The 135,739-nt window shown below is 37.9% G+C and overlaps 4 protein-coding genes across 9 annotated transcripts in view; 3 read left to right on the plus strand and 1 right to left on the minus strand.

Moving 5' to 3' along the window:
• The first annotated feature begins 3,752 nt into the window (after positions 1 to 3,752).
• Ptx1 (pituitary homeobox homolog Ptx1) lies at positions 3,753 to 68,081 on the plus strand. Of its 2 annotated transcripts, none has more exons than XM_034970861.2 (5): positions 3,753 to 4,065; positions 11,188 to 11,505; positions 36,330 to 36,461; positions 43,669 to 43,910; positions 62,523 to 68,081. In XM_034970861.2, the coding sequence occupies exons 2-5, from the start codon at positions 11,310 to 11,312 to the stop codon at positions 63,105 to 63,107; spliced, it is 1,155 nt and encodes a 384-aa protein (XP_034826752.1). In that variant the 5' UTR covers positions 3,753 to 4,065; positions 11,188 to 11,309; the 3' UTR covers positions 63,108 to 68,081. The 2 variants fall into 2 exon arrangements, with proteins under 2 accessions (XP_034826752.1, XP_069356245.1); XM_069500144.1 differs by having other exon boundaries at positions 36,330 to 36,344.
• A 20,627-nt stretch (positions 68,082 to 88,708) lies between these two features.
• Positions 88,709 to 113,057, plus strand: Sap-r (prosaposin). Its single transcript, XM_034971422.2, has 21 exons — positions 88,709 to 88,894; positions 92,123 to 92,192; positions 93,850 to 93,994; positions 95,013 to 95,204; positions 95,403 to 95,436; positions 95,887 to 95,947; positions 98,715 to 98,862; positions 100,338 to 100,535; positions 102,497 to 102,610; positions 103,006 to 103,202; positions 104,307 to 104,404; positions 104,831 to 105,075; positions 105,874 to 106,056; positions 106,904 to 107,038; positions 107,213 to 107,350; positions 108,682 to 108,994; positions 109,330 to 109,460; positions 110,113 to 110,299; positions 111,406 to 111,545; positions 112,052 to 112,200; positions 112,697 to 113,057. The coding sequence occupies exons 1-20, from the start codon at positions 88,840 to 88,842 to the stop codon at positions 112,196 to 112,198; spliced, it is 2,931 nt and encodes a 976-aa protein (XP_034827313.1). The 5' UTR covers positions 88,709 to 88,839; the 3' UTR covers positions 112,199 to 112,200; positions 112,697 to 113,057.
• Positions 113,058 to 113,251: 194 nt separating this feature from the next.
• On the minus strand, positions 113,252 to 123,627 carry LOC117984774 (nucleoside diphosphate kinase homolog 5). Its single transcript, XM_034971423.2, has 4 exons — positions 123,487 to 123,627; positions 114,296 to 114,468; positions 113,785 to 113,930; positions 113,252 to 113,512 (listed from the first exon to the last, which is right to left on the minus strand). The coding sequence occupies exons 1-4, from the start codon at positions 123,625 to 123,627 to the stop codon at positions 113,265 to 113,267; spliced, it is 708 nt and encodes a 235-aa protein (XP_034827314.1). The 3' UTR covers positions 113,252 to 113,264.
• Positions 123,628 to 126,053: 2,426 nt separating this feature from the next.
• Positions 126,054 to 135,739, plus strand: part of LOC117984242 (uncharacterized) — an 18,564-nt gene continuing 8,878 nt past the window's right edge. For 3 of the 5 annotated variants that reach the window (XM_069500053.1, XM_069500057.1, XM_069500055.1), the window contains exons 1-2: positions 126,054 to 126,321; positions 129,462 to 129,623. In XM_069500053.1, coding sequence (XP_069356154.1) covers positions 126,127 to 126,321; positions 129,462 to 129,623 — 357 coding nt within the window. In that variant the 5' untranslated portion in view covers positions 126,054 to 126,126. Of the gene's footprint in view, positions 126,322 to 129,461; positions 129,624 to 129,644; positions 129,790 to 135,739 lie in introns of those variants that run through there. The other 2 variants (XM_069500054.1, XM_069500058.1) reach the window with 2 other exon arrangements.

Raw genomic sequence — 135,739 nt, forward strand, 5'->3', positions numbered from 1 at the left:
ACTTAGTTGATCTTTTTCCCGATATTTACATTTATTTTCGCAGGCAAACTAAATTTAATGGGAAGTTTATCTGAAACTGAATGCTATACGTAGCCATTAGTACAGGGGAATGCCCTCGGATAAGTTGCTGATGAGGCAGACCCGATGCTTTATTTGTGGCCGGACATCTGTGACGCGCGATTAGTCAGACGAATCGTTACTGATCGCTATTTGTTAGTCGTTGGTTAGGTACCTAATAGATAGGTTCAACAAACTCCTGAAAGGCCGGCAACGCATTGGCGGTTCCTCTGGTGCTGCAAATGTTCATGGGCGGTGGTAATCACTTAACATCAGGTGACCCGCCTGCTCGTTTGCTCGCTATCTCTATTAAAAAAAAGGTATAGGTTCTTACTATTTTTTTAGAATATTTTTAATCGTTAATAAATTTAAAATACACCTGCCTAGTTATTAGATGATGCCCGCTCTAACAAATAGATGATAGGGTTTTAAAAAAATCCGTGAAACTCTTTGATTTTCCGGGACAAAACTATAGCCTATGCACATTCCCGGGGTACAAGCTATCTCTGTACCAAAGTTCGTCAAAATCGGTCAAACTGATGGACCGTCAAAACTACCAGACAGACAGACACACTATCGCATTTATAATATTACTAGCTTATGCTCGGGACTTCGTCCGCGTGGACTACACAAATTTCAAACCTCTATTTCACCCCCTTAGGGGTGGAATTTACAAAAATCCTTTCTTAGCGGATGCCTACGTCATATAAAAGCTAAGTATCTGCGTGCCAAATTTCAGCCCGATCCGTCCAGTAGTTTGAGCTGTCCGTTGATAGATCAGTCAGTTAGACAGTCAGTCACCTTTTCCTTTTATATATATTTAAAGATTAGTAATGGATAGTATGAATTAATGATTTAATTTTTGCTAGGTAGAGAGTAGAGACTATGAAGACTTGAACATATTTTTATTTATAACGTCTATTTAGGTAGACGTTATAAATAAAAATATGTTCAAGTCTTCTAATTACTAACCGGTATTAAAAACATAAATACCTAGTAACCAACTTCTACCTAACAAACTTAATCATCTATATCTACTTTGTAAGACGGTAAAATAAACGACAAGTTATTTAGAAAATACAACGTTTTTATTCATTTAAAAAATACTTGAAAACAATTCTCTTAATAACTACCTATAATATAAAACACGAAAAATGTTTCTACCTGTGTCCGCTACCTATAGACTTCAAAAGCATCTAACCGATGTGCACCAAACCAGTTTAATTAGAAAGGCAATAATGCGAAGATGGTTTTAAGTAAGTAAGTAAGTAAGTAAGTAAGTAAGACAGTAAATTTAAAGAATCTAATTATCTTTCTAATGCATTGATTAACCAAATATAAATATACTTAATTAGGTAGGTTACCTTTAAGAAATTATAGACACAAACATCATTTAGCGATTAATAAAACACAATAGGTACTTAGGTAGGTAGGTACTCATAACTTTTAGAAATAAACAAAATACCTACTTACATAATTTTTATTTGTTGACTTTCATGTCAACAATTTTACAAAAGGAAATGGTAGATACAAATTAAATAATTAAAGCTGCGAAGCTAAGCTAGAAGAGCCAAGAGTCCATGGAAGTATTTATCTGAAGAGTTAATATGCCTGCTTAGGTACTTGATTTTATTTTCTTAAATTTCGGTACACCAACAGCAAGTTCACAATTATTTTTTTTAATTCTTTATTTCAGCCAAATAATACCTAATTATACAATTTTCTGCATGCTTGACATGCTAGAAACTCTCTTGAGTTTATATGGATGTTGCACATTCCTCTTATAACAGGTAATACAGTCTTTTTCTGTGTGACATGCTACTTACTTTAAAAGTGTGGAGAAATGAAGGTATTAATTTATTTTATTTAATCTGCTGGAATCGATTGCAATCTGGGTATATCTACCTATACCTACATATGGAATAGAGCTAAATACTTACATTTAGGTACCTACCTACAGTACCTAATGTGAATTTTATTTTTAAAGTTAGATTAGGTAGGTTTAGAGTTCCTGAAATAGAATAAAATAATTTTGATGGCTATTCTGTTGTTTTTCCCCAAATTAAATTTAGAGTAGGTAGATATCTGCATCTTTTTCATTTAAATATTGCTAAAAAAGAAATTAATTTTAAATTTAATAAAATTTTAGTGCACTCTACAAATTTAAACATTTAAAAATTCACGACTGGCACCTAAAGTTTGACAGTTAAGTAGTTCTAAATTAAATTCGGTTTGTCTGCCCTTTTCTTATTACATTGTTACGAAATAGATGCAAATAAATAAATATTCCAATATTTAGTTGCGCTCAGAATCAGGTAGTACCAATGTCCTGTATTTTTATCACTTAATAAAGTATTATTTATACCTACTTCTATAACAATAGTAGGTACCTACCTACCTATGTATATTATTTAGATAAATATGTACCTACCAACAAAAATACATGCCTAATAAATAAAGCAACTTATTCAAATGGCTATTCTTTCCTCTCTACTATTTGTTACTTACAATACAAACAAAAATACAAGAATTTTCTTTAGTTTTTCACGTTTTCCGTCGGGAACTTGCCGTCGGTAATCCTGAACACCATTTTCTTATAACGGATTTTCAATTAACAACAACAATAACAGTTTGTGTGTTGGTTTTTATGTGAACACAATAAAGCACGTGGAAATTCCTGAATAAAAGCACACACGGCGTCGCGTTTCAGACGTGCTCGCTTCAAGAAGGTTGCGTGTCTGGCCGCCATATTGTATCGCGCCCCACCCACTCAAACACTGCGCAATCTGATTGGTCAGTAGACACGCCGTGGGCGGAGTATCCCGCGCCTAAATGTTGCCAGCTTTTTGAATAAATAATTTCTGTAATTTAAGTAATGAAGGCAATTATGGCGTTGTTTAGCTAAGTTTGCGCGGCAGCGAGTGGGAACTTTATATTTATACTCTCTTTATGTACGCCGACGCGGTTAATGCGCCCGATCTGTTTACGTTGCGAACGGTTTATTTATTGCGGGCGACGTTGCAAACGATTTAAACTGCAATTATTTTATGCGCTATAAGGAAAACATATTGCACGATTTAAATGCTTTGGACGTGGTATAAATTTAGATTATTCAAATTTTTATAGAGCTTGTTCCTATCTCTACATATTTTGTATTTTCTAATTTATTAGGTAGGTAAGTATTCATGATTTAAATAAAAAAATATCAACACAAACACAAGTTAAAAGAAATCACATTTTACCCATAGGTATAGGTACTACCAACACTATATTCACACAATTAGGTAGTCTTTCTTAGTTTTCTAAAATTTTCTCAATACCGACCTACCTACGTGTACCTAGGTTTTTTTAATCACAAAATATTGGAAGCATCAAGTAACCAATTAATTGAATGCCACAATAACGACCACGTCCATCCGAAGTAAACAGTGACGTCACGAGGCGTCACGGCAGTCCGATAAAAAGTCGATTTTATCCGCATAAGTTCGGCCAGCTGACTGCGCCCCCGCCCGCGCGCCCCGCGCCCGCACGCACTGAAAACTCAACACGGCGAGATTTCAGCTAGAGCGGGACAGTTCTATTCGGAAAATGTATAAACCAGAACGAGAGAAACGTATGGGGTCGCGACGGCGCGGTGGGCGGGAATGCCGAATGATGTATAGAGTGGTGGAGTTAGGTTCAAATTGCGTCGGGAAGTGGCCGAGATTAGAGCCAGTGCGGGCTGTAGCGCGCGCGTTCGTAAGCCCACTTAAGACTGTTTTTAATACTAGTATTTTTTACGCCCCGCAAGGATTTAGCGGCTTTTAGAAATACTCTGGTGGAGATCGCGCGGTTTGATTTATCGGTATCTGTTCTGTGTTTACGTTTGGTGACGGGCTGACCGCGTGGTCGTAATCCAGCGGCTTGCAGCAGATTATGACGGATATCAGCGGATTTGGTGCTCTGTGATCAGGAGCACCCCCGCTACAGCTGCTCGTAGTGGTCGAAACGAGGAGTTACATTTGCAGCGTAAGTCTATATCTACTTGTATCGTATGACTTATCTATACTTATTCAAAACACAAAAGCCTTTTATGAAACAGGTTCTACGACTTAAAAATGTAAACAAGCCGTGTGTGCCCTTTTAAGACAATAATAACACATTTAAATAACAATACACAAATCATAATGGCAATGTTAAATTAAACAATGAATAGGTAGGTACCTATCTACTTTATCAAGCAAAGCTAAATTTATTTTAAAACATTAGTAGGTAAGTACCTAGGTAGGTAGGTAATGGTAGTGATTCTGAAAGCAAATTAATTTTAGAGTAGATACATCCTACCTATTTGCATCTTTTTCTTACCAATGTAGGTACCTACCTACATACCTACCTAATAAGAAAAGGACAGACAAACACAATTTAATTTAGACGTGTCAAATCAAACCTCGTGACATCAGGTGCCAGTTGTTTAAAGTTAAGTGCACTAAAATTTATAATTTAGAGATTTTACCTAACCTCACATGTACCTAAGTACCTAACTAGGTATTACCAGGATTAGATAATAGTTATATTTTTTCTCCCATCTTTATTTGATTGACTCTGTTAACCCGTTTTGTTAGTCTGGTATAGTTCTTGCGACTGATTGGTTCAACATAGCAATACTAAAAAAAATATATACCCTAAATTTAGTTTAGAGAAAACATCAGAATCGGCACCAATACCTACCTACTTTAACAATCTACATTGGAACTTGGGAGATGACTTTAGTTAGATAGGTAGGTACCTACCTACCTACTCAAAAGTGAAGGTTATTGATTTGAAGCGGAAAACATTGGCGTTTAAGTAGGTATTAGATACCTATTAGGACCTACAAGTTTCAAAGTTTTTAATAAGTAAGTAGTTAGGCCTAAATCTGAATTTTATTTAATAATATAGTGTGAAATAACCTTTACTTATTAAATCACCTACCTAATATATTTCACTACCCATTTCAGCTACCTACTGCCGATAATATTTTAACTGTTACCTAAGTCCCTACCTACTTACCCGACCTACCTACTTAGTTGATTCAATTATTAAGTATGAGTCAATGTTTTTTTATCACGATACCGAAATTCGTAATCTACTGAAGAGTAATGCATTATAAAACCATAACAAAGTTTAGTAAGTACATATTACCTACTGTACAATTTTGTACAAGTTAAATTGTATAAAAAACTAAGTACTTAACTAGGTAAATAGATGATGCTCGTGACTTCTGCACGTAGGTACAGTGCGACAAGGCTATCTTGACGCGTGGCGAAAATTGGAACTAACGTTGCCGTCAAGTGTCCCCTTTATTGTTTTTTTCAAACCAGCAATGTATAGCGTGCAAAACTCGGGTCAATGCCCCGCCTACGACGCGGCATTGACTCCGAGTAGGTACTTAAGAAACTTTCGTTGACCTCTAGCGTCAGTCAGATGTTTTATTTGCGATACCTATATTGTTATTTTTATTTTCGCGTTTTTATTTAGGTATGGTAAATTATCAGTAATAAACAGTAGGTCCTATCACCTGTCGTTTTTGCTAAGGTTCTGATTACACCCTGTATAACCTGCTCCGACGTTACTTAGGTATTATACAAAGCAAAATAAAGGGCAAACGAAGGTCTGGCCATAGACGAATATCCTGGATTAAGAACTTTCGCCTTTGGCTCAAGGTCACTATTTAGGATAGCGGTGAACCAAGTCCAGTTAACCTTAAATATTGCCAAACTACGATAGGAATAGGAGGTGGCACTATAGAAGAAGAAAAAATCCGCGAACGACGTCGCGTGTAAAAGCTAGTCCTATTTAATTGATTCCCTTAGAAGTCCCGTAAATTGCTATTGCGCTGGAACCATGTCTCATTAACTTCGAAATGACGTCAATTTGATGTCTGCCGAAATAAAAATATACCATCAGCTCGAAACTTCAATCTAGTGCTGACGTCCTAAAATGGCGGGTACGCACATTAGCAATTAGCGGGACTTATACCTCTTACTAGAAAGCTTCGAATCATCATGTATGAGAACGAAATGCGAAGGAAGTTTCTAATTTTAGCCATAAAACACTAGTTAAGTACTTATAGATAGATACTTATCAAAAACAGATTTACAAAAAATAACCTTTCTCACGGAACGAGTATCATTCGATGTCAATATCGATACACAAAGTCTCGTTATCAGCTGATAGGTAGGCGAGATACAAATAGATACAGCCAAATATTTGTGTAACATGTCGTTTAACACATGTTTTACATTCTACTCTTATTCATTTCAACAACTTGCACGATACAATCGTAAACAATTTAAAGTGAGATTCGATTTTCAAAGATTTGTTATGATCCATCATAGTCCATAGCAAGTCATTGTTTAATTCGACGAGTGATGCTGATGTTCGATTTTTGAATAATGTTGTGTTTAGTGCATAGAGTTATGATATGAATTTTTGAGAAGTGTTAAGTGAGAAAAAAATCTGGAATAAAACCGTTAATAGGCATTAATGAAAATGCTAGGTAAATAAGTTTAGTAAGCAAATTCAGTTTCAAAAACTAGGTAAGTAAGTATGTGGTTATAAGAATCTTATATCAAAGAATCTATATACTTAGTAGGTACGTTTCTAAAATTCTATACTTTACTTTGGTGACATACCTATCCTTAACATTTACTTACTTTACCATATACAGTAATTTATTGATACTGACTTAGAATGTTGAATTATCAGGTAACTTTAGCTCACTGCCCGTGCTTTATTGCCGATACCGGTAAAAATCATCAATCATGTACATCATACAAAAGCGGTGATAGCCTAAGGTTGGTCTCCTATTCTGAAGGTCGGGGCGCGATTCCGGGCAAGCACCTCAAACTTTTCGGAGTTAAGTAGGATCTGCTTTTAAGCAATTACCGTTGTATCGCTTGCTTTAACGGTGAAGCATAACATCATGAGAAAACCTGCATGCGAGTTCTCCATTATTTTCTCAAAAATTGTGAAGTCTACCATTCCGCAATTGGCTAGCGTGAATGATTATGACTAATGGCCATAGGTCAATCATTAATGGTCCTTTTAAATAAGAGATGAGACCCATGTTCAATAATGAGCTGGCGATGGGTTGATGATGATGATGATGAACACAGAGTATGTCTGCGGAAACTTTCACGGTCACCATAAAAATTAGGCATGCAAAAAAATTACTTGCTAGATAAGTACTGACGGTAGGTTTACCTAGCAAAGTTACCTATTTTTTTCCTTATTTTTTCACTAAACATCTCATATTGTTAAAAATATGTCTTTATATTTAGTAGATAGGAATCATTTTAATTTCTAAATGAAAAAAAAAACAATAAGTAATAGGTATAATCTTCTAGTAATTTGTCAAATCGATACTAATCCCACGTGGAATATTACTTTAGATATGGTACGATATCAAAAAGTCTTTAGGGTATAAGCAAACTATGGACGTGTTAACTGTTTTGTTTGTCAAACGAACATAAATAGTAGATTGTACAACAAGGGCATAAAACAAGTTATTTTGTCCGAGACTTTTATCTACCTGAGCCGAAGGCGAGGGCAGATATTTGAGTCGAGGATAAAATGGTTTAATGACCGAGTTATAGGTAGGTACACTTTGCTTTTCACTTCGATTGCGAGGAAATGAAACAATAATATTTATAAGTAGGCACATGTCTAAAGTGAAATTCGAGCAATTTTGTAATGAGGTTGTATAGGCCGGGAGACCTATAGGTATACCCTTATCATAAGTGCAAAATGCTAGGTACTGGTACTATAGAAATTACATACTCACAATTTTATTTTGTATCATCCATGTGTCATCTCAGATAGATTCTGGTTACCTAAACACTTTATGCACGAGAGCATAAATACAGTTTTAGCCCGCTTACAGCCAGCATACATTTTGCGAGCATGTGAAGTGAAAAAGTAATTTTTAGGGTTCCGTACCTCAAAAGAAAAAAATTAACCCTTACCTATAGGATCACTTCGTTGTCTGTATGTCTGTCTGTCTGTCCGTCTGTCTGTCGTGTCTGTCAAGAAAACCTATAGGGTACTTCCCATTAACCTAGCAGGTAGGTAGGTCTTATAGCACAAGTAAAGGAATAAATTCGAAAACCGTGGATTTGTGGTTACATCACACACAAAAAAAGGTGTTAATGAACTACAGTAATAATTAGTAGGTACATATTTGTAATTTTATAAATAAGATAACTATATAGTACCAAGTGGGGTATCATATATAAAATTGCTTTACCTGTATATTCTAAAACAGATTTTTGTTTATTTTTATGCATAATAAAAATAAACAAAAATATTAATTATAAATATTGTTTTTGATTAATCGTGCAAAATGTCGGAAAAAAATACCCGAGTACGGAACCCTCGGTGCGCGAGTCTTACTTGGCCGGTTTTTTATTTAAGTGAAAGCTTCTTTAGGTGCGTTGGGTGACTTTGGGATGGGCAAAACCTTCAAGGTCGCGTCACCTGTACCCGTAGTACAAGATTTTACGTCTCACCAAACGAAACCAAATTCGAGAGTCGAAATACTTCCGCGTTACAGTAAAATGGACCTAAACAGCCTTGAATTGAAGTCAAATATTCAATGCCACTGATTTTAATTTCGCAATGTTTCCGCTTGGAGCGCTGGCTGTAGAAGTGTAGACAAACTTGAGCTTTAAAACAAGGCAATTAAGATCCAGTTTACTGTAACGCAGAAGTATTTTGACTCTCGAATTTGGTTTCGTTTGGTGAGACGTAAAATCTTGTACCTACTACGGGTACTGTAGCTTTAAGTATGACGTGCTACGCGTAGATATGATATGCGCGTAGGCACCTACCTACCCTTAAAACAAATTTCATTTTAATTGTTGATTGTTTGACCTAAATAATTAATTTGAAAATCCAAAATCACGGTTATGTCTGTTCTGTTACCAGTTCGCGACAGTCAACATGGCAATCGGGGTATGATGTGCGGGGGCTATGAAGGTGTGCGGGGTGTTCCCACCCTGATTGCCATGTCGACCTGTCTGTAGGTAGGTACTTACTTATGACATAATTTAGGAAATATCTTAGCTAAGTACCTAACTTCCTACCTAGACGGGTTTTAGTTTTTAATTTTATGTAGTTTAAAGTTTAAATAAGCCTAAGTATAGTGTTCATTGTAGAAGCAGATAAGTTTTAACACCCTGTCTGCTAATGTGCTCTGAGCCTTAGGGGACAGAAAATAGAGGCAGGAAAACAGACAATATTATGAATCAAATATTGTTATCACTGTTATTACATTTAACTAGCTTATGCCCGCGACTCTGTCCGTTCGGACTACACAATTTTAAACCCCTGTTTTACCTCTTTAGGGATTGAATTTCCCCAACCTTGCCAACAAACTGGCCCACCAGTTTGGAGAGAGTCACAAAATGTAAATATTTTGTATTTAATTTAATAAGTAAAAAAACAAAAGCAAAAATCCTTGTTCAGAGGATGTCTACGTCATATAATAGCTATCTGCATGCCAAATTTCAGCTCGATCAGTCCGGTAGTATGCGCTGTGTGTTGATAGATCTATCAGTCAGTCAGACAGTCAGTCAGCTTTTGCTTTTATATATTTATACAGAAGATAAACTGGGTGTATCTGTATTTGATTTTCTTCGTGAACGTACCTAGGTAGGTCTATAGGTACAACAAAACTCACGAAAGATAAGATTTAATCCGGAAAATACATTTTTATGTAATAATATTTCACATGTATTTCCGGCTTAAAATTTTACACAGTTTGTAATTTCCTTTATATTTTTCAACGGCACAGATAGGTAAATATAATAGCAGAATATAAAACGGCACACATCGCGCCGTCGGAATAACCACGTTCGCGCTTCGCCATCAGCCGTGAGCCACCTTTGTTCTTTTGTCGAACATTGAATTCCCGACGTTGCCCGTATATGCAAAAAGGGCAATTAAACCCATAAATCACTATGTGCGAGCATTTTTCCACCTATTATTCCACCTTTTATGATCCCGAAAAACGTTGCCCATTCACTGACAGCGCATTTGAAATATGAAAGTTGTTAGGCTGTATATCTCTATCACACAGTTATTTAGGTGCAGTCATGTGTTTGTTTTTTACAGCGTTGTGTACAGGCCTTAAATCATACTGATAATGCTGGTATACACAGTACAGATATATTGTTACAGTTGGAACTTTTTAACTTTCCTTTTACCGACTCACTTTATTATCATATCTGGTAGGATACTTCGACCACAGTATATATTACTTATAAAAACTTCGACACTAAATAAAATCGACTTTTTAATTGTACACAGTGTATAGATATAATAATAGTTTGGCTATGTTAGTACTAAGTATTATATTATATTCTATGGTTTGGCGTAGAATAGCGAATAAGTACCTACCTATGTAGGCGTACCTCCCTACATGATAATTAATTAAATTTTTTTTTTCATGTAGGTCAACTTGTGGTGCTTATGATAAGTAGGTTAAGTTACTACTTAGTACAATTTAAATTATCCCTAAAGTCACAATCTATAAGTAAATTGCTTTGATAGATTACTATTATATGCATAGGTTATATAGGTATATATGTATTATGTAACTGTATATCTATAACTGATAGGAACATTCTGACATAACTGCTATTTGATCCTATTAATCCGACAGGATTTAGGTACTTCACAGGGTCTTAATAAGTACTTACTTACCTTTTCAATGTTAAGTTTTATACAAATACTATTACCTACTAGAAACCTAAGAACCTACATTTTTATTTAAGTTACACTTGAGAAAAACTTGCCGGTCCGATTCCTAACCTGTGTATAGTCCGCGACAGGTTGAGATGTAAGGCGGTAAGGGTAATCGGGGTAAGGTGGGGGGACGCCCCGCACACCCGCACGTCTCGTGCGCTCGCCCGCACCAGGTTAGCGCGGGGGCTGTGCGCGGGTGTGCGAGGCGCTCCCTCCCCGATTGCTATCTCGACCTGAAAGTATAATATGGTCTCGTAAAAATTATAGTTCTACGGGTTTTCCGCATTATGGCGAGATATTTTATTTTTCTAGTCGAGCTTTACAATTTTAATTTTACTACAACATCTTTTTCCTTTTTTAAAGGTACACCAAATGCCAAACGCCTAGGGTCAAATCCATAGTCGCTTCTGCGGCTTATTCACCCCACGTCGAACAAAGGCTTCACCATTCACCTCCGCGTGTACAAAGAGGCGCTGGCGGCTGGCATGGAGCCGCTAAGCGAGAACGGCCTCTGTCTCAGTGAACTAGATCTCCACGGAGGTGGACATCTACACGAGTCAGTGGCCGCTTCCGTCGGCTCGGCCATATCCAGTCTGATGGCGCCTTTACACCACGAACCGCAACACACGCCCCTACACCACGCGCCACCGTTGCATCATGAACCACTCGAGAAGCTAAAAAGTAAGTACGTAGAAATAGCACGTACCAACATAGAAGATTAAGAAATACACATATCAGTAAGTATAACAGCAATATTGGTAGTCTACACTACAACATACAACACCTACACGAGTCAGGGGCCGGCCGCTTCCGTCGGCTCGGCCAAATCCAGTCTGATGGCGCCTTTACACTTAACACGTACCTATACAGAGTAGATTTAGAAATTCCATATTTCAATACAAACATAATATGTAGGTATATAGCGACCTCTGATATTATAACGACCGACATCCCAAGCAAATAAACAAAGCCGGGTTTTAAAAAGTAATAATAGTAACACTGACTTTTTTAGTAGAGTTTATTTAGACATAAGTAGGTATAAATTACAAAATAAGTAAAAGCTACTAAATTATTCAGACTTCGACACCGGTGACCCTGATTTTCTTTTTTGGTGTCGAGACAGGTTAGCCCGGGATCTAGGGCTCTTTTGGTACTAAGCCAAACGTTACAAAATCTGAAAATCTTTTGTGGATCGCATCTCGGGGCATAGCAATTTTAGGTCTCCTACTTTAACGCCTATTTTTAGTATTGCAGCAATACACACACGTCAACAACAAACAAAAGTAAGAACTTTTCTTACTTATTTATATCCATACCTACCTGCTAATAGATTGGAATGGGAAAGTGTGTTTGTTGATTTGCACTTTTTCTACACGACGGAGGAGCAACGGGAGGCGGCAAAAGACGGCCTTCCAATGACGTACTCTACATACTTTTTATTCTAGAAAAGGGATTGCACAGGTTATCCTAAATCCGCTGAAACAGACTCGCAGGCAAAAGCTAGTAACAGAATCATATCTTAAAGGCGGCAAGGCACAATTTAGAACTGTTATTTTCCAAAAACTATGGAAGGAATAGGAAAGCCTATTGCACACCTGAAAGTTGTGAAAACTTTAAAAGAAAATTAAATTATAGACGTAAAAATAGCTGATATCACTACTTAATAACAGCTGTGATCGAAATAATAATATCTATAATGATTGTTAGGATATTACTTACTAACATTTTTTTAAGTAAAAAGGACATCAAGCAGGAATATTCTGTGAGAGATGAAATAATAGAAAAATTGCGTATCATATCAGCAGGACATGAATAAACCGTAATTTTGTATACAATACGAGGTGCCCACATCACGTTACGGCTGTTTGTCGGAGCCCCTTTGATAGACGGTTTTTATTTTATAATATTCATCTCTATAAATAAAGTCATCGATTTGTAGCACGTGCAACCATTTTTGATGATGCGTAGCCAATTTTATTTACACTTTTTATGCATATAGTCAGCCACTCAATGTTCTTCTGTTGCATTTTAAGGTCTTCAACTTCTTTTTCTACTTCTACTATCATCATCATCATTATTATTCATTATCTATCCATCGCTGGCTCAGTACCGACACAGTTTTACGATTTATAGGTGAGAGATACGTAAAACTGGGGTACACTGCAAGGGTCTCCTCTCAGAATGCTCCTCTCAGAATGAAAACTTATTGGCTTTGCCGGATAGTCTACCACGCTGGCCAAGTGAGGATTGGTTTCTAGACGGCATCGTACCGGAACGCCAAATCGCTTAGCGGCACGGCTTTGTCGGAAGGGTGGTAGGATGTAACTAGCCGCGGCCGTTGTTTCCCCATCAGACAAAATTTACTGACAAGAAAAAATATTACACTACACTACGCATGCACCTGTTAAACAAATTCCATCAGTGATGATATTCTCGAGCGGGAAGCTGCAAGCGGGTAGAGCAGGAGAGGGGAGGGGGGTGATCGAATAGTTTTTACAAACACATCAATATAGGATTACGCGCCCCTGCCGTTTAGTTACGCAATTAGTATCGGGACAGGGGTGCATACAGGAAGGATCGGCACTCGATCTACTCGCACAAATGGTTTGTTTTATCTAGCCTCGTCAGGTCCAAGATAAAATATTGCAAGAATTGCAATATCCATGTTATATAGAATTAACTAACCTGCCCCGGCTTCGCTTGGGTGGAAATTCTATCTAAATACCTAAAGGAAACTTACATGTATAAAATCTCATGATTATAATAGTCTAGATTCAGAGGTTTGAGTTGCACGTTGATACTTACCTATGTCAGTCAGTCAACTTCTCCTTTTATATGTACTATGTACATTACTATATGAACAACTCACATTGGTCTTACACAACTAAAGAAGGAGGCTTATTAAGCTCAAAAGTTGTCGCACCAAATTACCTAACCTGTGGCCCTACCGCGGTTGTTTGACAGCTACAATGTCACGATTGCAATCATCTGTGATTGGTTAATGCTCGCTCACTATTGGCTACAATGCATTGTTGCAACAAGAATCGCACAAATTCAGCCAATCAGAACAATTGAGATTGTAATAATGATTGATGCAGGTTTTAGACAATCGCCCTACAGAGCTATTTTAATAAAGCAGATGTACCTAGGTGCTTATGTCCTATTGTATCGTAATCTGAATATATAAAAGGAAAAGACTGACTGACTGAGTGACTGACTGACTGACTGATCTGTCAACGCACAGCTCATACTACTGGATGGATCGGGCTGAAATTTGGTATGCAGATAGCTATTATGAAGTCGCGAGCATAAACTACTAGCTACTAGGTATTAACTTAATTCTATAAAATCGTTTGAGTGATCATCATCATCATCATGATCAACCCATCGCCGGCTCACTACAGAGCACGGGTCTCCTCTCAGAGTGAGAAGGGTTTTGGCCACAGTCTACCACGCTGGCCAAGTGCGGATTGGCAGACTTCACACACCTTTGAGAACATTATGGAGAAACTCTCAGGCATGCAGGTTTCCTCACGATGTTTTCCTTCACCGTTAAAGCAAGTGATAAATGTTAAGTACAAATACACTGCCTATCAGCATGCAATATGTTATGATATAAGTACCTAACAACGTTCACTGTTTATCCATATTCGCAATAAAGAAGTTTGTATTTGTATTTGTATTTGTATTTGTATAAGTAATTACTTAAAAACGCACATGACTCCGAAAAGTTAGAGGTGCCCGGGATCGAACCCCCGACCTCCGATTGGAAGGCGGACGTCCTAACCACTAGGCTACCACATCGTTTGAGTGATATAGGTAGGTAAATCTAGTAATATCTAATACCCGTGCTCATATGATATACCTATAAATTTATTATCTAACAACAAGAAATTTTTTCTAGGTAAATAAATAAAAACTATTATTTATTGTATAGTCTTGTTTATCTTTCAGGCTGAATCTGTATTCTGTAGTACCAAGCAATTTATTTCATACAAAAAACAGATACAATTTAACACACGTGAAGCCGGCGTAAACGAAATGATTCGCAATCCATCACCGGCGAACAAAAAAGGCAATCATTTAAAGTCAATCCAAATGAATCGACTAAATCGTCCATCTCTTTCATTCGTCATAGTTTTTGTACAAAAACAGTGTAACTTTCTCGCTTGCACAATAAAAAACGTCCCTCCGAAACCGGTGGACCATTATATTGCGATGATTAGCCTTGCACTTGCTTTGCCATTGAATTTAAATGGGGGATTAGAATGTATTTTATTTTATTAAAACTCTATTGTGTGTTAGTTCATTAGTCAATTGCTGTCGTCGTTTGGCGATTGTTGAAAAATTGGATTTTTATTTGTCTTTAGAACAAGCTTTTCTGCTCGACTGCGTTTGCGTGAATTTAGGTTTTTTAAATAATATATCCCATTGACTCCTTCAATCTGTCAGTTTTGTTTTCTTATATGGCAGTTTGCTATATTGATAAAAGATGCCATTGTTGCTGTTTTTCGTTATCATTTTCTGATACCAAAATCAAAGTTAGATCAAGCAAGTAAGAAGTAAGTAGATAAAGTACGCGGCCGATAGTTATGTGCCTAAATAGACTTTTAGGAGGTGATAGTAGTAGTGTAGAGCGCTGTCCCTGTCGTTGAGACCGACAAAACGTCATATAGGTATGAGTGACAGAGACAACGCTCTACAAGGCCGAAATGTCATTTTAAAGGCCGATGTACCTACCTTACTTTCGGCTGCGTACTGTACCTAATATTTTAATCTAGGTACTTACTGTGATTTTTGTATGGCGCGTGTTTTCAGTTTTTTGGCACTTTATTATACAGTAAATATTTTCAAAACAAGGGCAATGATAAGGCGTAGGTAGGCATAAATATTATAAGGTATCTGTACCATAGACTTTTTCATAAATTATTAAAAAAGTAATCGATTCAACATATGATATTGGAGCTTGAGCTTACGTCGAAGATTGTTCGCATATCCCGAGATTTTTATAAAATACGCGAAAAACACGTTTCGTGGCTTTAATTTTAAATTGAGCAGATTTTGCGGATTTCTCTAAAGCCTTCGTTGATTTTGTCGGTTTTTTTCACCTTCGAGTAACACCCTTTCTTATTAGGTTCGTGGATAAAATGGGAAACTAATTATCTGGCGCACTTACAGGATTCCTCGGCCTTGTCTCTCAATACATTTTAGGTTTTATATGCCTTTAGCGGATTTTCACGATTCAAAGATCAAGAAAAGTAAGTTAATAAAAGGTATTTCCAGATATTTTTTCTGGGATGCGTTACCTAAACGTATTTGTAACATATATTATAACATTATAATGTATTCGCACGATCTCGAATAGGTAAGTATTCAACTAAGAAGTACAACATTAACTTTTGCATAGAGTAGGGTCCGCCCATCACTATCAATATTAGACAGAAAGAAAACCGGTCAAGTGCAAGTCTGGCTGGCGCAACGAGGTTCCGTGCTACAGTCGTATTTTTTCGACATTTTGCACGATAAGTAATTCAAAAACTATGATGCGTAAAAATAAATAAAAATCTGTTTTGAAATGCGCAGGTGAAGACCTTTCATATGATATCCCACTTGATATAGTTATTTTGGTGTACCTACTTCGAAAATTGAAAATACTAATGATTAGTTCATGACCACAATTGTTTTGTGTGTGATGTAACCACAATTTCACGGTTTCAAGTTTTTCCCCGAATGTCTGCTGTAAGACCTACCTACCTGCCAAATTTCACGATTCTAGGTCAACGGGAAGAACCTACCCTGTAGGTTTCTAGACAGACCGACAGACAGACAGACAACAAAGTGATCCTATAAGGGTTCCGTTTTTCCTTTTGAGGTACGGAACCCTAAAAAGGAAGAATTTTTGATTCTGAGAAATTCTGAGAAACAAAATGTGTGGGATAGAGTAGTGTTAGTGTATACCTATTACCCACCCACCATTTTTCTAATAAAGAAAAGATTACCTAGAGGAATCTCAATTCTCAATAAATACTATGCAAATAAAAAATACAAAAGCCTAGGTAGGTATATTCTAGCAACACCGGTTACATTTTAAGATCCGCTTCAGTAACTTCTCTAACTGAGATGTAGTTTTATTAACTGGTGTGCACTTCAAGATTTAAAGTAGGAATAATCTTAAATCAGGGGATAGCCACTAGTCAGGCTGGTTCATAATATGAGTTACGGGTGAGCGAGCACCCTAATCCGGTACAAATATTTGTCCTGTTAGTTCGGATTATGAACTTTATCTCGACATTCCTAAATCTGACCGGCGCAGATATCGCTAGGGCGTCAGGGGTCTTTCCACTCCTATCAAATTAATGATTGTTTTTTACAAGATTCTTTTAAAGGATTACGTATAGAATAGAAAAGTTATTCAAATATAGTTTTACAAAGTGCTTTCGAATTTCAAGTAAAATCGTCATAAATCGTCAGATAAATCTACTACTGGTTCAGAAGGTCCTTCCCACCTAAAAGTTACCTTCTTTTTTCAAAAATTCATACAATAGTAGGTACAGTGCGTTCCCACTATGATACACTTATAAATCTCTAAATTACATAAAATTCTAAAATAAATTACCAATTTACCCATAATATAGACCTATGTTTAAAATTACCTGTAATTTTTTTCATTACTCTCTACTTTCACAATCATCTTAAATACACCGTAATTTATCATTGCAAAAACCGAACACAAAAACCCGGTGCCACACTGTCTGCTCCGCAGTTACTATAAAGTTTTTGTGCCACAAAAAAAATGGCGACCCCGGCCCCGGTGACATGAAATGAGAATTTAACACCGGGTACCGGTGTCGCCCCGCTTTGATGCGTGCGGGACTCATGTTTTTATTTTTTTTCGCTTTAAAAAAAATTAAGGTTAATAATTGGACACTTTTATAGGTTTAGGATACGAGAAAAGTAGGTACAAAACGATATTGAGATTTTCAAAAGTAGGTACCTGCTTACCAGAACAGGAAAAAGTTAGATCAGAAAACATGATTACAACTACGAGCTAGTAGGTAAGTACTTACATGATTACCTTCATTAGACTACACTACAATACATTACTTATTAATGGACAACAGCCAATGATATTAGAAGAAAATAGGTAGATACGTTATACGCGGACCGCAAGTGGCACGTTAAAACTAAGCTAATTAGCAAACCTGAGCTCAGTCGTCCGCTGTCGTCGCGCTATCGATGACGTCGTTGATAGTAATGTGTATTTTGTTTTCGTCTCCCAAAACAACCGAAAATGCCGTCGTGTGTGATGAGATTCTGCACAAACTACACAAGCAAGGTTTCCAAAAGTCAAGGAATCACATTTCATTCGTAAGTAAAACTATTTCTTTTATATAATTCGTATTTTTCACTTATTTAACAATAACAAACTCGTGCACGTTCGTGTAAAATGCAACTCATTGCAATTTGTACCTTATGTCACATGCCATAAGTACGTATCAAGTTATCGTTGTACGTATTTTAAAGTTTCCGATCAAAGAATATAAAATAAACAGATAGGTCTCTTCTGAGTATTGACAATTCAAATAGTGTGCATATTTCCTGTTTTAGGGAAGGATAAATTAACTATGGTCTAACATCTTTTTACGGTCCACTGCTGGGTCTCTTCATACAATGAGGGAATTTTGGCTATGAGTATGTAGATTGTGTAATAGTAAATATTTTCAAAAATAAAAAATATTTTCATTTCACATTTTATTCCTTTACCTACCTTCCCGCGGCTTCGTCCGCGTAAAATTTAGTAATTTTATTTCGACTTCTTTTCCATGTATGGGAGCCCCCTTTATTTAATTTAATTTAATTTTTATTATTTTTATTATAGCGGCAATAGAAATACATTCTGTGAAAATTTCAACTGTCTACCTATTACGGCTTACGAGATACAGCCCGCTGACAGATGGACGTACAGACAGCGGAGGCTTAGTAATAGGGTCCCGTTGGCACCCCTTGGGCACGGAACCCTAAAAACGAGCGGAACCGCGGGAAAAAGCTAGTTCGTAATATATTAAATACCACAGTATAAGGTTTTTATTTTACTATACAACTACAGTGTAGGCATAAATCGGCATTAGCCGAATAGACTTTACTGTTTTTTTTTTCTTTGGAGTTTCTAGTTTACCGTCTCGTCCCGTCTCTTTTACGCTCGCATTATTAGGCATATATCCGTCCTTCTTCCACTCTTCTGTGCAGGACGAGGTAGTGCAAAATATAACCGTCTCTTTTTCGTGCGCAACTGAAGCTGAGGTTATTAGTTCACCGTCCTTTACTCTCTGTTGTGTGAGGTTAAAATACTATCTATGCGTTTATGTGTGTTGAGTCTTTCGGCGCTGACGCAGCGTGCCATTACTAAACATCGAATTTGATATAAGTAACCTATCTACCTATTTTTCTTCTAATATCATTGACAACAGCAAAGAAACATTATATTGAAACTTTAAATAAAAGCTCAAAAAAATAACCCACAGAAGTAGATCCGCTAAAAAACATTCGAAAAGCGAGATAATTTCTGCGATGAAAACTTTTACAATAAATTATTGTACCTACCCTGATGTAAAAATATGTACCTATACCTACCTATCTTGTAACAGTTACTTAGTTGCCTACTTGCAGTTTATATTGCCAAATTAATAAAAACATGATATTATCCAACCGACGGACGTGTTGTTATAAGAATTTCACGCTTGTGATGTCGCCGCAGCAAAAAAAACCGTCTCCATCAATGTCAATATTTTCAAAATTCACGAGCTTTCCGCGGAGGGCGTGACTGCATTTTCTGTGCAACAGATGTCGCGGCATCGAACGTACGAGTAAAAAACCCTGAAGGAGGCGTGGTGGCAATAAATTTTGTCAAAATACGCGCTTGACATGAACGCTTCCCATCTCTAGCCCTATTAGAATAACAGAACAAATCGTTTTAATTTGTTAACAGCCGTTCCGAATGGGTGTCACATGTCTATGAGGTAGGCCTATAAATTGCTTAGTCGCGCCTTCACTAATTGCCGATGACAAAGTTTAATAGCTCGAGCACATGTTTATGGGTGTTTCCTTGTTAAAAAAAGTTGGGAATCACCGAAAAGAATTTTCAGGGTTTCTTAAATATGTAGAGCCGTACTGAGTATCTACCTACTACAGATGACGAGAGAAGATAGTTTTCTCAATTAAAGAAATCCAACTTCTACGTTGCCAGTTATTATGCAGTAGCTTTATGCCTAAAAATTAGAACAGCTAGCCTTAAGTACTTATCTAATTACCTATACTGTACAATTCATGCCCGCGTGGAATTTTTTTTTCCGCTCTGGACAACCTGGACTGGATTAATAGTATCAATTAATTTAGCCATTAAGGAAGTTACAAAAAAATGCATTTATATCGCATTTAGCTAGCTACAAAGAGCAATTCATTGTAAAAGTCAATAAGAATGCGGAATTGACAGATATCGGCAAACAATACGTCAACGGTACGAGAAATATTTGTAGCGGGAATGATTGATAGTGGTCGGCAGATGTCGCTTTAACCCTTGCACTGCTGTGATGCTGGCCATCTGTCGCGATGTTGTGGTCAGGGAGACCTCTTTAGCTGTTTTGTCACACGAATTAGATATAAGAAAATAAAGATATTTACCAAAGAATAACACAATCGTAAGCCCTAATCTTTTAATACATTACCTAAGTATCTAAAACCAGTACCCGTAGTACAAGATTTTACGTCTCACCAAACCAAACCAAATTCGAGAGTCGAAATACTTCCGCGTTACAGTAAACTGGATCTTAAATGCCTTCTTTTAAAGCTCAAGTTTGTCTACACTTCTACAGCCAGCGCTCCAAGCGGAAACATTGCGAAATTAAAATCAGTGGCATTGAATATTTGACTTCAATTCAAGGCTGTTTAGGTCCATTTTACTGTAACGCAGAAATACTTCGACTCTCGAATTTGGTTTGGTTTGGTGAGACGTAAAATCTTGTACTACGGGTAGGTACAGGTCTCGTGTTCAAATAAAACGGAAAATTTGTTACTATTTCTTAGTGATAGATTTTGAGCTTAAAAAAACTTTAGAATGTAAAATGAGCATAATATTATATAGGGAGAATAAATACAAATTATTTGAAACTACGATCATTAAACTCTATTCTGTTTTGCACAAGATTTACGAGATAAAATCTGACGCAATTCGGAGATTTAAATGAAAAGGCTCTAAAACCACGTGAAAATGTAGCTCGTCTCAAACATTTGAAGTCTATTTAATACTCATGAAAATTTAACGCCGACGACGCGTTTTATTAGCTCCGATGGTAATATATTTCGAAAACAATGTCCATATCTTTTGTATAATATTACTTTTCTCATTCCAGTTTTATTTGTCGCTATAAAAGGGCACAATAACGATGGTTAAAGAGTAGCTGCGTATTGCACACATAGGATAATAAATCTTTTTATTTTATGACAAATTGTTGTCTGAACGCTGCTCACCCTCGCCGCAACAAAAGATCTAGAACAAATAGGGACATAATGGGATGTGATGGCCAAATACGGCACAATGTGAACACACGTAAACATAAACACAATGATAGCCCTCCTGTGATATTAGTTTGACTGCAATCATATAAAATAGTTCATTGTTGATGTTATTTATTGCTAGTGGTCGAATTTCTCATGACCGTAATATCAGTCCATTTATTAAAGTAATGACTTCTCTAAGAACAGGAGTATTTTAAGGGGTTTGTGACTTATTAGGTATACTTTCAGTAGAATTGACACAGATATTAAATATAGTGACGAAAATAATTTTAACTTTTAGCTGGTTATAAAACTTTGGTTTGGTTGATAAAGGACCATCATCAGGTTTCTGCTTATGTCTACAAACTAAAATACCTGCAGTTTTGTATACCTATCAAAGCTCTGTATCAAAGAAAATTCAATTACCACACAGGAACGAAAATTAATTTTAAAAAATACCAGTAATAATATTCTGACTAAGTAAAACTAGTTTTTATTGATGATTTTATTTTCGTATCATCAGTATCCCAAATAGCGAAAATGTGAGGGCCCTAATGAACCTAATATGTAAAACTGACGAGGCGTTTGTATGAAATACGTTGACGTGTCATGTGATATATTATGATGTGAACAATAGACGCTTTGAGAGACGCGCCGACGACGCACGGACGCGGTCTGCGGGACCCAGCGTAATTGCAGTGTTATGACTTTACAATATTACTGCGTATCTGTTTTGCTCGAGCCCACTAAATAATGCCTATACCACAGTTCACGACAATTAGGGAACTTCTAACAAAACTTCGACGTCACTGGCAGGCGTCAAATGTTAGTAGATTTGACGCAGGTATACTGCTTTTTAAATCTGTTGACTAACGCTTGAGCTGCAGGTAGCCCAAAAGTAGCCCTATTTTTCTTTGATTTTACGTCAACATAGCCTAATATTTTTTTTGAGATATTGTCGATTCAAGATCAAACCGAGAGTTCCCTCACTCCAGTTCACTCTGCCTATACATAAGTAAAGTTTCAGGCAAGTGATGACCAAGATGTATCTGCAAAAAGCGGGAAAAAGCTGATATCAAAAAGGTAATGCAATCACCAAAAATCTGCAGTAGGTACATATTTCTGCCTTTTACCCATCGATGTCTTTTACCTATGTACTTAAGTATATTCTAATGAATGAACTGACAGAATAGAAATAACAATTATAACATTAATCGGACTAGAAATATTATTTCACAGAAGGTAAAATATGTAGTTAATGTATTTTCGCCCCCCGATTCGCTGGTGGTATAATATTGTAATCGGCATAAAATCTGTATCACTAATATATTTATGATATTACAGCTCCCACTAATATTTATGCAAATTGAAAATACGCAGAATGGCGTCGTTTATGCCACCCCCTGTCTGGTGCAAAACGACATATGTCAGATTTAAATGATTTCATCTGGTTTTCATGTTTATTCGTAACCGAAAAGTTGTTTATTTCTATTTGTGCATAAAAAGTAATATTGTAAAATTAAGGAAAGGTTCCATAAAATCTTTTCTTGCATTAGTCGACACGACTCACTTTAATTAAATCTTTTCAAAACAAGAAATTTATAGTAACCTATTCTATTTTATTTTTTCCAAATTACAAGGGTTATGATACCTGTGTTTGAAACTATTTTTCTTGCCATTTTAAGCAATGTTAAGTTTATATTATAGATGTCCAGTTTTGGTAAAATATTTGTTTCAGCAACCCCGTAATTAGGACTTTAAAAGGACTACATCTGAGTATCGATTTTATCAGCCAAGAATAACAGAAAGAAAATTAAGTAGTAAAAAAGTTAAGTAAAAGTCCCCAAAAGGGGATTTACGGAGTCAGTTAAAAAGAACAATCATCATTGCTTATGATCGCATAATGGGAACAATCCGACGTATCACTACACCCCATTCGAACTGTCATCGTCGACCGAAGGAAAGTAATTTGTGTCCATATGGGACCAGTGATTACCTCCCGAACACTTTCACCCTCGCGAATGCTCTTTCGCTGCCTATTCCGCATCCCCAAACTCATTTTCTAAGATCTCTTTAACACTGTATTGGAGGTTTAGGGTTAAATATATTATTTGTTTTGGGGTTATCTTTATAAAAGAAACTGGCTATTTATATTGTGATTTCATTTGTTTTCTTTGATTTTTAGTGTTCTGTGTCCTCAAAGAAAAAAAGGAACTCTTAGAGCACTTCATTATCTGTCCGTCTGTCGTGTCTGTCGAGACCCGTAAAGCTGTATACCTACTAATTGAGTCCAAAGATTAAGATCAAAATGGTATGAAGTTTTATTGAGTTTTTTGCTCCTACAGTAAAATTTTATTTCATGCAATTACTTACACCGTTTTGTTCGCCACCTCCTCAATTAAAAAAAAACAATATTTGACCATATTGTTAGTATTCACTCTTCTAAATAGCTACTTGTAAATCCTTAATCACTCACTATGACTAAGTACTCATCAATGCCCAGCCCCATACCATTAGACCAAGAGAGCTGAAATTTTGCACAAGGGTTCTGTTTTTAATGTATATGTATAGGAATAAGATCTAATTTTTTGAAATCCCCACAGAAGCGAAGCCTAGTAGGTATGGAGTAAAAATTTATATAAGTGCGGTTAAGCTTAATCCAATTATTGCATATGCGTATTCCAAAATTTACGTGTTGAAAACGATCTAAATCGTTCTCATTGCCGCTCCCCTCAATTTATTTACCGCAGTTTACTACTACAAATATTTTGTGGGGCATTTTTAGTCTCAGGTGGTCTGTAATTTGCTTGCGGGCTGCGGCAGAAGGGTTGTTCAGTTGATTTATCCTCTAATGTGCGCTCCGGGAGCAACTATGACTCCCCAGCGCATCACGCGGCAAGTCCTAAGACTAATTTTACCGCGAATTAACTTAGGTAATTACAGTTTAATTTACGAAGAAAATGATAGGTAGAAGACAATTACTTCATAGTTTGGTAAAGCAAAGTTGGGTAAGTACATGGAAGCAATCGGTTGAGCTTTCAGTTGCCTACACTGATTAGTGAATTGTTACATAATTCATAATTTTTTATTGCAAAAAATACACGTGAAGTGGTGTTACAATATTTTTTTGGAAACAGTGTATTACCAAGTATGGCGTCCAATGTTATTAAGTAGGTACAATAAATGTCAATAATATATACCTAATTTAAATAAGTCATCAATAATTAGTATTTTAAAGGAGAATATTGAGTACGAAACCAAATAAAACATTGCGATTCCAAAATGTTAATTATTAAAATTAATAAAATATTATGTAAACACACATCAAAAGTGGAAAAAAGTACTTATGTCAACATGCTCTCATTAAAATTATTATTAGTTATAGTAGGTACCTACCTACTTAGATTAGTAATTGTTAACAACAAACACTTTATCCGCCAAATTATCATTCTTTGAAATTTAAGAAGTCATTAACCGAGTAAAAACAATGAAATAATAACCACTCGTGTAGCTTCCGTTTAAATTTAGGAAGTGTCATTTCTTTCATGGCCGTTGGTAGATTATTGAATATTTGAATCGCCATACAAAATGCATTTTGTCTATATAAAGTTAGTTTGATTCTGGGTACAAGCAGTCTATCTTTATGCCTTGTTACTCTTTGTAGAACCTGGCCATGAGTTTCAAAGTATTCGGGATCCTTTTTGACGAAGATACAGACAATGCTAATATTGGATCTAACTTTTCATGATTTGAAAAGAACAACTACTGAGCTTCTTCTTCTTCTCCTCTGTAGTATATCCTTTCCGAACCAGTGGCAGTATCAGTGGCGTATCATAATAGATTATACTTATTTTGTCCAACATGAAATGAATTTTTGATTGTGGTATGAAAAAAGGAAAATATTTGAAACGCTGATCCCCTAATAGGCAATTTCTAAATGAATCCTTACTAATTTTTTTTTTTACAATGCAGAGTGACTTGATAACTGCAAAAAATGTCCTCTAAAAGATCTCACCGACCTTGAAAGAAGCGCCTCCATTCTAAATACTTACACGTTGTACAGAACAGAATCCTCAAAGGATACGTGTCATGTCTCTCTAAAATAACGAAACATGAAAAATTTCCAGACGCCCACATCAGACTGATAAATGGCTTCCGAAAATCCAAAAGGAAGTTACAGCTTACTTGGGATTTGGTCTAGAACCTCTCACGTCCCATAACTGGTGCACTTCGCTTTATTACAATTACCATAAGCCTCAAAGTCCCGCACTCCATGCCTATCAGCTGCGACCTCATCACTTTGAACCTACTTGCTACAGCAGTAAGACGGTTATTGCTTGGGTGATATAGAAACCGCGTCTCGTACAAACCCTCAAGATATAGCACACAACTTTGGCACTTATGCTAAACACAATAGAAGTCAAGTTCGGAATGTGGCAGTTTGCATCGCAAAAGTAATGCGACGTTCGTGCCTCCGAACGGTCCACTCTTTACATTTATGTGTACGATATTATGTCGGCGGCTATTTAGAATACTAATTGGGCATGTCTCGGGACTTCGAAACAACGACTATTTATTTTTTTTCTTCAGGAAAGTCTACTGGAATGAAGTGAGACGTTATAATACCTATTATTCCTCTTAACATCGTGTGAATTTATTTTAAGTTCGAAGGTATACCTAAGTATAAAGGTCCCTGGTTATTAAGTTTCAGTTTTCGGTATACCTACGATCTGAAACAGAACAGGTGAAAGCTCATTAAGAAATCCAGCCCCTTTTGAGTCGCGGCCTTTTGGATCTGTATGGAAAACCAGCAAACCGCGAAATGATGATGAATCGTGCCAGAGAAAAGGGTCGTCAGAGCGAAATAGTCGTATGAAAATTAGCGCGCGAGAAAAGGATCGAACTAGGGAAAATTAGCGGATGCTCCCGCGAATTTGTGTACGTTTTCAATGAAGGTTCTTTACGGTAGGTAAAATAGGAATAAAACGGATCGGGCCTAATCCGCCGGCCATTTATAACTCACACGCCATTAATTTGAGCGATAATTCGCGTGGCGATACGATTGGTCGGGTAGATACCGGGAGCCCCGCGGTACAGGTACTGCAGAGACTTGCCTACTGCCTACTAACTGACGGCTAATCGCAGTAGCCGTAGATATCTTTATCGCCTACAAGTGTTATTACTTGGCTACACGATTTTTATGATTATTTTATATTTGGCCTAACATGTTGTATAGGTAGGTATAACTGATAGCGTTTCAATGACAAAATGGTGTTCGATAATCTGATTGCCGTAAGTGTAAATATTGCTTTGAAAAGCTTTAAGAGGATTGCTTAATTTTTATGGCTTAATAAATCAGCAATCTGTACTCCACACTATATTAGGAATGCGAAAGTGTTTCTGTCTGTTTGCTACCTTTTCACGGCTCGTCTGTTAGACCGATTTTGAAGAAATTTGGTAGGTACATATAATAGATCCCGGGGACAGACATAGGTTAAGTAGGTACTTTTTGCCCCGGAAAACCAGAGAATTTACAAGAGATCAAAAAAATCTAAATCCACGCGGATGAAGTCGCAAGTATCATCTAGTTTTCTATAAACGAGATGGACAAAATTTGCCCCAGGCTGAACAAAATACAAATATAAAGGTAATACTTATAATAAATTCGGATAAAATATAAGTACAATGAATTTTGAATAACTATTTACATTTAAAAGCAGTCGCTGAAAATATTTGAAAAAAATAAGAATTTAAATCGAATTTGTCCAAGATTTCCCTTTTTTTACTTTACCGCCCTGGATGGGTCTTTTGCCTGCCTATGCTATGCCTATTACAAACTTAAACCCACGACTGCAAAACAACATGAGACTTTTTTTAACAAGATTTTTACTAATAAAGGGCACATATATCATCTCTATACTATCTGGGGCACGCGTCCATACAATTTTTGTCCATCTCCTTTAGCTACTCTACTATACTTATTATGATTAGGTAAAGCATATTTCAACAAGTCCATACCTACAGCATTACGTAAGCTAATCTCGACAATGCAGGTCATCTCCGTTGACGTTGTCCACATAATCGTCAACGCAAGACATTATCATAGGTTTTGATGTTCACATCAGAGAGAGGTGTGATGAATTACTTAATCCATCCAGACAATATTATGTACGTACTGCCTACCGTAGGTAATTTTAATACATTCTACGGAGCTGGTAATTCGGGCCCTAATTTCAATGGATGACTCTTTATTCGTGTAGTCTCGACTATGGTCTATGACATTTTTTTTCTCTCTCTTTATTTTCATGATATTTCTCGGTTCAGTATCATTCTGATGTCGGCTGAGGATTAATAATAATTATTATCGGTTATCCTCCTTCCTTCTCCTCCTCCTGCGTGGCGATATTTTAACTTAAATATAAACGAATATTATTGGGTTCACATTGAAAAATGTTATCGGTTTGTGTAAATACCTGAAGCCACAATATTGAATGTTTTTCCAAAAAAAATATAGCCAGTGTCACTCGAGATAATGTAAGGATGTATTGATACCCCATAAATCCAAATCTGTTCAGGCATTTAGAAGTTATGGTGGAATAAAAAAACTCACATAGACACAAATAGGTACATAATATATTATGAATCCTGAAAATATTACACTTTTTTATTGGCGATCGTGTAAAAATAGTGAAAATGTACCTATGGGTAAAAAGTGACTCATTTGTATAATGTAACAAATTATAATCAATTTTACTAGATTTATAAATATTTTTTTGGTGCATGGGAGGGAGATCTCAGAGCAACAATTTTTTTCTTATTTGCTTACAGTGAAACTCTATCGGAACTACACTAATTAAAACTCTTTCGTTACAGACCCACCTGTTAACACTATGCCTTAAATAAAACGTTTGTTTTAGTCGCGCTCCATAGCGGAAACATGTACTTCCGCGTCAAGATTATGGTATTAACCAGACTCAATCTCGGTGGTCCTCTCCAATCCACTTGATAATACAACAGTTACCACCTAATTGCTTACATTTGGATTGATATTAAACGTTATTATTATGAAACAGTGTTTTACAAAGTGGGAATGTACCTAATGGTAACAAATGGCAACAATAAAAGGCTGAATTCAATTTCTATCAAAAGTATGCAGAATCACTAGAGTATTGTGTTTTTATCAGTTATCACAAACCTCAAAGATGGAAAGGGATAGTGATCTTCTAAGCATAAGAACAAGATAAATAAATAAAAAACACGCCCTACTTTTTGAGTTATGTCGGGCTCGGGCTAGGTTCCAAGTATCTTGGGTAAAACGGTAAAAGGCAGATTTTTTGAGTGAAAAGCCACTTCATATAAAGAAAATATATTCTACCTAGCTTAAACCTCAAAAGCTCAATATTCTTGAAGTATTATACACACTTGGCGCATGAAATCCGAAAGTTTCAAGAAATTATTTAAGTAGGTATTTATTATTGTTGTACCTACATCTATTTCTAGCCTAAACTTTACGTTTATTTGAATGGAAGAAGATATTATAAGACAGATTTTTGAATAAGAATATCAATTGAACTGTTAATTGACTACCTACCTATGTGTTCAAAACATAGTTAGGTATTCTTTTTCAAAAAATATCAAATGTTTGATTGAAAGCTTGCGTAAAATGCGAGGATAAATTGTTAAAAAATCTATGAATGAAGTTTAATTAATCTATGCATGACGGTTACCCGAATGGTTACCTTCTTGTATGTGTAGAAGTGGTAAAATGTCGGCTTATGTTATTAAGCAGTAGGTACCGGCCATTGCCGGTGGTCCACTCGTGCTTAAGATTATCATAGCCCGGTCTAATTGAGATTAGGTTGGAATGTTTGTTTCGTACTCTCATTATTATACTCGTATTATTATACTAACAGTGGCTCGTATCTAGAATCAGTTGAATGAATGGGAGATTAAATTGAGATTGGACTTTGTAGACAGTTCATATCCCAGATATTTTTCATTTGAAGAAAACTCTTTCCATAACGAACGAAGTATTCCTTCCTAATATCCTTCATGTTTCGGTAGTATTTTCAAAACTGAGATGTTGTCCATCCGTTGTCGTCTACGTGCTCCTTACCAGACAAACTTTTGATGATCCAAAAGGACATAATATTATAAAACTTTTTAAAAGATAAATTTTATCAAAATAAGATTTGAGAAGTGAGTAGGTAATAGGTATGTTGTTCGTACTCAATTCACTTGACCTATGCACGCTATTTTTTTTTTAAATAGATATAGTGAGCAAACGAGCAGGCGGGTCACCTGATGTTAAGTGATTACCGCCGCCCATGAACATTTGCAGCACCAGAGGAACCGCAGATGCGTTGCCGGCCTTTTAGGAATTTGTTGGTCCGCCCCTTGAATAACCCTATGTTATATCTAGTGGGAACACCGCCGATGGGACGCTTGAAGCTATTTACGTAGGTACCTACCTGTTGGTTCTTACATGGAACAAGTTTTGATACGGGCTTTAAACACGTACCTACAACGAAAAAAAGTCTGCAATTACTCTAGAGTTTTAGTCATGTAGCCCACTGTCATAAGATGATAATGCTTTAAAGGCCTACTAGCTAATTAAACACAGTTGGATCACATCAAAAACATTTAATCAATAAGTCTAGCTCACTGACTAGTATAAATGAAAGCTACCTCGTTTGTATCAGCTTTGATAACGCGGTGACACCTTAGATCCGAACAATGATAGTGATACAAACAGAGAATTAATATCGGTTGTTCTAAACTTCTAACATAATATTATGAGTAATGGGTACGTTACATCAATTAATCTATATAAGTAAATTCTTCTTCGCATAAGATAATCTTCGGAGAATATTGTACATGCGTAACAAATGTAACTACATAATAAAGGCAACCGTAAGTATATTATTAAACAGTAGAGTAGTTTCACTATGATAAATGATAATAAATAACTTTTATTGTGTAGGTATAACAAATGATTAGAGATTAACAAAACATTTAACAAATGAATTTATCAACAAAAAAAAGTAATCGATCAAAATAACAATATATTTTAAAATCATAATAGTTTCACTGTGACTCTCAAAAAATTTCGTTCAGAAACATCAAATTCCTGGATGTACGTTCAAACCTGAGTAGTCAGGGCCAAGATCGTAAATTACGTATACTTATCTCTGTTTGCCCCCAAGACTATCTGTCTTTAGTGTAAATACAACATTTTCTGTTTTTATTCTTTGCTTTTTAACTTCACAATTTTATGGCATCACGCCCTTGGGTCTAACAGTTTGTCTGGAACTGTATGAAATGTTTACTGCATTCTATCAGTCACCTGGTGTTGATATTTATTGACGAACAGCTGAGCTCTTTGGACCACTATCTAGTGGTGTTCATAATATTTTAGTTCATCGTCATTTCAGCTATTAACGTTTACTGCAGGGCATGGGTGTCTCGAAAGAATTTCCGCACTCTATAGTCTTGTGCCACTGTTTCTACAACCCGTTTGATGTCGTCTCTCCATTTCAGGTGTAGATAAGCTCACTATTCCAGCATCAAAGTTTATCAGTGATCCTAGATGTGTGTGCCCCGCTCATTGCAACTTCAGCGTTGCTTCTTCTTACATTGCATCGGTTACATCTGTTCTTCTACAGATATCCTTGTTTCTGAATTAATTACGTATGTAAAGCTACTCCAAACTATGCTCTCTTCATCTCTAAAATTACGAAATAAACTAATAGGCAGGTAAGTAGTTCTATAGCTAATAGGCAATGCGTAAAAACCAGTTCAAACTATTTACTAATTAATGATTTTATTGTTTCGTGGTTTAACGACATATTTTAATGTATACAATGGGTACATACCACGATTAATTTTTGTTTTTATTTGTCAATATTTCAACCCAATTGGACGGGACTCCCGTCGCGTCGTGATGTTGTGATATATAGCTACCCGATACATTAAAATTTTTACTAATTGTATCTGAACTCTTGCTCTATTCTTGTTTTGTCATTAAGTTTCGGTTTCAATTAACAATTATTCTTGTATATTGTCGAATTTGTGCAAACAACTGCTCTTTGAGTCCTTCATTGCAGGTAGTAGGTACGTACCTACTTACGTAAGGCCTACAAATAATTTAAAATTATGATCAAGTATATTATATATTTCTAAACTAAAGCGTTTTAATGTAAAACGTCGTACCTAGGTCTGTACGTCCCAAACATGTTTTTACTTTCCTGTAATAATTATTATCTTCAAATACTGCGAGTAGTGTAATTGGTGTATTTTTAAAAGTAAACTATGCATAACATTCGATCGTAAAGTGATAACGCATGCTTGTTATACAGTGTTATAATTACTACGAGTGCTGTACAGTCGCGTCCAAAAATATCAACACTTAAAATAATTAGCTAACATTAAAGTTACGTTATAATCTTCATTATCATGTCAACTCAAACCCGGCCACTACTGAGCATGAGTCTCCTCTCAGAAAAGAGTAAAGCTTAGAGTCTAAACCCTTAACATCTAAATCATCTTTTAGACTATATTCCTTCCGCTGGCCAAGTACGAATTGGCATACTTACTTCACACATCTTTGAGAACATTATATATGGAGAACTTTCAGATATGCAGTTTTCAACTCTACGTTTTCTATCACTGATAAAACAAGTAATATTTAATTGCTTAGGACATACATGAATCTAAAAGTTTCGTTCAGTGCAAGAAGATGTATTAAGATACACAATAATTAGTTCAGAATGATTATTGTAGATTTGTACTTGAATGTGGCTACTGTGAGCCACGCGAATCACCATCAAGACTTTCTAAGACAGACAAGTGTATGTTTGAAGCTACATTAAACTGAAATTAAAAAAATTAAATCACTAAATTTTTAAATACGTATGTACAAACGAAGAAAAGTTATGTAAATAGCATTTTACTCAGTGTCAAACTTTATTTTTACATATTTCCGCTCATACATTATGATATAGAAGATTTCTGGCATTATTCCATACAGTGTCCATACATTATAAAAACAAGAGTTAATACTCTATAAGCCCGCTTAAGAACGTAATTAGTAACTATCAGCATATATAAAGGAGCGACATTCTTGGATTTCCATGATTATTTATTCAGTTTAGCTGATATTGTCATAGATTATCTGAGCTTAGATTGTTTTTTGAAGATTTACATTTGATTAATTTTGACATTTTATACTCTGCTACCGTTCGCATTGAGATCGCAAAGTAAATATTAGCAAACCAAATACGTAGCTGATTGTATTTTATTTATCGAGATGTTTTTCGTGCATAATTATTTGAATTAAAGACTGACTGTGTTGATCTTAAAGCGAAGGCATGCCAAACCCCTTTTCTAGCGAATTTCGCATATAAGTATGTGTTGTAGTTGACAATTTTGTAAACTCTTGTTTTTTTGTGAATCAGTGCATGATTCACAAGAAAACAAGGGTTTACAAAAGGCAAAAAATGTTTTGTAGACACGTCTTAGAATAAATGTCTGTGGTTTACTAAATTTCTCGATTGCTTCAATTTGAAGGCAGTCTATCAACTTCAATTAATGGATTCTTTCACTCTGTTTCTAGGTTAGACGAGATCGCAGTAAAGTGCAAACCTGACGCAAAAAAGTAATAATCAAGAAACAAAAAGCTTAATTTCCGCTGAAACAGACAAATTTGTATAGTACAACATGCAAATAAGCGTGCACCACTCGCCCTCCTACTGCTAAATATGAAGGAAAAGCCAGCCACCAGGCAAGCAATACGCAGTATCATATCGCACATCGCATGTTGCACCATACAGATTTGTCTCAGTCTTGGTTCAGCGGATTATAGCAAATTAAGCTTTTGGTTTATAATGGTCTTCGCCTTCGAATGTAGCCTGATAATAGTGACTTTTGTGCACGACTGTCAGTCTGTTGTAACCGCGAGAGACGCTTTACAACCCCAATAAAACAATGACCCTTATCAGCTGTTATCAAAGCAGCAAACATAAAGTTTATTTGAACGAGTTTGTACGTTCTGTACGTTTGTACGAACCGACGTTTGTTCTAGTGGTGATGTGATAAGATGAATACGACAATTAGGTATTAATGATATCCATAGATACTGTGCTGTGCTAAAATTTCAATATCGCCTTGTTTCCCATGATTGAACTTTTTTATTTTTTGCCATGTTTAGGGTTCCGTACCAAAAGGGTTTTGGTTCCAATGATGTCGTCATACATACATACATCCGGCGCCTAAACAGTACACACGCTAACTAATGTGAATTTTCAACTTTTGTATAAAAAGCTTATTAAAGCTTATTTAGAACTACGGGATATGAATAATATTATATACTAATGGTCTGACTCACATATTATTATCTGGGTCTAGAAACTTTTCACTCTCTCTCTTTATTAGAACACATAGGTACAGAATATACATTGTTACTTAGCTACTTATTCCTAGTTAGTACATACGCTTAATAAGTGTTCACTTACTTACATTATCATTAGTTATTATTTATTAAATTAAGTAATTAAATTAAATTACAAGGAGTTTGAAGGAACTTGAACTTTTGCATGTTAATAAATAAAATATTAATCAAAATGATACAGATTTTAAAATAACTTATTCATAAAATGTAAATACATGAAGGTTTCCTCTTTAACATCAATTTCCACAGAATTTTCCGATAGTTTTAGATCTATTCGAACAAAGCCACGGCGGATCATCTATTCACATACCTACTCGTATAAACAAAAACATGTAATAATTTTCATCAAAAATTTCAAAAAAGCACGTTTCAAATATTAAGAAGAGTTAGTAACAAAAACAATGGAATGATACAATGTAATCTTTGCGGTCTTGGCAAATACCTACTACCTACGCTTTTCTTCAAACAAAATGCTCTTTCAACCAGATGTCTAATTAATTGCTAAGTTATAGAATCTTTGTGACGAATTTTACAAGTAGACATTTACCTATATATTTTAGGGTTCCATACCCCAAAAGAAAAAAGGAACCCTTATAGAATCACTTCGTTGACTATCTGTCTGTCATATCTGTCAATTCGGGGGAATCAAAACCTATTGGGTAGGTAGGTATTTCCCGTTGATATAGAATCATGAAATTTAACAAGAAGCAATGTCTTAGCACAAGTAAAGGAAAAAATTCGAAAACCGTGAATTTGTCTTTACGTCACAAAAAAAATGCTAATTAGTCTCTAGACTAAATAATTAAGTAGTTTACTAAATTACATCAAGATGGCTCTGTCCGTCAGTAACTTACAGATATTTTTTATTATACTGGTTTGAGATTTCTTGTACGATAATACGGAACCCTTCGCGTGCGAGTTCAACTCGCACTTGACCGGTTTTTCTGAAATAAACTCATTTAGTGAGTGACAATTACATTCACTTCGTTTTGAATTTTTAATTATGAGGATCATTGGGACTCGAACATTGAGCGTTCGTGACTTTTGCCAAAACAATGGAATCAGAGTGTCACAATAAAGATGTTTGCATTGAGAATACGGGAAAGTAAAGTAGGTACGATTGATGAAATCGACAGAGTGAAAATAGAATTCTGAGTTAAATTATTTTACATTTTAAAACTGTAGGCAACTCTACCTATGATATAAGAAAGACTACATGTATTTCTTATAATAGTAATCCTACTTTCGACTCTTATTATTATCATGAATCTATAGCACTCTATAGTGCATGAGTAGATGTCCCTATCCTATACATAATATAGGTAGGTGCGATTGTAAATTAATTTCTACAATAGCAAATAAGTTGCAATAATATGAACCATATTTTTATAGAAAAAATTTAATTGTATGAATCGTTAGTTCAATAATACCTACATAATAAGTAGGTAGGTATTATTCCCCAGACTATTTCTTATAAGTGACTGATCATGCTAGATTTAGATTTTCAAAAATCCCATAACAGCTCTGTAACTTTTTTGGATAAAAAATAGCCTACTTGTATCTATGACAAAAATCACGTTGATATGTTGCTTCTCCGTCAAAAAAACACACTTTCGCATTTATAATTTTAAGTAGGATTTGGTTAGTAGCTGTAGTAGAGTTGCAACTCTGAAATATAAAACCCTGCCTACACTGCGCTACTCTCGTAAATATTTTTTAACAGGTCTCCACTCTCCAGAGACAGGTAATTACTTACCCACCTACACAAAGCGACGGGGCGTCGTCGTCTTCCCGATTCGAATACATTATTTTGTTAAGATCCTCCAAACTAATACCACCCCAAATTAGGAATTTAAACAGATCCATTGACTTATATATTACTTCGTATGGACAGGGCCATTGAACAAACAAAATGGCACCGACTCAGTGGTGCTTTAGCACCAATGCAACCTCAATGACGTCTGGATTTCAAAGTTCAAACGGGTCGTTTCTTGGATGAATGTTCCAAATAATGTATTAATAATAAGCGAACAAAATTATTCACGGTTCCAAAACCGTGAAAAATTTTGTTCGCTTGGGCATATCTTGTCATTTATTTATTATTACTTTGACGTTTATTTGTATCCTCGTATGACGTTTGATTAAATGCAACAAGGCAGTTGACAGTTAAAAATATCTAGGTATCTATTTAGTTAAAAGCGCAACGAAAATGATTCAAAACTCGACCGATGACTTATTTTCGTACCGCGATGTTTTAAATCTTACAATCATAAATGTTCATTTAATGTCATGTTTTTAAATTTTATTTTAAATAACTGGTTGCAGTGTATTTAAATATATAAAAGGAAAAGGTGACTGACTGACTGTAACGAGTAGGTACGTACCACGATTAATATCACAATTATCACGATATAATCATGATAATTGTGATATTTATATATTGATATGTCGTTAAACCACGAAATAAGTCTAAAATCGTTAGATTAACTTGATTCTTTTTTTGCAGTATGGGCAGAAACGGGTGAGTTTCGAGACAGCGGGCACTCGTCACTTGCGTCAGGTGGTTCGGGCATAGAGCAGACCTCGCTGTATGCGCCACCACGACAGCGCGGGCGGGATCGCAAACTCACCGATGACAGTGAGTTCACCTGTTTAGTTGCAATCTCAACAGAAACGGGGGGGTTTGAGACAGTGGACACTCATCATTTACGTCAGGTAGTTCGGGCATAGAGCAGACCTCGCTGTATACGCCACCACGGCAGCGGCGGGATCGCAAACCCACCGATGACAGTGAGTTCACCTCTTTAGTTGCAATATCAACAGAAACGGGCTAGTTTCAGGATAGCACGATTGCTTTGGCTCGACATAAAGCAGTCCTCACTATATGAATGCACCACCACGGCAGCGCAATGGGCGCGACCACAAATCTACTGACGATAGTGAGTGAAAAGCTTTAGTTGTGATTTGAACAGAATCAGCGAATTTTGAGACGTTACAAGACGTAATAGAGGCATTTTTCTAACGCCATGTTGACGAGACGAGCGATTGCTATCTCACCATCGACTCGATCGACATCGACACATCGTGAGTAAACATATTTAGTTGCAATTTGGACAGAAATGGGCGAGTTTCGAAAGTTGTCACTCGCGTTTAGTGACAGCGATATAACCGCCTTCGTCAAATTACCTAGATGTAATTTTCACACGATTAATACACGATTTTATTCTCATAGTGGGAAAACAGCGCGACGATTCAGTGATAAACACTGAATGATAGACATTTATTTTTAATTCATCGAAGGCTTTTTTTAAAATAAAAAATAGCGAGCAAACGAGCAGGCTTCACATGATGTTAAGTGGTTACCGCCGCCCATGAACATTTTGCAGAACCAGAGGAACTGCCAATGCGTTGCCGACCTTTCAGGAATTTGTTAGTCCTCCCCTTGAATAACCCATGTTGTAATCTAGTGGGAACACCGCCGAAAGGAGTTGATTCCACAGTTTGCATGTGCATGGAAAAAGGATCTGGCACAACGGATGCGGTTGAAGTGCACCAAGGCTGAGTGTGAAATTGCTACGACAAAATTTTAATATATATTTTTTTAATTTAACTTAGTGAATCAGCAGTGTAGAACCAACCTCCAACCAAAGTCTAATGAGTTGGATGGGTGTACTTTAGTGTTGATCATTGATTTAACGAGTTACTCTGCAGATTTAAGATAAAATTAACTGGTCCTTTTTGATGGAAGGACAGTTTTCAATCACTAAGTACCTACCTGTTTGTAGTTACAAAATCCATACTAATATTATAAATCCGAAATTGTGTCTGTCTGTCTGTCAGTCTGCTAGCTTTTCATGGCCCAACAGTTTAACCGATTTTGATAAAATTTGGTACCGAGTTAATTTACATCCCGGGGAAGGACATAGGCTACTTTTTATCCCGGAAAATCATAGAATTTTCACGTAATTTTTAATACACCTAAATCCACGTAGACGAAGAAGCAGGATCTAGTCAGCTATATTTACGAAATGATGAAAGAATAGAGGAACGTGATTCCAAGGATTGAATAGATTAAGCATTTTAGTGGAAAACTACGAGCACAGTCTATCTTAGTGAAACTAAGGAGGTACATACTATAATAATTACAGTTAAGTATAAACATAATAATTATTACTGTGTATTCTGATTAGATTCTAAAACTGCAAAACAGTTTGTAAAGATAATATTATGCAGGCATCTTAATTTGCCAATTGACTCAAACACGAGTCGACTGTGGAGTGTGGTGCGTTCCATCAATCTTATCAGTGTTTATTTCCATATGAAACACGATACCTACCAGCGCAGGGTCCTGTTGAATGTATGAATAACGTTAGCCACTCGAAATGAACTAGCCTCTATAATAAATAATAAATTAAAATAAATAACTTAAATTACCTTTGTTTTTACTATTGTCTCTTTAAAAACATGCTCATTTTAAAAAAAGTGTTCTAGATTTATACACAAATGTCTTATTAATATTTAAAAAAACTTGAACTTTCTCCACAAGAAATTTATTGTAGGTATAGCTGTCTTTAAAACGAAGTCTCTAACGTTAGGTAGATGGTCATTTCTTAACTGGGTTTCATAAGATATAACTACCTGATGAAAAAAAAATATGCTGATCGCTTTTTTATTTTTTATTACTAGATGATGCCCGCGACTTCATCTGGGTAGGTTTAGGTTTCCTAAGAATCCCGTGAAAAATCTCTTTGATTTTCCGAGACAAATATCCGTAACAAATTTCATAAAAATCGGTTTAACATATTATGGGCCGTGACGTGTAGATACTCATCGGTTTAACCGTGAAAGTAACAAACAAACAGACACACACATAGACACGCTTTCGCAGTAAAAATATTTATACTGAACGAGCTAGGACTCTTCAATTCAAGATAAGTATATGTATCATACGTAATAATTTACTTATTTCCTGTTTACATAATCTTGTCAAATTTTCTAATAGGTACCTACCTACCTACTTAAGCATATTTTTATCTATTATTATCAAACTTTAACGAGTTATCTATCGATACTCAAATAGGCCACCACTGATTCGGAAGCGCTTGTTTCTATTAGAATTTCCGGCAAGGAACTCTATCGGATCACAGACTTATCTACAACCATTTCTGCTTTCACTATTCTCTATTTAATTAGATCCTATAATTATTTAGGGTTCTGCAATCAACTGCTTTAGTTTGCGATAAGCTGAAATCTAGACAGTTGGCTAGTGAGATCTAGGTACACCAGGAAATACGTATCGAACACTAGATACCAAAAAATCGGCCAAAACGTGCGAGGTGGACTCGCACACGAAGAGTTCCATGGTACTTACAAGAATTTTAATCTTTTACTCTTTTTTCTTTAATTTTAATGGTGGCCATTTTGAAATTTTTACTCACGGACCGACGACGCGGACGAACGGACAACGGAGGCTTAGTAATAGAGCCCCGTTGCCACGTTTTGGGTATACGGAACCCTAAACAGGAACAATTTCTAAAAATTCGTACACATCGATTTTATGGAGTAGGTGTATTAAAATGATCAATCTGTAAGCGCAGTCATCGGCATATAATGAACAACATGGGATTAAGGCCTCAAACTTTGGGCGCGATGTACGCTACCGCTTGCATTCTCGCGAGCGATTACGATAGTAGCTATCACTCGATATCACTCGATACCGATAAGCGTTATCATCGATACGCTTTGTACGCCCGCCGACCCATCCATCATTGGAAAACAACCTTTGCGTTTGGCCGACACGACACAAGCTGGAAGGTAAATAGCGCAGTTAACATGTGTTAGAGATATCGGTACATGATGCCACTTCACGCCCGACACTCGTCGATAACAACGTTTCCTTTAATGTTCACTTTCATACTTATGTAACAAAGTAGTGCTTCTTGTGATGACGCGATCAAATGCTGTAATCGTAAATTACCTAACTGCCTATTAGGACGGACATCGCTTTACTAGCTAATCTTTTTCAGATATATATTTTCACGGGTTTCAATATATTATTAGGTATAATAGAAAATATTATTTTAACAAAAGCGTGGATTTGACTCCCTCCAGCAATGTGCGGGGCTGCAATTGCTTACATAATATGGCACAATATAACTACCTGATTATTGTAAATTGAACATTTGAACAGAGCAACCATCGAGTTTCTTGCTGGAGATCTCCTATATACACTGTAGTCTGTGCTGGAGATTCTCGGTAGGAATTCCGAACCAGTGGTACATTCTTTTGACGGTTCAAAAGCACTTTTAGGATTTGGATGGGTACCTATAGATTAATTGAGATACACATAGTGGAGCTATTTAGAGAAAGTATGTACTTACTGATATGCGTAGTAAGTACCTACCAAACGATATTTATTAGAGGCTAGGCTAGTAAATAGTAGATGAGCATAAAGCCGATAACTAAATAAATAAATCTATGTACTGTTGGAGATTAGTTAACAAAAACAAAACAAAATTTCTTTACTAACATATTTATTATGTCGGATTTGAGACCATAAACCGTGGATTTTCCCGTTAAAGATTTGTTTTCATGATAATAATTATGTAATGGTGCCTAATACCTACTCGTGTATGTCACTAATCGTAGGCGATGAGCGATATCAATTTTATCAACTGATAAATAAAAAGATTTGAAATAAAAACTAAAACATGGCGGTTATAATTTATTTAATTAATTTGTCTTCAATCAAGATAAGTTTGCCGCAATAAAATGGTCAGCTTTAATCCGATTAAAATATAAAAGTTTACGAATGGAAACAATTCGACAAGATAAACGCTGCAACGCCTATCTATGCCTACATAAAATATCTATATTAAAATACCTACCTACTATATGAACTGACATATTAATTTTAGAGATAACTAGCGACCCGCCCCGGCTTCGCATGGGGGCAATGTAGATACTAATGTGGTGCCATTGAGGTGTCATTGCCTCGGAAACTCTCAAATGAAAGAATTTTTTCCAACCTAATTCACATTATTTCGATTTCTCTAGGGATCTCCAATTTTTTGAAAATTAAACCAAAGCTATAAACCTTTCTCTTGAACCACTCTATCTATTGGTGAAAACAGAATTAAAATCCGTTGCGTAGTTTAAAAGATCTACGCGTTCATACATATAGACAGCGGGAAGCGACTTTATTCTATACTATGTAGAGATATATTGTCACGAGGCATGTAGTTAGCAAACGAGCTGATTTCTAAAACTTACTATAAAGTAAAAAACATCACAGTCGAGTAACCCGCCAAAATTGCACTGTAAGGCTTTCAGCATAAAATTGCTACGTCGCGTTGCTGACCTACGGATGTGTGTCAAATGTACCAATATTTTGCTTGATTTTCATAGCATAGCTTAGCTTAGCTGTCTGTGGTTGAAAAGGGGTTCTACGAAACTTATTTTTACATACTACTTAGTTGAAGCGAGATGCGAGTTAAGGACACGACCTGTACCCGTAGTACAAGATTTTACGTCTCACCAAACCAAACCAAATTCGAGAGTCGAAATACTTCCGCGTTACAGTAAAATGGACCTAAACAGCCTTGAATTGAAGTCAAATATTCAATGCCACTGATTTTAATTTCGCAATGTTTCCGCTTGGAGCGCTGGCTGTAGAAGTGTAGACAAACTTGAGCTTTAAAACAAGGCGTTTAAGATCCAGTTTACTGTAACGCGGAAGTATTTCGACTCTCGAATTTGGTTTGGTTTGGTGAGACGTAAAATCTTGTACTACGGGTACTGAGGATGCACGATAAAAATATAGTTTCGTAGCTTTAACCTCTTTCACCGCTTAGCTACATCGCTCATCTCAGGTGGAAAGGCAGCCAAAAAAAAAAAATCAACTACATTTGTGACTCTTCCACAGCCGGTTCAGAATGTAGATGCCTTAATATGAATACCAATAAGAAATAGCCTCAACGTCAAAAATTACCATGGCGAAACGATGATCACACTCAAGAATACGCATATCTTCCTGCCTACATTTTTTTTGGAAGTTGAATAAAAATCTAAGTTTTAATATTACAATTTAATGTGAATAGGGTATTTAAGCGGTTCATTGACTCAGGGATTTCGGCTAAACCAATATGCCTTTATTGCAAACGCTCTTATCAGGTATTGATGTAATAACTCCTATCATTTTGTCCCCTTACCTCGACATACTTCTATGTTTGCCTAATATTTGGCCAGACATAATTATTACCTATCTACTCGAAATGTTGCCTTGCCATAAAACACAATATCTACATTATTATGGATATATTATTAATTTTACCGCGTTCCAACCTAGACCTCACCGTTGCTCTGGTTCTCAGGCATGTTTGTCGTTGAATAAAAATAACTATAAGGACTAAAATCGTATTTTTGACATCGCAACAGTCCGTGAAACAGTCGCTAAAATGCGCGACTTCAATACAGCAGCGGTTGAACGCAGAAAGTCGGCAAAACGTATGCAAAGGAAAATCGCTGATAACCGATGCTAAAAGTATCACGTGTGCTAGACTAAGGCCCTTTTAGATTGTATCTGTAGGTAATTTTTAAAAAGTATTGCTTTGGAGATTGTCTTTCTATGCAAACATATTTGTTACGAAGTACTTGTACATTTTTAAACAACGTTTTACCCAAATCAAATTATACAAAAACATCACCTACCAGCTACATTAATTGTAGTAGGTAGGTGTACCGTACCTACTGTATGAAAGCATTTGAGTATTGAGCAAAAAGTAATACGAATAGCAAAACAAATATCCTGATTATATTCTGGATATCCAGATATTTTTTCTATGATACGACATGTCATTTTAACGTAATTGACTAAATGTAATTAGATTGATCATATCTCAAATTTGACTTGATTTTGGGTTGGAACGTTTTTCAGAAGATATATCTAATACACCTAAGCGTAAGCACAGCAAACTTCTGTCCAATCAAGCAGTTTATCGCACCGTTTGACAAAAATAGATACACGATAAAATAAAATATACCTAGTTATTATCGTCCACATAAATTATTTTATAGTGTGACGTAGATCATTGAGAACAACGAATTTACAGCTGCGTCATAAAAGTCGGGCGCGCCTGCGTCTAATCCGTAGTATTGCCCCCGCGCTACCGTCGGTCATGATTCAATATTTTTTATTTGTAAGCAGTTGGAATTATTTTTATTCTGTGGTAACACTCGAGTTTATTGTCTTTGTTTAAGCGTCGTAATTTGTGCGACATATTTGATTCTTTTTAATAAAATAAGCTACGAATCCAATTTTTATACGAGTTTGACGCAAAGCAATTTGGTTACAAAAGCGGTTCTGTATTTTTATGTATCTGCTGTCATTTTGTTTGCTTATAGGTAAGTATACCTAGTGCTCGCAAAAAATTTATCAATCTGAACATGAGGCGTTAGCCTATGACTGCGCGTACAAAAACAGATCTCAGCCGGGGTTGTACATTATTTTAATTTACTTAATCCTTATCTAAGTATTACCTGCGCAAACCAACATGTTGCAATTTAAAAATTGGACCTAAATCTATCTAGATAGGACTTTTTTGCGCGAAATATAAGAGATATCAATTTAAAAAATGAGTAATTTAGGCTATTGCCATAGTTATTAGATGACAGTAAAATATGTGGCCTTATATGGATATTTCTCTGTAAGCCCACATTATAATTAAAACAGCATCAGTCAGCAGCAGTATAAGACCAACCCATCGACATCTGATGTGATATGGGATGTCAACCAAGACAAAACAAGAAATCCTGTCATTGTTGCTCACAACCACCCTTTCCCGCAGGTCGTCCGCTAACATCCGAGCCGACAATAAAGACGGAGTCAACAACGCCCGGCATTGGTCCAGACGAGCCATTAGACGACAAAGGCGACAAGAAGAACAAGCGACAAAGGCGACAAAGGACCCACTTCACCAGCCAGCAACTCCAAGAACTAGAGGCCACTTTCGCGAGGAACCGATACCCTGACATGTCCACTCGGGAAGAGATTGCGATGTGGACGAATTTGACGGAAGCGAGAGTTCGGGTAAGTGCAAGAATGGAGTTTTAAAAACTTGACATAAGTTCAAGTGTGATTTTTATAGAGTAAGTAAGTACTAGATGATACCCGCGACTTTGTCCGTGTAGATTTAGGTGTTTTAAAAATCCCGTGGGAACTCTTTGATTTTACGAGGCTGTATCAAACATCAAAAGCGGTTAAACGGATGGGCCATAAAAAGATAGCAAACAGACAGAAACATTTTCGCATTTACCTATACCACCGAATATATAATAATACTAACGTACTAAACCTAATATTAATATGGATAAAGAAATATGTTCGACGTTGCGTCTGCGCGTTTGAATTTGTCTGAATGTTATAAAAAAACCTCGAGCATTTACCGAATTACCAACGCAAGTGGACACGAAAAATGCACGAAACAACAATTTAGTGGCGCAAAAAAAAGGGGGAGGCCTTTGCCTGCGTTTGGGATGACCTCTGAATTATTAGAGCTAGATATACCTTATAAGCAATATTAAACAAAAAAAAAGGTATTAATAATTTGAAAAAAATTAAAGTAAGTAAAAAGAGAAAAAAAAAGATAATAAAACAAAAAAATATGTATATCAAAAAAATATATATATAAATAAATAAAAAATTTAGAGGTAGGCTTATTCATTTATTTATTTATTTAGTAACATTTTACGGTAGGCTTATTTATTTATTTATTTAGTAACATTTTACGCAATATTTGTATTATAAAAATTATAGATAATATAGGTAATTTTTTTTACAAAAAAAATAAAAACCGACTTAAAACTCGACCGAAAAATAATTTAATTTATTACCGAATATATTATGTATACAAGAGTTGATATAGTTCCATAATAATACTTTTTGGTGCCGGTGCCAATGAGGTGCCATTGTGGAGTCTCATAAAAATGAAGTCTAGACGATTCGCGCAGCTAAAGAACCTTCTCCTTTTTTTGAAGTCGATTAAAAAGACAGTCGTCTACACTTACGGCCTGCGAAGATGAGGGACTGTTGACCGCGGAGGACTTAAGTGGGTCACTAAGAACTGCATCGCGTAACGCACAGATGGACTAATAGTCCGGTGAAACACCGTAGTTAAAGATGACGGACTTTTGTCCTCCGTTCTCGTCTACGCAGGCTGGATTGAGTGACGTACTATGTTAACTGCAGTCTAAGCAGAGTGAACATCATCATGTCCAATCATCTGAATATAGGTAACTTACATCATACAATATGTGAAAGCTGGGGTTGCAACGTCCACAAAATCAGATCCAAATTTAAAAAAAACACATTTCCACACTTTTGTACAAAAATCACGAATTTAGCCAATTGATTAATCACCGATGATCAATATAAAAAATATGTAAGTATATTGTTTCCCAAGAAGCAAGGAGGTGTACAATATTAACGAGCGAGATGTTTAGACTAATCGTTGCATCCGGCGCGCATTCGATATATTTTTGTAGCCCGCCGTCGAACGGAACACGGAATCCCTTAATCCTTGAGGATTTGAAGCGTCTATTTCGGTCTTTTCATAATCCGTGGCTTAAGCGTGATCGCATCCACACACTGTCAATAGTTTTGGAAGGCCCTGTTAGAGATTCTGCGGCTTGTACTATTTACACAATGTTCTGGATTCGTAGAATATTTTTCGGTTTCTTCGCTATGCGTGGAATTAGTGTCGCTTGTGTTTTAACTTTTAAGCCATGAAACGTGTTGTTTCAGCAAATTCATTGAATTCTTCGATAGTGCCGCGTTTTACTGAAAAACTATTTATGATTAAAATGATTCCAAACTAAGAATGCTAGTTACTTTCCGCTATATTCAGATATCTTGGCTGGAAATATATCTTGATTCAATATTATGATTTCATTGTATGTCTTAGTCAAATAATGTGGACAAAACTTGGTTATGTAATATGCTACAAATAACAATAAAGATTCTTAGATAATATGCAACGCTTTTTCTTTGCAAACCGTAATTTTTAACTGTGACATTTCACAGATAGGGTCATTTATATTCCTAATCTTATGTTGGCTGTATCATACTTATCTTTTATATTGTAATACAATCAATAGGAGATAATAAGAACAATAATAATAGGAAGAAGACATAAAAATCTCAGTATTTTTAGGTCCTACTTAGTAAGATGATTGTTTAATTTAATAATAGATAGTTAATGATGAAAATATCCAAATATATTGGACATAACCATTTTCCTCTAAAAGGTTAAGTACTGAATTTTTTCATTAAATTAACAAGAACATATTAACTGAAACATATAATGTAATTGACTCGTTACAACAATCCAGCTGTAAGATTAACAACGCAAGAACTATCGCAACATTCATAGTTCAAAATAACCTTGTTAATTTCATAATTAAACTGAATTACTTTACCGTTACGTGTAAATCGATATTTCGAGATGAACCCGGTATATTTCAAGTGTTAGATATTAATTTCGAGGCATAGCTGTCTGTACTGAAAGGCCGCGTGTGCTCTTTAAAACGTTATTTCTCCTTGTTAGTAGGGTTGTGGGAAATTAGTTTATCAAAAATTTAAATAATATAAAACTTCACAAGGAGAAATAATTTTAACTTTCACAAGGCGCAAGAAAACATATTTCTTATTCAGCAGCAGTAAGACAGCTTTGAAGCGGTGCTGATTCGATTATAAGTATACCCAATTTCTAACCTGAATTGACAGTAACTTTTCGACGTAGAACGTTGTAAAGCGATGGTACTATTTTAAGACATGTCTATTTAGCCAAATCAGCAGCGAAATGAGTAGATATCTACAGGATTCGTAATAAGTGCTTCAAAAGCGGTCCGAAAAATAAAAGCAAAAATAAAAGTTTGACCTTATTTCAAATTAGTATTTACAAACATTATTAAACTTTATGTTCAAATGTTAAGGTTTATAATAAACTGAAGACATAGATGTGTGCAAACCTGTCCACTTATGCGATGACATTTTGCTCGTGATTTGTCATCTACCAACTAATTTTATACCTATATCAATGCAAATTGGCTACCATTTTGTGATCGTGACAAAATCACACTTGGGATAGCGGTTAAAATGATACTGAGACAAATATTTAAAAAGAAAAACTATTGAGGATAAAATAATTAAACTAACAAAAAAAAGCAGACTATGTACTTACCTATTTTTTATATTCTATATAAATTAATTATTATATATTTCTATATATAATAATTAATGCCTCTATATAAAAATACGAATCCGTTTTCAATCTTGTCCTATATATAATCCATCTAATTTAATCTAACTTTTCGAGTAGGTAAGAACTTACTTAAAAATAACTTCTTTTTCAGCGCAAAATGATTTTAAGTACGTATACTTACAGCAAAGGCAATTCAATAAATATTAAATTTAGGCAAATCAGAATCAATAAAGCAAATTGATCACTAAATTTATGCAAAATAATCTTTTTTAAGTCTATTTTGTAATAGAGCAGTGTTTATATTAAACTGACACCCCTAACGAAGGGATTAGCGTGATTCGTCTGCGCATCTCCCTGCGTCCAATAAATCTGTGCGCGCGCGCGTCGATAAATAACTCGACATTATTTTTGTTGCCCGCTCATTAGGGTCGTTGCGCTTATTGACTCTTAAAATATGATATGTTAATACAATGTTTTCTTAACCACACTTGTAAATTGCGATTGTCTCGCTCGTTATCGCTTAATTTAAACGTTTATGAGGTTATTTGTGGTTTACATACGCGAAACAACTTTATTTAGATTATTACGTAGGTGCCTATATTTTAAAAAAATGTGTCCAGACTCCACATGCATCGGATATGTTTATCATCACTAAAGTAAAAGATTAAGCCTGTCATAATTCTAGCACTTTTGTTTTGATTCGCATTAATATATAATAATGTTATGACAAAGTAGCACGTTTTAGAATATAATATATTTAGCGTGGCTTTTACTGCCTACAGTCTAATATCTAAATTCTTCTCAAATATTATGATAAAAACTATTAATACTTAGTAGATTATTCAACATGGGGGTAGTGTAATGTCTTACGTCACGGGCGCCGGGATAAATCCCAAGCTTAACGAGGGATTTAAGATTAACTCCCGAGCGTAGTGAGGATGTTGCATCTAGATAGAATCCTGAGTGAAGGGTGGGGTTTAGGAGTGCCCAAGACTTAGATTTTCCGGTATAAAAAGTAGACTAAATTCATTCTAGAGTGGAAAGTTATACTTACTTGTGTCCACGTGGATTTAGGTTTTTAAAATCTTGTGGGAACTCTTTGATTTTTCACGGGATGTATGCTTACTCCGTACCACATCAGAATCGGAAAGTATGGACCGTGAAAGGCTAGCAGACCGACAGACACACTTCGCATTTGTAATATTAGTACGGATGTTTTCTTTCGCTGTAAGTAGGTATATTCTTATAATAAATTGTAGTTTTACATTAATTATCTACCTATGTGTTATCTTGCACGTATCACGTTCACGTAGGTACTTACCTATTAAATAAATAATCTACATATAAACATGCAGATAAATTGTTTGTCTTCTGGATATTCGCGGTACAAGTGAAAGTAAGTTTTTTGAACAAATCAATAGGAATCGACCTCGAACTTCTGAGAAAACACGAATGGGGAGTGACATGGGAGTAGCCGTGCGCCCGTGGCACGTCAAACCAATCGTCCGTGAAACTACTCTTGACACATTTCGTATCGTGTTCTATGACAGCGTATTAACTCATCGATCCTTTGATACTAATAATAATATTAGCTAGTAATTTTCCCAAATAAAATGTTGCACATTTCGATTATGTAGTGAGAAAATAAAGGATGTTGTAGGCAGCTAATGAACCAATACCTACCTAAATAAAGAAAGTTACAACCTTGGTCTTCGTTTTATGACTAAGCCTTGAAGTTTTGTGTGGTAAAACATTTTATTAGTGAAGTAGGCGTTTAATTTTGTGGGTAGGTATATAGATACAGAATGTTGTGATTTGACAATACCTACTATATCGATTATTTGAAGTTGGCCTGCTAGCCCAAGCGCAATCAATGCGACGTTTTCTCGTGGCTTTTGCACCATTCCATATTGGATAGGTATAAATAATTACTTACGCACAACAGACGGAAACGTTTAAGTGCGGAAACCAGTCCAGAGCGAAGAAGAAGAAGGTATAAATAAATAAAATCATCTGCCGCACTGAATTTGTGATCGTTCGGGCTGACTTCATAAAATAAGTAATTTCAAATGGATTTCACCAATAGAAAGAATGATTATCTTAAAAGTATTTATGAACATTTTGCCAAAATAAGCTACCAGTATGGTGAATTGATGATGATTTTAGTTGTTGATGGTGATCATCATCATCATCATCATCAACCAATAGACGTCCACTGCTGGACATAGGTCTCTTGTAGGGACTTCCATACTAGAGGAGTCAAAAAATAATGTACCTAATAAATTTATTAAATATATAAATGTATTCAAGATATTCGTTTTTAGATTAAAACAAAATTGAATACAATATATAATAAGTAGTGAAAATTTGAGAAAATCCTTCCTAAAAAATAACTCAGGCGTTCGATCTTTGATACGCCGCGCGCGGCGCGACCGAGCGACGATATTAGAATAAAATATATTTGGTAGGTACAGCTGAATACAAATATCGTCGCAATTCGACAGTGAATAATTATTACATCGAATTTTCGTATTGGCCTGTTACATGTTGACTGTGATGATACGAGTATGCGGCTAGTATTTTTATCATTTTGTTTGTTTCGTAATAAATTTTGAATGCAGTTTTATTTATTTGTGAACTTGAGTGTCGATAAATATTTAATGCGAATAATTGTAATGTAGATTAGGCAAAATAATGTAGATTAGGTACATTTTTGTGTTGTGATAGATTTGTGTCGCGCGTTAATAATACCTATTATAGTAGATTTGTTCTTTTTGGAAATACTTGCGTCATTTTATAAATCGTATGAGAAAATGTTTTTCAAAGTGTAGCTGTAGGTATTATCATACATTTAAGTATTATAGGTAATAGGTTAGGTACGTGAAGTGGTATTGTTCTTTTTAGAAATCATCATCATCATTTTATAATTCGTATGATAATAAATATGTAGAAATGTATGATAATAAATATAGTAGTTACCTACTAAAAAGATTTTTTTATAGGTAACTAGGTAAACTTACCTACCTATTGTATTGTAGGTATCTACTTGACATTGCTTTATCGTTCTACTTGTTTTTATTTTTACATACATAGGTAGGTACTAGGTACTGTATTCCGCGACAGGTTGAGATGGCAATCGGGGTATGAGGCGGGGGTGACACCCCGCACACCCACACGTCACCCTCGCTCGCCCGCACTGGGTTAGCACAGGGGCCGTGCGGGTGTGCGGGGCATTCCCTCCCCGATTGCCATTTCGACCTGTCGCGAAGGTATGCATTGGGTACCTATTAAGAGTAAAATTTAAAATTTAAATCAATCGAGTTAAATACAAGCTATACCCTAGTTCTCGACCTTATTGACGGTTATGAGAAAGTTGTTTTTTGTTATTTATATTATATTCTTGTTCAGTACCTAGGTATCATTCATAGATTGTTAAAATGTTGTTCCCTATGTCAATAAGGTCGGAAATCGCTTGCACCCATTTATCTGCTTGCGCCTCATGGTGAAATCGGTGCAAGCAAATCTCGACCTTATTGACGGTTATGAGAAAGTTGTTTTTTGTCATATTCTTGCTCAGTATAATTCATAGATTGCTAAAATGCTGTTTTCTGACGTATGTCAATAAGGTCGAAAATCGATTGCACCCATTTTTCTGCTTGCGCCTCACGGTTCAAGCAATTTTTTTTTTGTAACAAAATAATGTAACGTTAATAATTATTAAATATTTGTCTGTTGCGCCACCTGGATCCAGCGGCTCCCTGCGACTCGTCTGATGTCGTTCGTCCACCTAGTGGGAGGGTCTTCCAACGCTACGTCTTCAGGTGCGAGGTCGCCATTCCAGCACCTTGGGGACCCCAACGTCTATCGGTTGTACGAACTATGTGCCCTGCCCATTGCCACTTCAGCTTCGCAACCCGTTGAGCTATGTCGGTTACTCTAGTTCTCCTACGGATCTCCTTATTTCTGATTTGATCACGTAGAGAAACTCCAAGCATAGCTCTCTCCATCGCCCGCTGAGTGACTCTGAGCTTTCTTATGAGGCCCATAGTTAGCGACCATGTCTCGGATCCATATGTCATCACTGGCAACACGCACTGTTCGTGATATGTCGGATGATGGTGATAAGTCGGACAAAATCGCTAGTTTCTCTCAAGCTATCCGTGCGAAGCCAGAGCCGGGCGGGTCGCTTGTCAACAAATAATTAAAATAGTCGCGAGAAAGCTTGTCGCACTGTTTGTTTTTGGGCTGGGGATTTAACGTTAAAATGCAATTATAGGGTTTTGTAAAAATATGTTTAGCTCATTGCAATCGGTACTATAATCGATCCATTATGTTTAAGTAAGATTCGATAACATTTTAGTGCTTGTAGGATTCCATACCTACGCTCTTCCCGACGAACGCGTTCTACGCGTAGTCATTCGCGGCCTTCCGAAGGAGCTCGATACAGAGCTCATCAAGACAGACCTCCTTTCCCAGGAGCTGCCAGTCCTGGAGGTTCACAGGATGTATCATCCTAGAACCAAAGTCCCTTACGAGATGGTGCTCGTAACTTTAGAACTTTCCCCCGCGGGTAAAAAAGTTAATAATATAACCTCAGTGTGTCGCCTTACTGGCCTCAAAATAGAGCCCCCCCGTAACCGCGGCAGGATGGGCCAATGCCATCGCTGCCAGATGTACGGCCATTCCGCAAGGAATTGTTTCGCCCACCCTAGGTGCGTAAAGTGCCTAGGGGACCACGGCACCTCCGACTGCCCCAGGAAGCAACCAACCGAGGAGCCCCCGAGCTGTGTTCTTTGCAGGTCTCAAGGGCATACCGCGAACTATCGCGGATGCCCTAAAGCCCCCAAGGAGCAAAAGCGAAGGGTCAAACCGGCCGGCCGCAAACCTACTGCAGCTCCCCAACCCACCCAAAAATTCGTCCCTGCGCCGGCTCCGGCCACCAACGCATGGGACAAACCCCTTCCCAGGACTAACCCCCCTGCGCCCAAGCCCACCCAGGCACCCCCGGCCAAGCCCGCCCAACCAGCCCCGGCCAAGCCCGCCCAACCAGCCCCGGCCAAGGCTTCCGCGCCTACGCCTAAGCCCCAGCCTCAGCCAGAGCAACCGCTCCATACATCCGCAGCGGCAAACGCTGCGGATAATCTCAAATTAATAGAAACCGTCCTCGCCTCTATTGACATAGTGGAGATGGAAATTTTCGCCCGGACCTTCAGGGAAGATCCCAAAACAGCCATTACCCAACACTTGGGTCTACTCATCTCCATAAACAACCTTAAAAACCTATAATGGATAGTACAACCAAAGGTAGATTAAAACCTCACTCCTTAGTGGTCGCGTTTTACAACGCGAACGGCCTTATCGACCAAATGGACGAAGTCCGCGAGTTTGTATGTGCACATCAAACCGACATTCTCCTAGTGCAAGAGACCTTCTTGAAACCTAGTAGAAGTAATCCCAGAATTGCTAATTTTAATATAGTCAGAAACGACAGGGCCACTGCTAAGGGTGGCACTGCTATATACTACAGAAGGGCTCTTCACTGCACTCCTCTCGATCCTCCACAACTAACCAATATGGAAGCATCCATATGTCAGGTGAGTATGACTGGCCATCCGTCGGTCATACTAGCATCCGTCTATCTCTCTCCCTCGAAAGATCTGTTAGAAAGTGACATCCGCGCACTTCTCTCATTAGGAGACTCCGTTATCGTGGCCGGAGACCTTAACGCCAAACATCAAAGTTGGAATTGCCGCTCCCCGAACTCACGAGGACGCCAACTCGAAAGACTGACGCACCGCCCCGATCTTAACTTCATTGTTATAGCCCCTGACACACCGACTCGTTATCCAATGACCGACAATTCAACAGACAGACCGGACATACTCGATATAGCTCTTCTAAAGAACATCGCCCTTCAGGTGAGTCCTTTGGAGGTGCTGTCCGAGCTAGGTTCAGACCACCGTCCCGTCCTAATGCGGCTAGGACCCCCGCCCACCGCGGCCCCCCCGACCAAAACAGTCATTGACTTCAAGAAGCTCTCAGAGCATCTTAAGTCTATAGACTCAGTGCACATCTCTCAAATTCCTGACATTATAGGTAGTCTAGATGAAGCGCATGCAGCCTCACTGCACCTTACTAATCATATCCGCGATGCTCTAAGCGCCTGCTCCCGACAGATGCCGAACGGTTTCACCCGTCGACAGTTGCCGGACGACGCCAGAGAGCTCATCACCATCAAAAACGCTAAACGTAGAGCCCATGACGCATGTCCTAACGCCGACAACCGGAGAGAACTCTGGAGAGCCCAGAGGGAGGTAAAGGCTCGCCTTGCCGAACTCCGCGACGAACAATGGGACAGGAAGCTGAGTGAGCTCAAGCCATCGCATGTAGCCTACTACAGCCTGGCGAGAGCTCTCAAAGCCGACCCTGTCTCGGCCACTCCTCCGCTTTTACGTCCCAATCAACCGCCCGCCTTTGAAGATGTCGATAAGGCCGAATGCTTGGCCGATAGCTTAGAAGCCCAATGCTCCCCGAGCACCATCTCTGTAGACAAGTCCCATATAGAACTAGTCGAAAACAAACTAGCATCTATCTTCTCTTCCGCCCCAGGTGGCGATCCAATCCTCCCGACGAATAGCGGCGAAGTTCGTCAAATTATCAAAGAATTTCACGCCAAAAAAGCCCCAGGCCCCGACTCTATTAATAACAAAACTCTAAAGTTACTCCCCGACGTATTAATCAACCTCCTGGTTGTCATTTTCAACACCCTCATGGCGGGATGCTCCTTCCCCGACAGGTGGAAAGAAGCTACCGTTATAGGCATCCCCAAGCCAGGGAAACCTAGGAACCTCCCTACTAGCTACCGCCCCATTAGTTTGCTCAACACCCTTGGCAAGGTGTATGAGAAAGTCATCCTCAACCGACTTAGGTCCGTCGTAGAGGAGAAAAACCTCCTTAACGACGAGCAATTTGGCTTTCGAACCAGACACTCATGTGTTCATCAAGTGCACCGCCTCACGGAGCACATCCTTCTCGGTTTCAACCGATTCAAAACGAGAGGCATCCCAACGGGAGCCCTCTTCTTCGATGTAGCCAAAGCCTTCGACAAGGTGTGGCACGCCGGCTTGATCTACAAGCTTTACCATCTAGGCGTGCCCGAAAGACTCGTACGTTTACTACGAGAATTTCTCACCAATCGAACTTTCCGCTACCGTCTGGATGGAACCCTATCCTCCCCAAGACCTCTTCGAGCAGGAGTCCCTCAGGGCTCCCTGCTCTCGCCACTTTTGTACGCGCTGTACACCAGCGACATTCCCAGATCCCCTCATGTTCATATAGCCCAGTTCGCGGATGACACCGCTCTATACAGCTCCGACTTAAACTACCGGAACGTTAAAGCTCGACTCCAAAAGGCAGTCAGTAGCCTAGGCCACTGGTTCCGCCTTTGGAGGATAGAGGTTAACCCGGAGAAAAGCGCAGCAGTGCTCTTTCAAAAGTCCAAAAGGAAATCACAATACAAACTTCGACAGACTGAAATAACTCTTTACGACCGCCCCATTCCCTGGCAAACTAATACCAAGTACTTGGGTGTAACCTTTGATGACAAGATGAGCTTCGCCGCGCACATTCGTAGAGTCCGCAAGAACGCAGCGTATGTGCTCTCCCGTCTTTACCCCATGATTTGCGCAAAGAGCAAAATGTCACTTCGACATAAAGTCACGCTATACAAAACGTGCATCCGCCCAATAATGTCTTATGCCTGTGTTGCATTTGCACACCTGCCGCCCTCCTCTCTCAAACCTCTCCAAGTCCTACAGAATAAGTTTATGCGTACGGCCACTGACTCCCCGTGGTACATGCGCAACGTGGACCTCCACAGAGACCTCCAACTCCCGACAATAGCTCATTACTTTAAACAGCTTTCCAAAAATTATTTTGAGAAAGCCATTAGACACCCCAACCCCCTAATAGTTGAGGCAGCGACTTACACCCCTGACCGAAACGACCCCCCAGATAAAAGACGCCCTAAGCACGTCCTTAACGACCCCGACGATCAAATCATGACCGACAATGCACCCTATCTCGTAGGGCTACACAATTCAACCTCATCACAGCGTCTTCGCCGGCGAAGACGAGGTCCCCGATTTCTAACGTCACCCGGACGTGGGCTCACGCCACGGCCTCGGGGGCGTACGGACTAACCAACAAAACCGACAACTCCACCCATCCCAACGTCATCCTAAGCCGTGGTCCGAGCCTCACAGGAGGCGCCCTTAGGAGGACGTTGCCCCCCGACCTCTCGAATTATTTCTTCGAGCCCTAGGGCTCACCCCCAGGCGGAGCTTCGCGCTCGCCAACCCCCCCGGTGACGCTGTAGCGGCCAATAGGGCCTACGCAGCATAGTCAATCCGAAACAACACACAAAAATTTTAGTGCTTACAAAAAGCCCGCTACGCGTTCGCCGACAGGTTAAGCGGCACGTAACATTATTTATTTTACGTGGATCGGTCTAGGCTCGGTATTTTGCGATGCTTTTAGCGCGTGTCGCCTGTCGATTCATGCAAACAGTTTAGTTCCCGGATTTTTTAACGCCCGCACTGGGTGATTCGCGTTTGAGCCGAGTTTGCATATTCCTGCTGCATGTAAACGTTTCAAACTCTATGTTTATTCAGAAAATTGGATTTTGTTACAGGTTTTCTTGTTTCAAATGTAACCTGCTATGTAACACATTGTATATAATTATGAACTTCTCTCTCTTTCTCTCTTGCAAGTTTTTATATCATATACCTACCTACATTTGTAAATCAGCTATATAAACGCTACAAAACTGAAAAGTCAGTTTTGAAGCGCTTATAGGATGTTGGTTGTACATAAAGGTTAATATGATGATATATTAGGTCCGTAACATTTTACTTTTCACTCGAAAATGTACTTTCTTCTTCTTTTAGTCATGAGCATCGATTGTCAAGTGGTTTCTTTCGTTTATTCGCTTTACCTAACAAGTTCTAACATCGAGCTGTCCTTGAGCTTTTGCGATTTTATGGTACAACTAGCTTATGCTCGCGACTTTGGACCACACAAATTTCGAACACCTATTTTACCCCCTTTACGGCGGTTACGCACTCATCCGATCCGAGTCCGTGAAAATACATTGCTTTTTGTTTTGTATGGGAGCTTATGACATATATCACATAATATGTCGTAGATGATCGCTCGTATTCTCACGGATGACGGAAGTGCAGTGCGTAATCGCCGTAAAGGGTTGAATTTTCAAAAAACCTTTCTTAGCGGATATCTACGTCATAATAGCCGATGTCTACGTCATAATCTGCATGCCAAATTTCAGCCCGATCCGTCCAGTAGTTTGAGCTGTGCGTTGATAGATCAGTCAGTCAGTCAGTCATCTTTTCGTTGTATATATTTAGACCAACTTATAATTATACTATTTTGTCTTCTACTAGCTCAAATTTTTTCGATCTTTAATCAGATTCTGGATGCTTTTACTATGCTCTATCAAAATGTCTATGTTTCCTACTAAAAATAGTAGTGAAAGAAAATGGCTCAGGTAGTAGATCTTAATATTATAAACCTTTCATTTAAGTAACAACTCATATTATCCAAAAACGAATGTAGCTCATGTTAGTTCCGATGCCTGAACAAGCATATTATGGAGAACCGATCGCAAATTTATATGCCTGTCTCTTCCTGTGTAGTAGCCAACGTCTTCTTTATGCGAATTTGTATGTTAATATCATTGAATAAAGTCGTAAACTCAACATCGATTTATGCCAGCTTCAACGTAATCTCCTAGAACACTAGATGTCTATCTGATATCCTACTTATATTTTGATAGACCGAATGTTGAGTGTTTTGATCAGGCAGATTTCGGTCGGCTTTACTCAAGAATTTATTTCAATGAATGTTGCTGAATTTAAGCCGGCATCTTATATATTTTATAATCACGTATAATCTCTATTTATTGACGGCTGCCGCTGTGTTTTGTTTGTTAGATGAATACGATTCATAACATGATGGCTTGTGGGCTGTGAATAATGGCGCAGAAAACATTTTCAGACTTCATACATAATATTAGTACAGTAGCCGAGAAAATATACAATACATCGATCTTTAGAAAGGGATTTCGGCTTCTTAGAGTATTGTCTATGTCACTCATACGTACCTATGTGATGTTTTGTCGGTCTAAACGACAGAGACAACGCTCTGCGAAACCACTATCTCTTTCCGAAGGTCGATGTACAACACTTCCTGCCGGGTACTGTAAAACTATTTGAGCTTCTAGTTGAATATACTTATTGAGAATGTTTTCGTTCATTTTAGCTTTACAATCGATTTCTATAACTTTTTCTTCTTCAACCTTTTATGGGATTTGTCATCCAAAACTTTTCTCCAGATAGGTATCTACCTTTACCTACTGTCTTCTATTTCTGCGAGTATATCCTAGGTTTAAAACTAGTTTGTCCAGCAAGAAAGCAGCAGTTTTATAGACAAGTATTGTAGGTTTACTAAAAGAACTAATTTTTTTTCTTCAATTAAGGCATCGAAAAATAAATATTTAAGGCAAGAACTCATTAATTGCAAAAAATATTCAAGTGCAGCTTACACCAACTTAGCATGAAAGTGTTCTATATACCTAAGTAACTAAATGATGCTAAATGCTAAATGATGAACTAAATAAGCTAACTCTGTACCCCAAAATAAATTAAACTGTTGGGCTGTGAAAAGCTAGCAGACAGACAGGCAGATACAGTTTCGCATTTATAATATTAGTATGGATTTAGAATCCGTCTCCTATCTTACCTAACTACAACTATGAACTTCCATTAAGTATTGAACTACAAGACGTATGGGTTCTATCTTATCTATAAAATCTATCTTATCTATAAAATACTTACCTTGGTAGAATATACGTATAATTCATATTAATTATTGTAAACTGCACTTGATGATTTTTTGAGTTCTTGCAGCAGGTAAACCTACGTTTTGGTAAAGGTACAATTTCGAAATATCTCATTGTTACAAAAAATATATCATGGTTTATTTTCTTCGTTTTCCGATCCGATTGAGGAAGTAACTCTTCGCGCTGCAGGGTGCATTTAATAAAGTAACTACACTAGCCAGGGGTGTCACGTGCTAATGGATAAATAAGAAATAATTTTTATCCCAAATCCAATATATACCTATAATATGTGACAGGTCGACATAGCAATCGGCTTATGAGGCGGGAGGACGCCCCGCACACTCGCACGTCACCTGCGCTTGACCGCACCGAGTTAGCGCGGGGGCTTTCCTCGCACCGGAAGACGCAGCGTTGGAAGACCCTCCACTAGGTGGTTGGACGACATCAGACGAGCGACAGAAGCCGCTGGATTCAGGCGGTGGAAGACCGTGGCGTGTGGAAGTCCCTACAAGGGACCTACGTCCAGCTGTGAACGTCTATCGGTTGATGATGATAATGATGATGTACCTATTGTGTTAACATGAAATATTCTTTGTCTTTCTTATAAATTAGGTCATTTTTATTAGCTAATTTATCAAAAGTTAAATTGGCTAGCTTTACAGAATAATAACAGAATTTTCCTGAAAAAAGGATAACTAATTTAAACATTGTTGATTACACATTCCTAAAGAAGGACTCAATCTAACGGAAAAATGTATTAAAACATAGCTTCACCATAACGCAGATTAGAAGAAAAGGAAAAGAATTAATATGAATGGCTTAGTTACTATTTTACATACAGAAGTTGGTACAACCTAAACCAATAATTTTAGCAACATATAAAACATTTCAGTCTCTACATTAAATAAAGGAAACTTCGGTAGCAGCCCTAAACTTCGCACGTGTCAAATCCTGGTTCATATCCATTTATTCGAGCCCATGTTTATTTGACTTTCGAATAGTGCCTGCGTCAATCGATCTACGTTAGTGTAGTTCTAGTTCCTATATAGATATAGGCTATAATTGAATGGCGAGGAAGCGCTCAGCACCCGTACCGATGGACCGTCATTTGATTGATGACACTAATAAAACTGTGATTCTAGTTTAATTTAAATTTAAGGCAATTTAGCAACCCTGCTCCCGGTCCCGCTGACCGTAAAATGGCTTCATTATTCGCATAGTGCGGTCGCATCGCTCATTGTGGCGTTTATTATGCGGACAGTGTGACTAATGTTTTGTAAGAATGTTTTAGTAATAAGTGCCTTCTAAGGATGAAACTGAGATGATTTATTTGAAGGCGCACTATTTACTGTAAAGGGTTTACCATCATGCCGGCCCACTACTGAGTACGGCTGTCGAATGAAAGCGCTTAGACCATAATCTGCCACGCTCGTCCAGTAAGGTTTGGCAAACTATACACACCTTTGAGAACAATAAGGAGAACTGAAGTGTGGTTCCCTCACGATATTTTCTTTCAACGCCAAAGCAAGTGATATCTATATTTAATTGCTTAAAACGCACAAAGGTGACTCCAAAATTTAGAGGTCTGCGATATAAAATTATGCCTAATTAGTGTACTTTCCTAGCAAATAGGACATAAACTAGGAATTAGGATATGGCCTAAACAGTGAAAATTGCAGGAATTATAACTTATACCTACTGTAGATATTATGAAAAATACCCCTTATGAACAAAAAGTGTACCTACCTAGTATCTATATGTAATTTGCACATCTACATACATAAACAGGCATGTTATCTCGCAGCGTGTTATCATGCGGGGCGCGTAGTCAGCGAGATTAATGTGCCCCATCACTAGTAAGGCCTTCATCGACCCCGACAGCCACGGAAACCGGAACAAGACATACTACGCTCAGTTTATCTACTAAACCGAAAGAAAATAGAGAACACATTACTTAGAATAGTATGCAATCCATGTACCTACCTCGTAGGATGCTTAGCTTGTGAAATCTAAAGGGAATAAATACTTAGTACATTTTTTGTTTTACAAAAGTTGAAGACTCAAGTTTGAATTTTACTATAGTACGCCAGAAGTTCTTAATAATCGAAGAAAACTATCAGAGATTCAAACCGTTCAAGTGATCATAATATTGAGAACCTATATGTAAAATTAAATAATTAGTTTTTATTTTGACAATATTGTGCGAATAGCAGTAATTTTATTATGTAACTTATCGGTATTATATATGTAACTAATAGTAAGCTGTGATAGTCTAGTGGTAAGGACATCCGCCTTCTAATCGGAGGTCGGGGGTTCGATCCCAGGCACGCACCTCTAACTTTTCGGATTTATGTGCGTTTTAAATAATTAAATATCACTTGCTTTAACGGTGAAGGAAAACATCGTGAGGAAACCTGCATGCCTGAGAGTTCTCCATAATGTTCTCAAAGGTGTGTGAAGTCTGTTAATCCACACATGGCCAGCGTGGTAGACTATGGCCAAAAACCCTAACTCTGAGAGGAGACCCGGTGCTCTGTAGTGAGCCGGTGATGGGTTGATCATAGGTAACTTATCTTTGCCACCTCAATTCAATTATAATCGCTTAAAACAGGATCCGCGTATGAATTTACAAGACAACAAACATTAGTACTTATCGATTTCGGAAACATTAAAAATTGTCTCCCTTCGCCTGACATAGGGCGGCCTCGAGCTCATACAATAATATATTTAAAGGATTAGCTCAACGCAATATCGTGACCCTCCCGTTAGGGTTGTCAGCCGTAAAGTTTTCTGTTTTGTAAAAGAGAATGTTATAAAATCACAGTCAAAGTCAAATGATTTATTCAAAATAGCTAATTAATAACTCTTTTTGATGGTCAGATGTTGGATTTCTAAGATATAGTGGTGATAATTATTACGCAAACTTAAAACTAAAGCTACGAGGATTCCAAACGCGCCCAGGTCTGAGAAGAGCCCCCAACAAACTCAGCCTGGTATTCTTTTTTTTATCACCACTTTACAAAATTATTGAAACTTATTAGAACTATCACAATCCGTTTATGATTTAGCCTCTATTTTTTGTAATTGTGAGATAGGCTGCGCTTGGCGACAATAATGCCTGAGAAAAAGAGCAATGATGACAGTGACCCGTCTGTCAGCGTAGCAAAAAAATTCTAAGCCTATGGTTTTTCAGGAAAACTGCGGATTTGTTATTTTAATCAATGCTTATCACCATTTTTTGTTTTAAATTCAAATTCATTTATTGCTTTATAGGGAGCGCATAATATTATCTCAATTAATTATAATTATTATGCACTAAATTAAAAATAATCTTTTAAGATTTTCAAGATCAAAGAGTTCCCACGGGATTTTAAAAATCCACGCGTACGAAGTTACGGGCATCTGCTAGTAATTTATACTTTAGTACCGAATTCGGAGTTATCACGAAAATACAATTTTTTCTTCGAAAAAGTCTGCAACCCTAGTTTTCGCGACCCTCCGGCCTTCCCGCTGCGCTGCCCGCTATTCAAATAATGGAAATTATTTCCACATATGTGCACCTAAATAAATATCATTCTACTGTCATTATTGAACACCCTAACCTTTCTGTGAAGCTATTTTCACCCGTTTATCTGTTTTTATGAGAAAAAGAAGTGTTGTTTTGGGACATTCTTTTTTTAACAATTTTTAAGTTCGTTTCGTAAGTATGTCATTTGGTTTTTTAATTTAAACTGGCGATACTTGTATGAATATTGATAATAATTATACAATGAAAGATACTTATACTGTCAGTTTGTATGTATCTACATATTATTATGACAATTTACCTACGCGTCCACGAAAATTTGCGAAATTTATGTTTCGAAAAATAAACGCTCGTATATGGGGTGGAAACGACCGTTTATGTTCACTTAACCGAGGAAAGAGGGTATTATTTACCGTTTCGGCTGGGTGAACACGCCACAGTGAGTGAGACAAATACCGCTGCCGGCACAATATTTATTGCAGTCGCTACGTGGATTGCGCAATTTATCGTAGAGGTGTCGTCGGCGATCGATCGCTCGCTGACGGACGCGGCCATACATCAGCGCGCGCGTTATCTGTGCTCACGACGACTTAGCGCGCGTCACTCCGCCTCCGCTTCGGCTCGGCCTCCGTTAAATAACAACATCGATTCCCGAAGGCTTCGCGGCCTGTCCCGCCGCCTGCTCGTTTATTGCGGCCGACTCCTGGCGAGCAGCATGCGGAGGCGTCCCGTCCAATCGCGGTGCTCGTTTATCTTCATTTCGCGACCGCAATTAGACGGGTCGTTGGCTGCGGCGGGCGCGCCCTCGCCTCCTCCGCGCTACGTGGCTCGAATAAGGCGCCGTGCCGCGATGCGCTGTCAACTTCGTAATGAGTAAAGTTAATGGCACCCTACGCATCGCAGCCCGACTCTAGATTCTGAATCCGTTTAAAACTTTTGTCGTCCGTCGCGGAATGACTATACGCCGAGAGAATAACTTGAAATTTTTTGTTGCAGGTCTGGTTCAAAAATCGGAGAGCTAAGTGGCGGAAACGCGAGAGAAACGCCATGAACGCGGCCGCGGCCGCCGCCGCCGATTTCAAGAACGGTTTCAGCACGCAGTTCAACGGTTTGATGCAGCCCTTCCCCGACACCGATGCGCTGTACTCGTCGTACCCCTACAACAACTGGGCGGCGAAGGTTCCCAGCCCGCTGGGCACGAAGAGCTTCCCGTGGCCCGTGAATCCGCTGGGCCCGGTGGTGCCGGCGAGCCACCACCAAGGCTCCATGAACTGCTTCAACACGGCGACGTCGATGGGTGCGGTGGGCGGCGGAGGCATGGGTGGCGTGGGTGGCGGTAGCGTGGGCGGCGGCGTGGCGCCCTGCCCCTACTCCACTCCGCCCAACCCCTACAGCGCCGTGTACCGCACGGAGCCGTACCCCGCCATGTCGTCGTCCATCGCGTCGCTGCGGCTGAAGGCCAAGCAGCACTCGTCGTTCGGCGGCGGCTACGGTGCAGTGTCGCCGGTGTCGCGCGCAGGCTCGGCGCCGCTGTCGGCGTGCCAGTACGCGGCGGGCGGCGTGGCGGACCGCGTGCTCTGAGACGAGGCGCGCGGCCGCGAGCAGTCGCGCTCGCCCGCGCCGCCGCACGCCGCGCGCGTGTCCTAGTCGCCGCCCGCGCGCTCGCACTCGCACCCGCACGGCCTGTACCGCCACCTGTGGGAGTGGTTCGACTGAGAGCGCGACGCGGCGGCGACCACGGCGCGACCCGCGACGCCGCAAACCTAGGGTTACACTTGAAACTTCGGGCAATAAATACTAAACGATTCGTTCTAGACGTTGTTTTGTAAATATGTAGTTATGTATGTAAGTATACCAAAGCGATGTGTGCAATTTTTACAAGCTTAAATGTATGTAGATTATATATTAGAGTATTTTTGATTGTGTAATTAGATCACTGGAGATCGTTGTAAATAAATAAATTAGGGTATTTATTTGTACTTTTTCATTATTTTGAGGCATTTAATTAAAAATATTGTAAGATTTCATTATTTACAGATTAGGCTGTGCCTACCTTACCTACTTAGGTACCTACTATTATTTTATCCACGCCTTGTTTTAAGATATCTTGTTTTATATAAGTACCTACTAGCTGTCCCGACCCGGCTTCGCTCGAGTGGAATTTTTGAAAACGGTTGGGGTGGAATTTCCAAAAGACTAATAAGTACTTAGGTATACCAATTTTCATAGCTTCAAAACTTAATAACTTCAAAAATGACGGACTTCTTTACAAATTTTCATTCTCAATTTAACCATGTTGAGGATAGAATTTCTGAAACCATGAAACACATTTTTCTTCATTTTTTACCAAAACCTCAAAAACCAATTCTCATCGATGTAACTTTAAAAATAACGGACTTTCATACAAACTTCCAATTTAACCTCCTAGACGGGTTGAGTTTTCAAAAGCGGGTGTCTACATCATAATAGCTACCCATGCCAAATTTCAGCCAGATCCACCCAGTAGTTTGAGCTGTGCGTTGATAGATAGTCAGTCAGTTAGTCAATCAGTCAGTCAGTTTTTCCTTTTATATGTTTAGATGTACCTGTATTGAAAGCACGAATATAAAAACTTATAGAAACCAAAAACAATGTTTGGCGATATATTTAAAACCAAAACATTTAAATATATTATTTAATTTCCAAGTGTTGTCATATCATAAATAATAAACTGTAGGTATATAAACTTAATTTGACTTTATTATAGAAAACACAAATAATATTTTTTTAAAGGATGTGGAATCTTGGCAAGATTCCACATCCTTCATCCTACGTTGGAATTATTTCAAGTTATTGTGTTATAATTATATCAAGTTGTTGTGAATCAAATAGTTGTTAATAAAACTACAGACCAAAGTTTTAGCCAAATTACGCCTACTTATCTTCGTTTTGCATTTTCAGCATAAAACTGTGTCGTCGTAAACGATGTCTTTTCCACTGTGTAATAGTAGAACAACAAACGATTACAGTTCTAGTATTATAGTTAATCTATCACCCGCGTTCTAAAGAAAAATATTATGAGGTACTTACACCTAAATTAGAACGCCGATTAGCAGATTTTGTAATTTTTACATTATATCTTCTGTGCTTTTACATAAACTGAAAGGTTAATACATTCAGTATTCACAATGCTAATTTAAATAATATAACTGTTAAAATTATTACAAAAAAAATAAAAACCGACTTCGATACACAAACACTAAAAATTGAAAAATAATTTAATTTATTACCGAATATATTATGTATACAAGAGTTAATATAGTTCCATAATAATACTTTTTGGTGCCGGTGCCAATTAGCTTTAGCTGCGCGAATCGTCTAGACTTCATATTTTTATGAGACTCCACAATAGCACCTCATTGGCACCGACCCCAAAAAATATTATTATGGAACTATATTAACTCTTGTATATATAAAATATTCGGTAATAAATTAAATTATTTTTCAATTTTTAGTGTTTGTGTATCGAAGTCGGTTTTTATTTTTTTTGTAAAAAAAATTTATTTCACAATTTTTAGTGGCCCCATGGAATTATGCTATGACTGGTTAAAAATCTACTGTTTACTAAGCTATTACACTGATCGCGAGCAATTTACTCTTATCCGTTGAGGAGTTCCAGTATCTATCTTCGAAGATGTTCATCAGATCTTCACCAAATTTAAATAGGACCAACTTTGAAGTATACCCTTTCAAACAAAAAAAGAATTTTCAAAATCAGTCCAGGCGTCTTCGAGTAATCGGGGAACATACATAAAAAATAAAAATAAAAAAAATAAAAAATAAAAGATTCCGACGAATTGAGAACATCCTCCTTTTGAAGTCGGTTAAAAACAGAATAAATGTTAACATTGAAATCATTTTGGATCTCTCGCAGAAACACCGATCGCAATTGTTATTTTAATTTTCAAATGTTGATTGATTTTTTAGGTATTCCTTTGTGAACCGATAACAATCGTAATTGTAACTGAATTTCAAAACAGTCAAGTCACAGACAAGTCGAATCACAAATTTAATCACTGAGAGGCATTTTGGAAAATAATTTTCCAAAATGCCTTTCAGAACACAATTATTGTGTATTGTTGGAAGTTTTATTATACAGGGTGTAACCAGAACGCTAGCAAAAACTTACCGTTATTGGTATACTACCTCAACACAATCCAATACCAATAACCATTTGCCTCATTTTGTAGTTTTAGTGATTTAGTATTTTTCAAACCCGCAATGTAGTATAGCGAACAAAAATCGGGTCAATGCCCCACCTACGACGCGGCATTGACTCCAAGTGACTTACTTACGCAACGTTTGTTGACCTGTAGCGTCAGTCAGATGTTTTATTTGCAATAGATCGTAAATTTCTACAAAATTATAGAATTTTTTTATATTTTCTTTCGCGTTTTTTTTGGTGGTAAGTATTATATCAGTAGGTAATCATCAGTACTATCACCTGTCTTCGTTTTTGCCAGCTTTCTGGTTACACCCTATATACTGCAAAAATAAATTAAAAAGATGTAGGTGCCTATACCAATATATTTTATTTATTCTCATTCGAACTTATTCTTACCTGATGGTAAGTAATATTAGACATTTCATTTAAAAAAATAAGAGCGAAGAGAAGCGTATATTGTATAGACTCATCAAATAAATTGTTAAACATGATTTATTTTCTTTCCTTTCAACTACAGTAAAAGGAACAGCTAAATAGATAAAATAAACTCATAATATCTTTTATTTTGGATCGCTTTGAATGAGATTAAAATGTAACATAGATCTCAATAATAATAAACATAATATTTATTATCTTCCAGTTAAATTGTAAATAATTGTAGCTATAATTCATTCCAATACGATTTGTATGAAGCAAATAACTATCAACATTAAGTACAGTCAGCAACAAATATCTGCTTTTTTTATAAACTAAAGTCTAAACCTACGATTGGAATACTTCTAAGATCCAAAATTGTATTATGTTTGAAACCTAATAATATCATATTTATGATTTTGATACTTTGTTCAACTTTAGTTTATGAGAAATACTTGTGTACAAAACTTGATGAGTATAGAAATTTTATCTAAGTTTTAAATTTAAGCCATTATGTCAAGTCCATCAGATATACCTTTAGATGAATAACTACCACCTAATTGTGGGACAGGATGTCAAGATTGAGCTTTGTTTGCGATGTGTAAGTGTTGAAAGTTGAAATTTTTTTTTAAAAAAAAGCTCACAATAAGTAGGTATATTTCAAACTTTAATTTTTGGATTATTTCTGTGTAATATGTTCAATTTATGTCCTGTTTCATGACTTATTCTCAAATACAAGACATCTAGGTATATTTGATATTGACTGTAATTCCTTATTTTTAAATACTTAGTTAAAAAATTCATGGGCTGAGTGCTGAAAAGTAACTATGACAGAATTTATAAATGTAATTATGTAAAAGTTATAGGCGATATTTTAATAATGCAGTATTATATTTTGTTACAAATTGGTTTGGAATCGAATACAAAATAGCGATTGAGTTGTTTAAGAACGACAAAATAAGTGACACGAACTAGTTTACCTTCTTCCGTGTACTATATAAGGCTAGTATATACTTTTATGGTGGAATTATACGTAGTAGTTAATCCGTATTCGGGTACCTAGCCAAACACCGTTACCCGAACTGGGACGCCCGCGCCCGCCCGCCCTACATGTTCTTTCTTAATACTGGTAACCTTGGCTTTAATCCATTTTTTTTGTTTTAAGAAACAGCTTTTTAACCGAATTTGGTCTAGTTTAATCAAAAAAACCTGTTTGAAGACGAGGCAAACTCGTCATTATTGATTGCTAATGAATTCCATCGCCATTCCGAATGTAGTTAAAAACGACCAAATGTAATTCCGCCATAAATTCCTCCGCAAACTACTAAATGGCCGGCTGATAGCGTGATCGATTTAAATCGTAGTATTAAATTATGTTTTTTTTTAATTGTATGAAAATTGGAAATCGGATCGTTTATATTTATAAAACGCTGGACCTGAGCATTTCACAATACTTCATACTTTTTTTAGCAATAAGCAATTAACCTATCGGATGATCAAAAAGTTTGTAATAGGCTGTCTCCACATTAAAAGCTCGCGAGGTTTCCACGAGTTCCAATAGCTCTGTCAGTGTATAAATACTGTTTCTTCCGGCCTGGTATATTAAGGTGCTTACTCTCGTTCCGCCAAGGCAACATGCATTTCAACATTGAGCAGCATTGCGACCGAGCGTTTTACTCGCAAAGGTGGCGCGCAATAGTTTGGTGTGCGAACGGCCTAAGAAAATAATCATAAACTATCAATTTGTAAAAAAAATGTAAATAGTGCGAAGTAATAATGTAAATCGAGGTTTTCATTTTATACATATCAAACAAATAATAAATGCGAACTAAAGTATGTATAAATCTTTTCAGATTATTTTGTAAATGTATTTAAAGGATAAACTGATTGTTTTGTAACTTAAAAACCTCTAGTCATAATAAAAATATCAATGAGTATTTGATCGTTTTATTTAAATATTCTTCATTGTAACAGGACTAAAATTGAATTTGGTAAGTAGATAGGACCTACGTACACTTCTTCATGGAATGACGGATACGACGCAACGCAGGGAGAGACACTCACTTCTTGAAGTACCTAATCTCCTGGTAATATTACTCCTGGATATTGGGATAAAAATGCAAATTTTTGAATTTGAAGAAGAACAGTTCCTAGTTTCTTACCAATTAGCACATGTTAAACAGTTATAGAACTTCTATCAAAACGTCGAGGCATTGACGTCACTGGCAGGCGTTAAATGTATAATGTGGTATAGTGCGTAAAATTTAACTCCTCACGCGCCATTTTGAGAGATCCAACCAACCGCAACAATGGTGGGCAGTTGGACCCAGGAAGAATCGCAGCGGTCTACGACAACTTCCATATACAAAGTGATCATCTCAACTAGAAGCGGACTCTATTGTCTTAGTTCCGCATTCCGCGCAATCCAAGCCAATGCGTAGCCCAGTTTTGAATTCTTCACATACAAAGTTGCCGCAACGGAATAGGTACGGAATATGTCGGAACGAGGAATCGAGAACTCTGAACCTATATTTATTGCTAAATTACTGGACTGGTGCCTATGTAAGGCAATAAAGTTAGCTAAACAGAATTTACTCATAAAGAAATACTTAATCTAAAATAGGTAAAAAAACCAGTCAAGTGCGAGTTGCTCGTTGGCTCGCACACTGAGGGTTCCGTACTACAGTCGTATTTTTTCGACATTTTGCACGATAATTCAAAAACTATGATGCATAAAAATAAATAAAAATCTGTTTTAGAATGCACAGGTGAAGACCTTTTATATAATACCCCATTTGATATAGTTATCTTACTTCGAATATTGAAAATACTAATTACTAGTTCATGACCACAATTAAATTTTTTTTGTGTGATTTAACCCTTAATTATTAGCTATAGGACCCACCTACCTGCCAAATTTCATGATTCTAGGTCAACGGGAAGTACCCTGTAGGTTTCTTGACAGACAGACAGACAATTTAAATTACCTAGTTTAATACAATACGAGCAACTAATAAAATAATTAGCACTTTATGGTACAAGTACCTACCTACTTTTTATATGAATGTATATAACAGCTTTTTAATCTGCCAATTCGCACTGGGCCAGCGTGGCGGACTATGGCCTGAACCCTTCTCATTCTGATAGAAGAACCGTGCTCAGTGGGCCGGTGTTGGGTTGATGATGATGATGATGATGATGATTTGGAGTAGGTAGGCTTATCTTGTCTTGGTACGTAAGTGCAATATGATGGCATAAGTGATGGTTAGTAAGATTTCCAACAACGAGCTCTATCGAGTGCCTACTATCAGAGGAAGGATCATTCCAAACCAAAAAAATTGCGAGCTGGAACTTATTTTTGCTAACAACTTGATGTGTCTACAGCAAAGAATTTTTAAGTAGGTATACTAATATTTGATGTAATAAGAATTATTTCTTTCTAAATCCATGGTTTACAATGTAATATTGACGGCTCCATAGAACACGATCTTTGTTGGAAATAGCACTTCGATGAGGCATGTATTTTTGTTCATTGATTTCCAATAAGTAGGGAGATTTTCCAAAATTTCTTATTTTATTTACTTAGTGCCACCTTAGTTATTTCAAGTAGATATGTACACTTCGATCATTTGGTTGAACATTCAGAAAATATTTAGGTTTAAGGTTTAGTAGGTACGTAAGGCTTCGTGAAATTGCAGCGAGGTCCGATGATGTGTATAAAATGGGAATGGAAATATGTTTCGCGTTAGTGTAGGTAAGCTGTTTCATAGCGCGACGACTGCTGTCGGCGGAAGATAGATGTTGTCATGATAAAACCGAGCTGGGTAATACCTACTACATACGGCACTGTTCACGACAGAAACTTGTAATAAAACGACGAGGCTTCCCTACACTTGCAGGCGTCAAATGTAGGAAGGTAACGTAGGCTATGAAACGACTAGGTATCTTTGATTTGACAGATAACGATTCAGGATCAAATCGAGAGTTGTCTCACTCTAGGTCGCTCTGCTTTATGTAAGTAACTGGAACTACAATTTGTTCCAGGTAAAAATAGCTCTAAGATATGCGGCCATAGCCTAGTCTTTAAGACTTCAACCTCTGGCGCGCACGGACCCTCGTAGCTTTAGTTTTAAGTTTACGTAATTAATTATTACCGCTATATTATCATCCACAACTCCAACAACTGAATATCAAAAATATTACCTACTAGATGATGCCCACGGATTCCCCCGCGTTGGCTAAGGTTTTTTAAAAGCTCGAAGGAACTCTTTGATTTTCCGGAATAAAAGTAGCGAATGTCCTTCCCCTCGATGCAAGCTATCTCTGTACCAAATTTCGTCAAAATCGGTTGAACGGATGAGCCGTGAAAAGCTAAGCAGGTAGATAGACAGACACACTATTGCATTTATAATATGTAATATTAGTAGGTATATTAGTATGGATTTTGAAGACATTTCACCGCGAGTAATAGCCTCATCTGGTGACAGAAGGGCTGGCTCATTTTTTGCGCAACGGATCAGCCTGGCTGTCCAGCGCGGAAATGCAGCCAGTATTCTTGGCACCATTCCACGCGGGCATGATTTGTATAGTAATTAGATAAGGCTAGCTTTAAGCTTGTTATATAATAATTCACCTTGATTTTTTTTTTTTAAATAAACGATTTGAATTTCGAATTTTTTGCACCTCTAACTTTTCGGAGTTACGTGCGTGCGAAGGAATACATCGTGAGGAAACATCCTAGCTCTCCATAATACTCTTAGATAGAGGTGTGTGAAGTTTGCTAACCTGTACTGGCATGACAACGTGGATGGATGATGATCAAACTAAACCTTTCTAAATCGGAGGTCTAGGCTCAATGGACCGGGCGATGAGTTGAGATGATTATGAAAAAAGGCTCTAGATAACAGTAAAGGAAATGTGTCTGTTTACTCATGCCACGCGGGAAATGAAAGGTTGACTGACGAACTAATCGTGCGTCAGTATAGACACCCCCGACGTCACTAATCAGATACGTTGAGAGTGTGAGAGACTACCAAATAAATCACCTATAGAGCAGGTTTAAGGTAATGAGTTAATTAATTTCGCCAAATGTACCAAGGCTCATGAGCCCATCAATTCCAATGTTATTATGGTGAAAAGTTCTGTGTCATTTTAGTTAAGTAGGTACTTATAGAAATAGCGGTTGATTGCGGTCTCTGACTTGTACATTTCGCGATGGATAGGTATGCATTGTTGGAAAACTAAAGTGAAGTCTAATGCCTTGCTGCTAAGAGTAAAAGTAACAATACTTTGGAACTCTACATTTAGGAAAGTAAGCATACGATAAACTAATATTCTTTCAATAAAACAAAACGGAAGAATTTATTCAAAATCGATGATAAAGGATTTCCCGCTAAAGCTGATCCAGTTAAAATACTTGTGTAAAAGCCCCAAATCCTTTGAAAATTCCAACGTGAAAATTGGGGTCAAAGTTCGGTGCGCCAATAAATTGCGACCAATTGATTCACGAAATTCGGTGACATTAAGCGGAAAGTATACAATAATCCAGTAAATGATTATCAGAGGAGCGAGCGGCGAGGCGCGGGCGGCAAACGGAGTTTCCAGGTGCTCGAATCCAGGCGCTTTAAGGATTTAGCCGAGGATTTGCTTTCAATATTAGCCGTCGGCCGCCGGGGGCAAGCCCATTCCGTTCCGCTCGTACCTTTTTTATTATTTTGTCGCATCGTTTTGGCTCCAAATGGAATCATTCCGCCATCTACATTTTTATTTTTCAATTGCTCCCCGATTAGTGGGATTAGCCGGTATCGCTTTTCGATTCTTTGCTCCTTTTGGTGGCAGCTTTCGCGGACTAGCACCCAACCGCTCTAATGACTTTCCCGGCCCGGAATTGACGCCGCATGGACGAATTGTTTGTGCTGACTATCAGAGTCAGTTAGGCTTTATTATTTGCCGGGGTATAATTAGTACGTAGTATTTGCTCTCGGGTTCGTTACATAAGCACGTGTGTTCAGTGGTCGCCCGCAGTTCGTGCGCGTCACGGCTTATCTTTATGGTGGCAAACACTAATGTTGTTTTTTATTTTATCAAGGATTGCCTTAGTCACTGAGGTCTGGGGTCTACATGCGTGAGCGTGATACCGTATCATCCCCGAGTTATATTATATTTGTCCTCAGCCAACATATCGTGTAGGTAGGTTGCTGGTAACGCGCTAGTATGACGTTGTAGTTTAGGTTAGTTACAATTAAAAATATTACAATGTGTTTTCTCTAGTTAAATAAAACAACAAGGAACTCATCACAATGATTCTTTTTGTACAAGGTAAGCACCTAACAACCGGATAAGGGATATGGATTCAAATTCCTTTAGCTTCTGCTAGCCTACTCTAAACACACGAAATCCACCAACACGCACGAAACGCTTTGCGTTATCGTTCCTCATACGCATAATCTTCCCTACCAATTACAAGTCAGGAGTATTTAAAACAAGAGTGATTAGGCTTCTTCTAGCAAAAACGTCCCATCTTTGACCACTGCACCATCAATTCCCATCAGGTGTGATTGTGGTCAAGCGTGACTGGATAAAAAAGCCTATTCTATTGAATTCTTCCACGAGACAGAGACTGTTTGGTTTACACTTTCAAGAAATCAAAAACTTTTAGGGCAGTTTAAATAAACAAAGATTTTTTATTTGATCTCATTCGACGTCTTTGTCATCCAATAATAATCCTCTACAACTGGACATAGTTGTCTTTTAGGGTATTTCCGCAATGCACAATTTCGCCTCGATCTAATATTTATTACTCCAAAGAAAATATAAAAAATTAGACTATTTTGATGTAAGATTTTTTTTTCACCTTTATTACATGTTACCTCCCAAAGCCACCATGATCCAAACAAACGTGTATCCCAGTGTTGGGGACAATACGCATATAAACTTTCAGCTTTTATAAAATAAAGAAGATCTGGCACGCGCTGGCTCTCTTCTTATAACAAACTATCATGTATGACTTATGAAGTAGACTGCTACTTTTTGGTACTTAAAGGTACAAGATGTCCTGAAGGAATGAACGTGGGTTCAGATTCATTAGCCGCAGATAACAATAAATAAAAAAGCATCCCAACAAAAACACACAAACAGGTAGGAACTAGGAACGCATGTCAATAGTTAACTGAGCAACGAGGGCTAGGTTTGGGTGGAAAGGATCAAATCGGGATTAGAGGAACGACAACCAATCAAGGGTAACTGGACTGGTATACCTACACAAAATAAATGCGCCATATAAAACTTACACAACTACATTGGATATGAAACTCTATAAAGTTGGGAGTAAGGTTTGTTTTGGTTTGGATGGTGGAGTTTATTGATGTTTTGTTTCGGAGGGAGGGTAGATGGATCGGGCGAGGGTACGAGTGCAGCCTCCGCAGACAATCTTACAAGTTAATTGTGTTCCGTGCCTGAAGCCTGACTACAAAATAATATCGCACTCAGGGCGTCGCCTGTACCTACTCATACCTACCTTATACATATACCGTATGTAGAAATACCTACCTATCTAAGTTTATGTTATGTGCCCAAATTGTGATGTGATTATTTTAGTAACTGTCTAGGCAACTACTTATAGTGAAACAAGTTAGATATTTTATCCCATACCCTATATTATAGGCTGTGATAGTCTAGCAATTAGGACGTTCGCCTTCTAATCGGAGGTCAGAGGTTCGATCCCGGGCACGAACCTCTAACTTTTCGGAGCTATGTGCGTTTTAAGTAATTAAATATCACTCGCTTTAACGGTTTTAGGTGAAGGAAAACATCGTGAGGAAACCTGCATGCCTGAGAATTCTCCATAATGTTCTCAAAGGTGTGTAAAGTCTACCAATCCGCACATGGCCAGCGTGGTAGACTATGACCAAACCCCTCTCATTCTGAGAGGATATCCATGCTCAGTAGTGAACCGGCGATAGGTTGATGATGATGATGATGATGCTATGTAGGTACTTTGGTAACCACTTCCGACCATCTTAGATATTAAAAATTAAGAATCTTACAATCAAAAATAAAAGAACTCTACAACTTTTCATAGCATATCGACTGTGAACGATCTCAATTTTAACAATTTTATTGATATATAGAAAGAAGGAAATAGAAAAAGAAGGATTGTACCTATACCTACCTAAAAACCTGTCCACTAGGTAGGTGAAGCCAACGAAGCCTCGACAGTTTTGCTTTACGTAGTTGTTCCAAGCTAGATACCTACAGATCGCGGCCGAAAGTAATGTACATCGGTCTTTAGAATGACATTTCGGCTTTGTAGAGCGTTGTCTCTGTCACTCAAACCTATCTGACGTTTTGTCAGTCTCAACGACAGGGACAGCGCTCTACAAATCTGCTATCTCCTTTCTAAAGGTCGATGTACATTACTTTCGGCCGCGTACTGTAACTCTGTCTTGAACTGTGACACTATGGAGTACGAAATCACAAAGTAAAATCATCAATTTGGGATAGGACATGTTGCCAGTTCATAGTCGATATTCATTTTATATTTCGAATCACTGATAGGCTGGATACAAGAGGCACAAGACTGTTCTGTGGAGATTCTTGCAGGAGACCTATCCGTAGAACCGTAGAGACTATCAGCTTAAACGACAATGACCTTGTAGTACTTACAGGCTGCCAATTTTATTGCTTTTTTATGTAACATCTACCACCCATACAACACAATTTAGAATGTTTTATTTCCTCTCTTAAACAAATTACCAAAATTCGTCTCGGATCTAAATTCTAAACACAGCCTTACGGAGGCACAAGACAAAGGCAAGTAAATAAATACGTCTCGGCTTGGATTTATTGCCTCTACTCACGCAATATAAGGTTATTTTATACATAGCAGAATTGTAAAGCCGATCGCATATATTGCCGCAAAAACTGCAAGATTGGCAGCATTGAAAGTGCAAATGAAGAGTTATTAGAAAGGAAAGGTGAACAGTAGGTAACTAGGTAGTAGGTAGTAGATACAGCCATTTTTTTTGCTTATTTTGGGCTCATAAAGATGAAATTGTGGCGTTTTCGAACTAAAACAGATTTTCTGTCCTGTCCGATATGAATTGATGGAGCTTTTGGGTATTCTTTTTGTTATTGCTCGCCGAATACCTACCTACTCAAAATGTTGTGTATAGTTTTAAGAAAAATAGAAATACTTTTTTTTTTGCAGTAGGTACCTACTTAATACTTACCTACCTATATTTTACAAAAATAACTGTAACAAGATTTTCGCACGTTTTTGTGTTTTTATGGTTCCGTACCTCAAAAGGAAAACGAACCCTAATAGGATCTCTATACTTTGTTGTCTATCTGTCTGTCCGTCTGTCCGACGTGTCTACGAATCCAATGACTTATCATTTATCAAAATCAGTTGAGCCGTTCAGTAGTTACAAGTGGACATAGAAATGGACATACATACATACAGGTCAAACATGGGATCCCTCCTTTGGGATTCGCCGCAGTCGGGTAAAAAAAGCCTACGCGGACTTCAAATTCGCGACCTCTTGCTCAGTCTGCTATCATTCTAGTTAATCAGTCTTGCTTTTTTATAAATGATGTAAGGAAATTATAACGTATGATATCAAAGCATTCAAGTGGCGGGAACGGGAGCCCTACGAGGGGGTGGAGGGGGGCGGGAATGAAGATTTACGATCGAGGCATAACGAGCGCTAGATGAGGCGTAAAGATGCCCAATTCGGGTTATTATACCTATCTACCTACTCTACTTCCTATTCTATACCCTACCTACTATGAATACGCATATTTTTATGATTTTACTGCCTTATTAAAACTGAGAAAACGACGACGACCTCCCTGGCGCAGTGTTAAGCGCTGCTGTCTTATTAGTTGGAGGTCCCGGGTTCGATTCATGGCAGGGGTTTGGAATTTTACAATTTCTATCTGGTCTGCTTTGGTTGGAGGCTTCAGCCGTGGCTATTTACCACCCTACCGGTAAAGCCGTGGCGCCAAGCGATTTAGGGTTCCGGTACGATGCCGTGTAGAAACGAAAGGGGTGTGGTTTTAATTTAAAAAAAATGTCATACCCCTTCCAGGCTAGCCTGCTTCCATCTTAGACTGCATCAACACTTACCACCAGGTGAGATTGCAGTCAAGGGCTAGTTAGCCCTGATCGCTCAGCGGCACGGCTTTGCCGGTAGGTTTTTGCTCTGCCGGGAATAGAACCTGATACCTGCCACTTATAATACAAACAACAGGGCGCTCATTAGGTACTAACTGCGTAAGAAAGGTAGTTATAAAAGCGTTGCTCACTGAATTCGGAAACTTTTGTTAGGTAATAAACGAGGTAATCTTATTAGGTACCTATAATATCTACGTGTTCAATCATCTATTTATCCAATTTTTTTTAGATTTAGATTAATATTATTAGATTAAAATTAGATTGTAGATTGATTGTTAATCCACAGAGATTAGAATCAAAGGATTTCTGCGACCCGCCAACGACACGGTATCAATAATAATATATCAATAATTACATATTTTTGCACATAATTGATTGCTGTTAGTAGGTACCTATTAATCAAATAAGAAATTTAATTATACTCACCTCACTTTATGGTAAACTAGATGATGCCCGCGATTTCGTCTGCGTGGATTTAGGTTTTTAAAAATCCCGTGGGAACTCTTTGATTTTCCGGGATAAAAAGTAGCCTATGTCCTTCCCCAGGATGCAAGCCATCGCTGTACCAAATTTCGTCAAAATCGGTTAAACGGATGGGCCGTGAAAGGCTAGCAAACATACAGACAGACGGACAGACAGACACACTTTTGCATTTATAATATTAGTATGAAGTATGGATAAGTCATCGATATCGAAGCTTTACGGTCGTGGTTAGGCTTTGAATCTGTCTAGCCTTTGACGCCGGTCATAATTTACTACTTTCCTACTCATAGTTCTCTCAAAACCCTAGCTCATGCCCCTTCCTACTCTATTAAATCACCTGCTTTTACATCTTCATCGGCCTTTTAGTGCGCTGCGCTGTAATAATGTAAGCTCTAAATAACTATTAGAACTTAGCTTGGACACACTGGCCGTGCGTCTTGATTAGGTACATACCTACCCGTTTTAAAATGGCAGAACCTTCTATTAAATCTGTCTCCAAGTAAGTCTAATAAATCAAGGAAGTTTCTAAATATTAGGTTGTATTATCGGCACGTGTACCTATAACTTTTGGATATAAATAAATAGATGTAGATAAATATTAAGTTCCTTAGATTTACCTAGCCCAAAAGTAATAATGTATTTTATTTTGTACCTCATAGTTTTTGTTCTTGCGTACAACGTAGGTGCCTACTCGTAGGAATAGTGTGGGTAGACAAGGCAAACAGCTCGCGCGATAGGAGGGCGAGATAGGGGGACAACTAATTCAAGGATTAAGCACATTTGCAAATGTAATTTGTATTCATTTAAACCACACGTACCTACCTACCTACCTGCTACTGCGTGCTTTTTTTCATTTTAAAATTAAATACCTATCATTTGTTTCATGAGATGCATTTGGAATTAAATCTAATCTAATACAGGATGCAACAATGTGACACTTGGAGTACATCGCAGGTCATACATGTTTAAATGAGAAATAAATCCATCTTCAACTGCCTTTTACTAAAGTACTTATATACCTAGCATCCACCACACGGCTAGAAATATTATATTATAGTCCTACGGATGAGGCTGGAATCTGTGATCTTACGGATTCAGTCGACCTATAAATATAATGCACCTAGATACTTAGGTTGGGTTGTTGTTGTACCTACCTATTTTGCAATCACAATGCTATATGGAATAACATAGATTGGACCTGCACTGTGCTGGAATCCTTGCAGCGACGCCAAAACTTTTAAATTCTTATTAGGTTTGTTTATTATATTATTTGTTTTTGATTTAGATACAAGTTAGCCCTTGACTGCAATCTCACCTGGTGGTACGTGACGATGCAGACTAAGATGGAAGCGGGCTAAACTGGAAGGGGTAATGGCAGTTTTTAATAAACCAATGCCTCTTTGGTTTCTACACGACATCGTACCGGAACGCTAAATTGCTTGGCGGCACGGCTTTGCCGGTAGGGTGGTAACTAGCCACGGCCGAAGCCTCCCACCGGACAATGTTGTTAGTTTTATTATCTTTAAATGTTGCTATCCATAACTTATACAGACACGGGATTCAAATTAAAAGTAGGTTAGTGAAGGAACGCGCTGTATCTTATATGTACCTACCTATCTTACGATAGATAGCTATACTACATCGCCACAATTTTGAAACAATTACCTTGAGCCCTATATAGTAAGATTAAGCAAGTCCACGGCCGGAATTAGGATCCGGATCGACGGAGAGCTTCTTACGGCCCGACTCCACAAATTGCCAACCTTAACGAGACCATAAAACTCGACGCGCTCTCCGAAGACGCCGCAGATTGTGCTCAGACTTACTCCGGGATTAATGGTGTAGAAAACAGATTATCATTGGCTGGGTTTCTATTAGCCAGACCCCTGCCACCGGCGCGTGAATATACCACTTATTATTTTCCACATAACGGAGCGATGCTCCCAATTTAATTTCATCACGATCTGTCGCGTTCGTATGACAGGACAATAAACTTGTTTGAATTGCGACGCGTAAGCTTACTATTTGACGGTTTGAATGAAGCTTTTTTTATGAACACCTAAAATAAGATTGATATAAAATAAAACTAAATTATTAGTTTTAGAAGCTAAGGCAAAGTTTTTAGCCATCCAGTCATTTAGCGATCCGAGAACTCCATAGTGTTACGTCTATGATCTTGAAAACTTGCATTCTTGTATTCAAGTAAGGTAGTAATTTCATTTCATTTCAATAAGTCATTTTCTACACTTTGTATAAAGAAATAACTTTGTATAAAGGTGTGTGCGAAGTATATCAATCCGCACATGGCCAGCGTGGTAGATTATGGCCAAAAACTCTTCTCACTCTGAGAGGAGACCCGTTCGCTGTAATGAGCCGGCGATGGGTAGTCATGATGATGATGATGATGTATAAAGAAATAACTTCAGCTATAGGACCTACTGGCAATACGAAGCAAAAAAGTTGGGGGTTTTACTATTAGAAGACATAACACTCCAATACAATTAACAAAGCATCAGTATACTCTAAAAGCGCAGACAATCACCAGGGCATAATAAAAACGAAAGTAATCATGCAAATTGGGAGAAGGAAAGTTGAATTAAAAAGCGGATTGGTGCAGCTTAGTGGGGGGGGCGAGTGGGGGAACCTAATGTGTCTTAATGACCGCAGTGGATGAGCACGTAATCCTCGCACCCGAAACCTTTTGCTCTCCCGTTAGTTCACCAAACGTTTTCAAAGAAATTATTTCAAGTTCCTTGAGTATATTACTAGATGATGCCCGCGACTTCCTCCGCGTGGATTTAGGTTTTTAAAAATCCCGTGGGAACTTTAATTTTCCCGGATAAACAGTAGCCTATGTCCTTCCCCGGGATGTAAGCTAACTCCGTACCAAATTACATCAAAATCGGTTAAACTGTTGGATCGTGAAAAGCTAGCAGACAGACAGACACACTTTTGCAATTAGTATAAGTATATATATGTATGGATTTTATTCGATGATGTCATGTTAGCCCCTGATTGCACGTCCCGCATACCCGCACGTCACCCGCGCTCGCCCGCACGGGGTTAGCACGGAGGCTGTGCGGGTGTGCGGGGCGTTCCCTTCCCGATCGCCGTCTCAACCTATCGCGGACTGTAGAGACTACGTAAAAAAATTGGCAGTTAGTGAGGGACAGCCTTCAGTATTAAAACTTAAAACTATGAAATAACGGAAATAACAGTGGGTTTTTTAGTTTTAAAATTAATTGGTATCAAAAATTATGGGTAGGTAAGTATATAGTATAAGACTATCGATCTTTCATATCATTAGTCGGTGACGCGACCTTTTACCCATCCCAAAGTCACCCAACTTGCCTAAAGAAGTTTTCTCTTAAATAACACTAATTAATTGGCCCTGAGGAATCAAATCCAAGACGTTCACGTCTTATAAGACCACAGCGCTCATCCCTGCACCAGGGAGGTTGGCAACATTTAGGAGATTAAGTAAATAGGTACTACAAAAATTCCAACTACGTATGCCTTTTTTGATTCAATAATTGAAACGAATATTAAGTACAATTAATTGATATGGATGTACCAGGCCAATCAATTCTGAATTTCCTAATTAATTTATATTATTGTATTAATAGTCAATAATTGTATTTCGCATATTATATTATACCGAATGTAATTGAATCAATAAATAATATATTGGCTTCGATTTGAATAATTAATATCAGTAAAAGGAGTAAGGCGCGGCTTAGGGCTAAAACACATTGGATACTTTATTTTACACTATAGCTTGTTCCCGCTATTTCGTCCGCGTGGATTACATAAAGAGGTTCGAACTTTTTTGTATGGAACCTGACATACCCACAACTCCGCCATTTTGAAATAATATTCATTTCAGCGGCCAGTAATAAAATGTGTCAATCGACTGAATAAGTGATTACAATAAAATCATTGTGATATATTTTCTGAGATATTTTTGTTTAAAAACGTAGAAAAATAAAGCATGAATAATAATGTATAATTGTCTTTTTTATTCATATAGTAGATCAAAGATGTATTAGTGTAATTTACCTGTGCTTACACCTTCCGTGAATCGCATGTATAAATGTTACGACTTACCACATGGGGTCTCCTGGATCCTGTCCATTATCGAGGCAGGAATTGCGAAGCATTTCATGTTTTATTTATTTTTTAGGGTATATCAGATATATTTTTGTGTAAAAATTAAGAAAATGATAATTTTAATGCTTTATTTTTCTAAGATTTTGAACTCAAATATCTCAGAAAGTACATAATATTACATCACTTACGACATTTCATCACTGAACATTTTTTGATTGTAGTTACATTAAGTAACTATCGATTGATATATTATGTTTTTTCATTGGCCGCCGAAACGAGGTTTTTTCAAAATGGCAGACTTGTAGCGCAAGGCAATTTTCACCGGGGTACAATCGTGTGTGCTTTGAGCCTACGAGCGTAGAACGTCTACGCAAAGAGCGTCTACGCGTAGAGCCGAAAGCGGCACGACATCATCAAATCAACATTTGCAGATTCGCGAAGATTTGGTTGGAGATTTAGAGGTGGAAGGAAAATAAAAAAGTTCGTAGTGGAATCCCAGTTGATCCCTGTTGCCTTTATGGTAATGCCGGGATGCGTGTATTCGACTATTCAATTTATATTTTTTTCCCTTCGCCTTATTTCTTTCGCTACGAAATTATCTATCCTTCGAATTTCGTTTCGCACTGTATTGTATACGTATTCGATGTTTGCGAATAAGGTACCTACGACTCCGAAAATATCACGGATAACCGCGGTGGATTGGCTTTGTTTCCGACTTCAAAGAAGTTTTCTTTGGGAAATATTTGTTTGTTGTGTATAAATTCGCCCGGTTGCTACGAACTCGGAGCCGACTGTCAGTACACACTTCTCATGAATATTGCACTGGCTTCGTGGTGTAGTATATAGTAGTTCAGTACCTACTTGCACTCGTTTGAATATTGCATAGAACTGTGGAGTTATGCCACAGTATAAAGACTACTACTCCTCAGTGTAGGTCTAATAATATAATTATGATTCCTAATTATTGTTCAAAACTATTCTAAATTCAATTAATTGATTCTAAATAATTTAGTCTGGTCTGGTAGGAGGCTTTGGCTGTGGCTAGCTGCCACCCTGTCGATAACCGGTTTCCAAGCAATTTAAAGTTCCGGTACGATGCCGCGTAGAAACCATTTATAGTGGTATTTAATAAACTGTCATCGTAACAGGTTGCTGCTACGTGTTGCTAAAAAAAAAAAAGTGCCGCTACAGGTACTATCTGGTAGGAGGCTTCGGCCGTGGCTAGTTATCACCCTACCGGCAAAGCCGTGCCACCAAGCGATTTAGCGTTCTGGTACGATGCCGTGTAGAAACCGAAGGGGCACGGGTTTAATAAAAACTGCCATAGCCCTTCCAGATTAGCTCGCTTACATCTAAGACAGCATCGTCACTTACCACCAGGTGAGATTGCAGTCAAGGGCTAACTTGTACCTGAATAAATAAATTTAAAAAAAATCTTTCCATTTGACAGATTCCAGTCAAGAGCCAAGGAATATACTACTCTCTGGTCAAGACCTAACTTGACATCGAACAAAAAATTGGCAATACAATTTGATAATGTACAAATTTAAAATACCAAATAATGTTTCAACTTTTTTTATTTTTGTAATAATTCTGATGAGAGGTACCTACCATTTAGAACTCTTTCCATGAAAATCAGTTTCTAATGAATAAAATACCAGTTTTATCCATAACAGGCTTGAAATTGAAAAGTGTTTACTTACGTCGTTAAATAAAATTAGTATTTTAAGTAGTTGCCGATAAATCTTTATGAAAAACAAATTAGGCGCTTAAATCGCTTGACATTTAATACCAAAATGCCCCTGTACAAGTAGGCATGTTCAAATTTTACGTCGTTCTTCCTCATGAATAAATCATAAGAAGTAAGCGGGCCTCGACGCCTTTATAATTCTACATAATACATTAAAACGCTGTACAGATTGCCTTCTGTTTTAATAATATAAACTTAATGGGAATTACCACAGAATTCCAAATGACTGAATAGAAATGGTACTTACCTACTTCCTATCACCTATTAATTTATTCATCTATTTGACTTTCAAAAAGTGTAGTATGATTATCATATTTAAAAAAAAAATCGATTTGCTGTCTTGTCTTGTGTGTGCTCCGCAGCGTACCGCAACACACCGCAGTGAGGCGCACCGCACCGCACTGCATCGCACCGCACTGCGCCGCAACGCACCGCAGCACACCGCACCGCAACGCACCGCAGCACATCGCACCGCAGCGCGCCGCAACGCACCACAGCGCACCGCACCGCAGCGCACTATTACGGTTCACGAGATCCAGCCCACTGACAGACAGACGGACGGGCAGAATACGGGCAGCGGAAGCCCACTCCCCTAAAAATTTCCATACAATTTTGGCCGTTTTAAGCAAAGTTAACGTTAACTTTGACTAGATACCTACCTATACAGGGCTGCAACGTAATATACAAATACGGTTACGTCGTTTATACAAAACGCACTCATGTTTCACATGACACATGCGTCAAGCTCACGCTCCTTTACCACTTCTATCATCATCATCATCTCAACCCATCGCTAGACGCCGACAAACTACTTAACTCTCCTCTCTCTCCTCTTAGAATGAGGAGGGTTTAGGCAATAGTTCACCACACTGGCCGGCCAAGTGAGAACTTTGAGAACTTCATGGAGAATTCTTATAGGCACGCAGACTTCCTTTACCGTTAAAGCATGTGCTTAAAAATGAACATACCTCCGAAAGGTTAGAGGTCAACGTCTTAACCAATAGGCAACCATGGCTTACCACTTCTATTCCTATTTTGAATTCTAGAAGAATTACCATGCAGAGTGAAGGATGTTGATGTACCGCCTCAGGTTGGTATCATTACGAATACGCGCGATTATCTACATGAAATATTCAAGATAGAATAAGAAATGTTTCAACATAGCACGTTAAAATTTGTATGATTTTTTACAGTGGGTACATTTTCAGCTATGGGTATGCAGCAAAATAGGTAGTATCAACCAGCTGACTCGCCCTTGGCTTCATCTAAATATATAAAAATAAAAGGTGACTGACTGACTGATCTATCAACGCGACGCACAGCTCAAACTACTGGACGAATCTGGCTGGAATTTGGCATGCAGATAGCTATTATGACATAGGCATCCGCTAAGAAAGGATTTTTGAAAATTCAACCCCTAAGGGGGTGAAATAGGGGTTTGAAAGTTGTGCAGTCCACGCAGACGAAGTCGCGAGTAGTTCGGATGTAATTTCTGAAAATTCTTTCTTAGTGAAGGTACCAAAGACTATTCTTACTTCTTATTTTATAGGTTCTTTAGGATAAATCTTAATTAATAAAATGTAATAAAGTAGCAATACATTTTGCTTCGTAATTTTAGTTTTTCAGGATTATGAAAATGACTGTATTAATTCTGCAATAGCGGAGCGCAGAGGGTTCCAGGCTTGAATAATAGTCACCATTTGTCTTTGCAGCGATCCCGAGAAATTGAACGTTTAACATTCATTTAACTGCAGCTAGCTCGGGTTTTTAAGTTTTTTTAACAGCTCACCAAGAACCGTATATAGCGACTTTTTAATTGAAAGTTCGTTATAATCATTGTGAAGAGCTTTTATCTTCAACTTTCATTTTCGATTCCTATCTAATATGGCTTATATTAAACTACAATTTTTAAGTACCTGAATCTAAAAATCATACTTCCTTAATTAAATTTTAGGTTAGGGACACCGGTTGTGGAGTGGACTGAAATCTGACAGGTCGTATAGGTAAATTACTGCTAGAAATAGGTTCGACTAAATGTGATAGTGTTAGCTGATCACACAGTTTGATTTGATTAATGATTAAAATGCCTTATTTTCTTAAGAACTAGCTGTAAAGTACCTATTTAAATAATTGTATCGAAAATATCTGTTCGAATTCGACTTGAAAATTCAAATGGTATATTTTGTTTAACATTCAGTGGAAAGAGATTTTTCAGAAACTCAAGAAGCTTTTTAATATATCGAGTATTTCAGTGCAACGATACAGCGTTGTTTACAGTGGGGGGGTTGGGTGGGTTGGGGTCCGGGTGGGCAAGATGGCGGCGTTGCTCAGCAACGGTGCACTCTTCCTTAATCGACCGACTCGACCCTCCGCGTTTATGTAAGTATTGTATTGCACTCCGGGATGGATGTTTCGTTTGTTTAGTAAATGAAATGGGGTATAGGAAACCAGTAGGTACTTAGGTAAGTATATAAAGTATAAACATGCGAAGGAAAGTGACCAGAAATGAAATAGTACCTAGTTAGGTACGTACCTAAAAATATGAGGTACCTAAAACAGAAGTACCCACCTCAAATTAATATCCATTCATATTTTGAAGATCTCGTTGAATTTCTAAAATTTCTATCTTCTTTACAAAGAAAACCTACACGCAAAATTTCAATTTTCTAGACCAGGTTTGAGCCGTTAGTATACCTACCTACATATTATGTCGATGTAATAGATAATAAAATAGCGTGCATGAAAATTTTGTAAGAAAATGGCGAACCAGGTATCTATTAATTCACGTTAGTAACTGAAAAGAAAATTCGAAGTCGATTCTAGCCCAGATAGTTTACGGAGCGATCAGTTAGGCCAGTGGTAATCCAGCGGGCAGCGGTGCAACGGGAAAGCAATAAAAAAGAGTTATAGTTGAGAAGAAAAGGAAAGTCCCGCGTCTAGAGCCGCTCGCTAGTTAGGGATCAAGGGCTCAGCTCGGCGGGCGATAATCATAATTTTTACTTACAAGAAGAGTATAGCATTAGTCGGCGGGCGCGCGACAAATCTTCCCTAACTGCGGGCCAACTTCGCGACTCCTGGACTGCTATATTTCCACGCAAGCACTCCGGATAAAGGTTGCTGTTCAAATACACATGGTATTTTATAATGCACTTGAGGTAGAAGTTCGAATTTATGTGGAACTTTCATTTTATTAACAAATACTAAAGAGAGCAATCGTTTGAGCACCTGTTGATAGATTTTCACACTGGTATCTACTTACCTACTATGTATAATCAGGTTTAGATGAAACGTTTTTAGGCACGATGAAACGATGAAACGTCCTTAGAGCACTAATGCCTCAGATGCTAAAAAAGAAATGATGAAGAAAATGGTGATGATTGATGAAGATGCCTATAATCTTTAATGTGGTACGGCAGCCATGAGTCTAACGCAAATATTTTTTTTATCTCACTTTTCCATTCGAACTTAACTTTGTGTAAAATGGGTACATAATCATTTTGCTATGCCATAAAAATATTAATATTTCTATTGGAGTATTTACCATCTGAAAATGGCGATAATATGCTTATCGTAATAAACATATTATCGCCATTTTCAGAGTTCGAAATAGAGTTTTCTTGAGTTACTTTTATATTAGCTGAAGATAAATGTAAGAAAATATAAGAGCAGCAGTAAGTTTGTATAAAAAGGTCTTACATGATACGGGTGGCGGTACAGTAGCATTCCAGTCACGTGGGTACACAGTATGAGGACAAACAAGAATGTGAGTGCGTTAGGACGCGCCATTCAAGTGTTATTCAGAATATGGACATCGCATACGTGACCACATAACCGCCCGTAGAGACTTCCTCAGATGTGAAACTTTTTGTTTTAATATTAAAATCTAGGTTATGCCTGCGACTTCGTCCGCGCAGACTACCTACAGAAATTTTTACCCCCTTAGGTAGCATTTTCAAAAATCCTTTCTTATCTATCTTCATGCCCAGCCCGATCCGTCCAGTGGTTTGAGCTATGCGTAGACGGATCAATCAGTCTATGTTATTTTTATAATGCAAATAAATGGTCCATAAATGAGTCAGTCAGTGCAGTTAGCTTAAGTACTTACGCACTTAGTCAAATCTAAATCTTAGCTAGTCCACATTTCTTTAGAACCTACAAATGAAAATAAATAGCAAGCACTTCAGAAAGATTACCTACTTCTTTAGGTATTTGTTTGTTGTTACAATATAAAAGTCGCTCAAGTGCGACTCGCAAACGAAGGGTTCCGTAGGTACCATGGTACAAGAAATAAGCCTTTTTAAATTTTTTTGACATCATTTTGAAATTCTTATTATTGTTGTTTTTCAACTCGCTACTTAAATACCTGATAACTGGTTCACGAAATACAGCCCGCTGACAGACAGATGCAGGACGGACGGACAGCGGAGACTTAATAATAGCACGTAATATGGCCCTGTTGGCACCCTTCGGGAACGGAACCCTAAAAATCCAATAAAAAGTTTATACGACTAAGGAGTCTCCATACCAGCCGAAGGCACTGGACGGATTTGTTTTACGGTCAGCAAAGGCATCGAGTTACCACGACCGCGCTCGGGGCGTCTTCTTAATTTTATTACTGACCCGGCTCGGACCTCCGGGAACACCTCTAATTGTGTCCCGGAAAAACTCTAGAGATTGCAATTTCACCACCTTCACTAGGTAAACTATTGTAATGGACCTTGTTGTATGGTGGTCATGGCCTAAGGTGAAATATACGTATACCAATTGCAAATTGCAATAGGCTTTTATTTTTGTAGGTAAGCACAGACATGACTGATGATGTATGGTATATCAGCTGTAGGCAGGTAGACTGTACTGTATATAGTAGGTAGGTAGGTACTCATTCTACTTTATCTTATTTAATAGGTATAATATAATATCATTACTAAGTAAGGTAAGATAATACGAGGTAGGTATCAAATCAAAGTAATAAATGTCGAAGATTCCCTCGTTCTGATCGAATCAATTCATCATCATCATCATCATCATCTACTAGCAAACAATAGTGGGCTCACTACTAAGCATGGGTTCTCTTTTAAGAATGATAAGGATCTGGTCTACCACGCTGGCCGCCAAATGTGGGTTGGCAAGCTTTAGTCATCTTTGAAAACTGTTCAACTTCATAGCTGATTTTGTTATGGTGTAAATAAGTAGGTCTGCTCAATAAGTAAGTAAGTACACTTGCCATTATTATCTAACAAGAATATTTTGACTTAAATATTTTTATAATTATTTTCAAGAAACGCTAGAAGGACGTAGGTAGTTATATAATACTAAACGATGCCCGCGACTTAGTCCGCGTGGATTTAGGTTTTTAAAAATCCTGTGGGAACTTCAATTTTCCTTCCCCGGGATGCAAGCTATCCCTGTACCAAATTTCGTCAAAATCGGTTGAACGGTAGAGCCATGAAAAGCTAGCAGACAGACAGTCAGACAGACAGACAGACACACTTTCGCATTTATAATAATAGTATGGATGTAGGTGTTTCCGGTGTAATTCTGTTTTAATTTTAATTTATAAAATACTAGATGATGCCCGCGACTTCGTCCGCGTCGATTTAGGTTTTTTAAAAATCCCGTGGGAACTCTTTAATTTTCCGGGATTAAAAGTAGCCTATGTCTTACCCGGGATGTAAGCTAACTCTGTACCAAATTTCATCAAAAACGGTTGAACTGTTGGGTCGTGAAAAGAAGTTATAAATACATACACTAACGCCATCTATTGCTAAATAGATTAGTATGGCGTCACTCGCGCCATCTGTTGTCGAGTAGTACAAGTATTCGGTACAAGGCATTTGTTATAAAGTTTCGCTAACTAAAAATAAATAAATTTTAATAATTAATTTTTGATTTACTTATTCCGGGTGATATTAAATACTACGTTATCTATAAAAAAAGCTTTTCAAGGAAAGATTGATAGATAGTACATTTATAATCTGTTGAAAAAGTGACATGTGGATTGTGGACACATGTCATTTGTCAAAATCTATTGTCTATGATTCGTGACTTGACATTTGTTTATCAAATCAATACGCAATAAATTCGTCAACAAAGCGTAAATTAATGGGTATTTTGTTAGTCTTAAAAGCGAGAAGATCGAAAGAGGACTTTAAAAATTAAATTGCGAGTGTTAACAATGACAAACACACTTGCTGTTTGTCTCCTCTCCCTAACATTTTTGTGTTCCGCAGGTGCGTAACTACTGTTTTTTTAAATTAATGAAATTAGTCATTACAACATTGCTAATTTCATTGTTGTATTTTGTCCTTGTAACAATGCATTTTCATTTCGTGTGGTAATATGCGAATTTATTGTCTGCCTACTTGAACTCGTAAATAGATTTTGTTCTGTTGTAGCCAGTAGTTGCTACCACCACATTCTTTGGCTTCGATTTTCTCTTGTTTTTGTTAGTCTTGCAGGAATTTCTAAAGACGTTTTTTTATTAAGTATAACAAAATTTATACATCATTAAATAAGTAAACTGTACAAAAAGAAAACAAATTTATTTTGTAAAGTTATATGAGGGTAGTGTGTATCTTTGATCTGGTGGGAGACTGGCTATGACTATTTTCCAATCCAACCGGCAAATCCGTACCGCCAAGAGATTTTGCGTTCCGAAACCAATTAAGGCTATGGATTTAATTAAACTGCCATTATTTCCTTCCCAGGTTAGCCCACTTGCATCTATCTCTAACTGTTGTTGAATTTTTTTTAATTTATCCAAATTAGTTAAATAAGCAGGCTGTAAAAAGGTAACAAATAGACAGACAGACTAACTTTTACATTTATAGTAATTGTGGATTTTGATTTAGAACAGTAAATCCGTCCCCCCACACAGCCCCGGTGCGAGATAGCGCCGGTGACGTCCGGGTGTGCAGGGTGTCCTCCCGCCTCATATGCTGATTGCCATCTCGACCGGTCACATTGCTGGGTGATGCCTGCAACTTTATCCTTATGGCTTTAGGTTTATTATCACCCAGTGGGAATTCTCTGTTTTAATAGGATAAAAAGAATCTGAACTTTGTCACAATCAGTTCAGCTGTTTAGCTGTGAAAAGGCACAACAGAACAGATAGACTGGACTCAGGATGGACAGAGGAGCATTGTGCTTCCAAACAGATGTTACTGTACTGTCAATATTAAGTAAATATTCATTTAGTAAAGAAGTGAATTGTGAATCATATGTACAGCAGCGTTATTATTGATATCACATTTCCTGTGATCAGCGCAAAGTGGAAACAGAAGGGGATCATATTACTGTGAATAATGCTTTCCCATTTACTGTTTCAATATTTTGATTTGTAATTTTCATTCTATTGTTAATTTGATTTACTAGTAATTTATGTTACACATTTCAGCAATTGATAATCATTAATCATTTTTTAACTCTTTAATTCATTTCCTGTTTAATCAAGACATCAGTTTTTTCTGGATGAATGTCAGAAAAAACAGATGTCTTAAGCAAGAAATGAATTAAGAGAGTTAAAAGATGATTAATGATTATTATCAATTGTTAAATCTTTTAGTACTTACTAATGAACTAAATAAAGGTAATTAACCTTTAGATCATCATATTATAAGTCTTTAAATACCTAAATACTACCCATATGAGTTATTCTTCTAAAAATAAACGAGTTTTGAAGAAATACCTAGTCATTTTTATCTTAAGTAAATTGTACAAAGGTCATAAGGTCTTTGTAGATATTGCTCGCATTAATTATTACGAGTGATCAATAAATACATTTCTTTGTTGTCTCTAGTCAATCTAGGTTACTCCTGAACACTTTGTTTTAATGTAGTGTATCAGCATTAGCAGAATTCAATTCCATATTGAACCTAACTATATAAACCAATAGAAGCTGGATTTTTACGAAATATCTGTTTAACGAACGTTTTTGACGAAATTTAATATATATAATTTCCAGAAATAGCTGGAAAAAAGTAGCCTATGGCCTTCCCTGGGCTACTTTTTGTCCTGGAAAATCAAAGAGTTCTTATGGGATTCTTAATCCACTTGGACGAACTCGCGAGCGTCATCTCTTTAGAGCAGAGATAGCTTGCATCCTGGAGAGGTGGGCAAATGAGGCTAGTTTTATCCCAATCAAATAAGTGGGTGGATTGTGAAGTGTAACAGACTGACAGACAGACACACTTCAGATTTATAATATTAGATATTATTATGTATTAGATTATTATTATCTAAGTATGGATTATACCGGAATGTTCATAACTGAATCATGCAAAATTAAGTGAGTAAAGTAAGAGTGTGAATCTTACTGCATCCCGAGACTGAACTAAAAAGTAAAAGTAAAAATTGTACGTTATCAAGAGTGTTGTTTGCAAAGTCTGGTCATTATATTAAACTGTAGGTACTTTAGACATAAATAATTATGGGGCCTTTTCTTACATACAAGGTTATTGGCTCGTCATATGATATGCTGATAAAGAAACCTAATGAGCAACAGGCTATAATACTTACATTGTATATTTACTTGGTTCCATTTATTATTATTTATCTATGTTTGTGTTGTTCCATTACTATACCTACTTGTAAGATTTGTATGGGACAGAGGACTACTACAATTTTTTTAAGACATTACAAATCTTACCTCACAACAGTTAGGGAACTTGTAACAAAACGTTAAGGCTTCGACGTCACTGGCAAGCGTCAAATGTTTCTATATTTGACTCTAGGTAGCCTATGAATCGCCTATTTTTCTTTGATTCCACGTCACGCATAGCCTAATATTTCACATTGTCGATTCAGGATCAAACCGAGAGTTCACTCACTCTAGTTCACTCCGATGCCGGTATAACCATATTCACTTATATATTTTAGGACAACATAAAGTTCAAAACTAAAACCTGACTACTGAATCCATACTAATATTATAAATGCGAAAGTGTGTCTGTCTGTCTGTCTGCTAGCCTTTCACGGCCCATCTGTTCAACCGATTTTGATGAAATTTGGTACAGAGTTACCTTATATCCTGGGGAAGGACATAGGCTTCTTTTCATCCCGGAAAATTGATGAGTTCCCACGGGATTTTTAACCTAAATCCACGCGTACGAAGTCGTGGGCATCAGCTAGTATATAATAAAATTGTGTTTCTATCATTTGGTACATTTTAATATTGTAATAAAATTATTATAGATATTTATGTACTCAGAACTTGCTCCTTTTTCATTTGAAAATACTTGAACTTTATAGCAAAAAAATAAAATTCGGAGGCACCCACTTTTATGGATGTAACATACATCCGTCGTATCGACTTTGTTCCTTTAAATGTGACCCAAAGGTTATATTTTTAAAGAGACAAATCCCTCAGACCATCATAATGAATCCATTGGCATATCATCCATCAAAATCTATCTAATAAATAGGTATTTTTAATATGAACCTATGTATTTTGTTCACAGGTTTGTCCACAGCAAGACAAGCCCCGCAGGAATGTGCGAAAGGACCTAAATATTGGTGCCAAAGCTTGAAGTATGTTGTTTCCTGTAATTATTCATTTATTCAATAATGTTAAATCTTAATAGTATAGTAATTATGACCTTCATAACCTTAATAATCTCGGATTTCAGTATGTTATGATAATGAAAATATTAAATAAAAGTACCTAAATCTAAATATATAAAAGGAAAAGCTGACTGACTGACTGACTGATCTATCAACGCACAGCTCAAACTACTGGACGGATTGGGCTGAAATTTGGCATGCAGATAGCTATTATGACGTAGACATCCGCTAAGAAAGAATTTTTGAAAATTCAACCCCTAAGGGTGTGAAATAGGGGTTTGAAATTTGTGTAGTCCACGCTGACGAAGTCGCGGGCATAAGCTAGTTCACTAATAAAATGAGGATGATAATACTAATAAATGATAATACTTATTTTGGAATACATCAGCCAATCACTCTTATCTAATCACTACCCAATACTTCTATACTTAATATTATAAAGAGGTAATGTCTGTAAGTTTGTTTGTAGGGGGTAATCTTTGGAACTACTGAACCGATTTTAAATATTCTTTCACTAGTCGAAAGCCACATTATTCCTGAGTGACATAGGCTATATTTTATTTTAAAAAAAATTTGAGATATCTTCGAAAATTGCAATAAAGTAAAAATGTCGTCTCATCTGTAAGCTTCCATGGCGTGCGCTGCCTAAATAGTTAAAGTTACACGAAAACAATGTTCGGTGCAATTGTTCCTCTTAAACAGCTCTAAAAAAAGTCCGGTATAGTATATATCTATCTTTTACGGTAGACTAACAATAACCATTTTTATCGTTTTGAAATGTGGTCTAAAACAAATCTTTTCTTTCGAAGGTGTGCAATGTGAGAAGCTTGTTCTACATTGTTTACGATACATGATAGCGCTAAATATATGTAATAATTATGTACCTACCTAATGAGCTAACATATAATCAATATCTTACAAGTTACGAGCTGTTGAATGTTGTTAATTTAAACAAAACATAACGGCTTCTCAGTAAATAACAGTTGGACCGATCGAATTGAATAACCTTCCTTATTTATGTAATGATTCACAGCACGTTAGTTATATGAATCACGAATGAATCAACGCGGGTGCACGGCAGACTGCGCCCAACGGTGAACTTAAGAGGGGTGTAGTTGTAGTGCGCTCCAAACAAACGGAGTTTGGCTCTAAACTAATAACTCTAGAATACTAACCAATCAAACTCAATGCAATTTTGTACAGTACACGGCCGAAAGTAATGTACATCGGCCTTTTGAATGACATTTCGGCTTTGTAGAGCGTTGTCTCTATCACTCATACCTACATAGGAAACCTGCATGCCTGAGAGTTCTCAAATGTTCAATATGTTCTCATAGGTGTGTGAAGTCTACCAATCAGCACATGGCCACCGTGGTAGACTATGGCCAAAACCCTCCTCTCTGAGAGGAGACCCGTGCTCTGTAGTGGGAACTCTTTGATTGTCCGGGATTAAAGTAGCCTATTTCACTCCAGGTCTTTATCTATACCCAATACCCATTACCCATGCAAAACATCACGTCAATCCGTTGCACCGTTGCGACGTGATTGAAGGACAAACCAAAAACAAACACTTTCGCATTTATAATAAGGGTACTGATTATGTATAACAAATGAATCACCGTAGGAGCGCAGCAGCATGCGGCGCGGTGGGGCACTGCATCGGCACGGTGTGGGAGCAGCAGAGCGATGACGTCACGCACAACGAGGTCTCCGACAAGTTCGTGCAGCTCTTCCGGGAGCTCAAGGACGTCAAGGAGATGATCAATGATGTAAGTCTCTACATAGTATAAAATAAAGTCGCTTCCAGCTGTCTGTATGTATGTATGAACGCGTAGATCTTTTAAACTACGCAACGGATTTTAATGCGGTTTTCACCAGTAGATAGAGTGATTCAAGAGGAAGGTTTTTAGGTATAGTTTAATATTGGCTTGTGTTAATTTGTTGAAATATGACGATATTTGAACAAAATGTCGGAAGCGCTCTCCTCACTGCAGCCTCACTGACACCACATTAGTATCTACATTGCAGGATTGCACCCATGCGAAGCCGGGGCGGGTCGCTAGTATTCTATAAACAAATCCAATCAAATCATTTATTCAAACTGACTATTCAACACTTTTTGATTGTCAATTATTGTGGAATTTGTAAGATAATGATGTAGGTATAAGTCCCGCAAATTGCTATTGCGCTGGAACCATGTCTCTTTAACATCGAAATGACGTCATTTTGACGTCAGCCGAAATAAAAATATACCATCAGCTCGAAACTTCAGTCTAGTGCTGACGTCACTAAAATGGCGGCCACGCGCATTAGCAATTTTAAGTACCTTGCTACCTTACTTTCACATAACTTGAACTTTAGGTTTAGGTTAGGTTTAGAGCGAGTCCAGATTACAAAGTTGATTAATTAACTAAGAAACTAGCAAGGCCGTGCCGCCAAGTAGTTTAGCGTTCCGGTACGATGCCATGTACGAACCAAAGGGATATGGGTTTGATAAAAACTGCCATACGGCATACATACCCCTTCCAGGTTAGCCTGCTTCCATCTTAGAGTTACCACCAGGTGAGATTGCAGTCAAGGGCTAACTTGTATATTAAAAAAAATTATAGCTCGTGAGTCAATAAGCCCTCGACGGTCGCAATAATTTTGTTCTATAAATGTACTCTAAAAATAATGTATTCTAGGGGACTTTCAAGAGAAATACGCAACGCGAAAGCAAAGTGACAACCCTACTTTAAAGTTAAATAAAATGTAAAAACCCCAGTTTAAAAACTATTTCCCCTTCAGGAATACCTGGAATCGCGGATCATCTCACGATGCCACGACATCTCGTCCAACGCCATCTATCGGATGTGCAAGGACAACGCGGCAGACCTCGGCCAGTACTTCAGCCACGTGCTGAAGTCGGACACCACGCCAGAGACCATGTGCCGGATCATGGGCATGTGCAATAACGACAAGTTGGACAGTCTGCTCAGTGTGAGTTTCCCCTTAAATCTAACTTCAAGCAAATCCCCGATTTAATTACCTATTACTACTACCGGACTCCGGCCTATCCGCACGCGATTTGTGGTGTGGGTAACAATAGTGCTGAGGTCCGAGCAATGCCCTATAGTATATAGTAGTTTAAAAAAATCAATGTTTCCAAAACTCATACTATACAATTTTTGTTCACAGAAAAAGAAGACCGAAGAACCCACCAAGCATAAACGTAAGGTTTATTTTATTTATTTCAACTGAAAAGATTTAAGTCCTAATTTTATTTTAGCTGTAATTCAATGTCACAATGAATGTGATTTTAACCGACTTCCAAAAAGGAGGCGGTTCTCAATTCGGCCCATTTTTTTCAATGTATGTTCAGCGATTTTTTCGAGGTTTCTGGACCGATTAGATTTGAAATTAAATAAAAATATCAGTTTTAGTTTTATAATGGTGTCTAAAATATTTTCAAGATTTCTCCCTTAGCAAAACCACCCTGTTAGTGCACATATTTTACAGTTTACGCTTATTTAATCATGCAGATCAAGGACTAAAATATGCATAAATCGTGTGTAGGTAAAGACCTACTAAAAGTACTTGGCATAGTTTTCCAAATCGCTTAGCTTATTCGGACAGAGCCCTTTGTTGAAAGGATGTATCTAACTTGTTTATTTTGTTGTAGCCATGATGTTGGGCGCCAGCAAATGTACCTGGGGACCTTCGTACTGGTGCAGTAACTTCAGGTAATTTATGTTTTCACCAAAGATATTATAAAACTCAGATAAGCGAAGCCTTTTTTAAAGTGAAGATAATTTCGTGCGCTTGCGTGTGTGAGACACGCACGTAGCGGTGCAGACTACATGGATACTGGCGCGGTGTTTACGCACCTTTGGGTAAAAAGACACCTACGGGCATGCCTCAAATTAGTTACCTAATTAGCTAGAATAAGCTAGTCTCTATATATAAAAATGAATCGCTAAATGTGTTGCTAATCGCAAATCTCGAGAACAGCTGAACCGATTTCGCTAATTCTTTTTTAGGGTTCCGCACTTACCTCAAAAGGAAAAACGGAACCCTTGTAGGATCACTTTGTTGTCTGTCTGTCTGTCAAGAAACCTACAGGGTACTTCCCGTTGACCTAGAATCATGAAATTTGGCAGGGAGGTAGATCTTATAGCTGACATTTGGGGAAAAATCTGAAAACCGTGAATTTAGGGTTAGATCACACAAAAAAATTTAGATGGTGGTCATGAACTAATAATTAGTATTCTCAACTTTCTAAGTGAGATAACTATATCAAGTGGGGTATGATAAGAAAGGTCTTCACCTGTACGTTCTAAAACAGATTTTTATTTATTTTTATGCATCATAGTTTTTGAATTATCGTGCAAAATGTCGAAAAAATACGACTGTAGTACGGAACCCTCATTGCACGAGCCTGACTCGCACTTGGCCGGTTTTTTATAATATTCCTTGAATTACGAGGATGGTTCTTACGGAGAGAAAAATTTAAAAAAAGCCTGAAAAAGAATTTACTGTTGGCGTTAGGAAGTTCGCCGGGTCAGCTAGTTAGTCATATTTTTGCGATTATGCACTCCGACCCGGCCCGCCTGGTGTACACTAATTCTTAACATAGTGTAAATAATCCCAATGTACTTGACATTGGGATTACGTCCTATCTAATTGTTTGCGGATGTGTAATATTATCTCTTCTTCCTTCCTCTAAAAAAGCTGTTTTACTTGTATGTATTGTATGATAGTAAACTTTGATTTTATTAAATTATATTATAATCAACTAGATGATGCCCGCGACTTCGTCCGCGTGGATTTCTTCGGTGGAATTCTTTGATTTTCCGAGATAAAAAATAGCCTATGTCCTTTCTCGGGATGCAAGCTATATCTGTACCAAATTTCGTCAAAATCGGTTGAACGGATGGGCCGTGAAAGGCTAGGCAGACAAACAGACAGACAGACACACTTTCGCATTTATTAAGTAGTATGGATTTATTTTCCTGTAAGTTGAATAAAACAATTTAGTAGTTGGGAAAAATGAGGGAAAAATATTACTTAAAGGCTACTAAGTATATTAAGGGCTTCAAAGATAGACCTAAAAGTTAAAACACGAGAAAAACATCTTTAATTTGTTTTTATTGGGTCGACAAGCAGGTTTCTTTTCCAGTGCCTTTATGTTCGACGTTTTTTAGTTTTTCAAGTGAATTAGAAAAAGCTTGCTCGTCTGAATAAGGGGGACTCAGTTTTCATTTATCAATCCATACTAATATTATAAATGCGAAAGTGTGTCTGTCCGTCTGTCTGTCTGTCTGCTAACTTTTCACGGCCCATCCGTTTAACCGATTTTGATAAAATTTGGTACAGAGATAGCTTGCATCCCGGGGAAGGACATAGCTGCTACTTTTGATCCCGGAAAATTAAAGAGTTCCCACGGGATTTTTAAATATCAAATCCACGCGGACGTAGTCGCGGGCATCATCTAGTTTTCAAACTCAAACTCAAATTATTTATTTAGAATTGGTAAAATTTTACGCTTCCTGATTGTCATAGATTTTTATTTGTAAGATGATATGATATAGTGGTGATAATTAATACGTACTTAAAACTAAAGCTACGAGGGTTCGAAACGCGCCCAGGTCTGAGAAGAGCCCACAACAAACTCAGTATTTTGTATAATTATTTACGTAAAATATAAATAATTTCAATTTTAGTAGATTTTTACTGAGCCGCAATTGAAATCACTTGGAATGGAAGCTCTTGTTAGCTTCCATAAACTATTGCAAGTCATGATACTTTGTAACAATGTTGGCATTAATGCTCGCTTGTAATCTGTCACTGATGAAACATCCTCTTATTTTAACCGCAACTGCGTCAAATGCCATTAGTCATGGTATAATCTATATCTAAATATATAAAAGAAAAAGGTGACTGACTGAACAATCATGATTTTTTATATTTCTAGCCTCATAAACTACCAATATACAAAAAAATCACTTCATTTTATTACTGCAGTTCAAGACCCTATTATCTACATAACTTTTTAAATTTTATAAACTACTAGCTGACACGCCCCGGCTTCGCTCGTGTGGAGTTTAGATAATTGAGGGACAAGAACTCCGTAAGAACCATCCTAGTACTTCAAGGAATATTATTAAAAAAGAATTAGCGAAATCGGTTCAGCGGTTCTCGAGATTTGCGATGAGCAACACATTTAGTAATTCATTTTTATATTATAGACTACTATCCCAGCTTCGCCGGGGTGGTATTTCCCTAAATCATTTTCTAGACTATTTGCTTTATATTACTAATTACTATCATTAATTAGTTCCATAGATTGCATAGGTACAAGATATTAAAGAAAAACTGACTGACCGACAGAGCAACTTAGAGCTCAAACCAGGTCTAGAAACTGAAAATTTTGCTTGTGTGCCACAGCAAAGCCGAGGCGCGGGTTTGCAGTGTTAAATAAGATTAAAATCACAAGTATGTTAATTACAGTACTAGTCGAGAATGCAAAGCAACGCACCACTGCGTGCAAAAGGCGTGGCCCAACATGAAGGTGCCCAAAGATGACGACGGCATCTGCAAGATCTGCAAGGACATGGTGACGCAGGCGCGCGACCAGCTGCAGAGCAACGAGACGCAGGTAACAGCGGCACTGGCACAGCACAGGATACTTAAAAAAAAGAAAATTAACCGTGGCCCTTGACTAACATTCCCCTTTCTTCTCCAATTAAGCGTGAAGCTTGTGCTAGGAGTAGGTACGACAATAGTGCAACGGGTGGGGTTTGAACAGGCGCACTTTCGAATTTCAGTCCGCACCTTTAACCGTTGAGCTATTGAGGTTAAACTATTACCTTAAACCGCTGAGCTATTGAGACTACGAGACTACGTTGTCTAGTGTGGGCCAAAATGGCGCCCTCCATAGGATATATTGCTGAGTGTGGACTGTGGACCAAGAAGCCAGGATATGTTAGCACAGACAAACCGACAAACTTACAGACAGCCAAAAATTATGAAAAAAATATTTTGCTTTTGGTAATGTGTTAATGTGTAAGCTGTGATAGCCTAGTGGTTAGGACGTCCGCCTTCTAATCGGAGGTCGGGGGTTCGATCCCGGGCACGCACCTCTAACTTTTCGGAGCTATGTGCGTTTTAATTAATTAAATGTCACTTGATTTAACGGTGAAGGAAAACATCGTGAGGAAACCTGCATGCTTGAGCGTTATGCATACTGTTCTTAAAGGTGTGTGAAGTCTACCAATCCGCACATGGCCAGCGTGGTTGGCCAAAACCCTTCTCACTCTGAGAGGAGACCCGTGCTCTGTTGTGGGCCGGCGATGGGTCATGATGATGAATGTGTAAATTATACCAGATATGATGAGCTCAAGAAAGGCAGACACTTATTTACTTACTAGCTTATTTACTATACAAATTTCAAACCCCTATTTTACCCCCTTAGGGGGGCTGTATTTTTAAAAATCCTTTCAGCGGATGTCTACGTCATAATAGCTATCTGCATGCCAAATTTCAGCCCGATCCGTCCAGTAGCTTGAGCTGTGCGTTGATAGATCAGTCAGTCACCTTTTCCTTTTATATATTTGGAGCGCCTATAATTAATTTATGTGTACAAATAATAATTTTACAAATACATAACAATTAACAACTATATGATAAATCATATGCTTACTGAGATATCATTAATAATGTTTTTAATAAGTCCCACGAGTCTTGTTCTTACAATATAAGGCGTTGACCGATAACAGTGTCCGACCTAAAGATGTACCTACCCATTTTTTTATTATTTGGCACCAACAACTTCCATACATGTAAGACAATAAAATATTCAAATACACTAACAGTACGGTTGTCAATTACAGGTGAAAATAAATAATAATATTAATATAAGATGCAAGCTTATTACGGTTTCTAGTTAGCCTATTGTATAGAGTAGACTGTAGATCACCAATTTTCTTGTAACTAAGAATTAAAGTTTACAAAACTGTGGCTTTTTTGAATAATTATCTGTTAATATTCAATCTACTACCGTTATGGTTGTTTATAGGTATCAAGCCATCCTCTATTCAGCCATGTAGCCATCATCCTTCTATTACCTTACAGGAAGAACTGAAAGAGGTGTTCGAAGGCAGCTGCAAGCTGATACCTATCAAGTTGGTGAAGAAGGAATGCATCAAGGTCGCAGACGACTTCGTTCCCGAGCTGGTGGAGACCCTGGCCTCGCAGATGAATCCCGACGCTGTGTGTTCGGTGGCTGGGCTGTGTAACAACGCACATATTGACAAACTCATTGAGGAATATGTAAGTTTTTTCTATGATTAGAATAGAATAATTTTTTATCCAACTATGAGAGAGTATAAATTCACAGTCAAATCATTTATTCGAGGTAGGTAGGTTTTATGTTTTTTATTTGGAAGTACCTGATGTCCGCGACTTCGTCCGTGTGGAATTAGGTTTTTAAAAATCCCGTTTTTTTATTTTTAAAAAACTTTGATTTTCCGGGATAAAAAGTAGCCTATTTCAGTCTCCAGGTCTTTATTTATACAAACCAAGGACAAACCAATAAACCAACAAACAAAAACACATTCGTATTTATAATAAGGGTACTGATAAGCTTTTGTAGACTTCATCCGTGGTACATAATATTTTACTTTTGAATAACATAGCTTTATAATGGTGAAAGAATTATTAAAATGGGTTCAGTAGTTTCAGACTTTATCGATTACAAACATACAAATGTTTCCTCTTTATAATATTAGTATAGATTATAGAAAATGAAACAATTGGGTATTTTCCTACTTTTGAATTTGATAAATTGAATTCATGATAGGATAGGATAAAAAATAATGACGTACGCTGAAAAAAATATAAAAATCTAACAAAGATTTACAAAGTTACAGTCATTTTAATTTTGAAGTGGGAGGGTCTACTATCCCTTTCTCGCAAAACGAAAATTTGTATGAAACCGCACGAAGATACTATGGCATTAGTAAGCTGTGACGTCAAAATGCTATGTCGCTATCTCTGTCTAATCAGAAATATTTAAATGCTTATAACTTTTTTGTTATTTGATCGATTTAATTAGTTTTTTCAGTTTACGTCATTTCTTTCGTCATATTTTTATCCTAGTTTTTTTTTTATTTTTATTTTTTATTTATCACAACAATGTCGGTTTACAGTTTAGTGTCGGGAACCCTGAAGTAAGTTTGATAAACCTGTGTCTCAGGGTCCCCGCTCCTCCTCCTCAGTCTCAAACATAATAGTTGTGTTAACAAAAACTATAAATACTTAAGTCTAAACAATTAGCATGCAGTGTGTCGTGCGTGTATGTGTATGTGTTTGTGTGTGTGTGTGTGTGTGTTTGAGTGTGTGTGAGTGTGTGTTCTGTGTGTTTCCTATGTTGTTGATTTGATATAGCTTTAATTATTTATTTAAATTTAAATTTGAAATTTTAGTATATTTTCCGTATCAATATAGTTTAGATTATTTAGAAAACTAGTTACTGTTTGTTTGCATTTAAAGAGTTGCATGTCGTATATGTTTAAGGTTCTATTTAATTTGTTATATAAGTAGGTTGAAAGATTTTTATATTGTCTGCCAGCAAAGTGGGTCCTATTACTTGAAACAGTGTTGATGACTGCGTGGTTACGTCTTCTACCTTGGAGTGATCTATTATATTCAGTAGTGCGGTGAACCCGAGCTATAGTTTGTAAGATGTATAGTTGTCTAATGGTTAATAATTTGGCTGTTGTATAGAGACTATGTGTTGGGTACCGGAATGGTCTGAAATACATTACTTTTAATAGGGATCTTTGTGCTCTCTCTAGGTGAATGAGTTGGGTCTTACATGCACTACCCCAGGCAGGAATACAGTACATTAAATTTGATTGTCCCAGTGCGATATATATAGTTTTTAATAGTTCAGGTGGTACAACATGGCGTAGTTTTTTAAAGATCCATATAAGATTTCTGGTTCTCTTTATCAGACTGTCTATTTGTTTATACCAGTTTAGATGTTGATCAATTATCACTCCTAAATATTTGTACTCTGTTACTTTTTCAATGTTCGGGCAGTCACATATGTCTCCTTGTTGATAATCACAAGCATGGCATTTTATAATGAAATTGTCAGACGGTTGAGCTGGTTTTCTAATCGAAAAGGTCATAAATTTGGTTTTCGATACATTTAGTGTCAACACATTGTTGTTTAGTTTATAATAAAGTAATAAAAAATTGGAGTCAAATACCCAATTCTGTTCCAGGATGAGATACTCAAACTGCGTGAGAATTGTACGAACTGCCGCAGAACGGTTGGCATCGCGAGGAAGAGGTTCGAAGCAACTCAATACGATGATTTCCTTTACGGACTACTCAATGTAAGGAAACAACTCAGACATATAAATTGTTTTACTCTATTCACGGAAAGAAGTTAGTATAACGCCCTCTCTGTTACGTAATCTTATACAAATGATAGAGCCGAAAATCTCAGTGGACGTTAACCATTTTGAGACACCAACCAGTCACAAACTCAACTGTGTTTTCTAGTTGAATTTCGAATGTTTTTGAAAACATTTTCGGAATTGAATTTCGAATATTTTTGAGAACATGTTTGGTAACTCAAAATGGTTAACGCCCACAGAGATTGTTGACTCTGTCATTTGTATGGGATTACGTTACAGAGAGAGCACTTTACTAACTTTACCGTGGATACAGTATAGTGTAGTAGCTCCTAAAAACTTGGTACAATAGTTATATTTGTTTTTCTTCCCAGGTGTGCCAAAACGTAGGTTCCCTCTCCGACTCCTGTTCGATGCTCGTCTTTAAGTACTACGAGAACATTCTAGAAGCCGTGAGGATGGACTTCACCCCTGACTCCGTCTGTCATCTCAGCGGACAGTGCGCCTACAAGTACCACTCGCACGATCTCTACACCTTCCCTGATGAAACTAAGGACTTGAAGGCTTCAGAGTAAGTAGTTTTGTTGTTTTATTTATTATTAAGTACTTTGAGCGCATTCTAGAAGCCATCAGGAAGGACTTCACTACTGTTAGAAGTAATGACGAAAATGTAAGGGTTCTTTGATTTACTGTGGTCTGTGGACCCTAAAAGTTGTGTGATGTAGGTAGGTATTGAATTTCCTAGTTACGATTTTACAAGTATATATTACTAGATGAAGCCCGCAACTTCGTCCATGTGAATTTTGGTGTTTAGAAACTTTGGTTTTCCAGGATTAAAAGTAGCCTATGTCCTTCCCTTTTTATTTTCCGTTATTTGGCTGTACCTTTTTGTTTTGTAATATCTGCACTGTTTACCCATATTCGCAATAAAGAAATTTGAATTTGAATTTGAATTTCCCGGGATGCAAGCTACTTCTATACCAATTTTCGTCAAAATCGGTTAAACGAATAAGCCCTGAAAAGCTAGTGGACAGACAGATACCATTTCGTAGTTATAGTACTAGCTTATGCTCGCGACTTCGTCCGCGTGGACTACACAAATTTCAAACCCCTGTTTCACCCCCTTAGGGGTTGAATTTTCAAGGATCCTTGCATAGCGGATGCCTGCGTCATAATAGCTATCTGCATACAAAACAGCCCAATCCGTATAGTTTAAGCTGTGCGTTGATAGATCAGTCAGTTAGTCGGTCGGTCAGTCACCTTTTCCTTTTATATATTTAGATTAGTAGAATGCGTAAACTTTGAAAAAGGACTCATTGTATTTGCATGTGTGAATTATTACGCTACTAGACGATGCCCGCGACTTCGTCCGCGTGGATTTAGGTTTTTAAAAATCCCGTAGGAACTCTTCAATTTTCCGGAATAAAAAGTAGCCTATGTCCTTCCCCGGGATGTAAGCTCACTCTGTACCAAATTTCATCAAAATCGGTTGAACTGTTGGGCCGTGAAAAGTTAGCAGACAGACAGACAGACAGACACACTTTCGCATTTATAATATTAGTATGGATTTAGTACGGCAAACCGTACTTTTGACATTACAAAATTACAATTGATACATAGAGCAAATATGGTAAATCCTTTACGCACTACCTTATATGGATTTTATTTTTTGTAGCGATATCCCGTGCGAGTTTTGCGAACAAGTGATCAAGCATTTACGTGACACGCTGGTCGCTAACACATCAGAGGTTGAATTCCACAAAGTTCTTACAGGTAAGACTTATATTATTATTTCATTTTTCATACAATAGGTATGACCTTTCTTTAGTTGTAAGTTGCTGTATACCTACTTAACCATGTTACTCAAAAGTTTGTAATTTTTGTTATATTAATTTTTAATGTTAGGTTATTTATTTATATAATTTCGTTTTTACTCTCATTTTTGTATTTCGTGTTTGTGCTAAAAATATATTCAAAAAAAGCAAAAAAAAAGGCAACTTAATTAAGTGATGTGATCAATTCGAATATATCGATGTATGAGTGATTTTCGATGTGAGTGTGAGTGTGAATGGGGGTGGGCAGGAGACCACAAATATCTCAATTATTGGCGCGTGATAACGCCTCTGGCTCTAGGCAGCCATACTGTTTCTTAAAGGTATAGCTGTACGAGTTATTAAGATTCTAAAATTTCTAACAAAGGTCTCTGCAAACAAACCGGCAGCTTCAAGTCGGAGTGTCTACAACTAGTGGAAGAATACCACTCAACGATTTACTACTTCCTCGTGTCGGAACTGAAGCCGGCCGAGCTTTGCGGCTACATCGGCATCTGCACCGACAAGCCCCGCGTGCCCATCGCGCCGCTGCTGCCGCGAGAGCTGGCCGTGAGGGCTTTCACCACCTCGCCGAAACTCATTGGGAAAGACGAGGCCAACAGTTATAATAAGGTTAGTCACACTAATATCATACATCAATAAAGGCGAAAGTTTGTGTGTGCGTGCGTGTGTGTGTGTGTGTGTGTGTGTGTGTGTGTGTGTGTGTGTGTGTGTGTGTGTGCGTGCGTGCGTGCGTGCGTGCGTGCTTGTGAGAGTGTGTGTGAGTGAGTGTGTGTTTATGTATGTGTTACTCATTCACCCAAAAACTGCTGGACGGATTGGCTCAAATTTGGAATGGAGATAGAATACCTTGGATTTAACACATAGCCTACTTTTTATTCTTCTAAAATCAATACTTCATTAATAAGTATGTCATCCTCGTGGATTTATTTTTAAAAATCCCGCGTGATTTTATGATTTTCCAGGATAAAAAGTAGCCCTATGTCCATGATGCAAGCTATCTCTGTACCTTTTGTCAAAATCAATTAAACGAATTGGCCATGAAAAAGTAACAGAGAGACAGGCACACTTACACATTTATAATATTAGTGTGGATGTTGGTGTCTATATATATAAAAGGAAAAGGTGACTGACTGACTGACTGACTGAATGACTGAATGACTGACTGACTGATCTATCAACGTACTGCTCAAACTACTGGACGGATCGGGCTGAAATTTGGCATGCAGATAGCTATTATGACGTAGGCATCCGCTAAGAAAGGATTTTTGAAAATTCAACTCCTAAGGGGGTGAAATATGGTTTTGAAATTTTGTAGTCCACGCGGACGAAGTCGCGAGCATAAGCTAGTGTTAAATAATAATAATAAATGTTTTTATAGATTTTAACTTAGGTTTTTATTTCATGCAGGCTACGCAGGGAACTAAAAAGCAGGAGAACGTACAAATTGTCGGCGTAGAAAAGTCTACAATTCCCCCACCCCTGCCTATAGAGAGGATGTTCATAGCGCAGCCGCAACAGAACGGCTGGTGCTCCTTCTGCCAGTACTTCCTGCACTACATACAAGTGGAGCTGAGCCGCGACGACACTGAGGTATTGGGGGTTCGATCCCGGCCACGATACCTCTAACTTTTTGGAGTTATGTGTTTTTTAAGCAATTAAATATCACTTGCTATATTTAACGGGGAAGGAAAAGATCGTGAGGAAACCTGCATGCCCGAGCGTTCATCATGTTCTTCATGTTCTTAAAGTTCATGTTTCAATCATGTTCTTAAAGATGTGCCAATTCGCACTGGATCAGCGTAGCGGACTATGGCTTAAACCCTTCTCTTTCTGAGAGGAGACCCGTGCTCAGTGATGGGTTAATCATAATGATGAATCAAAAGTTGAAATTCTCAATTTCATTCACTCAACCGATGTCTGAACAATCGGCGGTTGACAATGATGGTGAAGATGATGATGAACCGATAGACCTCCATTGCTGGACATAGGTCTCATGTAGGGATTTCTGCACGCCACGGTCTTGCGCCGCCTGAATTCAGCGGCTACCTGCGACTCGTCTGATGTTATTTGTCCACTTACTAAGGGGGTCTTCCAACGCTGCGCTTTCCGCTAGGTCGCCATTCTTGTACCTTGGGACTCCAACTTTCGGTTTAGAAAAAAATTGGTTAATAGGGATGATGATGATGTCAAATCAGCGACTTTCAAAACACTCGCTTAGTAAGGGAGCTTGTATGAAATTCATAGATGTGACGTCATAAACATTTGACGTACTTTTTAGTTAAATTGATAATTCAAAATAGTAAGGAAACATAAAACTAACAGCGAACGTGGATTTTACAAGTTTTGGAAGACTTTGGAGAATTTGGGATTTCAATTTATTTTTGACAAAAGGCATCATCCCAATTAATTTTAAAATGAGTATTATTTAATTGTTTAGGAGGCAATAACCAAGATAGTGGAAGGCGCTTGCGATGTGCTTCCCAAAGAGCTGGACGACGAGTGCAGACAGTTCGTGACGCAGTACGGGCCGGCCGTCATCGCGCTGCTGGTACACGAGGTCGATCCTTCCAGCGTAAGTTAATATATAATTGTTTATGTTTTATGTGACGTTTTGTTGGTCTCAACGACAGAGACAACGCTCTACGAAACCGCTCTCTTTCTAAAGGTCGATGTACAATATTTCCTGCCTGGTACTGTACTGTTTAAATGGTACAGCAGTAAATTTTAAGTCGCTTTTTTTTTGTAGGTCTGCCCGGACATCGGCCTGTGCCCCAAGGCGCAGGCGGTGCACGATGTATCGATCAACTCGGGCAAGTCCAACTGCCCGCTGTGCCTGTTCGCCGTCGAGCAGCTCGAGACCGTGCTCAAGAACAACCGCAGCGAGGTAGGACTATACTTTCACAGACAGATTGTTAAATGACTAATACTCCCCTTTCCCCTCCAACTAAGCGTCAAGCTTGTGCTAGGAGTAGGTACGACAATAGTGCAACGGGCAGGGTTTGAACCGTCGACCTTTCGGTTTCCAGACCACTCCTTTACCCGTTGAGCTATTGAGGCTCTAATCTAATATTAAAACTGGGCCACAGTAAAAGCAGTAATCGAGGCCCACTATTGGTCACGAATCTCCTCTCAGAATGAGAAGGGTCCAGTATTGCACGCTGGCAAAATGTTCCGCATATCTTTAAGAACATCATGGAAAACTATCAGTCATACAGCTTTTCGCAAGATGTTTACCTTCACCATAAGAAAAAGTGATATTTAATTGGTTAAAATGCATTTAAAAAAATCTGAGTTTGCTACTCAGATTTTTTTGCCGCTCAGGGTTGCACCCCGGATTCCTCGAATAGGACGTCTTAAGCACTAGGCTTTTGCCCTTCAAAGGGAGATGGTGGACTGTCTTCCTCCATGCATCTTCATTCTTAATGGTGAGTGACGTAATCTTTCTGCAGCTGCGCGTCTTCACGATTTTACCCCATCTTGATTCATCCGCAACATTTGCAGAACTATGTAGTCAAATATGCCAAGTATAGTGCTGATTTGATCGAATCTTGGCCTTTTCTTTCCACTCTGCTCGAAACCAACAGTTCCTCAAGGTTGTCAGGGTTTCTATACGTAATTTTTCCGAAATATACCAAGGATCGCCCTATGTATGTGGTTGATAACCTGGTGGAAAATTTTTAATTGCCTTAGAATGGAAGCGTTCTGCGCTAGTCCTAAAAACAGAAAGATATTTTAAGTATTTTTTTCCAGCACCACATTTCAAAAGCGTTTTTTTATTTTTATTCAGATACAAATTATCCCTTGACTGCAATCTCACCTGGTGGTAAGTGACGATGAGTCTAAGATGGAAACGGGCTAACCTGGAAGGGGTATGACACTTTTTAATAAACCCATGACCCCACCAGTACCGCATTAATACATTACAATACTTTAAAGCTACTCAATTTGTTTTATTCAATAACTAGCTGATGCTCGTGACTTCGTCCGCGTGGAATTAGGTTTTTAAAAATCCCGTGGTAACCCTTTGACTTTCCGGGATAAAATGTAGCCTATGTCACTTTCCAGGTCTTTACCCATGCAAAAAATCACGTCAATCCGTTGCATCGTTGCGACGTGATTGAAGGATAAACCAACAAACCAACAAACAAACACACTTTCGAATTTATAACAAGGGTACTGATAAGTTGTTTTAACGGATTTGCTCCCTCAATCCAGGAAAACATTCGCCACGCGCTCGACGGCCTTTGCAGCCACCTGTCCGCCAAGCTGCGCACAGAATGCGTCGACTTCGTTGACACGTACACCAATCAGCTCATCGAGATGTTAATCGCTGATCTGAACGCGCAAGAAATTTGCGTCTACCTCAAATTGTGTACGGATGATACCAAACATACTGATCCGATGAAGGTTGCGCAGTCGGCGATTGATAAGTTCCACGAGAAGCCAGCGCTGAGGGGCGATAGGAACAACAGGAGGCGGCCGATGCTGCCCAAGCATATGTTGGAGACGTCCGCTGGAGGAGATATCGGTAAGTCCAATGTGAAAAAGTTACCAGATGTCTATCAAAAGAAATTTGCTGTATTGAATTTATTTTCGACAGTTTTATGCCTGTCCATTAGACCAAATGTTCTATGAAACTATTCATTGCTTGGTCCTGTTGGACGCGCCAAGTTGCGTACAATAGTCTTGGACTTGGACTACTAGTACGCGAAATCTAAGACGACATACAATTATGGGTGATTTTTTTTCGTGTTTTGTATGCAATAATGTTCTATCTATCTATCTAACCTTTATTGTAATTCCATGAGATTTACTTTAGTAAACCTCGCATTTAGTGAATTGAACCGTTTCCGATCGCCTCAGAAACGAACGAGATCCCAGACCACACTCGGAACGGGCGTCCGGTGAACGTGAAGTCGCCGAAGACCGTGTGTGTAGTGTGCGAGTTTGTGCTCAAGGAGATCGACGACCAGATCACGGACAAGCATAATGACGTAAGCGTTTATTCTCTTTCACTGCATAATGGAAACTGTTGGTTTGGTTGGATGGTTGGATGGTTTGGCTTTTCCAAACAAGTTTTTTTTTGTAATGCGAATTTTTGTCTCTGCCTATTCCTTGATGGCAAGAGCAATCGCTTGTAATGTAACAGGTCGGATTCTTCAATGTTTTGTGCCCATTTCAAGTTGATAAGTTGGCTGTCCAGCGTGGAAATGCAGTCAGTATTCTTGGCACCATTCCACGCGGGCATGATTTGTATAGTAATGAGATAAGCTAGCTTTAAGTTTTATTGTAATATTTTCTTTAAAAAACAAAAAAATAAAGTTGATAGCGAACTTAAGCCTCGTACTCGATGATTGTATATAAAAAAAAACGGGCCGAATTGAGAACCACTTCCTTTTTGGAACTCGGTTAAAAAGAAGTATAAACTACTGCATTTAGGTCACATATTTTGCAGAGCGTTATCTCTTCTACTGTTGACAAACCATTCTAATAGTTAATGCGTCTTGTATCTTTTGTCTTACTCATCAGCGAGCACGCAATTTATGAGCCATAGAATATCAACGTCACAAATATACAGTTTGATATCATTGCTCGTCCTGCTGTAAAAAAGATATGCACTTGACCGTTTTGTTTTTTCTGTCACAGGAGGAAATCAAGAAGGTAGTCCACGGAATCTGCAAGAGCATGCCTAAATCGGTCCGTCCAGAATGCGATCAGTTCGTGGAGAAATACGCCGACCTGGTCATCAGCCTGTTGGCCCAGGAGCTCAACCCTGACGAGGTTTGCCGCGAACTGAAGCTGTGTGACTCCACGGCTTTCAGCACATTTAGAGGTAACCATTTTTTTTTAATTTTTAAATTAATATTCTTTACATTACATTTAGCTAGGTCATGACACCTCTAGTCAGGGCACAAGATTTAAAAGGAATCAGGAATCATTGATTTTCACCATTAAATTTTGAGTAACCGACATAGGTCAACAGATTGCGATGCTGAAGAGGCAATAGGCAGGGCACATAGTTCGTAAAACCGATAGACATTGGGGTCCCAAGGTGCTGGAATGGCGACCTCGCACCGGAAGACGCAGTGTTGGAAGACCACCCACTAGGTGGACGGACGACGTCAGACGAGTCGCAGGGAGCCGCTGGATTCAGGCGGCGAAAGACCGTGGCGTGTAGAAGTCCCTACAAGAGACATATGTCCAGCAGTGGACGTCTATCGGTTTATTATGATGATGATGATGATGATGATTCATTTTTGTCTAAACCTCTACGACGGTGGCTAGTTACCAGCCAACCGGTAGAGCCGTGCTGCCAAGCGCATCAGCGTTCCGGTGCGATGCTGCGTAGAAACCGACCAGAGGTATGGCCCTTAATGAATCTGCTATACCCTTTCCAGGTTAGCCCGCTACCCTCTTAGACTGCATCTTCACTTACCACCAGGTGAGATCACAGTCAAGGGCTAACTTGTATAGGAATTAAAAAAAACCTTTTTCGACTACAAGTATCATCATTATCCGATAGACGTTCACCGCGAGACATATTATGTAGGTCTCTTGTAGGCAGTTCCACGCGCCAGTTTTGCGCTGCCTGAATTTCAGCAGCTCCCTGCGACTCGTGTGTCTGTTCACATAGGGAGGGTCTTCCAATACTTTCGCAGATATGTTGTATGGCTATAGAACCACGAGACACTGCGGTGCGTTCCATTTGAAATAAAGAAAGAAAGAAAGAAAAAGTGTTTATTTGGTGCCACAGAATGTACAAACAAAAAAATAAAATAATCACTCAAAATAAGATGCGTAGTGTGTGGTACCAAAATGGACTCCACTCAGCATTTGCTGAGCCTATGGCGGGAATGTAGGCACAGCGCTGGTCTTCCGTGGAGCCAGAAGTTTGACGTGGATTGTTTCAAGTTTTTGATGATGTCTTGTTGTTAACAGAAGAGATCCTGGACTGCGCGGTGTGCGAGACCGTGGTGATGGCCGTGAAGAAGGTGCTCGCCAACGACAAGGTGGACCGCAACATCGTGCATGTCGTGGAGAAGGCCTGTAGTGCGTTGCCAGCCAAGTACTACGATAGGGTGAGATTTATACTGTACTTACTGCGGGCCGGAACATACAACTGTGTTACGGAATGATAAGAATTCACAATGCAAAAACTTGCGATGCGATGGGGTTTTAAATCGTTTAAGGATCGCAGCAGTCATTATCGTTTTGTAGTCGTTTGCGACTGCCAAGATCCGGAGTCTTATTATATATAATCCCTAAGGCATTGCAAAGAACCCGATCATTTAATTCTTCACGATTTCTATCAATTGTAAACAAAATTAGTCGCCAGCCGTCGAGAGACCCGTCGCTTGCCACTGAGAGGTATCGTAAGCGGGTGCTTAGGATACCTCTCAGTGGCCAGTTAGTTTACGTGAAAAGTAAAACTCATGGTTATGATTTACGGCCTTATTCCTTGACTAAATTATAAAGGGGACCGTTGGTGCAAAATTTTAGCTTTTTAAGTCCAAAGGCTTGGAGCTGGGCATTGATGACAGAGTCAGGACTTTCCTTTTTATTGTTATTTTCGTATTTTCTTCAGTGTCACACAATGATGGAGATATACGGGGAGAGTGTCATACACCTGATCGAGACGATGGGCAGTAAGGGCGTATGTCAGAAGATAGGCCTGTGTTCCAGCAGCGATGCGGCCTTCGTGCGCATGTACAAGGGACACGGACGTAACTAGTGGTGAGTGTTGTCACTGTGACTGGTGACACGTGTCATACGATGATGGGGGTGTATGGGGAGAGTGTCATACACCTGATCGAGACGATGGGCAGCAAGGGCGTGTGTCAGAAGATAAGCCTCGAAGAAATATCCAAGGGCCCTACATCCGTAAATTGACAGTTACAGTGTAAAAATTTCAATCACCTCTGATTGGCTGATACTCACTCAAATACATTGTTGCAGCAAGAATACCATAAATTCAGCCATTTGTACGATTGTAAATTATCACAATACTTATTGTAAATTTGACTAAGCTGCATCGATCATTAGATTGACGCCGCTATTCCGAATTGCTGGATATTATTCCTTTTGCTCTGCGACGTGTCATTTTACCAGCATTATTGACCAGCTTTAATCGGTTTGTTTATAATATCTCAGTTTTATGATGAAAGGTTTTTCAGAAAATAAGTTCATTTACATAAACTGTTAGAAAAGTTATTTTTGTTTTCTTTTTCAGGTACATTTTTATGTCTGCAGATTGGATGAAGCAGTTAACGTAATCTCTATTTACTTAAGTCATGATATTTTTTTACCAAATGTTTGTTGTAGTTTTCATTTCATTTTCAAAGCATTAATTAGTTTAAGTTGACTCTCGCATAAGCATATTCCTTACGATTTTTCGCCCCTGCTATTCTAAATGATTTTCACTTAAATTTTGATTACGTCTTAGTAAGTTTAGTCCAAATTATCAATTTCGTACGTAACGATAATGCTAACTATTCATAATTTTATATTCCGCTCATGTTTTTACACGTTAGCCTGTGATAAATAAATCTTTTGTAACTAATTATTGTATGCTAATAAATTGGGAGAGAAAAGATCAGTGTTTTATTTTTAATAATCCTTAAGCAAGCGCGATTTTTTTCTGTTCACCACACCAGCAGACTCAAATAGTGAAGAAGTCTTTACCTAAGAAAAACCTAGAAGGTTAAAAAATTAAAATTTAAAAATAGTGGCAGCGCAGCAAGCCCTAAGTATTTTTTATTTTCTTCAAGTAAGTAAACCGTACTAAGTAGGTACATAGGTCACTTGGCGAGCGACTCCTGCGAGGGTAGCGGCGTGCGACACTTGACCTCCTCCCGCTGTTCGCGCGGCTGCGGCGCCAGCTCGGGCTCGTTGGGGTTGTGTCGCCGCAGGTGCTCCGCGAGCCACAGCAGCGGCTCCGCGGGCCGCTCGTGCGCGAGCGCGGTCAGCGCCGGCGAGAGTGTGGGCGTGATGTGCTTCTGGATGTAGTCGCTGATTTGCCACTGACGGAGGAGCGGGCCCACCACCACTAACAACAAACAAATTATAAGCTAAGAGACGGTCAACTTAACTACCTACTACTTAGGTACTTTTTTAAGTACAATACAATACGAATATTATAAATACAAAAGTGTATATCTGCTAGCTTTATACGGCTTATCCGCGTTACGATTTAACGCGATTTGGCGATTTTGTCCAAATTTTGTAGGCAGGTATCTAATGATAGCTTGTGTCTTGGGAACGTCGCAGACTAGGACTTTTATTTTTTACTAATTTACGCAACAACATGTTGATACTGACTGGTGGGAAAGAAGAAGTGTATTTCCCGCAAGGCCTCCGCGTGGTTCTCGCTGCCGTGTAGCGCGTTGAAGTAGTCGCCGTACTTGGTGCGCCGCCCGTAGCACGCGCGCAGGCTGTCCGGCCAGTAGGCCTGCGCCTCCACCACTCTATAAAATACGACAGAAGCAGATATAGGTATAATGGCAGAATCCTCTTTGATTTTACTAGGATTGAAATGAAACGGGTTTGTGAATTGTGATGGAATAGGTGTTACCTCGCTGGGCCCATCAGAGTGCGCTACTTGTATGCAGTTTCTCGTAGCGAGGACAAGCGTGATGATAGGCCCGCTGGACATGTGGGCCACACGAGGTGCGGGAAGTGATGTTTGCCACTAATTACTACATCAGCAGGTGGTAGGTGCTACCTCGCTGGCTAGGATAAGCGCGATGATAGGCTCGCTGGAGATGTGGGCCACGAGATGGGGAAGCGATGTTTGCCACTAGTAACTGCATCAGCAGGTGGTAGGTGTTACCTCGCTGGGCCCATCAGAGTGCGCCACTTGTGTATGCAGTTTCTCGTTGCGAGGACAAGCGCGATGATAGGCCCGCTCGATATGTGGGCCACGAGATGCGGGAAGTGTTGTTTGCCGTAGTGGCCCCTGTACAGCTCGGCCGCTTGCTCCGGTGTCAGGCGGACTTCCCTTCTCTGCATGATTAAAATATTTTGCAAAGTTGGTGTGTGGTTGGTGCCAGGGAAAAAGAGCTCTGGACATAAGCATGCTTCTGCGCATAGTTATTGTACTTTCCCACAGCGTGGGAAGCGAAAGATTGGCTGACGGAAATACCTTAGAGCGGCAGAAGGACACCCCTTCTAGGTCGAGACTCATTTCGTATTGTACTATCCAATAGATAAAAAACATACGCACTACTTACTAGCTATATTTCTGTAATGAAAAAGTTTCTGATAGAGAAAGAGCCCGGGAGCCGGGCCTGTCCTTCGTTATTTTATACTTAAAAGCTGAAAGTTTAATTGCGCATTGTCCCCAACACATTACACAGGGAGGAACTGTCAGCGACTATGAAGTTTGGATCATGGTGGCATTGGCAGATAGCAGATAACTAAGACGTATAGAATCTTTCATCAAGGTATAAAGTATACCCACTTATTTTTTTCTTCAGAATTGAATAACTTCTGTTGCAGAAGTATAGGGATGGTCTTCAATAATAGTCAGTTTCCAATTTCACTTCACTGTATTTTTAAGCATAGCTTGCGCCTTCGACTTAATTCTCACAATTGACCGCCATTTTTATTAAACCTACGCTTTTTATACTAATTTGACAGGACAGCAAAACTGACATATTTTAAAGGTTGGTATTATTTAACTTCCAGTATTTTACAAATTGCAAAGTGATTGAACTAAATGATACTTCCTGTGACGTCACAAATCATTAACGTAACAATTAAATCAGCTAGATGTTAAACATGACACAAAATATGTTGATTCAAATAGTTAACAATTAAATATGACTCATAGTCCATTCCCGCCAGATATAAATAACAATCAATCCATTGTATAAGTCTGGATGCCTCATGATGATGGCAGCCATGGAGATGTGGTTTTTGACATTCGGCCATCCTGGAAAGGCCGTGTCTCACGGCACTCGGATAACATCCCCGCTTTCGCACCATCAGTCACCTGACAAAAGAGAAATACCGAACAGTATTCACTTGATTGATACTTAATTTTATTACAAATATGTACCTACATATTAATAGCATATACCATATAAAATATTCAGTTGATTTATTAAGTTATCAACTACTTCTAATCAAAATTGTTATTAATGTTCCTCTTTTAATCATTACTTTAAATGTTTTGCTATAGTATTTAGGTAATACATAATGGTAACATTTGATTACCAGAGGTGGGTGTTTGAAATTGATGAAATGTAAACGATTTCGTTGTATCTGCAATCCAAAATTGTAGGTAGGTACTTGTCTATCCAGATAAGTTTATAACAGCTGACGTCATGACTCATGAGACCATTTTATTAAGGTGGCGCAGTACGCTCGACCTAACCTGTATGCTTTTCACTTGACATTGTATGAGAAAGGTGAGAAGCACGATGATTTTTACTGAAATCAAGGGTATAGGAAAAGTATTTTGAGAAAACAAAAATACTAAATGTATGTTCGCAAAATAGTAGAATATTTCAACTAATGAATAAATAAACTATGTCTAGTGTTAATTTGCTTTAGAATTTTCATACCCTAATTATTTATTTACGCCCAAAGTTGTCATAAATTTAGTGTTAAAATAGGAATCTTTTGAGGCTCGTAACTTTCAAATCAATATTTTTTTTAATGTTTAATATATCAATAAACCTAGATAATGGCAAGACAAACCGATGTAATACTTAGTTTTGAGCATATCATATCAAATAATGTAGTAATTACCCTCCTACGTTTGTATGAAGAAAGCACTGAACTGAGCCCACTTAAGAAGTTAAAATTGGTTTAGATATCTACTGCACAAGAAAAGCTAGGTTTGACATTGTAGCATATCACGGGTTATTTTTCAAGGTCGTTATTATATTATTATCAAGTTAATAACTGGGTAAGTAACTGACGTTCGACGTTCCTAGAGTTCTGCATTAGGAAGAACTTTACATGGGCATGACACCTATAAACTTAAGAAAAACAGTATGCATACTTAGACGAGATTTCATTTCTATCCCTTTTAAATCTGCAGGGGACGATTATTGAATTTTATATTCTTATGGTCTTGTTTTAGCAGAGTTTACTGTAGGTACTTTTAATTCATCTCGAACAATTTATCATGGGAAGGTCAAATAGATTCCATATCCAAGTCATTGTGTTGGAGAGAATAGAGATCACACAGAGACTATGTTGGAGTGATTCACACACACACACACACGTACACACAGAGGCACACACACCATTTGGGTAGGCGACACATATGTATGTCACACGTTGCACATATCACACAGACTATTTGCGCAGGTCACACAGCCCCGTTGGGTAGGTCACACAGACTCGATGCGCAGGTCACCAAGACCATTTGCGTCGGTCAAACAGTCTTCTTTACGATTTACTACAGTCCCTTCTTTAGGAAGATCTCACAGATATGCTCTAGGGATGTGACAGACATCATACTTCAAATGCATTTTTAGTCCAATGATGAGTTTCCATGAGGAATAAGGAACAGAACACGGGTACAGAATAAAACAGTCAGGATAGAAAGTATAAGAATCATCTTACAAACAAGAATCATAATATTATTGATACAAGAAACAGGACTGATACAGACTAAAGCATGTAGGGGAGTAATTCTGACAATGCAAGAATGTCATTCGTCACTTATCGGGATTTTTTGAATTTATAAAATTACAGGAGTAATGTTACTGGCATGTCTCAGTTGCATATTAAATAATAAAATCAAACTAAAGGAGTTTCTAATTTTATATAACACTATTATTTAATTAATGAGTTATTCATAATAAAAGTTTATTACTAATTAATTAGGATTTTGAACTTATGGACCAATATTTCAATTTAATCGTGATTTCTGTATTTTAATCATACTTACTAGATTTACTGTAATACTTAATGTAATGACTGTAGTATAATTAAATTAAAGTAGAGTTGAGCTTCGTTTAACTATAAGTTCTACCTACAGTAAGTTTTTAGTAGTAAGTTTTTTATCTAATTTCACTCTTGACGATGACATTTTTAGGGGAAGTCACTTTCGAAAGTCACTCAGACATTTCGATAGGGAAGTCACTCAGAAGTTTCGTTACGGAAGTCACACAGATATTGAGAAGTCACTCAGATGTTTTTTATGGAATTCACACAGATGTTCCATTAGGGAAGTCACTCAGACATTTAGATAGGGATGTCACTCAGATGTTTCGTTATGGAAGTCATACAGATTATCCGTTAGGAATGTCACTCAGATGTTTCGTTACGGATGTCACACAGACGTTCCATTAAGAAAGTCGCGCAGTCTTTCAGATAGGGAAGTCACTCTGATTTATCGTTAAGGAAGTCACACAGTCGTCCCGTTAGGGAAGTCACTCAGACATTACATGTTTGATGATAATTAGCATCTGCTGATTTAGCGATATATTACCTTTCGATTCAAAATTAATAACTGTTAGTTTTAAGTAGGTACATCGATATTATTTAGCTCATAATATGTATATTTCAACGTTGCCAGTGCGGCTCCCTCCGGTGCAAGGTCGCCACTCCAGCACCCCAGGACACCCCAACGTCTATCGATTGATGATGATGATGATGATGTCGATGATGTATATTTTGTATCTGTGTACTTTTATTATAATGAATTTTATTTAATCTATTGATGACATTTAAATTGTGTCTTGAACTAAGCCCTGCCCGCTTAATTTTGCACATCAGTCTTTTTTTCAACTACATATTTCGTTGTCAGTTTAGTAATTTTATGCTTCGAAGTCATGACGACCGTGCTCGAAAAATAATAGTTCACGATCGTAATCACCTATAATTGGTTGATGCTCACCATCACTCATCAGCTATCATGCATTGTTGCAACAAGAATACCTAAAAATCGGCCTATCACAATAATTGAGATTGTAATAATATTTGATACAGTTTATCCGCAACTGACCCACTGCTGTCATTGTAACATTATTGTCTTCCTGCAATTCGTAAACCTATCTTACTATTACTTATTAACTTGTAAGCATAATCCTATTACCTACTGAATTTCATCTGTACTAGCCAATGGTTAACCTGTACGCTATCTATCTTTTAGTTACGATAGTCTCTTTTATATTTATACCTAGTTTTATTGTGTATGAATTTTGTTTTAACTTATTTATTTTTTATTAAAGTTATAGAATGTACACTGTACAGGGCATTATTTTTGTTAAATTCAATGCCACAAAACCTGGTAACCTACATAATATTTGAGATAGTGGGTAGGTAAGAAAAATGTGCAGCTCAACTTGTAACATCGTGGTATTGCTGTTAGTGAAACCGGTAGTAGTGATCCGTAGGTAATTATTACACACTATATAGATTGCTCTTTTTTTTTTAAGTTTACGTTTGTAATTTATGTAGAGAATTTTTCTTAAAATTTTTCGTAAGATTGATTTTTAACGTAGGAACAATAAATTCGAGTCGTCATTGTTGTTGGTTAGTCAAATAAACAAAATATAAATTAAAAAAAATAGTTGCTGAGTTTTTGTCGGCTATTCTCAGGTCTGGGCGCGTTTAGAACCGTCGTAGCTTTAGTTTCAAGTTTAAGTAATTAATGATCACCATTACATTATTGTTTTACAAATTCAACAATTAACGACCAAAAAGTGTACAATGTTACCCAATTTGAATAAATGTTTTGACTTTGAAATAGTGTATCTATGACTACTTATCTAAAAAGAATTCAGTACCTACACACAGTTCCTAGCAAAAATTAAATTTCCAACATTAATCTGGCTCTATTTTCTGGTCTTCAAGGTGTTTAATTAATTTTATAAATTTTGTTACATTAAGATTAGTTGGCTAGACGTATTGTAGTTTTCTTAGTTTTATTGGGTTTCTCACACAGTTTTTAACTTGGATAAGTCACACAGACATTATATTGGAAAGTCATTAGAATAGAATAGAATAGAATGTTTTTTTATTCATGTAAACTTTTTAAAAGTGCTTATGAATAGTCAGGTAGTTTTAATTTACCAGTAGGTAAGCATGAATAGGTCACACAGTCACTAAAGTTGGGTAAGGATTAAATAATTCAAATGTCCTCGTATTTAAAGTCTCGTGGTGAACTGATTGCGGCCGATCCGAACAAATCAGACCAACAACTTGGAAACCAAGATTAATATTTATATGTATGAGCCTTTAGTTTTGAAACCGGAACAGAATCTACTTACTACATCACCTACGTTTATAAAGTAGCATACATACTTCAATGCAGATAAACCCTCCAGAGATGGAATAGCATAAGTTATTTTAGTTACGAATAAGAACATTAAATATTGTATTAATCAGCACACTGAGCCACCCTATGAGGCGGTAGTCATGGGACTCATGGACCTATGCGGTGGTCAGATTTTGTGATTCGATTTATTCCTCAGGATTTGCGGTGACTGGAGTACTTAGTAACGTGTACAAAGGTTATTTAATTTTATCGGCTGCCTAGTGATAATGATAATCAGACCTACATCGGAGAGATCACAAAAAGTATACACCTATTTTTTTGTAATTAGACACACATGCACATTATTTTACACAAATTATTACATAAAGTGATTATATTATGTGAGTGCACCTAAAGCCTCTCCTCATGATGAAATCTTTAGATACTTATGGTATTTTTAACTCATTTTACAAAAAATAACTTCCGGGATCAATGTAGGTAGGCAAAGATTCTATCTGCTTTAATGTAATATTATGAGAGTAATTTGCATATTATGCTTAGAAAATTTGTTGGTTAGATGTAATACGACTCACCGAGTGTAGGTATGCTCGACTTGTTGCTATGGCGACACAGGAGTCGCTGCCCTTGCGTCCCGCACGGCGCGGCGTGGCTCGTAGCGGCCGGCACGGCGCGGCGCGGCGCGGCGTGGCTCGTTGCGCCCCGATCACCCGATGCCGGATTTGTTGACATCAGCAACCCCGTGGCTCGTGATTGATCCGTCATCGTCAGGAGATTACAGCAGCGCTTCTTGTTCACGCGTGGCAAAGACGTAGTTGAACTTTAATCCCCTTTTCTACATCTTGAAGCCCGCGCTGAAGTAGTAGATTCTTTCACAATTTTCCGATGACGATAAAGTAAGTAGGGCGTCTGGTATTGGTATTGTAGACCGCAATTTTGCACGTAGATATTTCAACTTCAAGTCCTCTGATGTTATAATACACAGAAAAGTCCTCTGGTCGCATCTTGAAGATGAGTTTGCGTCGATATAGGCCCGCGGCGTAATTTTCTAAGCAGAGGCGTGGTGTTTTCAGAAGAGAAAAAAAAAATCTTTGACATTCTTCAATGTTCTGCTCTCTTCTCTTCTTAGTATCCCACTTCTGAAATGTTGCAGAAGTATAGGGATGGTCTTCAATAATAGTCAGTTTCCAATTTCACTTCACTGTATTTTTAAGCATAGCTTGCGCCTTCGACTTAATTCTCACAATTGACCGCCATTTTTATTAAACCTACGCTTTTTATACTAATTTGACAGGACAGCAAAACTGACATATTTTAAAGGTTGGTATTATTTAACTTCCAGTATTTTACAAATTGCAAAGTGATTGAACTAAATGATACTTCCTGTGACGTCACAAATCATTAACGTAACAATTAAATCAGCTAGATGTTAAACATGACACAAAATATGTTGATTCAAATAGTTAACAATTAAATATGACTCATAGTCCATTCCCGCCAGATATAAATAACAATCAATCCATTGTATAAGTCTGGATGCCTCATGATGATGGCAGCCATGGAGATGTGGTTTTTGACATTTCGGATATTAGAAATCACGTCATGCATTTTCAGACACTTATCATGGCAACCCCCTGCCAGACACCCTTACTTTTAAACTTTGACGGCATATATACCTACTTGTATACCTATTATGTCCCTTTCAGTGGACGTCAGCGATACGGCAAGTTCATCTTTATGTTCCTATGACAACCGGCAAATTACAAAATCGACAAGTAGGGTACCTAACGTAACCGCATAGTAGTAAAGTATGCTCGCATTGCAGAGCCAGTATGTACCTACTAGGGCCTAGTAACTATGCTCTTCAGAACTAAATAAAAATAAAAGTTCCTTCATTTACTATACATCAAAATTTTATTATTGTAATTCTATTGTATGACGCACGAAGGTAGGTACCTATCTACATAGATAAAACATAATTCATAAGCTCACCTCATGACTCATTTCATTATAATGATTACGTTAAGATTGTTATCAGTCCCTCAGTACTAGAAAATTAACTATAGATCGGTAGAGATAAGTCACGCATTTTATTTTAATACAGAGTTCACTTTAAAAGTAGGTACATAAAATCAACGTAAGGTACCTTTGAGGTCGTGTAGGTGCTTAGAACATTGTGTAGGTATATGGATGGCATACCGCATACCTATAGTACGCGACAGGTCGAGATCGCAATCGGGGTGGAGACGCCCCGCACATCCGCACAGCCTCGCGCTAACCCGGTGCGGGATAGGGCGTGTGACGTGCGGGTGTGCGGGTTGTCCGTCCCTTCGCCTCATACCCCGATTTCCATCTCGACCAGTCGCGAACTAAGTATACTTAAAAGATCAAAGGCTAAATAAATTACAAAAATTAATGAATTCAAAGTTGTAGTGGACAGCGGCACTCAAAACGTCAATGGGAATATGTGATTAGTTTTTTTTTTGGTTTTCATAGATAACAGCAGTGACCACCCCGACGCACGATGCTAGGGTGCTCAAGATCTAATGTGACAGGGCTGCATCTATTTTATTTTTATTATTTTATTAGGTTTTACAAAATCCCATGGGAACTCTTTGATTTTCCAAGATAAAAAGTGTCTATGTTACTCTCCAGGTCTTCAACTACATATACTTATCAAAGAATCAGGTCCATCCGTTGTTCCGTTGCGGCGTGATTGAAGAATAAACCAATGAACAAACACACTCTCGTATTTTATATTAATATTAGATGATGCATGCCTGAGAGTTCTCCATAATGTTCTCAAAGGTGTGTGAAGTCTATCAATCCACACAGGGCCAGCGTGGTAGACTATGGCCAAAACCCTTCTCATTCTGAGAGGAGACCCGTGCTCTGTAGTGAGCCGGCGATGGTGATTATGCCCGTGACTTCATCCGCGGGGATTTTTTAAAATACGGCGGGAACTCTGATTTTCCGGGATAAAAATTCTCATGACAATTTGCGGAACGCAAACTACTTCTACATAGTATAAATCGACTAAACGGATGGGCCTTTAATAATCCCTTGGGAATTCTTTTATTTTCGGGAAAAAAGTAGCTTATGTCCGTCCCCGGGATGTAAGCTAGCTCTGTACCAAATTTCATCAAAATCGATTAAACTGTTTGATCGTGAAAAGCTAGCAGAAAGACAGACAGACACACTTTTGCATTTATATATTATAATATTATAGTATGGATTATGGATTGGGAGGATTAAGTGAAAATAGGCTCATGTGCCTAATACTCACCTAATGGTTTTAAATCGTAATCTTTAGACTTTCAATTTCGACTTACAGAACTCGAAAATATGATAAAGGGTTTAAGTAAATAAAGCAAAAGTGGCAGCCCTACGCTAACAAGGGCTGTCTGTGACTTTAAATAATGAACGCGCCCTCGCTCTCGGCTAACGCGATGTATTTTGCATACGGCCCTCTCAACCCTTGCACACGCGCCGCTAGCCGCGGCGGACTCTCTGCTGCACCCTCCAATATCACGATCGATCTATGATTTTGTACTGTCTTCTAAATTTTTATTTGTTTCCTTACAACACAGACCTCTACTAATACAAGTACGCTTCGAATCTAGCAAAAATAGCTGACATTTTGTATGGCACATCATTTCCATTTCAGATCATCACTTTCCATCAGTTGTGATCGTGGTCAAGCGTGCGCCTATAATCAATTTAAAAAAAGACTTACGATGATGATGACTAATCTATCAAGACTAAGGAAGAAGAATACTAACAGCGAGAATCTGAAATCCATTGTTTTGTATATGGTCCACTATGTCCTCGGCGTCCTCATACGCTTCTGGTTTGATGATCGCCAACGTTCTCTCCGAGAAGGAGTGGTATTCTGCATCGGTGTCAGACGACGCGATCGACATTTTGTTACTTTAATAATGCGTAAGTAGGTATGCCGTTTGGTTTTCGTCTTGTTTGTCCAATTTACGGTGTAATTTTCAATATGGGATTTTACAAACGTTTCCTTTATTTTGGAAACAATCAACAATTTGAAGGAAACAAATGAGTTGTTTATTTCATACATTTGATAATTTCATGTCATTTTTTATTTGTCTATGACCTATGTAATATAGGTAGAATAAAAATTAAACTTTAACTTTGGAGGCCACGGAGGCCAATGGTTGACCTATTTGGTAGGTAGGTAGGTATAAAACCTGATGGGTACCATAAAGGTACCAGACCATCCATTTTATCCATACTAATATTATAAATGCGAAAGTGTGTTTATCTACTTGTTGCCTTTTCAAGGCCCATCTGTTGAACCGATTTTGACGAAAGATACAACATTAATTATTTTATTATATTGAGTCTTGATAATTTAACATAATATACTTAGGCAGAGATAATTTATTTATCTCTGCCTAAGGAGAGTTTTCCTGTTCGCCCTAGGAAAAGTTCCACTATTAGCTCGATAAACACATGCGTCAACATGATTAGGTACCATTAACCTGTTTATAGGTATACCTAGTATAGGGCTGCCATAATTGCTGAAAGGGCGACCGGGACATCCATCCATATGCAAACTGATTCTGTAATTTCGAATGTGTCAGTCTGTCTCTCTGCACTTAGAACGGCTTTTTGTCCCGGAATATGAAAGAGTTCCCACGTGATTTTTAAAAAATTTAATCCATGTGGACGAAGTTGCAGGCACTAACTAACGCAAAATAAAAGCGCGAGCGAAGCGAGCGCAAAATTTTTATATATTTATGAAAAAATCTGTAGATATTAATCATCATCATCATCATGATCAACCCATCACCGGCTCACTACAAAGCACGGGTCTCCTCTCAGAGTGAGAAGGGTTTTGGCCATAGTCTGCCACGCTGGCCATGTGCGGATTGGTAGACTTCACACACCTTTGAGAACATTATGGAGAACTCTCAGGAATGCAGGTTTCCTCACGATGTTTTCCTTCACTATTAAAGCAAGTGATATTTAATTAATTAAAACGCATATAACTCCGAAAAGTTAGAGGTGCGTGCCCGGGATCGAACCCCCGACCTCCGATTAGAAGGCGAACGTCCTAACCACTAGGCTATCACAGCTTAGGTATTAATATTACACTAATATTATTAAGTGTGTCGGTATATCTATCTGTCTGTTATCTTTTTACGGCCTTATCCTTTTAACCAGGTACTATTCAGGGATAGCTTGCATCCCGGAAACAGACATAGGCTCTTTATCCCGATAAATCAAAGAGTTCCTACCGGACTTCTATGCAGACAAGATTGCAGGCAGGGATTAACTAATACAGAACAAAAGCGCGAGCGAAGCGAGCGCGAAATTTTTTAATATTTACAAAAAAATTGGTAAATTCAAGAACTAGTATATTATCCATTTCAAAAATAACTTCCTTTTGTCTGGGATTTCGGAACCCCCTGCCAAACCGGGACAACTAACTTACTGACCGGGACACCGGGACACAACGCTTCAGATCAGGACTTGTCCCGGTGTACCGGGACGTATGGCAGCCTTAACCTAGTAGGTATTATATTCGATTGAGCACATTACCTACTCTTAAGTCTTGACACAGAATGAGGCTACCCGTCGTGTAAATATCAATAGGTACGTTTTTCTTCCTTTTCCTTACAATATCAATACAACTTATTACTTACTTATTAACGTTTGACTTTGGCTTCACATGTTAAATATTTAGGTAAAGCTGTATGCCTGACTCGAGGCCTATTTTTGATCAAAATTCAAGCATTATTTAAGTCTGACTACATGCTGAAGTACCTACTTATGTAGCTATCTTCTTGTAAATTAAAAACTGCATACGTTTTTTCTTATTAGTTTTAAAACTACTGAGTGATGCACGACCAAATAAATAAACAGACAAACGTCATCATAAACAAATCTTTACACCCCTAGATGGGCTCATCTTGATCAATCTTTTGCCATTGGTGCTGATCGAAAGCTATTTCTGTTCAACCCCGACCTCCAAAACCTAGACGAACCTAGAAAACTGTAACACAGTTTCATTATAGTGGAAATTAAGTCAATTTCATATAACATATATGAAACGAGGCATCCCGCCGCGACAACATCAAAGCCATATCAAATACATTCTCCTTCCTTTTCATTACAACATCAATATAAATTAAGACGTCATAATCAATACAATCGGCAATTGCAGACGGGAAAACTGGCACGCATTTTCCGGCGTGTCCGAGCCACCCCCGCGTGTGGTGCGGGCGGGGGTGACGCGGGGTGTCCGGGGGGCGCCGAGGGGGCGCCGGGGGGTGGCTCCGCCCGGGAGCGCAGGGCCCAGTGCCCCCCGAACGCAGCGGCGGCGCGACGCCTCCCTGAGTACCGCGACATGCGTTGACGTCTCCCGCCACCCGAACACCACCGCCGTATACATGGACAACTCCTGCCTCCTCGACCTCCTCATCAGGTGCTTCGCGATGACCGAGCCCGAGGACCTGAACTTCACCGCGTTCACCGACCTCTGCCGGCTCTGCTCGCTCAAGAGCGGGCCTCGCCTGCACATATTCGACAAGGAGTCCGAACAGCGCCAGATACTGTTCAAACTCCGGACCTGTTTGCCCACTATGGTGAGCCTTTACTCCACTACGCATACCTACCTCGCCTTACCTATTCAAACTCTACATCATGTTTGAATAGATTGCATGGCAAATAAACGGGCATCATACCTCTATAACCTCCGGACCTGTTTTCCCCCTATAGGAAGCTTTTAGTCCACTTCACACAATATCTACTTTGCCTTACCAATTCAATCACTACATTATGTCTACAGGCAAAAAATAGGTATTAAGTACTGTATCCCCTGTTCACCCACATTGTTGGTGAGCTTTTGTATCTCAATCACAAAATATACAAAGGCGAATACGTCGTAAGTATAATAGACAACAGTATTAATGGGTTCTAGTTTTAGCAATTGCTTGTTATATCGCGCGATGGCAAGCTTTTTCACATTTCATCACCTTTCAGGCTTTCACCTTTATTTCTGTATTGATTCACTAAATATAACCGTGTATAACTACATACAAGACTGTAAGGTAAATAAGTATAGTAAATAAACAGGTCTCCGAGGCAAGGCGAGCGCAGTTAGTGATGTAGACTGTAGAGAGACGTAGTGCCGTAACTCGTAGACGCATGCGCTCTACGCGCTACGAAACTTACTCGGATTGCGGGGCAATAAGTACGGTTTAAGCACGATACCTGTTGAACTTTTGGAGGAGATCGCTTTGAGTGTTACTTTATTGAATGTTTTGTTCAAAATGATTTTTTTTCTTTCTATTATTGAACCTTAGTACCTACGAATTCTGGTACGAGGAAGATGGCCAACGAGCATAAAATTACCGCATGAAACTTTTAGAGCTTAAATTCACCTGTAACCAAAGGTTCTAAGACCGCAACACGGACTGTGTTGCGGTCTTAGTACCTAATTTGCAAAAGATATGGCGTCAAATGGGTCCATTTTATGCAACCAACATACCTACTTATTGGAAAATCTTTGCGTTTCAAGCATTTTTACATGACTTCCCAATAATGGAGTACTTACGGAGTTTTTTGGAGTTTTTTATGGAGTTTTTTAATGCTTTATTCGGCCATAACTTTTAATTGCGAACAGATTTGGATGTATGTGGTGTCGTTAGAATCCTTACTTCATCTCAAATGACACTAGCCCAGACCCTGATGATGCAAACTGCAATCGGGTTGTAGAAAACTTTTTAAATTAGGTACTTGGTTAGGCATCTACTAAAGTTTTTTTTTCAATAAGTGATCCTAGTTTGGTTAAAATTGGTTTAATATATTTTATACCCACAAGTTACACAAGTACCTACCCTTTTGCGTCATCTTACAATATTTACAAAGTACTCTGTTACTTCTCGTTCAATTTATCCGAACCAAACACAATTTCCCTTTACGAACTCTGTCAATAGACAAACTACAGTCACAGTTGTGGCTTTCAAAAAGCAACTCTATGAAACGCAAAATAAGGTCTATATTTATTTCATGCTTTAATAGTAAAGCTTCAAGAGATTAAGAATAGCACGTGGCATAAACCCAATCCATACATCTTCCTACTTGCCCTATCCACAAGTGAGTTCGTTCTACGGATTAACGTCATGTAATGCGCTATAGTTAAACGAGTGTGTAATTTGTTGATTTTGTTATACCATTGGTAATATACTTAGTTCGGAAGTTTCCGTTGTAAGCATTATTTGAAGAAGTAACTAAATGGAGGAAACAAATCCATGAACAAACTCTTGTAAACAAATCGAGGTAAAAGTACAATGGTATATCTATGAGGTACCTCATTAATAACAAATCTAACACTATACCAGACAATCAATAAGAGTAATTTATTACCTATTTTGAATAAATCATTTGACTTTTGACTTTTGACTTTAACTAGCTTAGACCCGCCACTTTGTCCACGTTGACTACACAAATTTCAAACCCCTATTTTAATCAATTACGGGTTAAATTTTCAATAATCCTTTCTTAGCGGACGTCTACGGGTTAATAGCTATCTGCATGCCAAATTTCAGCCCGATCTAGGATGGTTTGTTGGTTTGTCCTGCGTCGTCGTTGCACGTCACAACGGTGCAACGGATTGCCGTGATTTTTTGCATGGGTATAGATAAAGACCTGGAAAGTGACATAGGCTACTTTTTATCCCAGAAAATCAAAGAGTTCTCACGGGATTTTTTTAAACCAAATTCCACGCGGACGAAGTCGCGGGCATCAGCTTGTTATAAATAAAGTTACGATAAGATTTGAAGTGGCTAATAACCCCTAAAATAAAGAGATTTAAAATAATTAAATATTTTAACACGAGTAGATATCGTAAAACTACAGTGAAAATAGAACAAAATATAAATTACCCATTGACTTTCAAGTTTTGACGCATTCTGTTGTAAAATAATGTACGAAATTTTCATGCAGAGTCGATCGCCTCGCGCGCGATTATTCAGTTGCCTCCAGGGAAATATATATTTCGTGGTTTCCCGAATAAAAAATTCAACATACAGGCAGTCTACATAAATTGCATGAGTCCGATAGAAATTTTAACAAAATTCAACGCTAGTAGCTGATGAGAATATTACCTACTAACCAAAGGAGGTCTGAATACTATTGTTTATTTTGCCTTTACCTCTGTGCCTCAAAGATTGTTTTTACTAACCCCTACTTACTTATTAATTATTTTAAATTCTTTTAACAGGTAATTTAAAACGTTAAAAAACCCCGACTGAGGTTTGCACTGCATCCTTTTCAGATCGCTCATTAAAGCACACAAAATCCGCCATTTTGAATTATTAAGAATTTTATATACTTAGTGATACTTGCGCTATCATTACAAACCTAATGACCTATCATTTAACAAAATCGGTTGAGCCGTTGAGTAGTTATGAGCGGAGTTAGGAACGGATATACACACGTACAGGTCGAACACATAATCCTCCTTTTAGACTGAAGTCCAAAATTAAGGTTAAGTATATGTAGGTACTCAAAACTTTACTACCATAGTAAAGTTTTGAGTACCTACTCATAACTTAAGTATACCTCATAACTCATAACTCTTTTTTACCGCAGTCGGGTAAAAATTTATGAGTTTTTAGTTATAAGACGAACATATTCTTTGTGACACCAGAGTATTTAAGTATATATGTTTTAATTTTGTTGCAAATTACTGCTTGCAATTCATTGTCCTCTGTATATCCAGCAGATATCGAAAGACGACTTCCTGCCGAAGAAGATCTGCGAACGCTGTGTAACGAGGCTCGAACAGCTTTACGAATGGCGACAGAGCTGCCTCAACACGGACTCAGTGCTGAGGAACTATGCAGAGTCTATGAGGATCGTCACCTCTACTATCAACTTTCAGGTAAGTCACTGGATCCATTAAATATTGAAGGAAGAAGATCTGCAAACGCTGTGTGATTCGGCTCAAACAACTTTACGAATAGCGTCAAAGCTGCCTCAACACGGACTCAGTGCTGAGGAAGTTCGCTAAGTCTATGAGGATCGTCACTTCTACTATCAACTTTCAGGTCAGTCAATGATTCCATTAAATATTGAAGGAAGAAGATCTGCGAACGCTGTGTGATTAGGCTTAAACAACTTTACGAATGGCGTCAAAGCTGCCTCAATACGGACTCAGTGCTGAGCAACTACGCCGAGTCTATGAGAATCGTCACTTCTACTAATAACTTTGAACTTTCAGGTCAGTCAATGATTCCATTAAATATTGAAAGAAGATCTGCAAACGCTGTGTGACCAGGCTTGAACAATTTTACGAATGGCGGCAGAGCTGCCTCAAAATAGCCTTTGTGCTGAGGAAGTACGCCGTTGTATTTTCACCTTACAGCTCAGTCCGCTCTCCGTATTCATTAGATATTGAAGAAAGAACTGCTCTTAAAATACCTATGTGTCCAGGCTCAACAAACAAAATTCAAGTGCTTTTTGTTGTAAGTAAATTAAGTAAGCTATAATTCATGAAATTGTTTTCAAGGTTTGAGCCGAGCAGGACATGACATACATTTTATGTACAACCTAAAACAAAATAAGAAAATAAAAGATAATTATTAAGCTTGATTACATGTGATTGCAATTATAGATATAATAAGTAGGCCAGCAAAAAAACTGTACCTACAGGAAAATTCAGGACTGATAAGTGATATTTAGATAGGTACCTACTAAGTATCACTGATAAATCGATAGTGAATGAATGACGCAAATCGATAATTTTTGTTAGCTAAATATATCTACCGGTTATAAAAATATTTGGAATCATGTTTCCTCAGCGAAAAAAATTGCTTTATATTATTATTTTTAATACATGTGGTAGTTATCTACCTATACATGTCAAAAGTAGCTTTTACCCGAGACTTCTGATACAACTATCAAACTTCTCCGTAAACTTTGGTATCCATGATAGATTTTCCTCATGAAGAAAAAGGTCTCAAAGCCATTGGGTTTTTTATGGTACTTGTACTTAGGTATTACAATTAAAATTGCAGAAAGTTTTAGAGATAAAGGTAAAATATGAAAGGCCCTTAACAATTATTATCTAATAGGTTCTTAGCTAGCCAGAATTAATTCCGACAGCGTAAAGGTAGAAACATATACCTAGCTACCCAGGTCACTGCGTTTAATTACATCACTGAATTTAGCTCGACCCCGATATTCATTTTTCTCGGTGAAAAACCTAGTTAGTGTTAGTGTCGGTATCTACTTATATATTATGCTTTCTAAATCAATATCATCTCTTACAACCTAAAAACCTTAAATATAGCTTATTAAAATCGAAAATAGTTATGTACTTAATCACAAAAGATATAGAGATCGTGGTCTATATCTATAAATAGCTTAACGATTAATTTAAAAAATGTATGCCTTTGAACGGTCTTGCTTGTTTCCTTAACAAAGGTACGCAATAAACATGTAAATCATGGAGTCTATATAAAAATACTTGCTAAACGTCAAAGGTACAATGTTGCTTGTGTGTTGGCACGCGGCCGGGCGGGCGGCGGCGATGCATGCACGGCCGTCCGCGTCGCGGCGCTAGGGCGGCCCGCGGCCCCTCTATCGACCGCGCGCGCCCGGCTATATCGACCCAACACCCCAAACGTAAACACAGCCAAATCGCAACCTTATCCTCAACTAAATAACATACTATTTCCAACTCCCAAGTCTTTACAAGTCACAAAACAACGACAAACGATTTCCAACCCAATAAAACCCGTAGCACAAACCTTTATCGAGTATCGCGAGTTTCATCTTCCAAGACCGTGCATTATCCACCCTAATGGGATAGTCATAAGGTTGTCATCGAAACACTAGGTTGTATGTTATATGCCACTTGGGAATTTGAATATTGGATACGCATGTCCGTTTTAACTCTTTGTTTTCGGGCACTTCATTATTGATGACTTTACAGAAACTAGATATTATCTAACGTTCTATAATGTTTGTTTTTTATCGAAACATATCTACATAATGCTCAAATCAGTCTTAAATAACATTTATGGGTGTTTCTTCGGAGCACTTTATATCGATGTCCGGGCGCTTATTTCTGTAACGATCCAATACAAAGGCCTGAAGTATTTTTTATGATACCTGAACTTCTTCTACCTACGACATTTGTTTAATATACTAAAAGTATAGTATAAATATAAACAATATTTTTACTCCCGTTATTCTGACTCCTCTGACGTGTCCGTTCGACATGTTTTTATACAGATCTAATAATATCTGATTTAATTACTATTAGATTAATGTTATAGGCAAATTATATGGAGAGAATATTAGTTGGTTTCTTCATCCATACTAATATTATAAATGCGAAAGTGTGTCTGTCTGTCTGCTAGATTTTCACGGCCCATTTATTCGACCGATTTTGATGAAATTTGGTACAGTGATAGCTTGCATCCCGGCGAAGGACATAGGCTACTTTTTATCCCAGAAGATCAAAGAGTTCCCGCAGGATTTTGAAAAACGTAAATCCACGCGGACGAAGTCGCGGGCATCAGCTAGTATTAAATATGTTTGACTTTTTACCTTTGTTAGTTTTTACATAATTTTGAGTTGTCCGGCCCGGAATTGTGACTACTATGGCGCGTGCTTTATTTGAGACTTGAGACCAAAGCTCTCCACTCAGGCAGTATTATTGGTATTCCATAAAACATGCTTGGAGACACACAAGCGGCTAGTAAGCATGGGTTCAGATTTTACGAACTGTAAATATTATGTAATATCTCTGGCCTTGGTTTCGATATTATTCTACGTTCTTTTTTACCTGTTCTAAATTGATAAATTAAAACATTAGCTTGATAGAATGCTTTAGTTAATAGGATGTAAATTGGGCGGTTTTTCAAAAAAATCTGATTTCAGTGTCACTGATTAATTTAGCATTAAAGCCATTGAAATCATACATTACCTCACTATCTTGGTATAACCTACTAATTATGACTGTTTACGCGTTTTGTGAGTTACTTTATATGTTGTCAGAATGCTACAGAAGTGCAGAACCTCTTAGGGTGGAAAAAATAAAAAAATTGATCCAGTGGAGTATGCTCTATGAAATATTATGTTTTTTTATACAAAAGTTCCTCTTCTTTCCGATTTTATAGCCTTCATCAGATTCCTCTGATTTCTCTGGTGACCAATCTTAAAGAATTTATAAAATCGAGTGTCTAACACATATAATAAGTATAATATGTTTTTTTTGGTTAGAAAGAATATAAGCCATGTTAAATGATTAATATTCCCCTTTCCTCTCCAATTAAGCGTCAAGCTTGTGCTAGGAGTAGGTACGACAATAGTGCAACGGGCGGGGTTTGAACCGTCGACCTTTCGGTTTTCAGTCCACTGCTTTACCCGTTGAGCTCTATTTCAACCACCTAAATACTGCTATGCTTTCTGACGTGTAAGTAAATCAATAACTTCCAAATGATCACTATTCACATAACGGTAATATAATGAAACTTAATTTACTGTCATTCAAAATCAGATATATCATGATAAAACGCAATTTTACTGTCAATCAAAATCAGATTCTAGTTTACAGAAATAAAAGTTATTTTAACATAAAAATTTAAAAGACTCAAGTCGTGACTGTAAGAGGTCTAGAGTGCAACATAAGTCATGCAAGGGCTGTGCACTGTGCAGTGTGCAGTACACGCATAGGGAGCAACTAGCAAGGTCGAAGGTAGGCACCCGGCTCGGGGGCACCGTTAACCCTGACCTAGCGGGGTGAAGGATATTCCTACTACGCCTCCCTCCGCCCGGGGGTGCACTACACCCTGAGCATCAGCGTTCAGCCTTCCCCGCTATAATGTGATGGATGATCAAAATAGGCTCACTACAGGTACAGCCTCCATATCTGAACCTTCTCTACTTGGCAACTGTGTACCCAAATTCTAATGCAGGTTGTTACAATGTTTATTACTTTTTTATTATAAAATTGGTACTGCTGCGGGACAAATTTTTATTCTTGGCCGATGTAAATAAAAATAATTTATAAGTGTGCAGATATTTTATTTCTTGTTCTTTTGTATTTCTTTCTGCCTATGTACCTTGCCTTATGCATGCCCAAAATACAGATAGACCTACCTAGAGCAAAGATAAAGTTTGTCTTTTATTTTATATACTAGCTTATGCTCGCGACTTCGTCCGCGTGGACTACACAAATTTCAAACCCCTTTTTAACCCCCTTGAGGGTTGAATTTTCAAAAATCCTTTCTTAGCGGATGCCTACGTCGTAATAGCTATCTGCATGCCAAATTTCAGCCAGATCCGTCCAGTAGTTTGAGCTGTGCGTTGATAGATAAGTCAGTCAGTCAGCCTTTTATATATTTAGAAGATTTTTTTGTGTTAGAGCTATAAAGTTTACAAAAAAGAAACAGGTTTTAAAATGAGTACTTATACAAGTTTTGCTATTAGCAATCATTACTTATTTTTACTCCAGCGACAATAATAAATACCAAAGCTATTCTTAAGTAGGAATTTTATTCATACCTCGACACAAGGTCATCTTATTGTCTAGATGGAATCATTAGCATTTCGATTTTCAGTAGACCTTTCTTTCGTGTTAATAATAACGACATTTCTCATTAAACATTGCTAACTACCTACTCTCAATAAAACTGCAGCTAAAATGTGAAATTTGAGTCGTTCACTTTAAACAGCAGGGAATACACACACACCGAACCATTTTATAAGCCTACTAGCGATCCGTCCCAGCTTCGCACGGGTAGCTTATTTAAATCAATTTCCGTAGGAATCTCTATTTTTAAAAATTAAAATATAGCCTTTATCACTCAGGAATAACGCAGCTTTCTTCTGGTAAAAGAATTTTCACAATCGGTTCAGTAGTTCCAGAGATTACTTCCTACAATTAACTTACAAACTTTACCTCTTTATAATATTAGTATAGATTAGTAGGTATAGCTGATGATGTCTAATAAATAATGTCCATCCATCCACAAAATTGCGTCATGTAATTTTTAATCCTATTTAATCATAGTAAGTACCACCTACTGTTTAATTCATAATTTACGACAAACTACTAACAATAATAATATTAACCTACCAGTAAGTAGGTACCTACGTGTAAAGACATATAAACCATTGAAGTTTTATTATTATTATAAAGAAGTTTTTTTCTCATTGAACTGATAATATATTGCATTCGGAAATTATGCTACTCAATAAAGTAAGGTAAAAAAGATAAGTGATAAAGAAAAATTATTTTGTAATCACATTTTGACTTAAAATTAATTCATTATAAGGTTTTTATATCGGAAAAAGATAAAAATTGCTTATATTTCGTAGAAGCTCTAGTCAGCGTGAAAGACCCCTGACACCCCTTCCGAGAAAAGGGAGAAACGTTCTCTCAAGTACCTACAGAGACGGCGTTACCCTTGAATTGTTAACCGACTTCCCAGTAATGTAAGTGAAGGTTTTACAGTTTCTATGTTCTATATAAACATTCTATGAGTCAATCATAATTATGTTTCCCATGGAAAGCTTCATCACCGCTACCGTAGCTAGACCGTAGACGGAAGCCATTTAACTTCTTAAATACATTTTTTAGGGTTCCGTACCTCAAAAGGAAAAACGAAACCCTTATAGGATCACTTAGTTGTCTGTCTGTCTGTATGTCTGTCTGTCGGTCTGTCAAGACACCTACAGGGTACTTCCCGTTGTCCTAGAATCATGAAATTCGGCAGGTAGGTAGGTCTTACAGCAGACATTAGAGGAAAAATCTGAAAACCGTGAATTTGTGGTCACATCACACAAAAAAAAATGTGGTCATGAACTAAAAATTTGTATTTTCAATTTTCGAAGTAAGATAACTATACCAAATGGGGTATCATATGAAAGGGCTTCACCTGAGCATTCTAGAACATAGTTTTATTTATTTTTATGCATCACAGTTTTTGAATTATCGTGCAAAATGTCGAAAAAAATACGACTCGTACTTGGCCGGTTATTAAC

The sequence above is a fragment of the Maniola hyperantus genome, chromosome 8, assembly GCF_902806685.2.
Source record: "Maniola hyperantus chromosome 8, iAphHyp1.2, whole genome shotgun sequence".
NCBI classification, from domain to species: Eukaryota; Metazoa; Arthropoda; class Insecta; order Lepidoptera; family Nymphalidae; genus Maniola; species Maniola hyperantus.

Excerpts from the sequence above, each read along its gene's own strand:
- Ptx1 (XM_034970861.2), top strand. The coding sequence starts at position 11,310 with ATGGAGCCGCTAAGCGAGAACGGCCTCTGTCTCAGTGAACTAGATCTC. Across the intron at positions 36,462-43,668 it reads TCGCAAACTCACCGATGACA|GTCGTCCGCTAACATCCGAG; the intron begins GTGAGTTCACCT and ends CCTTTCCCGCAG. Across the intron at positions 43,911-62,522 it reads TGACGGAAGCGAGAGTTCGG|GTCTGGTTCAAAAATCGGAG; the intron begins GTAAGTGCAAGA and ends TTTTTGTTGCAG.
- LOC117984774 (XM_034971423.2), bottom strand. The coding sequence starts at position 123,627 with ATGTCGATCGCGTCGTCTGACACCGATGCAGAATACCACTCCTTCTCG. Across the intron at positions 114,469-123,486 it reads ATGGATTTCAGATTCTCGCT|AGAAGGGAAGTCCGCCTGAC; the intron begins GTTAGTATTCTT and ends TTAATCATGCAG. Across the intron at positions 113,931-114,295 it reads ACTCTGATGGGCCCAGCGAG|AGTGGTGGAGGCGCAGGCCT; the intron begins GTAACACCTACC and ends CGTATTTTATAG.
- Sap-r (XM_034971422.2), top strand. The coding sequence starts at position 88,840 with ATGACAAACACACTTGCTGTTTGTCTCCTCTCCCTAACATTTTTGTGT. Across the intron at positions 95,205-95,402 it reads AGTTGGACAGTCTGCTCAGT|AAAAAGAAGACCGAAGAACC; the intron begins GTGAGTTTCCCC and ends TTTTGTTCACAG. Across the intron at positions 106,057-106,903 it reads TGAGCCGCGACGACACTGAG|GAGGCAATAACCAAGATAGT; the intron begins GTATTGGGGGTT and ends TTAATTGTTTAG.